This window comes from Heloderma suspectum, chromosome 2 (assembly GCF_057233095.1).
Source record: "Heloderma suspectum isolate Gila_16-S chromosome 2, 16-S_ref, whole genome shotgun sequence".
In the NCBI taxonomy this organism is placed as follows: Eukaryota; Metazoa; Chordata; class Lepidosauria; order Squamata; family Helodermatidae; genus Heloderma; species Heloderma suspectum.
In genome coordinates this window covers 40,264,112-40,386,007 of record NC_139459.1, presented here as the reverse complement: position 1 = coordinate 40,386,007, position 121,896 = coordinate 40,264,112, and the positions used below count along the sequence as shown (strand labels likewise).

The following is a 121,896-nucleotide window of genomic DNA, read 5'->3' as shown; positions in this document are numbered from 1 at the left end:
GCTGCTTTCCCACCCAAACATCTCCTCCTGTTGGCTCCTATTTCCCCCCAAACATATTGTTTACAGTAAACTGCACCTTTGGGGTAAATAGCAATGGGGAGCATTTTAAGGGGGAAATTAGCTCTGGGGCCTGATCCAGATCATAGGATTGTACTATTACTTAATTAGCTTTGGGGCACAATCCTAGGCACGTTTAGCCAGAAAAAATTCCAACAACACCCAGCATTCCCCAGCCAGCATATGCATAGCATCATGCCATTAAACAAAGCTGTAATCCTATATACTTACTTGGAAGTACATTCCACTGCTCTGATCTATGGAAAAGATTAAAGTCTGCCAGACTAATTGGTCAGCATTTTTTTTTAATATTCATATTTCAAAAACAGAGGTGAGAAGCACATTTCACAGGAAGAAATGTAAAATCTTAGCCTATGTGTCCTATGACACAAGAGCACATCAGCAAAGGAACACTAGTACATCCTGTGCTTCAGGATTGATTTTTATTACTCATAGGCAATTTGGAGTCGATTAACTGAAGCACTAAAACGTACGTGTTCTATTGACTTCTTTCTATTACAACCCTAGTATTTTTTTCTCTCTTTCTTTTTTTTGCTCATAGACTATACTACTGTATTATTAGAGGTCATGATAGATGGGATATTTCCACTTGGACCATGGAGTTGTCCTGAAATGTCAGTGAAACAATCTGAGTAATGACAGTGCTTCAGCTAGGGCTATTATTATTATTTACATTTCTATACCACTCCATAGCCAAAGCTCTCTGGGTGGTTTACAAAGATTAAAAACCATTAAAAATACAGTATACAAAGTTTTAAAAACCATTTACATAAAAACACACACAGACAGTACACACAGAGAGACAACATATATCTTTAAAAAAAGTCAAGCAATCAACCATAAAACAAATCCAGGACCTGATTAAAACTCATCATATGCTGCCAAATGACTGAGAAAAGAAAAAGATCTTTTTTACCTGGCAGCAAAAAGATAACAATGTTGGTGCCAGGCAGGCCTCATCGGGGAGATTATTCCATAATTGGGGGGCCACCGCCGAGAAGGTCCTTTCCCTTGTTGCTGCCTTCTGAGCCTCCCGTGAAGGAGGCACCCAGAGGATGGTCTTAGATGCTGAACGCAGTGTACGGGTCGGTTCATGTCAGGAGAGGCGCAGTCCTGAGCCATGTAAGACTTTATAGGGGCAGACGTCCAGGGTGCCACAACTCAGCCCAGCCCCCACCCACATACAAAAGACCAGGCAGAGAGCAGCAGGTGATGAAGGTGTGGCAAATCAGCCTGACATTAGCACCTAAGCCAACACTGGACCTGACACTCCTTGCCACAGTATCCTAATTTTTAATGACATTTTATAGTCAGGGACAGCTAAACAGGCATGTATTTATTTACTGCATTTATCAATATCTGCATTTATAAATTTATATTTATGTGGGAGATTCAGGACAGATAAAAGGAAACACTTCTTCACACAGAGCATAGTTAAACTATGGAATTCACTACCACAAGATGTAGTGATGGTCACCACTTTACTGGACAAATTCATGGAGGAGAAAGCTATCAGTGGCTACGAGTCTTGATGGCTATGTACTACCTCCAGTACCAGAGGCAGTGAGCCTATGTATACCAGTTGCTGGGGAACATGGGTGGGACGGTGTTGTTGCACTCATGTCCTGCTTGTGGTTTCCTGGTCAACAGCTGTTTGGCCACTGTGTGAACAGAATGCTGGACTAGATGGACCCTTGGTCTGATCCAGCATGGTTCTTCATATGTTCTTATGGCAGTGGGGTAGAGGGGGGAAAGAGAAATGTGTGCTTCCCAACCGAAGTAATACACATGGCCATATAAAAGGAGGATGGGGGTAAGATCATTATGTCCAGAGTCTGAATCACCCCACTCCCTTGCCTAGCGTAACATCTTGCCCGAAGAAGAGAACTGGGGATCTTGAAAGCTTGCACAATTTTTTTGGGGTGTGTGTGTGATATTTTTGTTGTACCTAATAATGGTACTACAGTAAGGCCCCATCTATGTGGCACCGCTTTGACCCCCCATCCTGTCACAGCTGCTCAGCAATGCAGCTTCGAATCACCACGCCCTGCGATTCACTCGTGATGTACTGCGCGCTTCCCTAAGAGACTCACCATGCCCTTTTTTTGGCCATTATACTGAAACGCGCAGCTGTGCAGTCCCAATGAGCGTGGGGGTGCAACACTTCAGTGGATATTTTCTATTTCAGGGACTCTGCTGTGTCTTTCTGACCCTGTTTTAGGAAAAAAATGGATGTTTTGTGCTCCATTTCCGCAGCATCAGTTTGTCAGTTCCCCAGCCTGAGACTCTTGTGATGGTTCGCACTCGGAAGCGTGAGCACTACATGCCTAGCCATTGCTCCAAAATGGTGGCTGGACCAATGTCGTTCCTCCCCCAATACCCCCCCCCCCAGCCCTTGGGTACTGAGTCCAAAAGCAACCATTGCGAAGATACGAAGTTGCAAAAATGTGCGAAAGTGTGATGGAATAAATGAAAACCTGTGCCTCTGTAACTGCACAGCTGTGAAGGGATGGGGGAGTAAAGGGGCATCACAGAGTGATGCAGGCACTACGCAGGCCTACAACACGCCCACTGTAAGATGCGAAGTCACAGGAACAGGCAGCCCGCAACCATAGGGGAACCCGCAGCACCCCCCCCCCCCACAAATCATAGTAAAACGACTCCTTGGAACTCCGCTTTTTCTGGGCAAAACCCGCGGATGGCTGCAAAGTCGCAACTGCACCATCTGTCACGACGGACCTTGACTCGCACCCGCCCCGGAGTAAAAGGCCGGTGTAGATGGGGCTTTAGATGGGTTTGGGAAATCACCTAACTGCACCACAGACTGAAGGCATTGAACAAATCCGCTGCAACCAAGGGCGCCTCGCCCGGGCTGGAGCGCGCTGCCTTTGCTTCTCCCGCACAGCCCCCGGAGCGGCGTCCGAACGCGGAGCAGCGCGCCTCGGCCGCACGTGGCCGGGGCTCTCGCAAGCGCGGATCCTGCGCGCAAACGCCAAGTCCGCCACCTGTCGTGCCCGCTGCGGCCGGGGCGGGGGCGCCACGAGCGCGCACGGGTGGGGCGTGCGGGAGAGAGTGACTCACGGCTCGCTGCGGCCAATCTCAGGGCCGGATCGCGCGAGCGGGGGCGGGAGCGGGCGGGGGGCGAGGGCGGGGCTGGGCCGGGCCGCGCCGCGCCGCGCCGCGAGGTAGCCGGAGCCGCGTCCTTCCCTCCGCGCACTCGCTCGCCGGCTGCTCGGCTGCTGCGGCTCTCCGCGCCGTAAGAAGAAGCGCGCCTTCCCCGGCTGAGGGTAGGTGCGCGCCCGGCTGCCTCTTGCTGGAGGCCTGGCGCGGCCCGGGCTGCGCGCGCTTCTCTTCCCGCTTGCCTGCTGCGCGGGCGCCCCGTTGAGCGCAGTTCGGCTTCTGAGGAGAATAATGCCTCGGGGGAGAGCTGCGCCGCCAAGACCGGCCGGGCCACGACTGGGCGAGGCCGGCTGGGGCAACCGGGCGCTCGGTGGCCGCCCGGCTTCGTGGGGAAGGTTCAGCGTCGGGCAGCGCTGCAGGGATGGAGCAGCGGACCGCTGAGGGGAGGATGCGCCGGAGGCGCCTCAGCGGGCCCTGGAGAGAGACCAACAAGGCAGCGCTGGCAGCGGGGCGCCAAGCAGCGGCAGCAGCGAATGAGCGAGCTGCCAACCTGGCGTCCTCCGGATGTTTTGGACTTCAACTCCCATCGTCCCCAGCGAGCATGGCCGGTGGTGGGGATGATGGGGGCTGCGGTCCAAGGCTGGGGCCAGGGCAGAGGTGCGAGCGCTCTCTCCTCTCACTCAGAGCCCAGTGGAGGGCTCTGAGTGAGAGGAGGGACAACAGGCTTAAACAACTTTTTAAAAGAACTTTTTTTTTTTTTTAACGCGTGTGCGTTCAGCTTGGGTTTCCCGTGGACTTTTTGGTCTGGCAAAAAAACCCTCCGAAAACAACCCGCCCGTTTGGTTCTGTCTCTCTCTCTCTCTGTCTTTTTTTTTTTTTAAGGCGATGGTTGGCGTGCTTTGATGTTAAAGTGACGGGGCGCGGCTCGATTTGCTGTGGCAGATCGATTTCTCCGGCAGGAGGGCGAGGTGTGCGTTTCTCGGGGAAGGGGCGTCACGTTTGAATCCTCCTCCCTCTCCTAGACCAGTTGCCCGGTCTCTCGCCTGCGAAGCGCCCCCTCCCCCGGCCGGCGCCGCTTCTAAGTTACGGGGCATAACAGAGGAACGGAGGAGGCTGCGGCGGCTCCTCGTGGCATCGCTGCTTGAGCCCGCCGCACTTGGAGTGCGTGTGAGTGTGTCCCTGCCAGGGACCGGCTCGAACACGTGGAAGCCGCAGCGATCGGATTAAGACGCAGCGGCTCCAGGCCCAGTGGAAGGGACACAAAGGTGTTCCCGGCCTGACCTACAAAACGGAAGCCGCCTCGGCCCTTGACCTGCCTGCCTCCCTCGTGGTTGTTCGCCCATCCGGGGAGGCGGGAGGGCAGAATCGACATGGTTTGCTTGCTGGTGGAGCCCTTCTACGTTGCAGAGCCCTTGCTCAGTTTGCAAAGTGTTAGCCCCCCCCCCCCGCTTTCTCCCTGCTCTCTTTTTCTCCTGCCCTCTTTTATTCTGACAAGTGCTGTCCGCCCGTGTTCTTGGTCCTCCAGAAGCTGTTCGGTGACACAAGAGTTCTGAAGGTGGTGTGTGTGGTGATTAAAAGAAAACTTATACCTAGCTGGCAGCTTGGAGACAGCTTGTCATGTCCCTCCGGGCTGTTTCAACGTACTGAGAGGGGTTGGGACTTGTAAAAACAAGTTAGCATCAAGGATGGAAGCACAAGTGATGGGACGTAGTTTTCTGCATTGTGCAAGGTGCGCTATCTGTGATGCTATCTACTGGGAATCGAGTGGTTCTTCTTGAGTGACTCCACACCCCCAAAGGGTGTACTGAGAGTTTTTTGTGTGCTTGACTAATCAAACAGCAGTAGGATGACTGGTTCAGGGTGAATTTATTTATTATTATTATTTTGGTAAAGCTCTCAATTTGTGATCTCCTCTCCCTCCCTCTTTGAGGTCGACTTAAGAAATCCACCTACCACCAAAGGTTAATCTTTTGCTCCTTCATACAACTCCAGCCACTGTGTGATTAAAGGGGAGAGAGAACTTGTGGTATAAGAGTAGCTATAACTCTTTAATATTAATTGATACTAAATTAAATATATAACTATTAACTGATACGGCCTGACAAGTTGAATTACTAGAGAGGAACACTCATTAATGGTAACAGGGTCGAAAAAATTCCATTGGCCCTTGTTAAGCATTGTTTGCTGATGAACATTTGACCCACTCTGAATTGAGCCGAATGCTTAGAAGTATGAATCAAATTACTTAACTGTAACAATAGGAATAATAAAATGGTTGGCTGAGCCCTGTTTGTCCAGCTGGTGGTGGTAGTTTTTTTCCATCCTTCTCTCTCCTACATTAGAGAATGATGCCTGACATTTTCAGAGCCCAACCTGGGTGTTCATTGATCTATTTCCTTTCTTCGTGTCTAATCTTACTTGGAGAGTATCTGATCTCACCCCACCCCCTGCCAAAGGATGGAGATCCAGTGTGGTCTGTCGATCCATAAAAGCTAGGTTCAAATTCAGCCATGAAATTATTAGCTAGCCGGGGGCAGGCCTTGTCATCATGCCCTGTGAACTAGGAACAGCAACAACAATAATTCCATCTTGTGGAGGGGCTGTCCAGATATATGATGACTTGATCATGCTGAATAGTTACAAGACTAAGGGATGACAAATTACACACCAATAAGACGAGGTTTGCCTTGGGGAACTGCAGCCAGTTCAAGCTCTTTGTGTATGCCAGTATCGCACATATATTTCTAACACCAGTTTGTTGCATTCACGTGTTCCATTCATGTACACATCGAAACATGAAATGTGTGAAGAGGCCCTAAGTGGCATGGGGGAAAGACAGTCTGATAGCTTCTGCTAGCACACAGGCTCTGGCAAATAGCTATATTTGAGATTGGGAAATGATTCTCCCTATCCCAAGGCAAGCTAACAAGGAGGATAGGGGATCACTGTTGCTTCTAGGATGTGCAAAAGCACACTGATTGATTTGTGCATGCACTGGATTGATCAATCTGTGGCACCCTGGGAGATCTATCACTTAGTGGGTTGGGCAAAATGGATGCTTTATATCTTCTGATCCTTATTAAATTAAAACTTCATGATTAAGGAAGTGAGTAGCATGAGTGACACAGCCTTGAATTATCATCACAGAGCTGGAAGTTACATGCTTAGCATGCTCATCTATCACATCTTTGGCAACTTTATCTAGGTTAGCAATTCTTCCTCCCATTGACAAAATGTCTTTGATATGGCAGGCAGATATCCAACAGGTTTAGCTTATGTTACCATATGTGCTCCTCTAGAGAGATGTACAAACTTGCACACTTTCTAAAGTATTCTAAAGTTAACTTTCTAAAGTTAACCTATTTAACTTTGGAAATAGGTTGTCTGGCAAGGGTGGTATGATCAGGCCAATCCTGATACATAGTCACAGTTACCAAAGAGGCTGAGGGAAGGTTACTTAGGCTGAAATACACTCCAATTTCCAGTGCCTTGTGTGTGCAACCCCTTCTGTTTCTTCTTCTATATCTTTATTATTAATGGTTGGAAGTTCAGCTTACATGGTGTATCGGGCCAACTAATTAAATCAGTCCCACCTTGGTCTCCTTGATCTCAGTTGGCATGAAGAAGAGATATGGGAGTTGCTCAGATAAGGGACATGGCTGCAATTCTTCCAACTAGATTAACAGGGGAAGGTTTACGCTCCAACCAAATATTGTCCAAAACTACACCGAATTACACACGCGTGTGCACGCACACACACACACCATAGAAAGAAGGGTGCAGGAGGAGGCTATCATTTCTGCAAGGACTTCCTGAAAATAAGACAGAATTACAAAGATATCTCTCCTTGGATGTGAGTAACCTGTTCCTAAAGCCAAAGTCTGGCGCTGTGAAACTCCTGAGTCTCAGCAAGTGAAGGAAAAACAAGTCTGTTTATGAAGAGGATGCAGTGGGTCTCCACCTGTACTGAGGTGAGAACTTAAGTGGGCATGCTTTACTGAGTGTAGGCAAAAAAGTGGTAGAGGAGTGACAGAACAATGGTGTCCCTTAGTCTTTCAGCGGTTCTTTCTGGGCTTGTGCACAGGACTTCACAGTTTGTCATACTTGGAAAATCGGATAGAACTACCTGTGGATAGTAGGTAGGCCAGGAGACCAAGGTGGGACCAATCTAGTTAATCGGCGCCAGTGATTTCAGCCAAAGGGAGCCTGCCCTTTGAGTGGTTAAGCTCTGAGTGATTTCAGCAGCATGGAACTGGTCTGGTGAATCAGCACTGAAAGCTCTGAACTTGGGATTTGTCTACTTTATACTTTAACAAAAGTTCCAAGCTCGCAAAATTATATCTTCTGACATAGCAAAAACACAAAAAAGCTGCAGAAGGATTCCCAGGGGGCAACAATAGCCATTTTGGGCTAGAATAGTAGCTTTAGGACAACTCTTGACTAGAGCCATTGCATAGAACTGTCTGTTCAAGACTTACCTCTTCATGCAGGTTTTCCCTGAGGAGTGACCCAGCCAGTATAGTTATAATCGATCACTGATTATTTTATCGTGCTTTTATTGTTATGATTTTACATCATTTTTTTTAATTGCTTTAAGAGTTTCACTAGTATATAAAGCTATGAAATAAATATGAAATAAATACACAAAACTCATTTGGAGATGAGCAGCAGCACTGAACAATTTCCAGTCTTACACCTGGGCATTGATTTAATCAAGCTTTGGGAGATCTCTTGGGAGGACTGGCAGATGGATACATGATCACATTAGCATTTTCTCATCCTAAGGTTACTCAGTATTTGCAGTTTTGATTAGATTGGTTTTGCTAGGTCTGGCCTTGTCTAGGTAGCCTTCAGGACTATTAGGTAAGATCACTTTGCTGTCACTTTTCCCACCCTTGTCTTGCTGTGCTTAGACAAGGTTTTCTTAAAGTGACCACCTCCATGTTTGTGAACTATCTCAGGAACTTACAATGCCTGCCTTACCACTGACCAGCCTGCTAACACTTGCCTAGCCATGGACAGGCAGTTATGGAGAACATGGACCTGTTGACCTTCTGCCCATAGTGTCTGCTATTTTCTCCTGACCATCTAAGTTGGGGTAGGCACCCTTTTTGTCCCATGGCCATATTTGGCAACTTAAGAAACTGTCTTGGACACCGTCATGAAATGGCTTCCATGGGAGGTGTGGCAAATGGCAAGTAACCTGCCCAAAAGACTGAACATGAGGCAGGGGTGGGGTCTGAGCCCCAACACACTAAACTATTCCTTTGAACCCACAGTTTTCAGCACCAATAGAAACATATTTCACAGCAATCCCAGCTGGGAAGTCCCAGCTGGGAAATCCCCAGCAATCCTCACAAAGAAAATGTGTTAATTAAAAAAAGTGGTAGGGGTAGGGAATCTTGGTGGGTGCCAAGAAAGGTGTTTGGGGGTGCATTGGTGCCTGCAGGCTCCATGTTGCCTACTCCTGATCCAAGTCCTAGGCAATGCTTCATCAGGGAAGAAGGGCTATCCTCCCCCCCACACCCAGCTTGTTTCCTTGCCCAAGGCATTTTTTAAAAAACCCTCATAGTGGTAATTGCCTTTAAGAGGAGGGATGTGCAACATGGACAAGGTACTAAGCCTTATGTAAGTATGACTGTTTGTCTGGGATATTTACTCTGAATAATTTCAGCTGAGCTATGAAAGAGCTTGGGATGTATGCAGCTCTTGAGATGGAATGCTTCCTGAAACATCCATGCAAACAAAATAGCCCTGGGCAAGGAAACTGCCAGTGTAATTGAGCACCTTCTATTCCTCTTCTCTCTCTCTCTTTCTGCCCCCCTTGCTCCACTGATCCCCAAATATTTTCCCTGGTAAACGGCTGGTTGTGTTTTTGCAGTGCATTGCATGTGGGGCTGCTATGGAAGACTGTTCGGAAACTTCCATTAATACTGAAAATGGTTGTCAGAATTTTGACTGGCATGGCCTGATTTATCTGTATCATACAAACTACAACTGCTTCATTAGCTTCCTGTTCACTCCCAGGCCCAGTTCAAGGTTGTGGTACTTGTGTGCCATGCCCTAAAACAGCCATTTAAATGCACTTTGGGTCAGGCTGATCTTCTCTTGCTAGTGTTGCTTGAATAGCAATTGGTGCCTCTTGTTCCTTTCACCAGTAGAGGGAGCCACAGCATTCTTTCCCTTTCCTGCAGTCCCTAAGGATGTACGAAACCCCCCTTACCTGGCTCCGCTGGGTTCCGCTGGTGGGGGGGGGGAGGTGCTCCATCCCTCCCCCCGGAATCCTGGCCGGCCAGCTCCGCTCCGCGGGAACTCTGCGGAGCCGCCGGCCGGCTCCGCCAGCAGCCAGACATCCGGCCGCTGGCTAGCAGGGACGCAAATGGTGGCGGCCGTAGCCGCCGCCGTTTGTGGCCCTGTATTCAGCCGTGATAGGCTACGTAAAGACTTACGTAGCCTATCATGTCTGGGTTAAAAAAAAACGTGTACGCAAATAGCGCCATTTGCGTTCCCTATTTTTGGTTGTCTTAGTCTACGTCAAGATTTACGTAGACTAAGACAGCGAAACTAAGGGGGAACGCAAATAGTGTAGCGGATGCTATTTGCGTTCCCCTTTATTTTCACCGCCTGCATAGACTAAGACGGCGAAAATAAGGGGGAACGCAAATAGCGTCCGCTACGCCATTTGCGTTCCCCCTTAGTTTCGCCGTCTTAGTCTACGTAAATATTTACATAGACTAAGACAACCAAAAATAGGGAACGCAAATGGCGGCGGCTGTAGCCGCAGCCATTTGCGTACGCGTTTTTTTTTAACCCAGATGTGATAGGCTATGTAAGTCTTTACGTAGCCTATCACGAATGGGGGGGGAGACTGCAAATGGCGGCGGCGGCCGGTCGGAAGACCAGCTGCCTCCACCGAAGCTGCCGCTGGAGCCGCCACCGTCTGGAACATCCGCCCCAGGTAATTCTCGTCCCGGGGGGGATCTGCGGGGGCCGGGGTGGTGGTGGCAGGCTGTTCCGCCACAGAGTTTGGGGGGCCGAATGCACTGGCTTTCGGCCTCACCGAGGTCCATGACGGAATTCTCTGACATCCCTAGCAGTCCCAGGGCAACTGTTAGTTGGAGGAAGTGTTCTTTCTGGCAGGGAAAGGGGGAAGCAAGCTCCTTCTGCTCCTTTTCTGGCCAATAGATGGGCCAGGTTTGCGGGAATGCTTTCCCTAAAGAAATTTGCTTGACACCAACAATGCTATATTTTACATGCCACCCAGAAACATTTTTATTTAACCAAGCATTTTAACTGATCTAATTTGAGCATGTTTTAGCTTATTTTAAGGTTTTTGTTTGCTGCTTTTATCTTTGTTGTTGTGTTTTATTCTATCGGTTTCATGGTGTACACCGCCCTGGAATCTAATGAGATAAAGGCTTGTATATAAATACGTTTATATAAAGTATCAAAAATTTGTCATCTTCAAAAACATAGCAAAATGGGGTTAACTTGCCAGGGTACCGTCTGAAGACAACCTGATACAGTAGCTATGGTGAATGAAAGGAGGACTGAGTCTGGTCAAGGGCGGGATGGGAGACAGCCTGGGCATCAGTGAACTACCCGTTTGGGTGGCTTTAAATGGGGGTTAGACAAATTCCTGAAGGAGAAGGCTATCAATGGCTACTAGTCTTGATGGCTGTATGCTACCTCCAGTACCAGAGGCAGTGAGCCTATGCACACCAGTTGCTGGGGAACATGGGTGGGAGGGTGCCGTTGCACTCATGCCCTGCTTGTGGATTCCTAGTCGACAGCTGGTTGGCCACTGTGTGAACAGAATGCTGGACTAGATGGACCCTTGGTCTGATCCAGCAGGGCTCTTCTTACATTCTTATGTTCTCATGTACCCCTTACTTTAAATGTGCTGGGGATGCACTAGGTTTAGAGCAGATGCAAGTGGGGTGGGGTGGTGATCTGGACTGGGACCACATGGGAGGGCTGAAACTTTCACCCACATACTTTTTTTTTCTGCTGGAAATCCCAAGCTGTTGATAAGAGCTTTCGTGGCACTTTGGGAAAATGGCAGGTGCAAAGGGTAATGTTCTTTTCTCTCCACATCACCTCCCCACTACCGTCTTTATCCAGATCTTGCTTCCACAGGCAGCTTTTGTTATGTAAAAATAAAATAAAATGTTGAGCATCACATGCTTGATGCAACAACACACTTAAATTTAATGTAAAGTTTGCCTCCTCAGAGACACCTATATATACACCGCCTTCTGTTCCATGATGGAATAAAGGCAGAATAGAAATGCAATAAATATATACGCTAATATTATTTTCATGTGCTAGCTCATCTAAGTAATTCACCTTGACTAGGGAATGTGTCTTGCTGCCTAGTCTAGTCCTATGGGATGGGATTGCAGCTGCAGAGCCTAAGGGGAGATGTAAAGTATATGTACATTTCACTTTACTCTTGCACTGAGAACATCCACGTGTGGCATCAATAGTGCAAAGAGGGCTAAAGTGCAAAGAGCACTGCTGGCTGGGGAATGCTGGGAGTTGTAGACTTTTTTCCGTCTAAACATGCATAGGATCACACCCTTAGAGGCTCCTTTTAGTCAGTTACCCACTTGGGAGTAAGCCCTGTTGAAATAAGTGGGTCTTGCTTCTGAGTAAATAGAATCAGGCTATTAATGCATGTGCAAACAACATGGGGTTGCAGTTAATTACCTGTTCTCTAGCTCATTTTCTGATGTAAACTTTTGGTCTGGTGGCATTCCATTTTTAAGTCTACAATCTTACACACACATTTGGGAGTCAGCCCTAACGAATTCAGCAGCAGGGCTTAATTCTGAGTAAATATGCATATGCTTTGGGTATCAAAGCTAAGCAGGTATGTGCCTTGCCAGTACCTAGATGAGAGACTACTTGGGAATCTATTGCTTTAAGGAAGGGTGAGATAGATACAAATGTTAATATAAATGTCCATTGGGAATGTATTAAGGGAAAACTTGTAGACACTGGCACACAGAATCCATATGTGTATTGGCTTTACATTTCCAAGGTTCTCAGAATCTCTAATTAAAAGGACATTGGATGGTAAGACCTCTGTCTGGATCACTGGAAAGCCACTGCTAGTCAGTCGACAGTACTGGGCTAGTCGGACCACTGGTGACAATGCTGGGCTAAAAGGACCATCTGACTATGTAAGACAGCTCCATATGCAATGAATGGAGAACATCTTGTCTTGGGACTGGGTGTAGGTGTGGTAGTATTTATTTTATTTATTACATATATATACCACCTTTCTTCCACTGTGGAACTCAAGGTGGCTACATGTGGCTCCCGGGTGGTCTCTCCTCCAAACACTGACCAGACCCAGACCGGCTTAGCTTCAGCACAGTGACTGCCTCATGTGCTTTCAGACCATGTCTTTGGGCCACATGGTAGGGGAGTTAGATGTCTTTATAGTCCTTTCCAGCCCTACAATTTGTAGCACGCAGCAAGCTTAGGTTCTCTGAGAAACAATCAGTTAAGTTATGTGCCTTCACCAGTGTTTTTTGGGATAGTGGAGGGAAGGGGCAAATGCTTGGATAGTTTTAATCACAAAAGGGGATGTACACTGCCCCCATTCATGAATGTTCAGGATAAGGGGTAGGACTTCTTTCCTAGTTGCAGTTGCAAATGTAGGCTCCGTACTCAGCTGAGCCTAGTGATGAAGGTGCTGCAGAGGCGCTCCCCACCATGTATGTTTATCCATTTTGATTCAACTGCAGGTGGGAGCTGTGGTGCGGCCTTCTCACATTATCCCAGCAGTGCACAAAGTTATGTCAATAGAACAGGGGTCCCCAACACAGTACTCAAGTGGGTCTCCATGGCACCTGTGGAGACCCCCAAGGGCACCCACAAAGCGCTGCACTCTGTCCCCTTCAAAAAAATTATTTAAAATAAAAACCTTGGAAAATGCTAGGGCAGTCTTCTTTCTCTCCCTTTCTAGCCTCACTGTTTATATCCCCTGCCCCACTTCTTTATCTCACTGTTTCTCCCCCTCTTAGCCTATAGCCTCACTCTCTATCCCCTTTCCTCCCTGTTTTCCCCTCCCTCCCAGGCTCTAGCTTTGCTATTTCTCTCCCCACCTCTCTACCTTGCTGTTTCTTACTCTTCCCAGACTTGCTGTTTCTCTCCTCTCTCCCCTTTGCCTTGCTTTCTTTCTCCCTCCCATTCTCTAGCCTCACTATTTCTCTCCCCATTACACCCACCTCTTTATCTCACTTTTGACTAGCCAGGCCTCCACGGCAGCCATTATGTGACTAGCCACATCCTCTGTGGGAGCCATTTTGTGGTGGTGCCCACAGCAGTTTCTCAAATTCCCAAATGTGCCCACAGGTGTAAAAAGGTTGGGGACTGCTGCACTAGAGGAATGTGATTTCCAAGCCTTGTTTGATTTTATAATGTGGTCACTGGTGAATATGTACCTAACACCTTCTCGGTTAACTTGATTTCTTTTTATGGAAAAGGTCACTGTCTTCAAAAGATGTCCTAAATGCATGTTTTTGTTACACAGATATAGCAGAAAGTATACATGTGTGTAAGACAGCCTTACACATTTCTGCTTTGCCACATGTGTAACTGTTAAGAAGCTGAAATTGGCAATGTACTGTATGTACATATAGTAAGATACATAATATGCAGTTTCCACATAATGGTCTATAGGTCTTTGATGTATATCTGTGTAGTAAAAAAAAGATGACGTGGCTGATAGAACACTCTCTCTTGGGTGTTGCAAATCTCTTTGTAGAAGATGTGATTTGCAAACTTGTGGGGAGGGTGCCAGGGAATATTTTAATGTAGAAGCTCTTTGCAATGGTACAAAGCAGGAAAGTTGCTTTCTCTCTCGCCCCCTTAAAACCAATGCCTAGTATTCCTAGTGGCTTAAGTGTAAGAAGAGTTCAACACTATAACCACGTTATTGAATGGCATGTGTAGGGGGCAGGTTTTTCCCCACTGGAGGCTGGACAGCCATCTGTTGGGAATACTCTAGCTCTAGATCTTCTGCATTGGATGTGGAGTTGGGCTAGATGGCCTACCAGCCCCGCTCTGATTCTGTTATGATAATAGGGACAAATGGAGGTAATGCAGATGAGCAGTGCTTCTTTTTATTTGCACAAATCATTAGCATCAAAAGCAATGCCTTACAGATAGGGATGGCAGAGAATTCCGCCACGGATCACGGTGAGGCCGAATGCTTCGGCTATTGGGCGGTATAGAAATGAAATAAATAAAATAAATAAATATGCCAGTGCATTCGGCCCCCCGAACTCCATGGCGGAACAGCCTGCCGCCACCCCGCGGATCCCCCCTGGGATGAGACTCATCTGGGGCAGATCTTCAGGGCGGTGGTGGCTCCGGCAGTGGCTGCGATGGTGGCGGCAGCCGGTCTTCCGACCAGCTGCCACTGCCGCCATTTCCACTCTTGTAGAAAAAAAGAAAAAGAAAGACGTGATAGGCTACGTAAAGATTTACATAGCCTATCATGACTAGGTTAAAAAAAAAAAAAAACACGACGTGATAGGCTACGTAAATCTTTACGTAGCCTATCATGGCTGGGTGGGTTAAAAAAAAAAAACTGCGTACGCAAATGGCGGCGGCTACGGCCACCGCCATTTGCGTTCCTTACTTTTGCCCTCTTAATCCACGTAAATATTTACGTAGACTATGACAGCGAAAAGATGGTGAAGCTCTATACAGTCAGTAAAAACAAGACCTGGAGCTGACTGTGGCTCAGATCATGAGCTGCTTCTTGCAAAATTTCGGCTGAAATTGAAAAACGTAGGGAAAACCACTGAACCATTCAGGTATGACCTAAATCATATCCCTTATGAATATACAGTGGAGGTGAGGAATAGATTTCAGGGATTAGACCTGATAGACAGAGTGCCTGAGGAACTATGGACAGAGGTCCGTAACATTGTTCAGAAGGCAGCAACTAAATTCATCCCAAAGAAAAAGAAATGCAAGCAAGCAAAGTGGCTGTCTGATGAGGCTTTACAAGTAGCTGAGGAAAGAAGGGAAGAGAAAAACAAGGGAGAAAGGGGAAGATATACCCAACTGAATGCAGAGTTCCAGAGAATAGCCAGGAGAGACAAGAAGGCCTTCTTAAATGAACAATGCAAAGAAATCGAGGAAAACAACAGAATGGGAAAGACTAGAGATCTCTTCAAGAAAATCGGAGATCTCAAGGGAGCGTTTTGTGCAAAGACGGGCATGAGAAAGGTAGGGATGTACGAAAATCACTTACCTTTCGGGGATTATGCTGATGGTGGGGGGGGAGGCATTCCGTCCCTCCCCCCAGAATCCTCGCCGGGGGGGGAGGCGCTCCGTTCCTCCCCCCCCCCCGGAATCCTGGCCGGCCGGCTGTGCTCTGCAGCAATTCTGCAGAGCCGCCGGCCGGCTCCGCCAGCAGCCAGACATCCAGCCGCTGGCTAGCAGGGACACAAATGGTGGCGGCCGTAGCTGCCGCCGTTTGCGTCCCTGCAGCCAGCTGTGATAGGCTACGTAAATGTTTACGTAGCCTATCATGGCTGATTCAAAAACAAAAACGTGCATATGCAAATGGCGGCGGCCATGGCCACCGCCATTTGCGTTCCTTATTTTGGCACGTCTTAGTCTACGTAAACATTTACGTAGACTAAGATGGCGAAAATAAGGGGAACGCAAAAAGCGTAGCGTCTACGCTATTTACGTTCCCCTTATTTTCACCGTCTTAGTCTACGTAAATGTTTACGTAGACTAAGACGTGCCAAAAGAAGGCACGCAAATGGCGGTGGCCATGGCCGCCGCCATTTGCGTACGCGCGTTTTTTGTTTTTTTTTTAAAGTCAGCCGTGATAGGCTATGTAAACATTTACGTAGCCTATCACGGTGTTTTTTAAAAATCTAGCCGTGATAGGCTACATAAATCTTTACGTAGCCTATCACGTTTTTTTGTTTTTTTTAACCTGGAAATGGCGGCGGCGGCAGCCGGTCGGAAGACCAGCCGCCACCGAACCGCCGCTGGAGCCGCCACTGCCGCCAGGAAGATCCGCCCAAGGTAAGTCCCGTCCCGGGGGGGTGGGGGGGCGGGACATTCTGCCACTGATTTTGGGGGGCCGAATGCGCTGGCATTCGGCCTCCCCAAGATCCGTGGCGGAACTTTTGTACATCCCTAGATAAAGGACAAAGAAGGCAGGGACCTAAGAGAAGCAGATGAGATTAAGAAGAGGTGGAAAGAATACACAGAAGAACTATACAGGAAAGTTCTTAATGTCCCTGATAGCCATGATAGTGCGGTCACTGAACTTGAGCCGGACATCCTCTTGTTGAGGGTGAAAGAGGAGAGTGCAAAAGCTGGTTGGAAACTCAACCTTAAAAAAACGAAGATCATGGCATCTTGCCCCATCACTTCCTGGCCTATGGAAGGGGAAGAAATGGAAGCAGTGACAGATTTTATTTTCTTGGGCTCCAAGATCACCGCAGACGGTGACTGTAGCCATGAAATTAAAAGACGCTTGCTCCTTGGGAGGAAAGCTATGGCACACCTAGACAGCATAGTAAGAAGCAGAGACATCACCTTGCCGACAAAGGTCCGTCTAATCAAAGCTATGGTTTTCCCAGTAGTAACATATGGCTGTGAGAGCTGGACTATAAGGAAGGCTGAGTGCAGACGAATTGATGCTTTCGAACTGTGGTGCTGGAGAAGACTCTTACGAGTCCCCTGAACTGCAAGGAGGTCAAATCAGTCCATCCTAAAGGAAATCAACCCTGAGTGCTCATTGGAAGGACAGATACTGAAGCTGAAGCTCAAATATTTTGGCCACCTTATGCGAAGAGAAAACTCTCTGGAAAAGACCCTGATGCTGGGAAAGACTGAAGGCAAACGGAGAAGGGGACAGCAGAGGATGAGATGGCTAGATAGCATCACTGATGCAATGAATATGGACTTGAGCACGCTCCGGGAGAGAGCGCAGGACAGGAAGGCCTGGCATGCTATGGTCCATGGGGTCACGAAGAGTCGGACATGACTGAACGACTGAACAACAATGACGGCGAAAATCAAGGGGAACGCAAATAGCGTAGCGGGCGCTATTTGCGTCCCATTTTGATTCCCCATTTTAAACGGGGAATCAAAAAGGGACGCAAATAGCGCCCGCTACGCTATTTGCATTCCCCTTGATTTTCGCCATCATAGTCTACGTAAATATTTATGTAGACTAAGAGGGCAAAAATAAGGAATGCAAATGGCGGCGGCCGTAGCCGCCGCCATTTGCATAAGCGGGGTTTTTTTTTTGTTTTGTTTTACCCAGAGCCCTCCGTGGCCGGAAATCCAGCTGCGAATGGCTCTGGCTGCGGAGCACAGCTGGCCACGGAGGATTCCGGGGGGAGGGACGGAACGCCCCCCCCACACCATCAACATAATCCACAAACAGGTAAGTAACTTTCATACATCCCTACTTACAGGTCCCCCACATGGGAGATGAGCAGGTACTAATTTCAGATGCCCACTGTATCCACACACACAGGAAGGAGAACTAATTGTGCTTCTTCCCTGGAATGTTTTCCGCAGGGAAGGTTGCCTAGCACCAGCTTGGTCATCTTTTAGGGAGCAGTCAAAGATGTTCCTCTTTTCCGGGGAATTGGGGTAGTGCAGTGCATTGGTGGTGATTTTTGTTGTTCACTCCTGCGCTGGGTGGGGGATGTTTTTTGTCCTTTTGGTGATATTTGGTGAGATGGACACTTCTGTAAAATTGTAAGGTTTTAAATAAGTGTTATTGTATATTGTATTTGAGGTGCATGTGGGGTGTTTTTGCTCTTTATTTCTTTGTCAATTGCTTCAGAACTCCTTTCAGTACTTGAAGTGATGCATAAATGTAAAACGGAGGGCGCAATTCAATGGGGATAGTTGGCCGCCTCTTAACTCGGAGGTGACTGCCTATCCAATGCAGGGTGGGCAGAGCGTGGAGGGGATCTTCTCTTCCACGCTTCGGCCGCCTTGCATTAGCGGCTGGATGCCCAATTTCGACCATCTAGCTACAGCACTTCAGACTGTGTGTGTGTGTGCGGGGGGGCTGGCCAGCTGGCTGGCACATAGGTAACATTGTAACAACACTTCCACCATCCTCTCCCCTCCCCTAGGAACGCCCCCTTTCCCCCCACTCCATGCTGCTCTTACGATCACAGAGCCCAGGACGATCTGCGCCTCTTACAAGGCTGTGGGGGCGGGGAGGCGGTTTTTTGGGAACCGACCTTGGAGAGCAGGCTCTGAGGTCAGTTCCCGAAAACTGAAAAATCCTAGAGCCATCTAGCTGCTGTCTAGCGGCCATAGGATAGTACTCTAAATTAACTTGTTTCAGTGTCTATCCTTAATATTTCTAAGGCAAGTGTATAAAACCTCAGGCCAGGGGGCCAAATCTGGAACTCCTGGGGCCCCACTCCACCCCCCCAGGGTTCCCCAGATGGCCACATCCCCTTCTCCTGGCCCCACTCCCTTTCCCCCTGACTACCACTCATTTCCTGGCTTTTGTGCAGTTTTTCCCCCATTCTAAAAGGCTGAAATGCCTCTCCTAAGGCTCAGTTCCTGGCAGGAAGAGCTTTAAGCTAAACTATGCTGGCATTTTGGTCCTGCTCCTTTTGCCATTGGCGCCCTAACCCACCACTGGAATGTGGCCCCCGAGAGCTGCTCCAGAATGGAATTCGACCCTCAGGATGAAAGTGGTTCAACACCCTGCTATAAAGCTTTCTTGGGAAGATTTCAGATTATATGAATAAAAAGGATTTTCAGATGTGGGAGTGGCTCTGCCTGAGGTGTAGTGTAGCCTTTTAAATATTTTCTTTTGCAGGTGTTCCTGATAGTGGGTGTGTGAAATGTGGGGGCAAGGCTGGTCTTTAGAAGCAAAGGAGATACTTTAAAAATGTTAAATGTGGAAAACAAAAAGCTCACATTTAGTTTTCTGTCCTGTCTCTTGTTTTCTTCTCTCCCCCTACCCCCAAGAATGCATGTTCAAACAGGGAGGAAAAATTGGTTTATGCTCACCTCTCCCTTCCATACTCAGTGTGTAGGTATAGAAGGATACCTTGCCCTGCTTCTTCTTTGACAAAGTCTTGTGTGGCTGCAGCTTTTAAAACACTTCAGGAAAGTAGAGATCAAATCGTAGCTGGTGATAAAGGTGGATTACCAGGGCTGTGGATACTCTGAGCTTTTAAAAAAAAATTCTTCTAAGAACAGCTAAATGCTGCAACTTGTATGTATGGAATAATTCCATTTCCTTTGCTGGTATCATTCTACATCTGGTAAGAGTAAGAGGAAAGAGTAGTGAACTAAGCAGGATGTCAGTGCCCTGGAAATACTATTTTTCTGGCTTCAGAGTTTTAACAAGAAATTACTCATGCACTACTTGGTGCAGTCCTATGCATGTTTAGACAGAAAAATGTCCTACAATTCCCAGCCTTCCCCAGCTAGCACAGCTGGCTGGGGAATGCTGGGAATTGTAGGACTTTTATCTGTCTAAACATGCATAGGATTGCACCTTTAAAGACTGTCTCTTTCCTCTGTAACATCTGGTAACTTTGCATTCTGGAGAAGGCTGTTCTTGGGATGTTGTATTCTGAAGCCAATTCCCTGTTTTCCCTGAGTTTGCTCAGAATCGAAGAATGCACACAGTCTTAATAACATATTTTTGCTGACACTGGGGGGCTCAGTGATCAACATGCATGGGATGTCATTTAGAAACTCAACTTTTTTTCTTCTTCCTGGCATGTTGTACCCTTTTTGTTTCACTTGCTTGTGTGTACAGTCAGTGGTCAAACTGAGATTGCTATAGAACTACCCCCAAAATGTACGTTGAGTATTTGAACTTCTTCCTTGGACTTGTAGCATGATCTGTATTCTCTTCTGGAAAAAACATACACAGATAACCATTTTGTACATGATGTTTTCATGTGTACCTACTTATGAGCACTTTAAAAAATGAACTTTGAGTGCAAATTGCAATTTCCAACGAGACATTGTATGTGAACTGTTCTCAAAGGTGGATTGTTCTTCAAGCTGTAACTGCAATACTTTGATGTGGAATTGTTGGATCCTGTATTTGAGATAACTGTCCTGAAACATTTCTTAAATCAATAAATTGAACGATCTCTCTTTGAAGTTCAGGATGGAAATGCATGCAGTTTGTCAACTGAAATGTGATATTTGTATTTGGCATGATATTTTTCAGGCAGTCCCTTGAATTATGTTAGCATTCCCTGATCTGGTGTTCTCCAGTTGGGAGTCGTAGTCCAGCACATATGGAGGACACCACATTGGGGAAAGCTGTAATACATCAGTCTCAATTGATCTAATTCGGTGATGGAGCCAGGGCTGTCTAGTCAATGGCAATATGAAGGCGCTGAGCAAAGAATTAAGGCCTATGCATCGCAGCTACATCTTCAGTGGCTTACTATGAGAAATCAAAACTGTTCAGCACTTTTGTCTGAATGTCTCGGACTGTGCCAGAAGAGCACTTGTAAAATTGTATGCTGAACAGAACAAAGCAGTTGCATTATAAATGGCTATGCCACAGAAGTGCCTTTGCCAAGTCTGTAGAATGTCTTGTGCTCGATGATGTCAGGGTGGAAACTAAGCCCATAGAGCCCCAGAGGAGTTCTGATTCTGAGGAGGAACAGCAATCCGTGGGAGAGGAGCTCGCTCATCTCTCACGAGCACAGCAGCTGGCAGAGATTCCTCCTGCCCGCATTCCTGGGACAGATAGTGACCCTGGCAGTGAGAGAGCACTGGAGGGGGGCTTGCTGGGTGCTCGGCACAGATGCAGGGAGCGACGAACGATGGAGGGTGCAGAAAGGAGGCGTACCACTCATTTGGCGCACAAACGACGGTCGCGTCCCGAGGACCCAAGGGAAAGAGGGAGGATCTCTCCCTAGCCCATAAGTTCAGGGTCTTCCCATGGGTCTCCTTCAAACGGGGACCAACTGCGTTACCTGGAGCTTTGGCTACTCTGCTATCTTTCCCCAGTGCTGTTGCTTGCTTTGTCACTAGTGATTAGTATCTGAAAGAATCATAAAGTAATAATGGAATAAAGTCTCGGAAAGGATCCTCGTCATCTGTGTCCTGAGTTGGCTATTGGTGGAGACTGCAAGAGGCAGCTAGGGTGCTCCTGACAGATGCTTAAAAATACTGAGTTTCAAAGCCAACCTTATTGGGGGCAGGGGGAGGAGAAAGGGACACAGAATTATACACAATTTAGTTCTTAATGTCTCTGGACTAATCCGATAAGGTTTTATTGACTCTTCTTAAACCCCAATAGATGTCTATACACACAACCCTACATTTGTGGAGTGAGGAGAGGGAAGGGAATTCCAGGTTGAAAACATGTTGCAGGGTAGGAAGAATTCTGCAAAGGCAGTGAAAAGCTCTGGCTTGTGCACATGTAACTGACCATGTGTTCAGATCAGGGACACATCTGGGATATAGTACTTTTCACAAATGCACTCGAGTTGGAAAAGCACTTAAAGAACAACTAGTACTTGATCTTCAAGTTGTTTTCCAACTCAAGCACCCACAGGCAGCGTGCCCCCTGCTTTGTGAACAATTCTCTCCACAGGAATGCAAAACTGTACTATATTGTGACAAGCAGGGAAGAAGAAACCTTCCTGCCATAACTTGTGTCATTAGTACGTGTGTTTGGCTTCTGCTGGTACATATTTGGCTTTCATAATAGCCTCACAATTCACTCTTTGATCTTCCATCAGAAAATTGTGGTGGTGGGGGGGATCTTTCTCAACTTATTTGTGGATGAAGAAGCAATGTGGCAATCAGTGGTTCAGCTCCTGTTGGGGAATCAGTTTATCTTTTCTAGAATTGCCATAACTTTATACTAACAGTTGGCTATTTCTGAAGTTTCTCCCCTTTGCATCAACCAATCAGCCAGGTGTGTCTGCTGTAGAACCCCTCTGGCCATTTCAGAAGGTTCTGGGATACATTCTAGGGCATGCACAAGTCAGAGGGATATTAGCCTGAGCCTTTTGTGTCAGATAACAATGTTGGCACCAGGTGGGCCACACTGGGGAGATCGTTCCATAATTGGGGGGGGGCATCACTGAGAAGGCCCTCTCCCTTGCTGCCGCCTTCCGAGTCTCTCACAGAGGAGGCTCCTGGTGGAGGGCCTTAAATGATGAACATAGTGTACAGGTAGGTTCTTGCTCGGACAGGCTCTCTGTAAGGTATTGTACTGTACTGTACTGTATTTATTTATTTATTTATTTATGTAGTATTATTCATTTATTATATTTGTATCCCGCTTTTTTCCTGCAAGGAACCCAAGGCAGCTTTCATAATCCTATTCCTCCTCTCTATTTATCTTCACAACAACTCTCTGAGGTAGGTTAGGGTGAGAGTCAGTGACTGGCCCAAAGTCACCCACCAGTGAGCTTCATGGCCGAGTGGGGATTAGAACCCAGATTTCCTGAGTCCCAGTCCAACACTCTAACCACTATGCCACACTGGCTCTCAGGTATTGCAGCCCGAGCTGTGTAAGGCCTTGTAGGTCAAAACAGCACCTTGAGGCAGGCTCGGAAACATACACACAGCTAGTGCAAGCAGGCCAGAATCGGTTTTATATGTTTGGACCTTCTTGTTTCTGTTATCAATCTGGCCACCGCATTTTGTATCAGCTGCAAATTCTGAACCCTCTTCAAATGCAGCCCCATGCAGAGCTTATTGCAGTTATCTAATTTGGAGGTTACCAGAGCATAGACAACTGAACCCAGGTTATCTCTGTCCAGATACTGGTGTAGCTGGGTTACCAACTGAAGCTGGTAGAAGGCATTCAGTGCCGCTAAGGCCACCAGAGCCTCAAGTGACAAGATGGCTGCAGGAGAACCCCCAAGCTATACGTTCCAAGGAACCTCAGGGTTCCATGGGACATGGGTTGAAAACCACAGTTGTATCAGTAGTAATAGGTATAAGTAAACTGGTGCCCTCCGGATGGGACTACAATTCTCATAAGCCACAGCCAGAATAACCAGTGGTTGGAGAGTTGTAGTCAAAAACACCTGAGGGCACCAGGTTGCCTACCCCTGGTTTAGTGCGTAAATATGTTTGGAATGTGCTTGACAGTACTCAGCCTTTGCGACTTCCTTTAATTACTGGTGCAGTTGGCCTTGGTATCTTCTCACCCCATCTAGGGGAATTGGCAATGGGTTTTTCCATGGGATTTTTTATGGTAGGTCCTAACTTGGGGTTGGATCCAGATCCTTCATTCTGCCAGTGGAAGGATATTGCTTGCGGAATGAGACTTTCACATCCTCTCCCCTCCCCTGCAGCCCCTCGAACACCTTCCATTTTTTCCAGAAACCCTCCCAATCTTTTTTTTCTCCATGGTTCAAAATTTCTGGAAATTTTACATATCTACTCTGGACCCTATTCTCCAATATCTCAACATCTTGAAGCATTACAACCACTTTATCCAAAATCTCTTACAGTTGCGGTGTTATCATTCAATTTTTTTCAACTGCAGACAGTAATTCAGACATCTAATTTCTGCAGTCGGAGAACCTTGAATGAGTCTCTTAAAATGTTTACTTACCAACAAGAATCATGAGTTCAGATGAATATAGTGGACTTCCCACTTGTTGGCTTCCCACTTCTTGGCTTACATTCAGTACTCCAGTTGCCAATAGTTGGCTGTGGGATTATGGAAGTTGTAGTTCAACACATCTGGAGGGCAACAGATTGGGGAAGGCTCCACTAAGTCTTATTTTGATGTGAGCCACCTTGACAGAGTTGGCTCTGAAAGGCGGCATACAACTTTTAAAAATAAATAAAGCCAGTAATGTTAATCAAATGCCCAAATGTATACCCATCATCCTGTGAGATGAGAAGCAATTAGTACATGCTGGAAAGCTGGTGTTTTCTTAGGGCATGGATGGGCAGACGATAGATGAGGATCTATTGGTAAATCACTGGAAGATGGGCAGGGATTTCTGACTCCTAATTATTAAAACAGTAGCAACCCGAAACCATGTCCCCTCGCTGAAATTAGTTTCAAAAAATCCCTGATGTGTAGTAACCCAGGTGCAGATTTATACTTGCATATGTACTCACATGTATATTTGTACTTGCATATGGAGGTCATCCCTTGTGTGGGTCATGGAGTGCAGTATGTAATCGGCTCTGCCACCAGTGACATGGAGCAGAAAATTTATTATTTTTATTCTGCTTTATTTTTCGGCAGAAACAATTCCATTTTGTATGTTCATTAGTAACAATGTATGGATGCCAACTGGAAATACAATATTAGACAAGCTTGGCAGTTTCAAGAGCCTTGTGTGGCGCAGAGTGGTAGGCGGCAGTATTGCAACCGAAACTCTCCCCACGACCTCAGTTGAATCCCAATGGAAGCTGGGTCCCACGTAGCTGGCTCAGGTCGACTCAGCCTTCCATCCTTCCGAGGTTGGTAAAATGAGTACCCAGCTTGCTGGGGGAAAGGTAGTCACAACTGGGGAAGGCAATGGCAAACCACCCCGCTATAGTCTGCCATGAAAACGCCAGCGAAAGCGGCTTCCCTCTAGGAGTCAACAATGACTTGGTGCTTGCACAGGAAGAACCTTTCCTTTCCTGGCAGTTTCAAAGTTGTAGGTGAGTGGTTGTCAGCATATCATGGGTTGCTAAAACTAATTAGTGTGTAATGTTTCAGGTTGGCCCATTCCAACCCTACTATTCTATGATACTTTTGCTTTTTTCTTAAATTTAAACAATGTAAGGGAAATACATGTTGTTGTCTTCAAATTTTTACAAGTATTCCAGTTAAAAAATCTACATACTGTAACATTTAAATCACATTAAGGGTGTAATCTTATGCATGTTTAGGCAGAAAAAAGTCCTACAACTCCCAGCGTTCCCCAGCCTGTCATTTTGTAGGTCTTTTTTCTGTCTAAACATGCGTAGGATTGTACCGTAAGTATGCTTTCATTCCCAACTAATCTACAATTAAAAAGTTGGGAGAAGCATATTCCCTAATAGTCCTAATTAATCTTATAAGTGCCAACTTCTTTATTGATTGGTTTTCCAGGAAATGTCTTCATTCCTCAGCCATTTATTTTGCGACCTCATTTTACTACCTATGGCTGGAAAAATAGTGTTCCTGGATGCTGTAAGATAATCTTCTTACTAAATGTGTCTCCAACTTAAAATGTTGATTATAACAGAGGTTGTGGATTGACACAAACTTCAGTTTCAGCATCCTGTCTGCATTTTCTGTTAATTTTGTAGGTGAGGTTAAGGACAGTCTAGTCACAACATCCCAGGCTATTTGAATCAAATAGAGGATAAATATATGGCAAAGGGATATAAGTCGAGATCCACACTCCTACAGTACACTCTTAGCTTCCACATTGCCTACATCAAAACAAGGTTGAATCTGGCCTGAATTTGAGAAGTGATAACACAATCATGGTAACTACACATCCTATTGATAAATCTCTTGAAACTTGATAAGAAATTTTTTCCCCTGCAAGTAAAACCACATTACTCTAAGTATTAGGTTCACAACACAAGATGACATCTTGGAGACAATAGCTTCACTCTTCATTCCTTTGCTTGATGGTTGGTAAATAGAAACTGGGAGTCCTACCCATTCTTGGCAGTGGCTAGCGGCTGTGTTTATCAGTAAATGTGTACATTTCAGTAAATGGGGAAGCAGATAAGGAGGTTCTGTTGAGCGATCATTTGTTAGTGGAAGAAAACCACTTCTGTTTAAATAGTTGTTTGAAGCCTATCTATATATGCACTTAGTTTGACTTGAATTCATAAATAAGTTTTTTTTCATTTGAATTGAACAAATGTGCATCTCGGGTCAGTGAAGGAGAAAAGAGTTGGTTTCAAGGTTACTGGAAAGACTTATCTACTGGGCAGGCTATTGTTCAAAGTAGGAAGGCTTCGCAAGGTAAAGCTTTGCCAGAGGTAAGGATGTTAGAGAATTCCGCCACGGATCCCGGGGGGCCGAATTCCAGTGAATTCGGCCCCACGGAATCTGTGGTGGAACGGAGCAACCCGCCCCCCCACCCCGCGAAAGCCCCACGAAATGGAGCCTACCTGGCTTCAGCTCCGGTGGTGGCAGCGGCTCTGGCTGCTGCTGGGCTGCTGCGGACGCAAATGGCATCCTGAGTAGAGGACACCATTTGCGTCCCTATGGTAGCCCATGATAGGCTACGTAAATATTACGTAGCCTATCACGGCTAAAGCAAGGACGCAAATGGTGTAGGGGACGCCAGAATTGCAAACTAGGGTTTGTTCTCAGTCAACAGTTTGTTCACAATTTCCTTTTGGAGCGCCAGGCCAGGAGCCCTGAGTCAGACAATAGTTTGGTGGTGCCAGCAAGGAGCAATGTGGAAACAAACAGCATACAGTTTGTTTACAATAAATTGGGATTCTCTGGAATTCTGGCTTATTCCATTTGAATGCAGCTTGTTTGTATGATAGTGGTTTAGTCTGGTCGCAGCAATGACCAGAACTGGTAATTGGTTTAGTCTGATCACAGCAATACTGTGGAGATGGCAGATTTGTTTCCACGCTGCCCAAATATGAAGCCAGTTAGAGGACAAGCAGATGAAACCTGTACATCTTATGTACATTTTGTCCAGGGTGCCAAGAAAGTGGCGAACTGGGCCAGTGTGTCCAGTTGGTATAATAGCACTTTTGAAATGGGGAATCGGTAAAGCATAGGTGTACAATATGGGATAGGAGATATTCTAGTCAATGATTATCTTTGATAGGAGCTCAAAAACCTCCTCGCTGTATCCATGAGGACTATGCAATCCCATGCCCAGCACTTAAAACTGGCAAGTCTCACATGCTTCAGTCTTGCAGTCTCTTTAGCTTCTGTACAGATCAGGATGGGAGAGAAGGCAAGGACTATTATTTGAGAAATAACTTGGCATATAGCATGTTCCATTTATTATTAAAACTGTTTTAATGTCTTTTCATTTTGATGTTGATGCTGCAGGCTGATTGGGAGATGCCTTCCAGCATGGAAAAATGTGGTGGTGGTGGTGAAACGACACACCTGTTAAAACAGCCTCTAAAGAAGGTGATTAATCCACTGTCATGAATGTAATTAATGTGTAGGATTCCCTGTTATAAAACTGTATAGCTAGATCCTAGCACCTAGCTGAAGTATGTGCTGACTTTTTAGCAGTTAAGACAAAAGGAAATAATTGTCTTGCTCATGCTGTTTTATGGCTTCTTCCATGTTGCTAGGTGATGGAATTGATTTTAAATGCAACATGTTAAGTACCTTTATACCAGTCCTCCATTCCCAAATCCTCTCATCAACTAAACTCGCTGAGTAACTCTCTACTGAAAACCTGAACAAATTTCCAAAGCTATAGCACTGCACAAAGTAAGTAAATTTAAAGGTCCTCTTGTTTGCAATAACTCATTTATTTATTTACTTTGCTCCCTTGATTACAAAGACACTTGTTAGTTTTTTTCCAGCACTTCACTTTACGCAGTAACTGCAGCTCTTTAGGTGCTGTGAGAGTGAAGATTTTTTAAAGGCAGAAACTCAGGTTTTTTACTCCTTTTTGAGTATGCATCCCTTTCAGATATACAGTAATTGTACTCTTGAGTACAGAGTAAGTAGAAAAACAAACGTGTTGGTGACGTAACCCCCCCACCCACATGGCTCATTCCACATATGTAGGAGATCTTTCATCCTTTTTGAGATGCCAGTTAATTGTGCTGCTTGACGAGTTACTTTCTGAAACTTGGGCATTTAGTAGGAGGCAATTGTCTGCAGGGTATGAGGTGTGAAGGTATAGCTTCCAGCAGTGGCTGTTAGCCTTTACAACTATAATGACTAAAAGAGCATTTTGGATGCAAACACTACTTGCCTTATGGCTCCCTGCTGTAGAAGTTGTGGCCCAAGCCATCTCCTAAGTGGTCTTCCTTTTGGTTCACCCTAAATTTTCTAGAAAATGCTTCCCAGCATGTGCCAGACATCATCTAGTGGCATCTCTTACTTCAATGTGCACAGCAGGCCAAACAGCCATCTTTAGGACCCCCCTGCCCGCAGGCAAAAAAAAAATCAGTAAAAATCAGCTGCGCTTTTTGCCCTTAAGATGGTGCATACCAGGAATTCTGGTTTGTCTCTCCACTGACAAGCCAGAGAAATAACCCATGGTTTGTTCTTGGATGATTTCCCTGGCTTTTGGGAGGAGAGACAAGCCAGAGGTTCTGGTTCGCTTGTAATGGTAGCCAAACCACAGACAGAAGGTTTGTTTAGCTGTGTTTGCTTGCAGCAGAAGCAATTTGGCAATGTGCTGTGACGTATGAACTGTGCCACTGTTAAGACTGGCTTGGCAATTTGTCAAATCGCATTTTTCCCCAGAAGCAGTTAATTTAAATTCTTTCTTAACTTGTGTGCATATATAAAACCTTTATATATTGTCCATTATGTAAATAAAAGTAGGATAAAGAACGGCACATCTCTTTTGCGTGGACTGCTTAAAAATATTGCACTTTTTTTTCCACTCCTGAACAATTGCTGTCCATTATACTTTGCACCTCCCGTCTGAATCATCATGCTTTTTTTTTTATGGATAACTTCTCCAGATGTCATTTGCTGATTTGAGTGCTGTTCTGTTTCTTCAGATGTGCTATTTTTCTTAACTGCATGCTATTAAAGCAACTGAGTACAGTAGTTTCTGTTTTCAAGTCAATTATTACACTTCTCACTCATCTGCTTCATAGAAACACCTGAAGCTGTATTGGTTTTCATCAGGAATTGGATTGTTTGAGAACCCTCTACCATCTGAAGGCCAGCTCCTTCTTTCTTCACCCTTTCTCCCTAGCTGTTCTACATGCCTCCAAGATTGCTCCCTCTCTTGCCTCCTCAAATCCCATCTTTCTCACCTTTTCCATGAAGCCTTTAACTCAACCCCTTAATTCCTGTGCAATACTGTGACTTAGTGTGTGTTGAAGCCTAAGCATCTGCAACTGAAACAATTACATGTGTAACTCTGGCTTCTGCTTTCCTCCCCTTCCTCTGTTTTCCTTCTCTTGAATGTAAGATTGTATGCCTCTCGGTGCATGGACCATCCTTCTTGTACACTATAAAGAGCCATGCACACTGGTGCTAGAAAAACAACAGTAGTAATTTAGGGCTGCAGATAGCCTGAATTTTCTTTGAAGTAGGGATGGGGGAGAATTTCTCCCCGAAACTTCGGGGGGCCGAGTGCCAACGCATTCGGTCCTCCGAAGGTTGTTCGGGGAGAAATTCGCCCCCCCCGCGATGGGACTTACCTTTCACGAATGTCCCTCCCGGCAGCGGGTCCCGGCGGCGGTTTGGCAGGTCTTCGTCAGGGGCGGGGGCGGCAGCCGGTCTTTCGACCGGCTGCCGCCGCCACCGCCATTACAAGAAAAGTAAAAACAAAAACAAAACAACCCTGTGATAGGCTACGTAACGATTAACATAGCCTATCACGGCTAGATTTGCAAAGTCAGCCGTGATAGGCTACATTAATCGTCATGTAGCCTATCACGGGTGACTTAAAAAAAAAAAAAAGCGCGTACAGCTAATGGCGGCCCCCATAGGGAGCCGCCATTCGCGTTCCTTATTTGGTCCCTGTAGTCTACGTAAAGATTTACGTAGACTACGGCGAAAATAAGGGCAATGCAAATAGCGTTGCCCTTATTTTCGCCGTAGTCTACGTAAATCTTTACGTAGACTACAGGGACCAAATAAGGAATGCGAATGGCAGCTCCCTATGGGGGCCGCAATTTGCGTATGCGCTTTTTTTTTTCCCCAAAGTCACCCGTGATAGGCTACGTGACGATTAACGTAGCCTATCACAGCTGACTTTGCAGATCTAGCCGTGATAGGCTACGTTAATTGTTACGTAGCCTATCACAGGGGCGTTTTTTTTTTCTTTTGAAGTTCGCGGCCGGGGAGATGGGGCACTTCTCCCCGGCCTGAATTTCGGCCGGGCGAGGCAGGAAGCCTCCCCCCAGGCCTGAATTTCGGCCGGGCGAGGAGGGAAGCCTCCCCCCGCCGGCCTGAACTTCGGGGGGAGCAGCGAAGCGCCTCCCCCCCACCGCGAAGCAAGCTGCGAGACCAGGTAAGTGACTTTCGTGCATCCCTACTTTGAAGGCTAGTCATAGACAACTGGGTTGTATCAGATCTCTCTATAAATTTAATCTTGCCTAGTGTCCTTTCTCCAGTGGTGTTCAGATCTAGATGTTTCAAGAAGTTGTAATGGTGCATGTTATATGCCAGCATTCCCCAACCCTCCAGATGTGTTGGCCTGCAACTTTCATAATTCTCAGCCAGAATGAGCAATGACAGTGCTGGCTGGGAATTACAGGAGTTGCAGTCCCACCCATCTGGAGGGCACCAGGTTGGGGAAGGCTATTATATGCGGTTCCCTCTAGGGGTGGACGAAAGTCCCTTACCTGTCCTCGAAGGACGTTCGCGGTGGGGGGGAGGTGCTTCGCTGGTCCCCCCGCGAAGTTCAGGCCGGGGGGGGAGGCTTCCCGCCTCGGCCCGGCCGAAATTCAGGCCGGGGGGGAGGCTTCCCGCCTCGCCCCGGCGTTGCCCTTATTTTAGCGTTGCAATAAAATAGCGTTGCCCTTATTTTCGCCGTAGTCTACGTAAATCTTTACGTAGACTACAGCGACCAAATAAGGAACGGGAATGGCGGCTCCCTATGGGGGCCGCCATTATCCGTACACACTTTTTTTTTTTTTAAAGTCACCCGTGATAGGCTACGTGACGATTGATGTAGCCTATCACGGCTGACTTTGCAAATCTAGCCGTGATAGGCTACGTGAATCGTCACGTAGCCTATCAGGGGGCATTTTTTTTTCTTTGATTGCAGTGGCGGCGGCGGCAGCCGGTCGAAAGACCGGCTGCCGCTCCCACCCCGCTCGAACACCCGCCGAACCGCCGGCCGGACCCGCTGCCAGGAGGGACATTCGGCGAAGGTAAGTCCCGTCCCGGGGGGGGGGTGCGGGGGGGGGTTCGGAGGATTTCTCCCCGAAACTTGTTCGGGGGGCCGAACACGTTGGCGCTCGGCCCCCCGAAGTTTCGGGGAGAAAATCTCCGCCAACCCTAGTTCCCTCTGGTTTTAATCCCAGTCTCTGAATGTTTTGTGACAGAGAGCCCTTAGAATATATGTCCCAACTGTCCTGTATTACCCGTATATCCCCTTGTTACTTATCCACACACTCAAACCTCAGTTGCTATTGACATTATTTCCAATAAGAAAAAGTTCCACAGACAGTTGTCCACTACTGTAATGTTTTGCTGCATCTTCTTTGGCTGTCTGTTAATCCTTTCACATATTACTCTGATCCATTTGCACCAACTGAATTTCTTCACATGACTTGTACCTTGTACTTGTACCTGAAAATTCTTCAGATAGTTTCGGCAGCCACACCTCATCCCATGGGTGGTTTTGGATTTGTCGGGATGAAAACAAATATCTCAGGAATCACAGACTAACTGCCTCTCTGGAGCAAATGACTTGCAGTTGCTTATATCCCTAGTCTTGTGTCCTTTTTAGGATTGGATCACCCCTTACAGGTTCTTAAAGTCTGACTTTCCTTCATGAATCCCTATTGAGAGATCCCAACACACCTTTATCTTTCACAGAACTATTTCTATCCAAATGTCATATAGAAAGCTTCCCTTGGCATGCAGAGACTTTCTTCTCTTCAGCTTCATGCCTCTTGCCCACCCTTTCAAGAAGTCTTGGTGCTTAAACCATTTGTTTACTGTTACTTTTCCATTAGCTGTCCTGTTTCTTAGTTATTCCTGCCCCTCTTGCAACTCTTGCATCTGTTTTAAGAACATAAGAAGAACCATGCTGGATCAGACCAAGGGTCCATCTAGTCCAGCATTCTGTTCACGCAGTGGCCAACCAGCTGTCAACCAGGAAGCCACAAGCAGGACACGAACACAACAGCACCCTCCCACCCATGTTTCTATTTTGCTTCCTTGTTGCCTGCCATTTTTCATCTATCTCCCTTCACAGCTTGATCTATTTATTCCCTCCCCTTTGCCAATATTCCGTTGTTGATGCTTTTTCACTCTGAGCAGCTAGGATGTTTTGAACATCCTATGTCATCCCTGTTGACTGCTCGGGACAGGCAGGGTAAGGAAGAGTCCCTAGAATACTTGCAGGGATCAAGCAATAACCACATTTAGTTCTGTTAGAACTAAATGCTGCCTGACCTAGTCTTAAGATTTCATATGCCGCAGTAAATGTAATGTACTTATTACCAACCAAATGTTAGTGAAAATCAGTGATCAAGTTTTTGAGTTCTCCAGAACTCTTCTTTAGGGTGAATGTTAAGAGAAACAGCAAGTGGTGGTGGCAGTACTAAAATATGTGTTTCGGAAAACTTGCTAATATGTGGCATTTTTGTAGGTCTTAATAAGGGTATTACCCTGCTGTGGGTTTAGGATCTTTTCTAATGGACCAATACAGCTACCTACAAATTTCATAAGGTTCCAAATGTTGTCTTCTAATCACTGTATTGCTCGACAGTGCCTTTGCAGAAGATGTTTCAGGTTTCGAAAACCTCTCATTTCTGGTTGGTGGTAGTGAAGAGTGACTCTGTGTTCAGGATTTTCTTCTTGCTGCCCCTTGTGCCAGACTGCCTGATATTGCATGGAGAGAACTGAGAGACTGTTGCCTTCTCTTCATTGCTATAGCCTGTTCTGCTGTGTTTTTCGATATTTAAGCATGTGAAGCTGTAGGTTTGGTGAGTAAGGGGAGACATGATAGAGGTGTACAAAGTTATGCATAGAGTAGAGAAAGCGGATAGGGAGATATTTTTCTCCCTCTCTCATAATACTAGAACCTGTGTCATCCCATGAAGCTAATTGATGGGAGATTCAGGGCAGATAAAAGGAAGTACTTCTTCACACAGCGTATAGTTAAACTATGGAATTCACTGCCACGAGATGTAGTGATGGCCACCAATGTGAATGGCTTTAAAAGAGGGTTAGACAGATTCCTGGAGAAGAAGGCTATCAGTGGCTACTAGTCCTGATGCCTCTATGCTCCGTCCAGTAACAGAGGCAGTATGCCTACATACACCAGTTGCTGGGGAACATGGGTGGGAGGGTGCTGTTGCACTCATGTCCTACTTGTGGATTTCCTGTGGGCAGCTGATTGGCCACTGTGTGAACAGAATGCTGGATGGGCCCTTGGTCTGATCCAGAATGACTCTTCTTATGTTCTTATCAGGAAGGGAGGAGACTGGTAGATATGAGGCAGGGACCAGTCCCTAGGCCTTTAAACATACATCTGTTCTACATGAATAGGTTTGAGTGCCAGGCTGTGTGTGTGTGTGACTAGTTTGAGGCGTGGCCACCCTTGGCATGAATTCTCGTGCAATTCTTATTTTGTTTCCAGGACATTTGATATTATCTGGTTTATAGTGCATATTTTTGATTTCTTTTTAAAAAGAAACATAACAGAAAGAAAACCTGATATAAATTGAGGGATGCTGTGAAGTTTAGGCAAAGGGCATTGATTATTGGTTATCTGCATCTTTAAAAGTTCTCTTAAAACAATGGCTGGCTGGTTTTATTCTTCTTTTGACACAGGTTCAAAGTTTACTTGCTTTCCCCCTGGGAAAGTTTTCAATTCCTTACATGCTTGGATGTTGTTAGGCAATTGCCTCTTTCATTTTAATTTGGATACCCTTTGCCTTTTAAAAATTGGCATGCACATTTTTGCCATTAATGATGTGACTAAAACCAGGGGGGAGAGGGTAGATACAAATGGAGAAGCTGCCTGTTCTTCTGGCACTTAACTGGGAATTAGAAAAGACGAATTGGTTATAGTATGTCTGCTTCTTCTCGCCTTGGGCAAGTTAGCTGAGCTTGCTTTCTAAAACTCATGGAAAATAACAAGCCTTAAAGCCTAATAATTCCTAATGCCAGCATGGTAAGAAATCCCTGTCTTGTTTACAGATCCGATATTCTTATTCCTCTCACCAGCTCCTCTTGTTCACCTTAGTGAAATTTGTACCCAACTTAATTGTACAGCCAATTTATTGTTGTTGAACTGCCAAGGAAAGACAGCTTCCTTTCAAAACTGCAGTGAGGCTAAACTTCAGGCCCAATATTGTAGAATTTAGTTAGCTAAAAATTAGGGATGCAATGCGCTGTAATCCTGTACCCACTTACTTGGGAGTAAGCTCCATTGAACTCAGGGGGACTTACTCCAAAATAACTCTGTATAGGGTTTCAGCCTAACAGTGCAATCATACACATGTCAACACAGAAGTCCCATTGAATTCACTGGAGCTTCCTTTAGAAGAGACATGTATAGGATTAATAAACAATTACGCAGATTAATTTTAAAAACTTTTAGTTGTCTAAAAGGTGCTCTTGACAATCAGACAGCAAGATGTTCTTTTTTTTAACATTGTTTTAAATTCATATATGCTTTCTGAGTATGCAAGCACAATGTCACGAGTAAGGAAAAAGAGCAGCAGCTTTCACTTGTTTTGTCCTCTCCTTCTGGGCAGTGATGCAGCTTGGGCCTAGAAAGAGTGGGCAAGCAAATGGGTAGCAGGGTCCCTCCAAAATCTGGAACTGTAATTGTCTAAAAGCAAGGAATGCATCTTGCTATAGAAGCCATGCATAGATTTAATCACCTAAGGGCGCAATCCTATTCATGTTTAGATATAAAAAAAATCCTACAACTCCCAGCATTCCCCAGCCAGCATAGCTGACCTGAGGCCTGCTGGGAGTTGTTCGACTTCTTTCTGCCTAAACTTGCATATGATTGTGCCCTAAAACAATATAATTTGAGTTTAAAATTCCTTTGGGTGCTAGTCATACTAAAATATATATAATAGACCTCCCTATTACGAAGACTCAGGGCAAATACTTAGTAAAATAGAATGAAACCACTTAAAGGGCAGTATCCAATGGTACTCCTACACAGAGTAGATCCATTGAAGTGAACAGGCTGACTCTGGATAGGACTACCATTGGATACTGCCACAGTTCCCCGCAAATGTTTCCCCAGCTTAATTCTGGGATTCACAAACCAGCCTGAACAAGTAGGCCTTGCAACACTTCCTAAAATGGCTTGGGTTTGGGTTTTCAGTCTGTAGTAGGAGGGAGTTGCATAATTGGGAGCAGCTACCCTTTCTTGTGTAAACCTGACACACAGATGGTATCACTGAAGAGTGGGAAACAGTACAAAGGAGTCCTTGCCTTGGATGTATACATTAATTGCTTTTGTCTGACTGTCTGTCTCTGGTCGAGCAGGTTTAATAAACAAACAAATCAAAAGTCTGCACCTATTTAACAAAGATGACAGTGGGATGATTCTACACGCTTGCTAGGGGAAAGAACGTGCATCATAATGATACACTTCTAGTTGGTTCTGACTGTTGCATGTTGCAGGGTTTTTTTAGAATGTACCACTTACACAGTAATTTTATTTAAGTTTTTTAAATAAAAAATCCTTTTTTTTTTTTGTATTATTAAAAGGTTTTTAAAAAAGAAGATCTGTGACTGGATGTCCTGTCCTGTGTCATGTCACTATTGGCCCTTACAATAGGGTAGACTTCCCCATAGTGCATGTAAATGGTTGTGTCTTAGGGCACAATCCTACACATGTTTACGCTGAATAAAAGTCCTACAATTCCCAGCGTTGTCCAGCCAGCCATGCTGGCTGGGAATACTGGGAGTTGTAGGACTTTTTTTTTCTGTCTAGACATGCATAGGATTGCACCCTTAATTGTTTAAATACATGTCCTCAAGTTATTATAGGTATTACTGTTTTCATACAATGTATATTGGTAAATTGTGGTTCTTGGACGGTTCCTTGCACCTTGTGTGTTTTTGTTGAATTCTAATGGGGATCTTGTCTTTCTTGTTTTGTTGGGTACAAAATAATTTTATACATACACATAAAATTCCTGCATAAATTCCTGGATTCCTTCATAAAGACCTTTGTAGGCAATTGTATACAGCTGCAAAGTTATGTATAGCTTGTAACTGGAAGTCTCCAAAGCAACCAACTAAAGATCAGTGGTTTAATAAAATTTGGTAGACTATGAGTATGTATAAACTTACTCGGCGAGTGCAACAAACAAGGAATTCTAATGTGAAGAATGATATTATGACACCATGGTTTCCTTTCATTTCCTATGCTGAGGCACTTCAAAGTTTTGATAAAGTTCCAACAAAATACAGTTGCCTATATTTTTTCTGATTACTACGCACCAACATACAAAATGGCATACACCTGCACACACTCCTTACATATGTTGTAGAACTTGCATTTTTTGCTTTTATTTTGTTAACCTTGTTTCAAAATAAAATTTCATGGTAAAAAAAGAATCTTCCATACTGGGTGGGGTGGAGTTTTTGTTATAAGGTGTGGTTATGCACAGGAAATAATTTGAGTGGTGGACTTTTCCACAATGGTGGTAGGTGCTGTAGCATGAGAATGTATGAATGTATTTCATGTCTCTCTATTCCCCCCCCCTTCCCCATTCTTTCTATGTTGAAGTCACATGTGAAATTGGAGGTGAAGAATATACATGTTCCCTGCAAAGAGATGAATGGTCTGTCCTTCCATCAGGAGATACCACATCTCTTTATTAGAATGTGTGCTTAAGGGACCTGCCAGCAGGGCTGGGAAGCACCAATAATTTGTGCTCCTCTCTCAGCACCTCTGTGGAACCTGTCAAGTACAAAGCAGTATTATGTTTTAATAATTGAATAAAATGAGTTGCCTCTTGTCAAGTGCAGAGCTATTCTGGCGTGTTTGTAGTCAAACTAAGAAGTCGATCTCCTATAAGTAGCCTTTATTAGGCTAATCAATCAGTCCAACAGCAGTTCAGGTTACAGACTTTGTTTTCCTACAGCAACATCCCTGATTAAGCTGACAGAGTACTAAATAGACTACCTGAAGATCCCTTTAACAGATGCACTACTGTTAGGAGAGAGGTTGATGCACATCTGGCACCTGCAGTACAGAACCTGAGAGGCTTTTCAAGTCCTGCCCTCAGGGAGGGTCTTCCCCTAGAGACCTCTTGTGGTGGGCCAACCTTGTAGAACATCTTACATCCCAAAGCTGCTCCTCCCACTTGACCCAACGTCTGATCCTTGCATCTGTCACACCCACCTCCTCCCGCCCTGCCATGAGTTGCTGTGTTCCCACAGATGGAGAGGTTGTGGTCGGGCTTTGATCCAACTGATTAGCCTGCACCTGGACAGATTCTTTTCTGTCTCCCTGAAGCTGTGGTCCCTGCCCTACCACTTCACACTTTTTCTCATCTGACTCTGATTCTGTTGCCATGGCCTCTTGAGAGGCCTCTCAAGATGCTGGGCTCAATCCTGACACTGCTGAAAAAGAGTTTTATCTAAAAATATGATGTGCTTACAATATTCCTTCATAATAAACAGTTTCTTACTTACTGCTGAGGTCTTCTAATTTCTTGTTCCATTAACCCAGCCTTCCACAACCTGGTGTCCTCCAGATTTATGGCCATGCTGGCTGGAGGATGATGGGAACTGTAGTCCAATAATCCAGAGGGCACCAAGTTGGAGAAAGCTGCATTAACCTATCAAAGCATTATTGGGAGGTTATCCATGTCAATCTTAATTTCCACGGAGGAAGGGTGGGATATAACTTTAATTAATGGTCTTCCAAAATAAAGTTTTCTAAGACTGTTATGAGTTTCTTTAGATATGATCTAAATAACTTTTATTCTGTGCACTTATGGATGTATAGAGCATTTTTTAGTGCACCTAATTATGTACTTCAGTCTTTGGATGTGGTGGGAATGAAATATTCATAACTAGATGCAAAGGTCAAGAAGTGTTACAACTGATAAAATATCTTGACAAGTATAGCAAAGATGAACCAGCAGAGTAATTCCGTCCCAAAGAGAAGTATCTTTTCATTACAATTGGAGTAGTTCTTTTTCTTTCAAAACAAACCATTGAAATCCTGGTCCCTTTGCTTAAAAGATCGTCCCTTGGGTATAGTAGGGTAGCAAAACATCTTGTGCCACGTTCACAATTGTTCCTTAGAACAAGAGTTGGCTTTACTATAATAATAATTTTAAAGAATATCTTGTACCTTTCTGACTAAAGTTAACTTGATGAGATGGGATAAGTGTAGTTGCGCATAAGTACTTGCTCCATCCCCTTCATGGATCACTGCCTTGTTGTGGCGAAGGGGCTTGCGTAACTCAGTGAAGCCATAAGCTATGCCGTGCAGGGCCACCCAAGATGGACAGGTCATGGCAGAGAGTTCTGACAAAATGTGGTCCACTGGAGAAGGAAATGGCAACCCACTCCAGTATTCTTGCCAAGAAAACCCCATGGAACGTGTCACAAGGCTAAAAGATATGACGCCGGAAGATGAGCCCCTCAGGTCGGAAGGTGTCCAATATGCTACTGGGGAAGAGCAGAGGGTATTTCCAAGTAGCGCCAGAAAGAGTGAAGCGGCTGGGCCAAAGCCGAAAGGACACTCAGCTGTGGATGTGTCTGGTGGTGAAAAGAAAATCCGATGCTGTAAAGAACAATATTGTTTAGGAACCTGGAATGTCAGATCAATGAATCAAGGTAAGCTGGAGGTGGTCAAACATGAGATGGCAAGATTGAACATCGACATCTTGGGAATCAGCGAACTAAAATGGACAGGCATGCGCGAATTTAATTCAGGTGACCATCATATCTACTATTGTGGGCAAGAATCCCTTAGAAGAAATGGAGTAGCACTCATAGTCAACAAAAGGGTGGGAAAAGCAGTACTGGGGTACAATCTTAAAAATGATAGAATGATCTCAGTACAAATCCAAGGCAAACCATTCAACATCACAGTAATTCAAGTCTATGCCCCAACCACTGAGGCCGAAGAAGCTGAGGTTGATCGGTTCTATGAAGACCTACAACACCTTCTAGAACTAACACCAAAAAAAGATGTCCTCTTCATCATAGGGGATTGGAATGCTAAAGTAGGAAGTCAAGAAATCACCGGGATAACAGGCAGGCATGGCCTTGGTGTACAAAATGAAGCAGGACAAAAGCTAATAGAGTTTTGCCAAGAGAACATGCTGATCATAGCAAACACTCTTTTCCAACAGCACAAGAGGTAACTCTACACATGGACGTCACCAGATGGTCAATATCGAAATCAGATTGATTATGTCCTTTGCAGTCAAAGATGGAGAAGCTCCATACAGTCAGTAAAAACAAGACCTGGAGCTGACTGTGGCTCAGATCATGAGCTGCTTCTTGCAAAATTTCGGCTGAAATTGAAGAACGTCGGGAAAACCACTAAACCGTTCAGGTATGACCTAAATCATATCCCTGATGAATATACAGTGGAGGTGAGGAATAGATTTCAGGGATTAGACCTGATAGACAGAGTGCCTGAGGAACTATGGACGGAGGTCCGTAACATTGTTCAGGAGGCAGCAACGAAATCCGTCCCAAAGAAAAAGAAATGCAAGAAAGCCAAGTGGCTGTCTGATGAGGCTTTACAAGTAGCTGAGGAAAGAAGGGAAGCGAAAAGCAAGGGAGAAAGGGGAAGATATACCCAACTGAATGCAGAGTTCCAGAGAATAGCAAGGAGAGACAAGAAGGCCTTCTTAAATGAACAATGCAAAGAAATCGAGGAAAACAACAGAATGGGAAAGACTAGAGATCTCTTCAAGAAAATTGGAGATCTCAAGGGTACGTTTTGTGCAAAGACGGGCATGATAAAGGACAAAGAAAGCAGGGACCTAACAGAAGCAGATGAGATTAAGAAGAGGTGGCAAGAATACACAGAAGAACTATACAGGAAAGATCTGAATGTCCCTGATAGCCATGATAGTTCGGTCACTGAACTTGAGCCGGACATCCTCGAGAGTGAAGTCAAGTGGGCCTTAGGAAGCATTAGTAACAACAAAGCTAGCGGAGATGACAGTATTCCAGCTGAGCTATTTAAAATCCTAAAAGATGATGCTGTTAAAGTGCTGCATTCAATATGCCAACAAATCTGGAACACTCAACAGTGGCCACAAGACTGGAAAAGGTCAGTTTACATTCCAATTCCAAAGAAGGGCAACGCCAAAGAGTGTTCAAACTACCGCACAATTGCGCTCATTTCACATGCCAGCAAGGTGATGCTCAAAATCCTACAAGCTAGGCTTCAGCAGTATGCGAACCGAGAACTACCGGAAGTACAAGCTGGGTTTCGAAGAGGCAGAGGAACTAGAGATCAAATCGCCAACATTCGCTGCATCGTGGAGAAAGCAAGAGAATTCCAGAAAAACGTCTATTTCTGCTTCATTGACTACGCTAAAGCCTTTGATTGTGTGGATCACAACAAACTGTGGCAAATTCTTAAAGTGATGGGAATACCAGACCACCTTACCTGTCTCCTGAGAAACCTGTACGAGGGTCAAGAAGCAACAGTAAGAACCAGACATGGAACAACCGATTGGTTCAAAATTGGGAAAGGAGTACGACAAGGCTGCATATTGTCACCCTGCTTATTTAACTTATATGCAGAGTACATCATGAGAAATGCCGGATTGGATGAATCAGAGGTCGGAATTAAGATTGCCGGGAGAATTATCAACAACCTCCGATATGCAGACGATACCACCCTAATGGCAGAAAGCGAAGAGGATCTCAAGAGCCTCTTGTTGAGGGTGAAAGAGGAGAGTGCAAAAGCTGGTTTGAAACTCAACATTAAAAAAACTAAGATCATGTCATCTGGCCCTATCACTTCCTGGCATATAGAAGGGGAAGAAATGGAAGCAGTGACAGATTTTACTTTCTTGGGCTCCAAGATCACCGCAGATGGTGACTGTAGCCATGAAATTAAAAGTCGCTTGCTCCTTGGGAGGAAAGCTATGGCCAACCTAGACAGCATAGTAAGAAGCAGAGACATCACCTTGCCGACAAAGGTCCGTCTAATCAAAGCTATGGTTTTCCCAGTAGTAATGTATGGCTGTGAGAGCTGGATTATAAGGAAGGCTGAGCGCCGAAGAATTGATGCTTTCGAACTGTGGTGCTGGAGAAGACTCTTACGAGTCCCCTGGACTGCAAGGAGGTCAAATCAGTCCATCCTAAAGGAAATCAACCCTGAGTGCTCATTGGAAGGACAGATACTGAAGCTGAAGCTCCAATATTTTGGCCACCTAATGCGAAGAGAAAACTCCCTGGAAAAGACCCTGATGCTGGGAAAGACTGAAGGCAAAAGGAGAAGGGGACGGCAGAGGATGAGATGGCTAGATAGCATCACGGATGCAATGAATATGAACTTGAGCACGCTCCGGGAGAGAGCGCAGGACAGGAAGGCCTGGCGTGCTATGGTCCATGGGGTCACGAAGAGTCGGACACGACTGAACGACTGAACAACAACAAACTTGCTCCATGTTCTGCTAATGCGCTCGAGGCAGTTCACGGTTTAGAATAATGGCTTACAATCTAATAAGACTAGTAGGGGTGGAGGGGGAAAATAAGTATAATTCAGGTACCATGGCTATTGCAAGACTGTTCTGGGAAGGGAGAACTGAAATAACAATTTATGCCAGCTGAGCCAATGGAGAAAGCCTCTCAATCTAAGTTCGCTCTCTGAGGCAGCCGGGTAGAATGTTGTAAGAGGTACCTATCTTTTCTTGATGTATATACTTCTATTTTAATACTATTTTAATACTGTATACATTTTGCAAGTTGTGATGAATAGGGATGGGTTTTGTTTTTTAAGGGAGCCAGTTTAGGTGTTGTCATCCAAACTGATGTTTCGTAATTCCAGTTGATCAGCATTTCTCTTTGGGTCTTGACTGTGATCAGGCCCCTTGAAAGAACTGTTTCTCCCTGGGTAAGCCAGTATTCATGAGACACAACACTGGTTTGGGGCCTATAAGAGAGTGAGTAAACTTACTGGGTCCCCCCACCCCATGGAGGTACATTGCTACTCAAACAAAGAAGTAGACTTGCTTAATTCCCCTTTGCCCAAATTACTGGGAAGGGAAGCAAAATATGTTGACTTGCATAGCAAGTGTGGGTGTTCCCAAGATACCATGTGCTTTTGAAAACTCTGAAGTGCTATATGAATGCTATTACTAGTACCAGCTTACTTACCAAAAGAGGAATTGTGGTGTGGTGCTATTCAACAAAGGGCATATATTTCTCATTTAGAATGGGTTGAGTAGCCCTTGCTACATCATGGATTTAAGAGCCCTCATTAAAATTCATAATGCTGATGTACTTGCACTTGAATGAGCTTGGTCCCATTGAAGTCTCTGGAATTAAGCTGGTTGAAGTGTCAGGATGCTGATTTTGCAACTCCAGGATTTTGCCCTGAATTTGTGTTTGAACTCCATCCAATCTTGTGATTGAGAAGCTGTTTATGTAGAATGGGTAGCAAGATTAACTGGACAAGGAAATGCTCATGCTGTCAATGTTAGCAGCCTGGGGATACAATCTTACTGAGATTGGACTCTGAGTTACAAAGGAACACTAGAAAGGGCCAGAAGGAGAAGCTAGGCAGAATCTGGGAAGCAGGCCCACTCAGGTGTCATTTAGGAAGGTCATGCGAGACATAAGTTTGGCCACAATCCAGGGTCACGGAAGAAGGCGTCAGTATCAAGTGTGTACGGGAATGAGCATGTGGAGGTATGTGAATGAAGTGATCAGGTATAGTTCAAAATTTTGTTTGATGTTTTGCAAGATAGCTTTCTGCCATGGAGTACATTCATTTTCTTTAGGTTGGCTTGTTCCCACACTCTAAATCTATAGATCATAGGTTTCATGCTTAAAACTGTCTTGCCTCTTCATAGCTTCAGCAGATAGGAAGGCTGAGCTTAAAAACAAGCCCACATCACAGCATTACTGTTGTAGAATTTTAAGTTGCAATGGTGAGAATAAGGTCATTTGGACTTTAGCTGTTGTCTTGAGCACATTGGCTGAGAATGATGCCACTTCAGCTAAATTCAGCAGGGCTTGCTTTTGGGCAATTCGGTACTAAGGACTGAGGCTTGTGTTTTTTAGGTATGCAAAGGTGAAAACCTCATGTGACCACATTACACCACGGGCATATGAATTGCATAAAGCAGAAAGTCGAGTTAATGTTCAGTCTATGGCTATTGTCTAAGTTTCTACAGCGAACTTGCGTCCCTCTAACAATTGCAGTGGCAATGCTGAAAAGGCTACTAACCCCTCTTTTCTTTTCAGATTTTAATTATATATCCTGTTCATTTTACCTTAGGAGGAAGCCTAACTCCTACTTGAAAATGGCTTTTAGAAATCTGACACTGAAGGCAGCATCGCTTTATGATGAATGGATTAAAGATGCTGGTGAGTTTTGATCCCCAATAATGTCCATTAATTGTATGTACTTTCACCACATCTGGAACTGTTTTAAGAATGAATGAAATGAAGGAATGAATGAATATAATCACTGCCACCAGTGATTTTTTTTCCTAAAAAAAAAATTGAAATGTATATTAAGAACATAAGAAGGGCAATGCTGGATCAGACCAAAGTCCATCTAGGCCAGCATTCTGTTCACACACTGGCCAACCAGCTGCCCACAGGAAACCCACAAGCAGGACAGGAGTGCAACAGCACCCGCCCGCCCATTTTTGTGTCCTAAATGCATATCTGTGTGTGGTGGCTAAGCCAAGTTTGTTCAGAAATATGTGGGGATATAGGAGGGCAACATTTAATAGGAAGGAACAAGTCAGGTGGTAATGGGGAAGAACTGAAGATGGAACACAAGATGTGTAGCAGACTGCACCAGATATTCATGTTGCCTCCACACAAGCAATAAACTGCATGCGAATAAGCTGGTATTGACACACCCATAAGTACTTTCTGAGGAGCAAAATATGACTTGTTGGATTACTTGTACAACTTGCAGCGTACATTTGCAAGTTAAAAAATGGGCATAGTTAAAATGCTAGATGTATACATGCACAAGACAGTAATGAATGCTAAATTATGCTTCAAGATAATTTTATGCACATTTGCCAAACTAGTGAAACTTATGCAGGTCACAGAACTATAGACTATTTCCAGAGCTGCCAATTGACATATAGCTGCAGCTACTCTTCAAGAAGAAAGAAAAAAAAATATTTTTCATTATTACTAGACCCTCTCTATACACCTGTATTTGGATCCTAGATCTCTGTAACTTAAATTTAGATATGATCCTTTTAGATCTTAGAATTGTTGAGTTATTGCCTGTTACGACTTCTACTGAAGGATGTACGAAAGTCACTTACCTGTTCGCGGATTATGTTGATGGTGGGGGGGAGGCGTTCCGTCCCTCCCCCTGGAATCCTCCCCCCTGGAATCCTGACCGGATGGCTCCGCTCCGCAGGGATTCCGCGGAGCCGCCGGCCGGCTCCACCAGCAGCCGGACATCCAGCCGCTGGCTAGCAGGGACGCAAATGGCGGCAGCCGTAGCCGCTGCCGTTTGCATCCCTGCAGTCAGCCGTGATAGGTTACGTAAATGTTTACGTAGCCTATCACGTCTGACTTAAAAACAACAACAACAACGTGCGTATGCAAATGGCGGCGGCTACGGCCGCCGCCATTTGCGTTCCTTATTTTGGCACGTCTTCGTCTACATCAAGATTTACGTACATTAAGACGGCGAAAATACGGGGAACGCAAATAGCGTAGCGGCTACGCTATTTGCGTTCCCCTTATTTTCGCCGTCTTAGTCTACGTAAATCTTGACGTAGACGAAGATGTGCCAAAATAAGGAACGCAAATGGCGGCGGCCGTAGCCGCCGCCATTTGCGTACGCGCGGTTGTTTTTTTTAAAAAGTCAGACGTGATAGGCTACGTAAACATTTACGTAGCCTATCACGGTTTTTTTTAAAAAACCTAGCTGTGATAGGCTACGTAAATCTTTACATAGCCTATCACATCTTTTTTTTTTTTTAACTGGAAATGGCGGTGGCGGCGGCAGCTGGTCGGAAGACCGGCCGCCGCCGAACTGCTGCTGAACCGGAGCCGGAGCCGCCGCTGCCCAGAAGATCCGCCGCAGGTAAGTCTCGTCCCGGGGGGGGGGGGCGGGGGGGGCAGGCCGTTCCACCACTGATTTTGGGGGGCCGAATGCACTGGCATTCGGCCTCCCCGAGATCCGTGGCGGAATTCTCTGAAATCCCTAGGTAGACTTCAATCAGTCATGTTTTATATCACTACAAAATGACACAGAACCTTTTAAAAGTGCTGCTTCAGCCTGAATCCATTCAGAACAGTGTTCCCCAACCAGGCGCCCTCCAGATGTTTTGGATGGCAACTCCCATCCACCCCAGCCAAGAGATGATGGGTGTTGTAATCCAAAACATCTGGATGGCAGCTGGTAGGGGAAGGCTGATTTAGAGCATTAGTTGTCTTGGGAAATGAAATCGATACCATACATTGTGAAAACCTCAAGAGCAAGGTGATGCCTATGAGTAGTTGAGAATGTAAGTCCTGGATCAGATCAAAGGCTCATCTAGTCCAGCATCCTGTCACCTACTGTGGCCAAGTTCCATTTAGCCATTGTGGCTAATAACCATGGACTGTTCACGGTCTAGCCTCCATTAATTTGTCCAGTCCTATCAAAACCTGTCTAAGCCAATGGCCATCGCCACAACTGGTGGCAGTGATTATATTCATTCATTCCTTCATTTCATTCATTCATTCTGTTTCCGTACTGCCCAATAGCCAGTGTTCTCTGGGTGGTTTACAAAGATTAAAATCCTTAAAAATACAATCTTGCCCATAATATAAAAATGCTTCATTGGCATCAATTGAGGTTTCCCCCCACTTCTTTAACCCCATAGAAGGGGCTGAATTTAGGTGGGGGGAAGTGGCTGGCTGGGAAGTTTTAAACATCCCCATCTCACAGACAGTGGTCCCAATCTGGATCAGGGTCCACATGTTCATTTCAAGGGCGGGGGAGGTGCGGATCAGCTGTATGCTATGTATTTAACATAGCTTGTAGTTTAGCCCCGAGACAGACAGAATTGCAAAGGCTGCCCCAGCAATATGTCAGCAGGAGACATGAGTGGAATACCTCTCTGCTCTAATGAGCATTTTTGGAAGACATTTAATTGGAACAGACAAAATTGTGTCTTGTTTTGTTTTATAAATGTCCAGTCAAGCATGAGTGCTGCACCTGAGCAGTTTTGGAAATTGCTATGTATAAAGTTTCCTCTTAAAATGTAAGGAGAACAGAAGTTAATGTATGTGTGCACCTTTGCAAGTTGAACATGATAGAGAGAAGGCTCAAAATGAGAGCTTGTGTAGTGTAGTGTTGGACTGGGAGTCGGGAGATCTGGGTTCTACTCCCCACTCAGCCATGGAAGTCCACTGGGTGACTTTGGGCCAGTCACAGACTCTCAGCCCAACCTACCTCACAGGGTTGTTGTTGTGAGGATAAAATAGAGAGGAGGAGGATTATGTACACCACCTTAGGTTCCTTAAGGATAAAAAGGGAGGATGTAAATGTAATAAATAAATAAAATAAAAGTCTTCCTCTAAAATCTTTCTCCTCTCTGCTGTGCGGTCAGCATCCATCTATTCCTTCGCTTGCTGCATTCAAAATGTCTGCAAACCTTGCCCCCCTTTCAACATATTCAATAATCATCCTATTCTTACTGCAAAATCTTTTTCTGTCAGGCTTGGTCATCTTTTGTACAGGAGGAAGTAGTTAGAAAGAAGATTATCTGCTGCCATTGTCAAAAGTTCGTGTTCTACCACTTCCCGTGATTGTAAAGGACGGTGGAATTTATATGGGGGAGGGGAAGCCTTGTTCCAGTTGAAAACTAGCCCAGAACCCATCAAACTAAGGTGGAATTGGCCGTGTTTTAACTATTGGTGAGAGCTGGCTCTGAATACAAGGGTTCTCAACCCAAACGGTTTAATATGGGGCACTTCTGGTCTGTGGTTTGCCTTGCTCAATTGGCACCATAAAATGGCATTGGGCCTGTGTTTCGTACACTGGTACTATAGGTGAATCAGTTTTATGTGCTGAAAACTCTGCCTCCTCCCAAGCCCATAAACATCCAGATGAACTTTACAATGCTTCATGAGGGTGGAAATAAGCAGGAAGGGTGGTGTAGTTTGACATCCTATTATGGTTGGAAAGCCCTATTTATGAGCTGTTTGTCAGAACTTGTTGCCACCTGCTACTGGTAACTAATTGTTTTTGCCTTTCATGCTTGCAATTCCTCCAACCACAAGTACCCCAAAAGGATCATGGGATCCACCAATGCAATAGGAACTGAAATCCAGTGACTACCATTCGGACTTTTCTGAATCAGAATCAGCATTGGTCATGCTATGTTGGCCCTGAGTAGATGCCTTTCATGTTTGGTGATGTCCCAAATCACCTGGGGAGGTGGGAATATATACCTGATCCAAGTGACTTCCTTTAAAGCTCATGAACATTTTGCTAGGTATCTCAAGCAGGTTAATGAAGGCTAGCACTTTGTTCAGAGGGCCTAAGTACATTTCACATTAAATGCTTCCCCAGAAGTGTCATTTTGTTTTTAAAAATATAATAGTAATAGTAATAATAATGGTAATAATATAATATTTGTTATTATTAATAATATTAATTAATTAATAAAAATAATATAATAGTGATTTTAAGTAAAGAATATCCTTTATAGTTAGTTCAGAACCTGTAAGAATTAAGAAACTACTTTTTAAATCTCTTTTCCAGATCCACGAGCCGCTGGCTACCCGCTCATGTCTTCGCCTTTGCCACAGACGGTTATTATTGCAGCTTATATCTATTTTGTCACTAATCTGGGACCAAAGTTCATGGAGAACAGAAAACCTTTTTCTCTGAGGGAAATAATGGTTGTTTACAACTTTGGTATCGTGGCACTTTCAATTTATATGACGTATGAAGTAAGTACTGCCTAAGAGTAGACAAGTACACTAGTTCTGCCAATTAGGTCTGTGGAAATGTGGTTGTTGTTGTCCCCCCCGCCCCGCCTTTTCTCAAAAATGTTAATGGGATTCTGGTGTGGACAGGATTATAATACGTTGGTGTGGAAACACCTTCTCAAAATCACACTGCATTTTAGCTTTAAATTACTGTGTAAACCAAGAGGAGGCAACCTGGTACCCTCCAGATGTTTTGGACTACAAGTCCCATAATCCCTTACCAGCTTCTTGGGGATAATTGTACTGTCACTTTGAGTATTGTCTGCTGAATTGAAGTTCCCTGTGTTGTAGCCCAGCAATTGGGAACTGGAAGCAGTGGAGGCTGGTGGAGCTGATTTCAGTGGGGCTGTGAATCCATTCTGGGTTTCAGCACCTTGGATAGCTCCTTTAGAGTTCCGACTGAAACCCAGAGCTGATGCATTGCCCCACCAAAATTGGAGCCACCAGCCTCTACTGACTGGAAGGAAGTACATACTAGGGACGTATGGACTGAGTAAAATCTGCTCTGTCTGTGTTTCGTGGATTGTCAGGTGCCTTTTGCTCTATCGTCTGCCCACAGACGGATGCAATTTTTTTTTCATCGTGCAGAAAAATACACAAATAATTATGTAAGTATTTACATAAGTGTTTACATAATTTCCCTTTGTACATAACATGTAGCGTATTATCCCCCATTCCATTCAACTTTTCCTCAGCAGAAACGTATGCATTTTCCTACAAATTTATATGCGTAAATTTCGGGAAAGTAAAAAAATAATCCGAAAGTCCACGGACTCTGCATGGCCTGAGGGCGTCACTCTGCAGCGGATTCCGCAGGTCGGGTTCTTAGAAATCCGAGCTCATTTTAGTCCATCTCGAATTTCTCCAGCATCCCTAGTACATACTTCCTCACCATGCCAAGTCAGTGGGGAGGGAGGAGTCTCCTCTAGGTCTCTATCTCAATTCCTGGAGAAAGTCTGTAAAGGGGGAGCATTTAGAATCTGGAGGGCAGATCCTTGCCACCACTACTCACATATGTGGTCTGGCAATGTTAATCCTACCTGGACGAACTTTCAACAACAAAATGATAACCAGCAAAGTTATGGTAAAACTGTCTTGCATGGCTCTGTGTGTATGTGCTCTAAGTAGGTGCATTCAATGCCTGCTTGGGTGATAACTACACGCTTCACAATATTACTAGGCATGGGGAGAGATCGAGGCAAGCCTTGGGCATGTATGCTTCACCCTTGCAGGCCCCCCACCCCACACACACATCGTGGGACAAATGAGAAATTAACCAGGAGGGAGAAACGAGCAATTAACCTGGCACCAGCCCAGAATATTGTGTGTACTTCTCCACATTTATGAGAAATGGAGTGAGAGTGCAATGCTAAGGCCCACTTGTGATCTCCCCCTCATAAAATCCCTGTATGGTGATCCTTCACCCACATGCCTGCCTATATTGGAAGTAACACAAGGTATACCTGTGAAGCTTGCCCTATAGAATCATCTAACCTGATGCACCTTTGATAGATGCATCTTATCAAAATAAGAAGCATGGCTGCCTAGCCTCACTGAACATAGGAAGCTGTCTTATATCGAATCAGGCCATTCTTCTGTCTAGCTCACACTGTTGTCTACACCTACATTCCCCAACCTGGTGTCCTCCAGATGGTTTGGAACACACCTCCCATCATTCCCAGCCAGGATGGCAGTGATGGAAGTTGTAGTCCCAAACATCTGGAAGGCACCCTGTTGAGGAAAGCTGGGCTACACTGACTGGCAATAGTTCTACAGAGTTTCACAGTCTTTCCCAGCCATACCTGGAGATACCAGGAACTGAACTTAGGCCCCTTTGCATACAAAGCATGTGCTCTTACCATTGAGCTATGGCCCTGGAAGCTGCCTTCCACAGTTTTGCTTTGGGTTTTTGGGGACAACAACAACGACAATTATATCTGATTACTGGATTGTCTTGTCCTGTTTTTCTTTAACTAGGGTACTTTATCTGTCCATTTCTTTCTTTTGTGATGCCCTTTTTTGCAGCCTTCTATTTTGGGTGTGGGATGTCTTACTGAAATAAATCTCCTGATAATGTAGCCTTGCAAATGCATCTACAAATGCTACAAGCCCACAAAAACATTTAGTAGCCTGTCCATGCACCTCTGTTTACTATTGCATGGCAGAGATGGCTGTAAGAAAAATAACTCCACTCGTAGTTTATATTCCCCACCATGCCAAGCCTTGAGTGCCATTGTCTTGGTAGAAAGGTGGGGCACAAATTGAATAAATACATAATATTAACTTTCTTGCTTGATTGCCTGGAGGTAACCTATTCATTGCTATGGCAACCAGACAAGTATCTATATTTACAAGCTTGTGGTGATGGAAGTTAAAACCCATCTAGAAAGAACACTGACCTTCCATTTAGGTATACGGAGTTCAGTTTTTATCACGTTTCATTCTGACCTATTGAACAGATGATAATGTTAATCCCATTTGCCAATACCTGTTAGAAGTGCAGGCAAAGCTTGCCAACTTTTTCACTTATACAAATTGGATAAAGAGAAGGGAGCTACTTAATTTGGATTCAGAACTGTTTGTGAAGACTACATTACTAAGAGTTTGGATTCCCAAATTCTATAGGAAGTCCCAAGTCAGGAAAGAAGATGTTTGAACATCCAAGTCTAGCTAACACAAGTAGGTGGAGAAGATGACTTCTTAAAGAGTGTTAAAAGTTATTTTAAACTTTTATAAGCAGTTATAATATAAGCAGTTATTTTGTTTTAGAACTTGGACTTGAGTGTAGCGCCTTGATCTAGCAAAGACCAAGACATGGTCTGAAGGCACATGAGGCAGCCACCTTGCAGAGGCTAAGCAGGTCTGGGTCTGGTCAATGCGTGGAGGGGAGACCACCTGGGAACCACATGTAGCCACCTTGAGTTCCACAATGGAAGAAAGTCAGGATATAAATGTAATACATACATAATACAATCTATGACAAGAAATAGGATTCTACACACACATTGTTCTTCTGGAATTTACCCCCTATGCTAAGAAAGAGGGATCTCTGGACTAGGCTAGCACAATATCCTTATGTCCTGTTTGGGGCTGTAGCTATGGCTGAAGGGAACCTAATGATTTTTTTGTTTCCAGAAAAGTACTCCTCCTCCAGCTTGGTTCCTGTCATGGATTCCAAGCCCTCCCGCTGAGTAGTGAGGCAACAGAAACTGGCTGTGCAATCCACAAACTTTAATTCAGTTAATAGCACCTCTTTATACCTGAGGTGACTGCAAAGGCAGGGAGCTGCCCTCTAGGCCTAATTCGCTAAATAGCACTTTTGTAAGAGAACTACTGAAAGCAGGGCAGTTGCATTTCAACTAATGGACAGGTTTCCCACCATTCTGGACAGGCATTTTCTGGGCTCCTCCCTTCAGGAAGGATCCTCCTGACCCAACGTCTGATGGGCAGCCAATCTGGTGGAAAGCCTCCCACCTCCTCTCAGCTCCATCTGCTTAGCTCGGTGACGGGTTCTGGCATCTGTCAATTTTGCTGCTCCCTTCTCCAACAAAAGCTGGGCTTCCACAGGGAGGAGGAAAGACAGTCTCTGAGCCTGGCCCTCCTGGTCGATAAGCCCCTGGGAAGGTTCTTCGCTGACTGCTTGGAGAGTCTTGGGAAATGTCTCCCCCTGCTCCCTGTCTCATCTGGGCTTCTTCCGGCTCTGTCTCTGAATCCAAGTCAGAAACCAAACTAGGGGACTTGGGACCAATCCTGACACCTCCTGCCAGTCTGTCCATCCTGTCTTTCCAACACCTGCTGTAATACCATTTCATTCCTTTTCTCAGTCGTCCCCATCTCTCCTTTCTTTTGGACTTCCTCCTCTGCTGCTGTCTTCATCTCCTTAGGGGGATCTGTACTGTACTTCACTTATTGGCTATTAAGGGGACCACTTGTTAATGGTAGCTGCGGCATTCAGCTTCGTGTGTGCGCGTGTGAGTGAGTGCAAGAGAGCCATCCACACAGTGTATGATCCACTTACTAATTATCTGTAGGTGTTTCTCACTCTGATGTAGATAATTGTGCAAACTTTTTTTTTAATAGTTCAACTAAATCCTTCTCGTCTTCCACCTGCAGTTCCTCATGTCGGGCTGGGCTACAGGCTATTCATTTCGCTGTGACATAGTTGATTACTCCAGGTCACCTATGGCTCTAAGGGTAAGTAATGTAATTGTTGTGGTACATTAAATTCCAGGAATGTGCGTGGTCATTTGACTATATTGCTACACAGAAGAGGTGTGTGTGTGTGTGTGTAATTGAAAGGCTGGCCATTGTTGCTTAGGCAACAATCCGGTGAGCATTTAAGTGAGCATGTAAGTGAGCACTTACATTCAGAGAGGATTTAGTTTTCTGTTGCCAGTGATGTGAGGAGGAAATTTTTCTACTTCTTAATTTTCCTGCTAAAATTTTTTATAAGTTCAGTAATAACAATTTATTTGTTTGTTTGTTTGTTTGTTTATTTATTAATTTATTAAATTTCTTAATCGCCCATCTGGCTGGTCACCCGGCCACTCTGAGCGATGTACAACAGTACAATTTAAAACAGTAAAATTATGCATTAAAACTTCATTTAAAAATACCCTAATCTACCCCAAATGCCTGCATGAACAACCAAGTTTTCAATGCGTGGTAGAAGCTCATTGAAGAGGGGGCATGGCGGAGTTCCCTAGGGAGGGAGTTCCACAGATTGGGGGCCACCACAGAGAAGGCCCTCTCCCTTGTCCTCACTAGCCTAGCTGTCCTGGATGATGGGACAGAGCGAAGGCCATCCGAGGTTGATCTTGTTGAGCGGCCTGTCTGGTGTTGCTGGAGGCACTCCTTGAGATAGGCTGAGCTGGAACCATATAGGGTTTTAAAGGTCAAAACCACCACCTTGAATTTGGCCTGGAAAACAACTGGTAACCAGTGCAACTCCTTCAGCACCGGAGTGATGTGATCACGCCAGTGGCTGCCTTTAATAAGGTCACCTGCAGCGTTCTGCACCAGCTGCAGCTTCCGAACTGTCTTCAAGAGTAACCCTGCCTAGAGTGCATTACAGTAGTCTAGACAAGAGGAGACCAGCGCATGTACTACCAATGGGAGCAGATGGTCAGGAAGGTAGGGGCGCAGCTGCCACATCAGATGGAGTTGGTACAACACTGTCTGGCTCACAGCTGACACCTGAGCCTCCATGGACAGCTGAGAGTCTAAAATGACCCCCAGGCTGTGGACCTGGTCTTTCAGGGGTAGCCATACCCCATTCAACACCAGGTCAACAACCCCCAACCTCCTCTTATACAATGAATGGATGCCAGTTGCAAATACAATATTTGGCAAGCTTGGCAGTTTCAAAGTTGTAATTCATATTTTTCAGGTGATATCCCTATCTAGCAAGTATATGACAGAATGCATATAAGTCACTGAAATACATATGTATCTCAGTGAGAAATAGAACTAACAACCTCAGAGGAAGAGAGTTGAATTCTGTTGAAATAGATGAGTGGTTGTCAGCATATCATGCACACTTCTTTTATTTGCTAAAATGTATTAGTGTATCAATAGTTTTCAGTACATTTGTGTTTTTCTTAAATTTAAGCAATGTAAGGGAAGTGCATGCTATTGCCTTTACATTTTTACAAGTATTCCAATAAAATGTCTACATTTTCCTCCTCAGACACAACAACAACAACAACAACTTGAGGTGTATTGGGACAAAAAATAATAATAACATACCTACTTTTTTAGTTTTGTTTACTACATACAAGTAAAAAAAGATGCTAAATTAGATCCCTCTCTAGGTCAGCCTTCCCCAACCTGGCATTCTCCAGATGTATTGGACTGGCTGGGAATTATAGGAGCTGCAGTTCAACACATCTGGAAAGTGTTAAGCTGGGGAAGGCTGCTTTAGGGCAACAGAATTTTTTCTGATGTAAATTATCCTAAAATTAGCCTGGAAAATTTTCCAGTTCAAACATTTTTGTCATACCCACATCACTGCCTATCATGTTGCAAGTTGCCTCTTCAGCTCCTGGAATTTTTTTTAAGCTGCTTGTGGCACAGTGTAGTGTTACTTAGAAAGTAAACAGAAGCCCCACTATACCTATGGATTTCCCCCTTGGAGGTATATTTAAGCTCTTCTGAAAAAGTGATGTACATACATTTGCTACTATAGCTTGAAAACCTTCATAGAGATTGAATTAAATGAGTGTTTTGTATAAGGCTTCTATCTTTAAAAATGGCCTAAAAATAGTTTTACATAAAATAAAACAATAACGTTTTGTGTTTAATTAATTTTTTGTTCTATGCAGATGGTTCGTGTCTGCTGGCTGTATTATTTTTCCAAATTTATTGAATTACTAGACACTGTAAGTATGATTATAGAATTTAATATACTTCAGATTTCACTGTGTGTATTGTATATTTTTTCTTCACTAGAAGAAATATGTTAACTTCCCTGGGTGAATGTAAACTTTCCACATGGAAATGAGATGGAGGCAGACCGAGTGTGGGGAGGATTTTGTTTTCCTATTTTCCCTCCCTCATTTTCCTTTTCTTCCTATGTTCCAGTTTAATGAATCTGACTTCTGAAGATCTGCTTGTGGAAGTTCACATGGCTTTTATACATTCTCAGCAGCTCTTTAAATTGTCCAGTCTCTCTTTCTATCTTCATCTGTAAAACAAAAACCAAGAGATAATGAGCTCCTAACTGTGCTTTTCCAGTGCATATAGCTAACTTGAAAATGTATCTTGATTGATATATTGAGAGAGAGAGAGAGAGAGTATAAGTATATAAAATGTAACTTTCAGTAAGATCTACTTAAATTATTTCAGGTCTTCTTCATCCTCCGAAAGAAGAATGAACAAGTTACATTCCTACATGTCTTTCATCACACAATTATGCCTTGGACCTGGTGGTTTGGAGTAAAATTTGCTCCAGGTAGTAAAGCATTCAAATCTTCAATGTTTAAGGGGGCATGCCCCTTCCTTCCTTCCTCTTTAACAAATGGGCAATTTCCCTAAAAATCTATGGACAACTATTTTAGGAAGTCATATAGCTCTCAAACCTATATTGACTGCAACAACGAACACCAGGAATAAAACATCTAGCCAAGATAGTAATAAAAATTATTCACTGGGCCCAATCCTATGGATGTTTAGACAGAAAAAAGTTCTACAACTCTCAGCATCCCTTAAGTCAGCCATGCTGGCTGGAGCATGCTGGGAATTGTAGGACTTTTTTTCTGTCTAAACATAGGCTTGAACCCTAAACCTATCAAGATTTCTTACTAGACTCCATATTGACTGTGTCACTTTGAAACATTTGAAATACCTTAACCTTCATTTTTCTCCCTTTTTAATTTTGCTGCTTTAGCAATTATCTACTGTTATGATGGTTTAGTGGCTTCTGATTGCTAATTTTGATCAGACTATTATGTAACACTTGGAATTTCTGAAGCCCAAATGTGTAGTGAGCTGAAACCTTTAGGAAACATTAGCGTAGCTACTCAGTATCAACAAATCCTTTACTTTGCCTCATGCAAATCTTTTATTTTGCCTCAGTCTCTTAGGAAGCAATGCTAAGGATAGTTTGTATTCCTGGATCCGAGGTTGGAGTCAGTGCTCCGACCTCAGAGCCAGGAATCCGAGCTCCCCACCCCTCTGTACCCCTGTTCTCTGTAGTTCATTATAAGTAACTTGTAATCCTGGTGGTCAAAGCATAACATTGTTCACTGAGAAAAGTTCAGTGCCCAGGCCATGTATACTGTAGATGTAGTTCTTGTTTCCAGGCACAACACTGCATTAGTTGCAAATTTAGGCCCACTGCAGTTGCCCTAAAAAAAGTGACTGCATTCTTTCAACCTCTGTGTTAACACTTTGAATCCATATAGCTACCCCATATAAGTGCTGAGTTTTTGCAAAATGCACTGAGCCACTACCCTTTGTGAAAAAGAATCCAACGTGGGCAAATTACTGCATGCTATTTGTAGTGTGCAAGATCTTTGGAGATCCCAGTTTAACATATGAAAATAAATACCAAGGTACTTATAGTGATATACCTGTTCGATATGGTGCACATTAAGAGCCCATCTATATACTTTCCTAGATTTGGAAACACACTAACATCTTCATTTTAGTAACATGAATAACTAAATGATTTGTGTTAACAAAAATGAGCAAAATCCCATTGAATTACATTTGTGACTTTAAGTACTGTTTATATTGCTCCTCTGTTGCAACCAGCTTGGGTGATGCATTTCATTAATGCCTGTTTCATTTGACATAGTTGTCAGCTTCAGGTCTCATCATATATAACATATTAATCTGGCATTCTGTGTATTTAAGAGCAATCCCTCTTTGTTATAGGCTTTGTCTATGACCCAGCCTTTCAGTCCTATTTATGTAGCATGGCAGGGCAGCCACAATTGGCATGTGATGCTATACTGTGTCCTCACCAGGGGCTTCAAAAGCAGCATGTTGTGTGCCTTGACACTCCAAACAGAACAATGTCAGGATGTCCTTGCCCTTTCTGTCATACATGCACCCCTCTGGATCACAGCCACTGCCCAAATAATTTTCTTGATTTTGGATGAATATATGATTGGTATACTTCCATTGGCACCTGACTTCTAAGACACAGACATTTCCTACTTGCCAATGTGGAAAAGCTTTTCTACACAGCAAGGCAGGTAGTTGCATAAGGAATTGTGTGTGTGTATATGACATAACTAACTTGGGGAGGCTGAGGTTGCACTGTCCTGAGAGAAGCCCGTGATTATGATAGGGGATGCTTTCCCCAACCTGGTGCCCTTGAACTGTTTTGAACCTCAGTTCCCTTCAGCCCCAGCTAGCATGGTCAATGGTCAGGAATGTTGGGAATTGTAATCCAATACACATGGAGAGCATCAGGTTGTGTTTGGGTGTGTGCTTCTTGCATGTGTTTCCTTGCTCAGAACTAGGGATACTCCCAGTGGGACCAGTCTCTGAATACTGCCCAGGCCATTTGAGTAAGGCAGCTGTCTTGCCCCAGAATATGCATGTGAACTGGGGGGGGGGGGTTTGTCACCCTTTTAGCATGTTTTACATGTTTGGCATACTATAGATTGCTTTACTGGTTTCTGATCTTATCTTATTAATCTCTTATTAAGAGATGATGGTCAGAACTGTGCTTAATGCTTTTTGGTATTTGTGTCTGTACCAACTTACTTTTTCCTTTCACTGATAGGCCAATCTGAGCATATGCATGCATTTCCCCAAAATGAGAAGCAATGAATACTTCTAAGTTAGAGACTGTGCAAACTAGCCTAAATAGAGATGGACAACAGTTAGAATCTGAGCTTTGACTGAGTGCTGAAAAATATGGTGCCAAAAATGCAAATAGTCTGGAAACACATGCAGATAAGCCTGGATTTATTCCAAGTCCATATGTCAAGATTTTTTAAAAACTAAAATGTTTCAAATGTTCAGAGCTGAAGACAGTAACTTCAGAATGGTAATACTCTAAAATAAGCAGAGACCTGTAAAATCTAGCTCAGCATTTATCATGTCTGAAGATAAGTTGATTAGTTGAAATTAAATAAGCATGGCTATGGTCTGTTGACTGGGATAGAATTCCCAAGTTAGCCTTTAGTACTGTGTGTCTCTTTATCTCCACCCCAGATTTATTAATTTTTAAAAAAATTGTAATGCATATGAAGATAGTGATTAGAATGTTATACTAGGGCTGGAGAAACCCAGGTTCAAATTCCCATTCAGCCATGAAACTGGTGGGGCAATCTTGGGCAAGTAAGTCACTATCTCTCAGCCTAAACCTAACTCACAGGGTTATTGTGAGGATAAAATTGGTGTGTGGGGTGGAAAACATGTATGCAACCTTAGGCTCCTTGGATGAGAAGTGGGATATTAATGTAGGGGTGTGTGCGTGTTTCAACTTGGTAAAGCTTGAAAGTCTGCAGACTTCCCACTCATAATGGTTGGATAAAAGGATTGCATTAGGGCTGCATTGTATGTGACTGTTTTTTCTGATAAATCTTTCTGCATGGTGGAGTCTCCACATGGCTGTTTTAATTGATGTAGAGCAGACATGGGCAGACTTCGGCCTAGAGCCCTGAGATCCACTAAACAGAGTCTTGTGCAAAATATATACAATTAGAATCAAAGAATTCTGAGCCCAGAAATTTGTTTTGAGTGCCAGAACTGAACAGAGCTCATAGTCTTACCACACAAAAACCCACTCCTGGTTTCCCCAAGCTTTCTTCATTTCAGCAGTATAATTTAAGGTGTGCATTTTGGGTTGGTGGCTGTGTCAGCATGGGGAGTCACTTTGTTGTTGCTATTGTTAAAGAGTTGGGAGTCCAAAATCTTTTTCCACTGCAAATCACCAGGTTATCTACCAGTAGATGCAGATCTAACTTCTGCCCATCCCTGGTGTAGAGGTTACCAAAATTGTTGCTACTCGGTGGAATGTCTACTTACACCAACAGACACCCCCCCACACACACACCTTCCCAGGGTGCAGAGCAGGCATGTCGACTTTGCAAGCAGTAGTACTGATACAGATTACAAAATCCATACTTATGTTATAGCAGTCACATAGAGGCTTCTGGCACAGAGAAGTATTTTTGTTAATGGCTGCCGCACCACTGTGGTAACATGCAAAGAGATCCCTAGATTACCTGTGGAATTTTCAGGCTTGGTTTTTTGTTCTCGTTTCTCTGTTTTGTCTTGATGGTGATACAGTTTGGATTGGTAGCATATTGGATAAGTGCAAGGCTGATGTAGACTTGATCTTCTCTTCCTGCCCCCCAACAGGTGGTTTAGGAACATTCCATGGTATGTTGAACTGCATTGTGCACGTGTTCATGTATACGTATTATGGACTATGTTCACTGGGACCAACCTATCATAAGTACTTGTGGTGGAAAAAACATATGACAACTATACAACTGGTGAGTAACATGAAGAAAAATAGAGCTGGATTAAAATTGCTGAGTCTATATAGGGTAAACATGTCTGCTATAAATGGCTGTAAACTAGGTGAATACATCATATGCCTTCATATTCCCTCCACCCCTCCACTACCATTTAGCCTGGCTTTGTAATCTCTTCAGATCTAAAACTGTAGATCAGGGATACAAGGCTGGTCCAAGGCAGCGTAGCAAATGCTCCTCCCTCCATCTCAAATCAAGGTGCCAAGCCAGCCACATTATTTTGGTACATGATGAGGCAGAAAATCCTACAAACACCTCTCCTCTCCTCATCCCTGGCAGTAGAAATACAACAAAGTAAGTAACCAACAATTTGTTGCCCTTTTATGGGCAACAAATTTTATGGCCTATGTCCAGGCTGAATCTGGACCCCAGAGGTTCCTTCCCATGCCCTGCCCCCTTTCTCAGTGCTAGAGAAAGGCAGCCTTTTCTCTAGTGCTGGGAGAGGAAACCTGCGCTTATCTCCAATCACTGATGCACAGTGTGGATAGTGAATGTAAGATTAAATACTTAGCATTTATATAGGGCTATTTCAAAGTGCTCAAAGAAATTCTTACAGTCTTTATAAGGGTAAATTGGTAATATCCCAATATTACAGTTGGTGTTGAAGCTTAGAGACAGTGGCTTCCAGTGAATTCATGACACAGCCAACAATTGTGACATTAAAATATAAGGGACAACAATAAATATAGTACTTACAAAAAGTGTACAAAATGTGTAATTAAAGAACTTACACATAATTCAAAACTACCAGAACCAATAATCTGAGTCAGTTGTTGCTCTATGAAGTGGATTGAACCCCCACATGTCCAATAATACAAAAACACTACTTTTTATTAGATATGTGAGTCTTAGGGCACAATCCTATTGGGATAGGCGGCCGCCTCCCTACTCAGAGTTGACCGCCTATCCAATACAGGGCAGGAAAAGCGTGGAGGGGATCTTCCCCTCTGTGTTTCAGCCATCTTTGAAAGAAAGCAATGATAGGAACAAATTCAACATAAGGGAGAAGGGGGTAAAGTCTATCATTTCTGAATGTAAACTAAGCAAAGCAAAATGATTGGTAGTTCCAGTAGCCTCCTCTGAGAGCCAAACAATATATACTAATAACCTCTTTTCTTACTGTCAGGAACAAATTGCTCTAGTTTTGCAGCTGTCTTTACATTTGGTGAATCTGCCTTAAGAATTTTCTTAATAAAGATTAATATTAACCTTTAATTAATAAGGATTAATAAAAATAATCTGCCTTAAGAATCTTCTTAACTCTCCCTTTTTCTTTCTATATTTGGTTTAAAATAAATGTATAATTATTTCTTGTATTTTTCTGTTCTAGATCCAGTTCCTTATAACTACCACCCATATAGGACAAATTTACTTCATGGATAATTGCCCGTATCAGTATCCAATCTTCATGTTTATCATCTGGCTATATGGCTTTTTGTTTTTAGTCCTGTTTCTACATTTTTGGTATCTTGCTTACACTAAAGGCCAAAGACTCCCGAAGCATATGAAAAATGGCATTAGCACAAAAAAAGCTGAATGAAGTACTCTTCACAAACACAAATGAGGCTTTTCAACTTGCACTATTTGACAATCAACATGCTTAGGGTATACAGCACTCTAGATATTTTGTATATGGTTTTCCTTAAAAAACACAAAACCAACCTTGTATTTTTATTAAAAATTATTTGGTATTTAATCTTGATACGGGAGTGGAAGGTAAAACTACTGATTAAAATCCATTGACCTGCAGTTCTCAGCAAGTGTACATGCTAGATTCTTTTTTATGTATCGAAGAAATGAATAATACTTAGTGGCACTCTTAGAGATGTACACAAATATTCATATGGGAATGAAGTGTGTCTGATAAGTATACAAAAGTACTTTGAGCACTGACTGACAAGATACATTTGTTTTAACTGGTGTCACAAGTTACTAAGTCTGTAGGCTGCTTTTAACTAGTGATGGGTGAACTTAACTCTGGGTGAATTCATTATTTCCTTGGAATGTAACGAACTCACAAACTGTAAGCTCTCCTCTGAGAGTTCTCCCTTAAAACAAACTCTCATTTTGTGTAAATGAGCTTTTGTGTATGCACAATGTTGAAGTGCATCTTGGGAGATGTAGTTTGGAAATGCATAATGATGTCACGTGTCACCATATTATGTACCCCCTTTCTGATTGGTTGTTTTCACATGGCCTCTCACAGAACCACTCCACCTACCAGCAGCACATTTATTCACTGAACAAAATAAAAGTACTGCGCAAACGACAATGACCCAAATCCAAGCAGACAAGAATAACAGAGATCATAGTTCACTGTAAGCAAGAAAAGGGCTAATCCAACCAACTCAGCATGTGCGTGGAAATAGCATTATTTAAATACAGACTGCACACACTCAGAAGCTCAAGTTCTGAACTTAATAATGAATTTGTAAAGTGCTGGTCCAGGCTTGTTCGAAAAAGGAGCATTATGAACAGGTGGAGTTTGACCAGCGAGCTGACTAATTACAAAAATCTATCACATCGCTACTTTTAACTGAGATGGGGTACAATCTCATGAGTGATTTATGGTCTATAAACCTCATTGTTAATACATCTACTGTAAACCTTAATGTATTTATACAAACTGTACCATATTAAAGACTATGATTCTTAAGTCTGTAAACTCCTTTTGTGGAACTTTAAAGTGTCCCAGGGTATGAAGGATGGGTTATTTAAAGGTGTGGTTACAACATTACACTCGTACCTCTTGTTTAGACTATAAAAGCTGCCATCATACGCACACATATTTAGCTATAAGCCCCATCGCACTGAGTGGTGCGTTCATCTAGGGTGCTTCCAGATAATGCTTTTATTGTGCAATTGCACTGCCTCATTTGTGCAATGTTATAGGAGGTCCAGATGACATCATCTTCACTTTGTAGCCCTCCTGTGTGTTACCTGCTGCTATGTTTTTTCTTACCATGAAAAACAGAAGAAAAGGCTGAATAGCTACATAATACCTTTTGACTAGGGCTAGGACCCCTCCATCTGGAAGCACTTCTAATATCCCCAAAGTATATTCAGTTTTAGGGCAGGCATGGGCAGACTTCAAGCCTGTAGGATTGACTTTGCTTTTATACTTGAACCCGAAAACCCACCAAGTGAAGTCAGGTGCAAAATAGGGAGGGATGACCATATGCTTAGAATTAAGGAACATGGTGCTTTTTTGTTTTGAGTACCGGAGCAGAGCTCATAGTTCTCTCAGAAAAATCCACTCTTGGTTTGCTTCATTTTAGCAGCCTAATGGAAAGTGGAGTGGGAAGCCTTGTTGCTATTGCTAAACCAGGAGTCAAAACCTTGCTGACCTGCCAGTGGATTCCAGTTTTTTTTCTGCCCACCCCTGCTTTAGGGGGCCACAAGCTATTCTACTTCCTTAAGCGTAAACACACACCTACCACGAGGCTGTGTACATTTTGGTGAAAACTAGAGAAAAGCCTCTTTTGTTTCCTAATCGCTACTTAAAGTTTAAAAATATTTTAAAAATTACTGATTGCCCTGTAAAAAATGGGTGTTACAATCAGCCTATGTTACAGAAATGGCACACTTTTCTGAATGAAGGATTGTGGTGTATTAAAGTCGAGCTAATTTTACATTTCAGGAACTGGAACATGTACAGCAAGCTCCCCTATGGTTTGGTTTATAGACATGTATTTCCACTTGCTGAAGTTTTGTTAAAATGCTTCTCAAAAACGGATTTAAAGTAAATATGACCCCCCTTTAATTAGGTCAGGCATGCTTTTCACTACTTTCTTCTCTGAATAAGCTCCTACCTCAGCCTTCTCCAAGCTGGTGAGTTGGGGCTACAATTTTCATCCCCCGCCCTGGCTTTGCTGGATGGGGGGGGTGGTTGTAAAAGCCTGGAGTGCCGCTAGCAGAAGGTAATGTAATGGCTTGACTGACTATAAAAGCTGCAGCCTTCTGAAACTTGGTGCCCTCCAGCCGTGATGGGCTTGTTGTTTATTTGGTCAGTCGCTTCCAACTGTTCGAGACTTCATGGACCAGCCCACGTCAGAGCTTCCTATCGGCCATCGCCACCCCCAGCTCCCCCAAGGCCAAGTCCGTCACCTCCAGAATATCATCCATCTATCTAGTCCTTGGTTGGCCCCTCTTCCTTTTGCCTTCCACTTTCCCTAGCATCAGCATCTTCCCCAGGGCATCCTGTCATCTCATTATGTGGCCAACGTACTTCAGTTTTGCCATTACTGTCATTCCCTCAAGTGACCAGTCTGGCTTTATTTCCTGGAGTATGGACTGGTTTGATCTTCTTGCAGTCCAAGGCACTCTCAGAATTTTCCTCCAGCACCACAGTTCAAAAGCATCTATCTTCCTTCGCTCAGCCTTCCTTATGGTCCAGCTCTCGCAGCCATAGGTTACTATGGGGAATATCATTGCTTTAACTATGCGGACCTTTGTTGTCAGTGTGATGTCTCTGCTCTTAGCTATTTTATCAAGATTTGTCACTACTCTCCCCCCTAGAAGTGAACGTCTTCTGATTTCCTAAAAGCAGTCAGCATCTGCAGTAATCCCACCTAGAAATACGAAGTCTGTCACTGCCTCCACGTGATGGGCTACAACTAGGGTTGGCAGAGAATTCCTCCACGGATCTCGGTGAGGCTGAATGCCAGTGCATTCGGCCCCCCGAAATCTGCGGCGGAACAGCCTGCCCCCCGCCCCCCCGCAGATCCCCCCCCGGGACAAGACTTACCTGGGGCGGATCTTCCAGGCGGCGGTGGCGGCTCCGGCAGCTGGTCTTCCGACTGGCTGCCGCCGCCGCCATTTGCAGACTTGTGGGGTTTTTTTTCCCAGACGTGATAGGCTACGTAAATCTTTACGTAGCCTATCATGGCTGGGTAAAAAACCCCCCCGCGTATTTCCTTATTTTTGGCCGTCTTAGTCTACATAAATATTTACATAGACTAAGTGAAAATAAGGCGAACGCAAATAGCGTAGCGGGCACTATTTGCATCCCTTTTTGATTCGCTGTTTTAGCCTACGTAAATATTTACGTAGGCTAAAACGGCGAATCAAAAAGGGACGCAAATAGTGCCCGCTACGCTATTTGCGTTCCCCTTTATTTTCGCCATCATAGTCTACGTAAATATTTACGTAGACTAAGACAGCCAAAAATAAGGAACGCAAATGGCGGCGGCTGTAGCCACCGCCATTTGTGTACGCATTTTTTTTTATTATTATTTTTTTTACCCAGAGCCCTCCGCAGCTGGAAATCCGGCTGCGGACGGCTTTGGCCTGGGCCTGGCTGGCTGTTCCGCGGAGCTGCCTCGGAGCACAGCCGGCCATCGAGGATTCCAGGGGGAGGGCGGAACGCCTCCCCCCCCCATAAACATAATCCGCGGAAAGGTAAGTACATTTCGTACATCCCTAGCTACAACCCCATAATCCCCAACAAGAAACGGTGTGATGGGAATCGTAGTCCAACGCAGCCAGTTTGGTGACAGCTGAATTGGGTCTGTATCAATGCAGAACCGTGTCTGTAATCGCACCCCGGTGACCTTGCCCCATGGCGTGGCGAAGTCCGCACAAGAACGTCGCTTGCCTACAGGGCAGTGGAAAAAGTAGCCTAGCCGCCTTTCCAACCTGGTGCCCTCCAGATGTGTTCGACTACCACTCCCATTAACCCCCGGTAGCGGAAGACTGGCGTGGAATAGAGTAGCCTCCAGCCCGCACTTGCAGACCTTCGCTCTTTCTTCTCTCTCCTCCCCGGTCTCCTGCCTCCAAGCAACGGGGCAGAGGGGAGAAAGCTCATTGGCTGCTCTCGGAGGCTATGTAAAACGCGCCTCTGGCCGTCCCCAGCAGTTTCTCTCGAGGGCGGGGCCCAATCACCTTACATTTTTTGTAATGAGAATGCGAGGAGGAGTAAAGGCGCGTCCCTTAAAGAGCCGCCTCCCAGCGGGCAGCTCCCGACGCTTCACGTGATCACGACTCGGCCCAATCAGGAGCCGCCAATCGTCGATTCAAAACCTTTTCCCTCGAAGGCGTTGCGTATGGTGTCTGCCGGTCTCCGTGGAAACGGGCCCGAGGAGCGTCGTGCTGGCCGATGGAACCTCGACTCGTGGGCCCCGGGCCCTACCGAGCGACTCGACTGGTAAATGGGCGGAGGGTCTTCGGAGGGACCGCGCCTGCTTTCTGGGGGCTCAAGCCTCCCTAGCAGCCGCATCTTTCGGCCTAGAAGCCGTGTCCTTTTGTCGCCGGAGCGAGAAACGCACTCTGCACATGCTTGGAGGGCGTTTCCTTATCGAGAAGCTCTTGATATTGGGGCTCCAGGGTGGAGCCAGGTTCAGGTGAAGGGGTTAATGTGTCCCCAAGGGGAAAGACACTTTGGCCTCTGCCAGCAGCCCAAGAGGGTCAAAAGTTGCTGTGTATCTTCTTGTAGTGTTTCTTAATCTGTTGTTAGCAACCTTGGGGATAATTAGAGGGGTATGCATTTTAGAGTAGATAAAGTAATAATTAGGGAGCATACACAAAATGTGCTTATGTGCTCTCAGTTACATGCACGCTCCAACCCTTATATTGTGGATTATTGTTATGCTTCGGCAGCTTTAAAAGTACAGTCAAGATGTTAGAAAACGTTAAAATGTCATTACATAAGAACGTATGAAGATCCTTGCTGGATCAGACCACAAGTCTATCTAAACCAGCGCTCTGTTCCCAGAGTGGCCAACCAGTTACCCATGGGAAGCCCATAAGCAGGACATGAGCACAATAGCACCCTCCTGTTTGTGTTCCCCAGCAACTGGTATTCAGACATGTATTGCCCCTGATTCTTGTGGGAATATATAACTGTCATGATTAATAGCTTTAGCCTCCATGAATTTGCCTAATCTTTTAAAGCTGCCCACACTGGCAGCCGTCACTACATCCTGTGGTAGTGAATTCCATCATTTACTAATGTGACGTGTGAAGAACTGCTTCCTTTCATCTGTCCAGAATCTCCTGCCATTGGATGAACCTCCCTATCCACTTTCTCCACACCATGCATACTTTTATACAACTCTGTTGACCCTCCCCCAACTTCTTTCACCCTTTTTTGACTTAATCATTACTTAAAAAGAAAAAAAAAAACATGAGAACAGTAGTAAAAACACACCAACTACTAAAAGTTCACTAACAACCAAAGGCCTTCCTAAAAAGGAATGTATTCACATTGTCATGGAAGATCATCAGGGGAAAGGGGGAAGTGGATCTCTCTGTGCAGGGAATTCCAAAGTCTGGGTGCAGCCACTGAAAAGGCTCCCTTTCTGCTACCAGTGATTTTGGAACTGTGATTCTGGAACATACAAGAGGACCTCTATTGAAGGATCTTTTCTAATAAGATTATCAAGACCTACTTAAGAAATAATCAGTTGTTGGAGTAGCCTGACTACTCCTATATTGCCAACTAGCAATTTTAGCTCAGAGCAACTCAATTGCTAGTTACTACCTTTTGGAGTGGTTTCTTGTGATTACCCCTAACTTAGCTTTTGTGTAAAAGGAAAAGAACCTTTGTGTGTGTGGGACAAAGCCTGAAAGTGTGAGAACTCTTAATTTTCCTGATTTAGATTTAGGTTTCTTCACTTGCTCCTCTGCCCCTTCTCTTCTATTGCCCAATGCCTGAAGCTGGCAAACAGCACGGGTGTGTTGGTTTCGTAAGGCTTTTATAATGTTTCTCATTTCTTCTCAGTGGAATGAGACCATTGAGCTCTTTCGAGATGGAATGCCCTTAAGGAAACATCGTTGTCACTTCAAAAGCTACGAGCGTTGCTTCACAGCTTCAGAGGCAGTAGACTGGTTGCACAGACTGCTAAGGCACAACCAAAATTTTAGCCCAGAAGTAACCCGCACTCAAACGGTTCAGCTCCTTAAAAAGTTCCTAAAGAATCATGTCATTGAAGATATCAAAGGAAGATGGGGCAAAGAGGATTTTGAGGACAATGGTCACTTATATAGGTAAATAACTATGTTTAATGACTAAGGTTAACAACTGAGTAAGGTTAATAAATGGGATTATTTGGGCTGAAATCTGAATCAAAATCTGATACCCAATAGTTAAAAAAATTAACGTATCTCCAGCTACTCATGAATTAGTGCTACTTGTAGAATTGAAGTAGTGTTCTGATAAATGGAAGGATGCTTTCCTGTTGGTAGAGGTTTTTCTTTTCTTGAAATGGCCTTGGCTGAAATCCTTTTAACTGGGCCCTTCTGCATGCAACCCTTGTGTTTTACCAGTGGGCTGTGGCCCTTCCATAAGTGCCTGTTCTGTTTCAGATCAGCTTAAATCAAAATCTTGTGCATGTCTAATGCTGTTAATTCATTTTATGAAATAATGCATTTCTGAAAGTGGAAGCATTTCTGCAGGAAAAATATAATTGTGTACATCACTACCAGGAGGCCATTTTGCCCATTCTTACCTATTGAAAAGACCGTGATCCTCTGTTTCATATTCTGAGCTGATGACCATCTTTTGTGGCCTCAGCTCTAGATTACTGCAGTGCTGTCTGAATGGAGTCAAGGGGATGCTTGCCAAAACCTGAGCATGTTTTTGGATAGGTTACATTCCCCAACCTCTCTGTTGTGCTATTTCCACTGATCAGGGGCTGGGGAATTATGATGGAGTGGGGGGTTGTTGAGATTATTGCATTCAGTTTTTATTTTATTTTAAATGGAGCAGTTCTATTTTTAAAATATACCTTCTATATTATCTACATCCCTCCCCACTGTACTTCTGTTGTTTTGGGAAGATATTTGTAAGGGGAGGGGCTGTGAAGTCTAGGCCATGCCAACCCAGCACAGCAGTTCCAACCTAGATTGCAGAAGTCTGAAAGTAATCATGGAAGCTAGAAATATGGAGGCTTTGGGGTTGTTTCAGAAGAGCTGAGATTCACTGGAAGCTGCCAGTTGCCAGGTACTTAGGGATGGCAGAGAATTCCTCCACGGATCTCGGTGAGGCCGAATGCCAGTGCTTTCGGCCCCCCGAAATCTGTGGCGGAATGGCCTGCCCCCCGCCCCCCCTGCAGATTCCCCCCCCCCCCCCCAGGACAAGACTTACCTGGGGCGGATCTTCCGGGCGGCGGCGGCTGGTCTTCTGACCGGCTGCCGCCGCCGCCATTTGCAGACTTGTGTTTTTTTTTTTCCCCAGACGTGATAGGCTTCGTAAATCTTTATGTAGCCTATCATGGCTGGGTAAAAAAAAAACCCCCCGCGTATTTCCTTATTTTTGGCCGTCTTAGTCTACGTAAATATTTACGTAGACTAAGACAGTGAAAATAAGGGGAATGCAAATAGCGTAGCGGGCGCTATTTGCGTCCCTTTTTGATTTGCCGTTTTAGCCTACGTAAATATTTACGTAGGCTAAAACGGCAAATCAAAAAGGGACGCAAATATTTACGTAGACTAAGACAGCCAAAAATAAGGAACGCAAATGGCGGCGGCTGTAGCCACCGCCATTTGTGTACGCATTTTTTTTTTTTTTTTTACCCAGAGCCCTCCGCAGCTGGAAATCCGGCTGCGGACGGCTTTGGCCTGGGCCTGGCTGGCTGTTCCGCAGAGCTGCCTCGGAGCACAGCCGGCCATCGAGGATTCTGGGGGGGAAGGATGGAGTGCTTCCCCCCCCGTCGAGGATTCCGGGGGGAGGGACGGAACACCCCCCCCCCCATAAACATAATCCGCGGAAAGGTAAGTACATTTCGTACATCCCTACAGGTACTAAGCACCAAAATGCATAACAATTCCATATGCACCCTGCGTTATACCACAGCTTAATTCATAGAAATAGTTCCTTGGAGGTTTTGATTATCCCCTGACAATTTGCTGCTGCTCTCTTTTGTTCATAGGATGTTTTTGTTCTTAGCTGCCTTCCTGTCATTAGGTTTTTTTTCTTTCCTTGAATTGATTTTTCCGAAAATGACTGTTATTAGGAGTTTGGGATTTAACACAGCATGAATGATCTTTAATGGCTGTGGATGTTTCTTCGGTGGGCCATTAATCTGCAGGAATGAGGTCTGAGAGAGAGAGGTGGCAGTTTTGAAGACACACACACACACACACACACACACACACACAAATAGATCTTTGAGTTGGCTGGATTTCTATCTGGGGATCTGGGATGAGATCGCAGATCTGCTGCCTTCTAGGAGTAGAACCTCTGCTTATACCTTGCTTTTATAATTGTAAATAGCAAATATTGCAAAGATGCCATATTTGGCCAGTTCTTTCTCACCCAATGGTAATTAAACCTGGAACTGCTGTTTACTTGTAAAGAAAGTGAGAGGTAATGAGTGGGCCAAAATTGGAGGAATATCTGCATATGTTGAATTTCTGTTCAGTGTAAATACCTTCATTCCACAACCTAACAATTCATGTTGGTATGAGTTTGATCTTGGTATGTGCTCCCTAGCCCAGCCTTCTCCAATTTGGTGCCCTCCAAATGTTTTGGATTTCAACTGCCATCAGCCCCAGCCAGCATGTTCAATGGCCAGGAAAGCTGGGAGTTGTAATTCAAAATATCTGGAGGGCACCAGGTTGGGGAAGGCTCCCCTAGGCTTTACTCTAGAGATGAAAGGATTACAATGCTACTGTGAAGATTGGTTCAGTATTCTTGTTTCTTTGCATAAATGTATAATTTGAAGCCATCTGTCTATAATAGGGGTAGACAACCTGGTGCCTGCCAGATGTTTTGGACTACAACTCATCAGCCGCAGCCAGCATGGCCAATGGTTAGGGATTATGGGAGTTGTAGTCCAAAACATTTGGAGGGCACTGGGTTGCCTATCTCTAGTCAAGAAAATGTTGAATAAGAAGAGACTGTTTTTGAGTCTGATAACTGACTAGGGAAAACCAAGGCCTAGGTCAAACGATACCCTTACCAGACTGTTCCCTTATGCATGATGGGGACTGAGCTTCTGACATCACTAAATGTCCATGCTTGAACATAAAATAAAAGAGGCATACATGTGTGAAAGCCAGTTAAGTCCCATTGACTAGAATGGGTCCACTCTCACTATGACTAAGTCTGAATCGAGCCCATAGTGTTCAAGCCCAGATAAAATTGGAGAAGGACTTTTGATCTGGGTCTGCATGTGTTGGGTTTTACATGTGTATGCCTTTCAAACTTTATACCTATGCATGAATGCCCAGGGTGGCGAGTGGGTGTGGAGAAAAAGCATGCTCTCACTCCTATCATGTATAGGGAAGTGATCCAGGTAAGAATATTGTCTGATCTGGCCCAAAGATGTAGGAGTTATTAGTTATACCTCGGCTGCTGTTCTCTTATTCTGCAATTTTTCTCTGCTGTTGTCTTTTGCAATTGTTTCATCATATTGAGGGTGTGCCACTTAAATATCTTATATTCTGACCTGGGAGGCAGGTTGACTAGTTTCTCTGCCATTCTGCTACTGGTAGGCTAAACTCCTCAGATTCCCTCTCCCAAAATATTTACCAAAAAAAGTGTGATTTCTGAAAGACATAGCACTAGAAATGATATCAATATAGTCCTTGGCCACCACGTGCTTGCATCATTCTACATATTCCTCAACAAGACAGAAAAAGTTAATATACAGTTTTCAGAAATTCTGAGACCTGGCTAATCAACATGAAACCAATGTTCTAATTTTGGTACACTGATGTATGAGGAAAAGTTGTTTTTGAAAAGATTGTGTTCTTGTTGTGTTAGGTTATTATATGCGTAGGCTATAAGCTATATCCTAACAAATGATCTGGTGTCCTGACATGTGCTTCTTCAGCATTCCCCAACCTGGTGCCTGCAAGATGTTTTGGATTTCAACTCTCATCAGTCCCAATCAGCATGGCCAGTGATCAGGAATGCTGGGAACTGGAGTCCAAAATATCTGGAGGACACCAGGTTGACAAAGACTGTGCTACTTTTTTGTTATCAAAACTTGAAAAGTTTAAATGCATAGTTTCTGAATATGTACACCATAGATGTACAATATGAGGTGGGAGCTGGTACCAGTTATAGCTTTCTATTATATATGTACTCAGTGGCATTCCAGGATAAATTCTACCCTGAGCACTCCTAATCCAGCACCAGCCCTGGGCGGTAACCTATAATATTTGTCTACCTATAATATTTGAAAGTTCAAAGGTTAGCTATTTATACACTCCAAATACTAAGGCATATAACACTCCCTCATAAATGGGAAACAGAACCTCTTGCAAAGGTCTCTAAACCTTAATCAAAGGTTTGATGGCACGCAAAGGTATTGTTTACATCAAAATATGGCAACTTGCAGTATAAACACCAGAGATAATTGCCAAGAGGAAATATTCAAGTGTCTTTAGTTAAATTGACAAGACGTTAGTGTTTTCAGACAAGGTTCAGCAATCAATAGATTTATTGGACCTACTGGGGACAATAAATCATATGTTTATCATAATGTGATAAGATCCTTGATACTTTAGGCTGGAAAGGTCTCGTGTTTAACCTGCCAGTTAGTGGTTTCTGGCATAAAAGCAACAATGTACCCAAACTTAATATGGCTTGAATATTCCTTTTCTGGACTGCTTTCCATTGGGGTGTGTCTTGCTGCTGTCAGACTCTTCTTGAGATGGGAAGTAAAAGAAGACACATCGAGACTGCTGTCCCTACCTTGTCATCTTTGTATGCCTGGAGCTTTAAACACTTAAAAATGGTCATAAGTGTTTACTGCGGTGTGGTGTAATCTTGGCTTCATTGGTTGAAATTCTTTTGTGCACTTGTGGCTAAAGATGTCATAATTAGTTAGGAAATAATGGATACCTCCCTATTGGTTAGTGGCCAAAAATTAAACCCAACAAATTAGTAGATAGTAACACCTATTGAGTTCAGAGCACTACTTCTGAACTATTTGGGGGATGGGGGAAGATATTTGACTGGGGTACCGAGTCAGCATTCCTCTAGCTCCCAGTTTTTGCCCAACCAACTTCCCAAAGGAACATTTACCTGTTCAGGCAGCTTGGCTGAGAAGCCCAAGTCAACAGTGTAGGGCGAGAATGTTATAGAAACCCTTCCCTAACCTGGTGCCCTCCAGATGTTTCGGACTTTCAATTCCCAGCAGCCCCACCTAGCAATAGCCAGTGCTCAAGAATTCTAGGAGTTGTAGACCAAAACATCTGGAGGACACCAGCTGGGGAAGGCTGAAGCAGCATATATCCAGATTGGAACACATTAAATTGCCTTAACTAAAAAAGTAGATTATCGAGAACAGATAAAATATAACATTGTAGTCAATCAAATAATGCATAAACCAGTATAGAAATAAGTCATTATTTCTAAGGCTTACAATTTTATTTATTTATTTATTTATTGCATTTATATCCCATTTTTTCCTCCAAGGAACTCAAGGCAGCATACATGATCCTCCTCCTTCCTCCATTTTATCCTCACAACAACAACCCTGTGAGGTGGGTTGGGCTGAGAGTCTGTGACTGGCCCAAAGTCACCCAGTGAGCTTCCATGGCCGAGTGGGGATTAGAACCCGGATCTCCTGATTCCCAGTCCAGCACTCTAGCCACTACACCACACTGGCTCTCGATTTATTTTTTATCCATTTTTTATCCATGCCCTACCTACTAGAATAACCAGGTACATTCTATAGAACAGGGGTGCAGAACCTCTTTGTACTCGAGGGCCAAATTCAGTTTTGGAGAAGCTTTCGGGCTGGATTCCAGTGGTGGGCGGAATTGAAGGCAAAAGGGGGCAGGACCAAAATGCCAGCATATTGTAGCTTAAAGCCCTTCCTGCCAGTAACTATGCCTTGGGAGAAGCATTTCAACCTTTTAGAATGAGGGGGAAATGGCACAAAAGGCAGGAAACCACAAAATAGGGAAAGGAGGTGGGGTCAGGGGAAGGGGACATTGCCATTTGGGGAACTCCAGGGGGCTGGATTTGGCCCCTAGGCCTGAGGTTATGCACACCTGTTGTGCAAGATCCATTTTAGTCAAATCAAACATTATCTTTTCTTCCTGGCAGAGAAGCAGCCTGGATATCAGAGAGCATGCTCCAGCTAGCTCCAGCTGAAGGCAGGAAACTGGATACTGGATAACTACTGACTGGAAAAGACTACTTACAGCATGGGTGAAGAACATATGTGTGGCCATCCAGATGTTGTTGAACTACAGCTTCCATCATCCCTCGCCATAGGCTGTGCTGGCTAGGGCTGATGGGCATTGCAGTTCCATAAGATTTGGAGGGCCACACGTTCCCTGGCCCTGACTTATAGGAACTTGCCTATGAAACCGACACATTGGCAGGTCTTCCTTCAGGATATTGGGTCAACATGTACTACTGCCTGCTCAGGAAGGCTGGAACATTGGGTTCTGGGCCTAACCAAAGGTAAACCATACAAATTTTTGTGCTTCCACAATGTGACCTCTCAGCTTTCCAGCTCTCCATGGCAGGGGCATATACATTAAGGGCACAATCCTCTGGAGATAGTTGTCAGCCTCCAAACTCGGAGTCTGACAACTATCTGATGCACGGCGATCCTTGCCTCTGTGCTCCTGCTGCCCTGCATTTTTAGCTAGACAGGCGATTTCAGCTGTCTAGATGGGGAGCCTTGGAGTGGGAGTGGGGAGACCTCACGGCGCAAAGGAAACTAACGTGGCTTCCACGGTCCCCTCCCGACCCCCGGGACCACCCTCTTTTCCCCATCTCCACGCTCTCATTTCTGAACCACTCTGGCTACAAGGGGGTGGGGAGAACCGCACCAGCTACAAGGGGGAGGGGGGAGGGAGCACAGTTTTTGGGAACTGCAGTCAGATCCCTGGCTCCGACCTCAGTTCCCAGAAACCAAAAACTCCTATGGACCTCTGGACAATGTGTAGTGGCCATAGAATTGCTCCCTAAGCTGCATTTTAAATAGCAAAAATGATTTGGGCTTAAAATTATTGTGAACTATAAGAAAGTCAAGCTCCTGGCTTCCGACCGTTTTCCTTAAAAAAAAAAAAAAAAAAAAAAAGGAATGTTCAGAATTCACCACTTCCTGGTGTTAACTATTCAATAGTTTGATATCAATTACTCAGTTTTTATGGACGATCCAGGATTTTGAAAAATGCTTGCTGATGATAAATGTATTGAATTCAGATTGTGGTTTCGAAGGTCTATCTCTTATCCACCAAAGCTTGTTATTGCTACTAATTTTTCAAGACAAGAAATACATTTGGAGCACCCCTTGGTGGACCATTGCGTTACAGCAGACAAAGTTTGTCCTGCCACCCTACAGTAATAATTGCAGTTGGGATCTTTTTGATGCTTGCTCAAATGGTGTAGACGTCTGACACATATATTGGGAGTTCGTTTATATAGCACTTAGCGATGCATGAAATCTATATCTAATCTTATTTATTTTAAAAATAATTATGTTTATTGTTCCTCCATTTTCACAAACAGAGAAGTGAAAATAAAAGGCATCCATTGGGGCTGTGTTTGCACTTGATCTGGGGTCAAATCATAACTAGTGCAGCCCATTAGACAATATGTTAACAGTGTTGGTAAAGCAATGGCAGGGGATCACACCGAATAAAGGTGCAAGCTAAGAATTCATTTGTATTCATAGTTTTTAAAGCCCTTAGTGGGGACAATAAGAAGGGTCACTTGGGGGGTGCAGAGTTAATTAACAGCTCTGAATGCATCATAGAGCCTCCAGTGCAAACAGGAGTCACAAAGAGGAGGGGGAAATGTTGTCTAGCAGCCAGATGGAGCCAAATAAAATCCTTTAATCCTGTCTTTTTGTGTATTCCACCCCCCCCCCCAATGGATGCTCAGTAGTAGTAGTTTCATTGCGCTAGAAGCCTGACCTGAGTTGCTTTGTTTTATATTTCAAGCTGCTTAGTCAGTGGACTATCTCTTTATGACTCACTTAAGCAGGGTGTCAGGCTTCCCGATCCCCCCAGCACACATGCTTAGGCCATCTGGCAGCGGACACCCAAACCAGTGAGATTTCTTTATTGCAGGAAATCCCATGGCAAAAAGCTTAATGGTTACACTCTTCAGCAAGCCTACAGCTGATGGTCAGTAGCTATAGGCTTTAAATAATTCCAGAACACTGGAGCTAAACATTATTACCATGACTGAGATCCTCACAATGTGGTTTCCCTGTTGCCATCTCCACGGTTCTGAACACAAGGGAAAGGACCCTGGATTTCTGGCGTAATCCAACCCAGGCAATCAAAGGGTAACTTCTTGAAAAGACCAAAACAAAACCACACCCATAAAGAGTTAGACCAACCTGAAATCTTTTGTTGATCATTCCAGGCTGCATGGTCGAGGTCCATCAAGATCAAGGGAAGGACATACTCACACACGCAAGGAGTTCTGAGCTACTGCTTTCACATTGGCAACTCCACGCTGCATGAGTTCTAGCAGAGGGAAGTCCAAAAAGTCATAGGTCAAACCCAGCCTGCCATACACTGAGCTGACTACAAACACAGACACACAATTCACAACAAATGAGAGTTCAAGTCTATGAAAAGCCTCCCAGTACTTTCCATGGCAAGTCCTTAGTAATCCAAAGTTCCAGATAAAGGGAGAGTCCATGTGTAGAGTATCTCCACAAAAGCCCAGACAATGATGGATCCAAACAGAGAAGGCTTCAGGCAATGAAGACGAGATGTTCCTAGCAAAGGCTCTTCTCCTTTGCATCAGCTTAAAAGGGCAGGTGTGACTGAACACACCCCCTCCCGATCCCTTGACAGGCAAGGGCCTTTAGCCTTTCAGCAAGGCCTCAGTCTAAACAAGGTGTCACTGCTCAGCCCTCCAGCAGTGATACCTCAATCTGGGCGACCCTTCTGCAAACCCCACCCCACCTCTGTCAGGTTCTCATGGACAGCTTCCAGCCTCCCTGCCTGCCAAGGCCAGACCAGCAGGTGGACATGGAGTTGGGTGACTCCCCCTGGCTCTGACCTGAGAACACTGACAGAGATAAGCTCACGCGGACTCCGACATTCCAGAGGCTGAATAGGCCCAAGCCCTTCCAGGCTACTTCTAGTCAAATCCTGGCTATAACCTACAAGGCCCACTGCAGTGCTGAAGCTGGGCCCTGACACAGGTGTGAGAAACCTTAGGCCTGGGGGCCAAATCCTGCCCTCCTGGGGTTCCAGTCTGGTTCTGTGAGGTTCCCCAGATGCTCACTCCCCCCCCCCCCGATCATTGGGTGGTTTCCCAGCTTTTGGGCAGTTTTCCCCCATTCTAAAAGGTTGAAATGCCTCTCCTAAGGCTTAGTTACTGGCAGTGAGAGCTGGTATTTTTTTGTTTTTGTTTTGGCCTCCCACAACCCTTTTCCCTTTGGCGGCACTGTCTTTGCCTTTGGCCCTGCTCACCATTGGAATGTGGTCCTGGGGAGCATCTCCAAAATCGAATTCAGCTCTTGGGCTGAAAGTGGTTTAACACCCTTTTAGTAAAGTTTGCCAAGCTCTTCACTTTCTCAGTTCGGTCTGCTTTATTTGACCACTTCAGAGAGCAGATCTGTAAGTCTATAAGTACCAGTCAATAAGACAAACATAGACTGCTCCCTAGAAGAAGATATTATCTTCTGTCTTTCAACCCTCTGTTCCCTACAAGGGTAGTGCTCCTGCATGCCTCTACGTTATTTGACTCCATAAACCTCAGCATCCTGATGGAGCAGAGGAATCATCTTCTGCTGGGCCAGTCAGAAACAGGTTAAGAAAGCCAGTATGTAAACATCTTCTATGTGCATGCATATGCAACAAACAGCTGGATTACAGCAAGAAAATATGAATGTGTAGATAAGAGGTTTTCTCATAATGTGTAGAAGCTGGACCCCATGATGGTTTTAAAGTGTTCCTTTTTTAATTTTAGATTTCCTCCTTTCTCACCACTAAAACCATATCCTAAACGATCTCCTTACCGAAAGGAAATTATTAAATTCCCCAACTGGAATGATCTTGAAAGCGTTACCTTCCAAGAACACATCCTAGTGAAGCCCATTGTGTTGGTAAGATTTCTACCCATACAAATATTGAATTGATGTTGAAGACGTATGTTACAATATGCTAAGAAGATAAACTTCTCCGCATCCTTGTTTGGAAATGTACTGAGAAACAGTAGAATTGGTGACTTTATGAAACTTGTCTCATTAGTTTTAATGGGACTTAATTGCAACTGACTTTCTCTTGGTCGGAGTCAGTATGTTGCTGCAGAAGTAGTATCCATTAACAGAAAATGACAGACTAAGAATTACTAGTTTTTTTCCTTCTGCTTTAGAATTCTGAAATGTGGTTCAAACGGCACAGTATTGCAATTGGAGAAGTACCAACATGCAAACTTGTACATCGCCGACAATTAACAGAGACAAATTTAGAAGAGATATGGAGATCCATGACACTGTCACGGTAAGAGTATTGTACGATCCCTTCTCTTTTGAAATAAGTTACTAAGGGCACAATCCTATGCAAGTGTAGACAGAAAAAAATCCTACAATTCCCAGCATTCCCCAGCCAGCCATGGTGGCTGGGAAATGCTGGGAGTCTAAACTTGCATAGGATTGCACTTTAAGGTAAGCAATAGAAAGTGCTTTGCCAATTTTTTTTTTTTTTGAATCCCAACTTGGTAGTAAGAAAATACAAAATTGACAATTAGCAAATCTATAAATTCTGTGTGTCTTCGCAACCTGCTTGTTGACTCCAGCCCATGACCTGCAATGCCAACCCTTCTAAATCCTGTGCTGTATCAATCCTATATCAGTGGACAGTCCTGTCCATTGTTTGTGATCCATCCACAAAACGTTTATTATCCTACTGTTTGAGAATGACTTCCTTTTATTGTTAGCCACCTTGGACATTTTTAATGGTATGATGGGACAGAATTGTAACGAATAATTTTTGCCAATGTACATTTTATGAGAAGATAACTGGAATGTGGTGTGAAGCCTTTAGATATTCTTTGGTTATTTTATTCCATAGAGTATGTGGGCTAGCCTGCATATGAATATGCTCATCTCCCAAAACAGTTGGAGGGGCATGTCATTTTTAACAAAAACACTGGAGGGGAAAGAGTTACAATATCCTCCCTCTGCACAGTTTTCCATTTTAGATTGCAGCCTCTGCAGTACTATCGTGTAGTTTGGCCTCCTCTCTGAAACACTCTCTGTGTTTGCGACGGGGTTGTTTGCTTTAAAACTGAGCTACTGCTTTTTCTCATTGGCTTATAATGCCCGTAAAGAAACATGTTCAGTTGGTCTAAAGTCTTGGTATTCCAGTAAAAGTATGAACTGGTACCTGTAGTATGTGATTCTTCTCCAACTACTGTGCTGTTAGTCTGATAAACCTGTTTCTTTGTGTCTTATACAGCTTGCAAAAAACTTTAGGCTTGGATTCTTTGAATGACATGCTGGACACTAAACTTGTGAATCCAAAGCATATAATTCAGAATGTGTATAATGTCAGCAAGCAGGGGGTTGTCATTTTAGAAGATAAATCAAGTAAGTGAAGTCATTTGTTTAGTTTGTTGTCCCCTTTTCAGAATTTGTGCTTGCTAACCTGGTCATTTAGTGGGGTAAGATTCTGTGGCAGAACCAGCTTAAGCAGGTATGGGCAAACTGAGGCCCTAGGGTTGCACCCAGCTGTCTGTTTCAGGATCGCTGGTGTGTGTGTGTGTATTTGTATATGTATATGTGTGTGTACATGCGAATGCAGCAGGTGACCCCTGAACCAGTATCACATGTGGCCCTCTGGACCAAAAAAAGTTGTGTACTCCACTTTAGACATCTGGTTTAAGACACGTGCGATATGCCACTCCCCTGGCAGCCTGTTGGGTGAGATGGAAGATAGAGCAAGAGAAGGCATTGGCAGAACGAGAGAGAGAAGGGGTACCCATACCTATTTTGGGTTTTGGCCCTGCTCACTGGCTGCATGCAATCCCTGACAGATTATCCCTGAAGGAATGTGGCCCTTGGCACCAAAAAGGTTATCTCCTCCTGAACTAAATTTATAAATCTACCTGGTTTGGATGTAGCAACAACCCATGGGTTGTCAGGGCTGTACAGGAGTGAGTAAATGTGCTTGCCGCTTCCATTCCATATCTGGTTCCTCAGACAACCCAAGAATGCCCCATTCCTGGATTGTTTGATGGGATGGCTAAACCCAGAACTCTTGGGTTGTTGAGGAACATAAGCCACAATAAACTCTGGTCAGCAGCAGGAAGGTCTCCCTCTTTTCTCTCCCTTTCTTTTCCTGTCTTCATCAGAATGCCTAAACACTATAAGAGCTGTGTCCAGGGATGAAGGATCCCTGGGAAATATATTCTCCAGAGGGGTAGCCATGTTAGTCTATTGTAGCAAAAACAACGAAGAGTCTCATGGCATCAGATGCATAAAGTGTTAACCTCAAATTGCAGATCTACATACACATGCTGGCAGGGAGGGAGTGGGGAGATGTAAACTGTGTTGTCAGTTGGGGAACTGGAATGCAAAACAGACAGTGGTGATTATTTTAAGGGTAGCCATTCAGGCTTGTGCATCCTATGGGCAGGGGGAGATCGGCAGTGATGGTGATGATGGTAATGATGGGCAAAGCTCGCCTCCTATTGGGGTGTTTCATCCCAATTCCCCGTTTCAAAGTTTTGCTCCCATCACTAGCTCAAAGGGGAAAGTTGAAAATTGGTGACATGGAGCAACTGTACACAGGGTATCTTTCAACGGTGGGGGCATACTTCTTTCCTTGCAGATTGCATTCATTAGGCACTAGCTTTCTGTGAGTTTATAGTTCAGTACATAGTGAACTACTGGAAATGACCCGAAGCGTTCCTATCACAGCAGAGTTTATGCAGTTCCATGTTAATTATTTCTTATTATGGGCCACTTCGTGCATGACATGTCCCTTACATGGAGATAATCTCTGTGCAGAAAGAAATTGCATGCCCATGTACCCTGCCCTATTTGAAGACAACATTCATGTTTGTTTTTCTGCAGTTACATCCATTTGGAAGGCTCTGTGCCGCACAAAATTAAACATGCACCAGCTTAAAACTTGCCAGTGTATACATAGTTTTTTTCTGCAGAGAGCTTTTTTCAATCTGTCATGTGTGAAGTGGTCCTCAGTACAGAAGTGAGCAAACTATCCAAAGATACAGAGTGAATATTTTTGTCTACTGAGAACCATGTAATGTTCTCAGTAGACGAGAGAACATGTCGTAAGATTGAGGGGGAAACTTTACTGTGTACTTCTCTGACAGAGTCATTAAGTTGATGGGGCGTTCTGATGTAGTGGCTCCCATATAGCTTGGTTTCTAGCTTGAAAACCCATTTCTCTGCTTTATGTAGTCAATGTTGATATACTTAACCATTCTTAAAATTCTCATCTATATTAAATGCAGAGGAGCTTCCTCACTGGGTGCTGTCAGCAATGAAGTGCCTGGCAAATTGTAAGTATCAGTCTGATTTCACTGAGGTAGAGAATATTTTTTCTTCTGTTCTGTTCTGAGAGGGATTTTGACTAGGACCAATCTGTCAGCGAACAGAGGGCCTCTTCCAGCATTATGTTCCGTAGCATGAGGACCTCCACAGTGGTTCCTCCCCTCTCTGCTCAATAACATTGTCCCACTCCTACTGTCTTTGCTGTGCAGAAAAAAATTACCAGGGGCCAAGGAGCTGTCCAGTACAAAGGATCCAAGTGTGTAAGGGAGCTGTCCAGCAAGGAATGTCAGCAGGACATGGTGCTGTTTCAGCACTGCCTAGGCCCCAACTGAGCAGCTTGAAAGCTGGCCTGATGCTTCACCCCTTTCTGACCTTTCATCAGGACCCTGCTCCAGAGCATTTGAGGAGTATGGCTTCCTCCTCCCAAGTAGGGCTCGTGCTGCCAGATGGGCACTGTGCGTCCAGTTCTGGGCTTCTGCTCGGACACGCTGCCACCTCTGGTCCTGGGAGTGATCTTAGTGCAGGTGAATAGACTCTTAGGCCTGGGGGCCAAATCCAGCCCTCCTGGGGTCCCAGCCCAGCCCAGTGGGGTTCTCTAGATGGCCCTGCCCCTTTTCCCCAAACCACCAATTGTTTGGTGGTTTCCTGGCGTTCGTGCAATTTTTTCCTCATTCTAAAATGTTGCAACGCCTCTCATGAGGTTTGGTCATTGGCAGTATCAGCTCTGAGCTACAGTACGTTGGTATCTTTGGCCCTTCCCCCTTTGCCTGTGGAATACAGCCTCTGAGAGCTTCTTTGAAATTGAATTTGGTCCTTATGCTGGAATTTCAACCCCCCTTCTTAGTGCATCTAGAGGGGTGCGGGGTGGGAAGAATGAGACCAGTTGGGGTCTTGTCCAGTTCTGGGCTGGGCCTGCCAGGACGCTGGAGGGGCACAGTGCACTCTCTTCCCATGCCAGTGTTGTCTACAGTTCCTGGGAACTGGGGCAGCGTTGACATGGGAAGGAACCTCCTCTGGAGTGACCTTGGTCTTCTGGAATTACTCAACAGTACAGGAGGGAGCCAAGCCGGACATATTTGAGGCTGTTGGCAGAGTTGGAGAAGAATTTTTCTTTTAAATCATCCACAGCTCTTCTCTAAAATGGCACCAAAAAACCCATTTAAGTTCTTGCTGGTCTCTTGTGTAGTAAGGTAGCCTGCTAGGATGTCTCAGTTTGCTCTGTCAGCATTACTGCTTTGTTTCATCATGAGCCAAAGGCAGAGTGATCACAACCCAAGCAAAGGGGAGCTGGTCCTCCCATTTCGTGGCTCCACCTGCTGATGTGCGGTAGCACAGGCTATGCCAGGGAGGCACTTACTGCTGTTGCATCTGGAGACAATTTGATCAATATTGGATTTGACGATGGAAGGGCATGGAATGTTCCTAGGGTCTTTGGGGGACATGTCATGCTGGGGGATTGGGGACTAGGGAGCTGAAAGAACAGAAAAAAGTGTGTGTGTGTGAGAGAGATCCCCCTCCCCCCCCCCTCCGGCCCAGTGCCTGTTAGCTGTTTTGTGGTACAGTTGCTGCTTAGTTGTTTATGTAGTTGGGTGGGGAAAGATGGTATATCCCCACCAGCACCAGAAGTCATCTCAGACCCCTGTGTTGGCTATTATATCACACTGGGCAGTATTCAGTAGTGTTGCATGCACTCCCAGCGTTTCTGTTAGGCTAGCGGGACCCACCGCTTGTGCAATAGGAACTAGCGTTTCAAACAGTAATGCCAGAAATGAGTGGAAATACTCAGTTCTGGAATGGGAGGGGTCAGCAGACCTCCCTTCTGCAGGCTTCACTGCCCTGCCCTGATCTGGAAATAAGCATTTCGCTTGTTTCTGATCACTGAAGGATCTGCCAGCTTCCTCTTGTGCTGGGGGTTGGGTTCTGCCAGTGCACGGGCAGTGTTGCGTTCTGCACATTCCTCAGTGATCATCCAGAGCTGATTGGTATGTTCAGGCACTGTATGATGGCATCAACTCAGAATACAACAAAACTGAACAGGGTTAAGGGACAGTATGTGTGTAAAAATATGACAAAATTTTAATATCAGTACTGAAATTTCACAGAAAATTTTAAACAATTGATGAGCAGCCCATCAATATATCACATATACGTAGTTACAACACTGATTTCCAAATCAAAAGGTGGTGCAAATATGCAATGCCTGTGTCCCAATCGTGTTTCGACCAAACTGGTCCTCTTCAGTGGGAAAAATATTAACAGTAATTACAGTCCTTACTAAAACAATGTTTTCATGATATTAAACTTCCTACGTGGAACCAGTACATACTGTCTATAGAAACTCTGTGGTCCTCATCATGCGGCTGGTAGCTGCATGCAAGGGCGGGGGGGAGAACATTCCTTCCTACATTCAAAGGTGATTAGTTCCTTCCTTCTATAGCAGCCGTTTGCCACAATCACAAAGAAATAAACAAGACTGTTCAGCTGCATGCTGAGGATCACAGAGTTTCTACAGATACGTACTGGTTTCTGTAGATATGTACGTTTGAGGCACAGGCATTGTACCTTTGCCTTTTGATTTGGAAATCAGCGTTGCAACTACGTATGTGTGATATATTGATGGGCTGCTCATCAATTGTTTAAAATTTTCTGTGAAACATTGGTAATGATATTAAATTTTTGTCATATTTTTACACACACAATCCTCCTTAAATCTATTGTATTTTGTTGTTTGTTAGTGGTTAAGGACAGAACCGTTCTACAGGTGTTTTTGTTACCAACTCAGAATGTACATTTGAAAGCATCTGGGTTACAATCTTCATTGGGTGTTAGCAACGGGAACCCCCTAGGCCTAGTCCACTACCACTATCCTGCCCCCTCCTCCAAGGTATGCCAACTGGCCCTCGCATTGCCATCGTTCAGGAAAAGAGATGTGGAGAAAATGTCACCCGTGCCAGCCAAACATGCTGCCAGTGCATTTTAAAGGATGGGCATGGCATGATGACCAACTACCCTTCACTCACACTCGATTGTGGCCCTCTCGGAATACTTGTGGACCATGGATTTACAGATGGTGGGAGGGCTGGAGGAGGCAAGGATTATGCTTCATGGATATTTTCAAAGTAGTGATCCTCTGTATATATTCTGAAGTGGTTCTGCTCCGTGAGAGATCTGTGCTATAAGAGCACCTGCATATTTGAACTGCCTGTTTGTCTAGGAAGTTCAAAACTGTCTTGAAATATAATATAGTAGTATATAAAGTAGGGATTGGGAGCGGGGTAGAAGTAAGGAAATCTGGACTTTCAGAGGGTACAAGTTGAAGTCAGCTATTCGCCCCACTTGCCAAATATTTTTCTTGATTTTTATATGCTGTGGGTTAATTCCTTTTCTTGAAAGACGCTCTGGTCTTGGCTAGAAATGTACTTGGTGATACTTCTGCAGCCAGTACAAGCCAAACAGGAATTCATTCTTGCTGTTTCCCCCACTCCCATCGCATTAGGGCCCAGGTGTCCGGATTTGAGGCAGCCGACTTACTCAGGGTTTGAAAGAGACGTCTTCCGAACCATAGCAGATTACTATGGCCACGTGAAAGAGCCTCTTCTCACTTTCCAGTTCTTCGATGTCTTTGTCAGTGTGCTAGGTAAGTTATCCTGCAATGTGACACCTAGCACAGACAACCATTTTGTGTTTGTTGCTAAACTTGAATGGGTTTAACTTTAGCTAGATGCTTATCAAGGTCCTTAAACCTCTTTCAGAATTAAAAGTTGTCCCTTCTAGATCTTAATATCTGGGGTATTCTAGGGGTGGCTGAACTAGGAGTAGGTTGATGGGAGTTAGCTGATGTATCCCCATCAGAAGAAGTACATGGGTACATGTCTTCACTGTCTATGGTCCTTCAGGCTGCCCAGCTCAGGCACAGGGCTCCCTTCTTAGGACGGAAGGCATACAGTCATTAACAGAAGCGTAGTGTCTAGATCACGGGAAGTAATAGTTCTGCTCTATTCTGCGTTAGTCAGGCCGCATTTGGAGTTCTGGGCACCCCATTTTAAGAAGGACATTGGCAAGCTGAAGTGCATCCAGAGAACAGCAGCCGGGATGGTGAGGGGTGTGAAAACCAAGTCCTATGAGGAATGGTTAAAAGAGGTGGGTAGGTTTAGCAGGGAGAAGAAAAGATTAAGGGGAGGCATGATAGCAGTCTTCAAATATCTAAAAGGCTGTCATGGAGAAGATGGAGCAGATTTTATTGTCTGTCGCTTCAGAGGGCAGGATTAGAACCAATGGGTGGAAATTACAGGGAAGCAGATCTCTGCTTAACATTAGGAAAAACTTCTTAATAGTGAGCTGTTCAGATGGACAGATTGCCTTGGGAGGTGGTGGTTTCTCCTTTGCTGGAGGTATTTAAGCAGAGGTTGGATGGCCATGTGTCAGGAAACCTGTTGCTGCACCTTGCAGTGCAGAGCCTGCATCGAGCAGGGGGTTGGGCTAGATGATCTCTGAGATCCCTTCCAACTCTATGTTCTGTGATACAGGTAAATGTGGCTGGTTTATTCAGAAGGTTACATTGCAGAGAGAGCTAATACATCATTTTAAAAAAATGCATGACTTAAGTTACAACTGGTTTTGTATGGTTAATCCAGTGGTTTGTTGACATCTCATTAAGGCTGAAATTAATGTCTCTTTACATAGCTAGTGTAGGTTTATTGAGTCCTTTGCTGAATGCTTGTTAGAAAGGAGTTTGACTATAAAGGTAAATGATATTTGTAGAATGGAATGTTAAATACACTTACATTAGCATCTTGAAAAAATTGTTATAAAAAGACCTCCATAATAATAATAATAATAATAATAATAATTTATTCAATTAATAACCCGCCTATATACAAATAGCATAGGCAGTGTACAAAGTTAAAAACAATTTAACAAAAAACCCAACAATAAAAGCAATACAGCATAAAAACAGTATATAACCATCAACAAAGAGGAATGGGAGTTCTAAAAAGGGAAGGCCTGCCGGAATAATAGTCTTTAATTCCTGCTTAAACCTTCAAAGAAGTCAGCAGGCGCATTTCAACCAGCAGGTCATTCCACAACTGAGGAGCGGCAAGGGAAAATGTCCTCTTGCATGTGGCTGCTAATCTCACATTAGGCAGCCACAGTAGATAACTCTCAAGAGGACCTTAGGTGACAAAATCTGTGGACACCACAAAAGTTAGTTTCTTTGGCATGTCAGACTGTTACTATGACCTGTGCAATTATATGTGCGCATTGTTTTATTTCTTCACAGTTATTTTGAAATGAATATCCATCCTTCATCTTCCTCTGACTTGGCTTGTTGGCGATGCAGTGCAGTACCTATTTCTTAGCTAGGGTGATGAGATTAGGAGCAGGCCTCCCTCCTCCTCCTCCTCCTTGTCCCCTCACTGGCACAAATATCCCTCCCCTACCTTTCTGGCCTTAACAATTAGGTTACTTTTATATGTAACTAGCAGTAATTGTTGTTAATGCTAACTAGATTTCCCATCATAATAAGTAGCGTTTGAGCTGATTTGCAAACCATGGTTAAGGAGGAGATCCCCGTTTCCATTGTCCATAGAGAGTGCAGGTACATATGTAAAGTGGTAAACTATGGTTAAGGCTGACAAGGGAATCGTAAGCAGGAAATCTGTGTGCCTTTAGCCTCTTCCTAGTCTCTTAACCACGGGAGAGAGATTGGCAGCTTTATGTCTACACTCAGCTACTCTCTACTCTCCAGGCAGTTTGCTACAACTCTGTTAGAGAGCAACTGGGCTTGAATTTGGCTAAAGTTCAGCATAATGTTTTTTCTTGGTGGACACTTTTATGACCATCCTTCAGTTGGTCTGCTGCGTATGCTGGGTTCTTCATGCACAACGGATCCCCCAATCAGCTTAGTGGCTGTATTTACAACCAGTCCAAATATGAGATCTCGTTACTGTTTTGCAAGAGTTTGGTGACAATAAAATTGAACATCTCACGGGCCACTGTTTTGAACTTTTTTGCAGGGGGAAGGACAGGATGGATTATTTATTTATTTAAAATATTGCAATGCCACTACTTGAGGCAAAGGTTCCCCCAAAATGGTTCACAAAGTAAAATACTAAAACAATAAAATATAGAATGGAATTAATTAATGCAACAGCACATTTAAAACAGCCACAACAACAGGTACTCACATGATAAAAAGTCAGCGTTCGTTCAATTAAAAGCAGCCTGGAATGATCATGTCTTTAAGACCCATTTAAAAACAGTCAGGGAAGGAGCCACAAGGAAGCTCACATCCCAGATAGAGCATTTTATATCCTTTATTTCCAACCTGAAATATAAAGTAGCATTTTCTCCTTTTTAAAATATTACTAGGGGAAGAGAAGCGTGATCATCTCAAGATCCTGTTGAACGCCCTTAATGAATGCAAAATAGGATGGAGTGGCATACCTTTCTGCTTTTCCTCAAGTATCCAAAGTTATAATTTTATGTCTTGACATTTATTTCTTTGTGAGGACAACAAAATATACTGTTTCCAAGAGAGATTAGCAGACATGCCTAGAGTCCCTCAGGTGACCGTGGCAGCTGAACCCAAGTCTCCAAAGTTGTTGTTCTTGCAGATCTTTTTCTTTCTGTCAGAGGTTTGTGTTTGGAATATCAGTAGGGGAAGTATTGGCAACAAGGAGGGTAAATCCAATGCCTTTTCTTTCAAAGGGAGCTATGAGAAGTGCCAGACATTGACAATCGGTCTTCTTTAATTACGTCTTGACCCAGGTCTCCTACAGAAAGAGATGCTGGCCATTGAAGCGCTGCAGATTTGCTGTCTTTTGCTACCACCCTCAAATCGTCGGAAGCTCCAGCTGCTGATGACTATGATGGCTAGGATCAGCTCAAATAAGGACCTGCCGCCTCTCTCCGACACAGTTGGGGCAAGGACGCTGGTGTGTGTCTGCCAGGAATAGGAAGAACCTTGTCAAATCATTTTGGAATTGCTTTGGGGAAGGCTCTTCTTAGTTACAAAAGGGGACTCATTTTAAAAATTGAATTTAAAAAAGGTTGTGGTTTGGAAGACGCCCCCCCTTCCCCGGTCTGCATAAATTCAATTTAAGTCCCTGGGCTGCCACCTGGAAATTGACACTGTATCGCTTAAATTATTTGATAAGCAGCTATGGTTCCTCCCACTCCAGTCCTTTTGTCTCTCTTTCCACTACCTGCAGTGCAGCATGGCTGGAGTTCTGTTTCCTACAGTGGGCGAGGTGGGGTGGGGACAAAAGGACTTTGAGGCAGAATGGTGAGGGTGGAGAATCCTTTGTATCTCTCCTGCTTCAACAGGGAATTCCACTGTTAATTATGCTCAGGGTGCAACCTGGCGATCCTACCTGAATTGGTATCTGTCTTGTTCAGTTGCATAGAAGACCTGCTGTTAACAATTCTGGAAGCAGGTCTTCAGTAGCACCAGAATCATCCAAATGACCTGCCAGCTTTATGGGACAAAAATCTTGTAGGCCACACTGGAAGCTTTTTCTGAAGAGGAGGCCTATGAATACTCCAAATAAATCCTAATAGAATTGGAAGGGACCTTGGAGATCATCTACTCCAACTCCTTGCTTAGTGCAAGATCTACAATGCAGGATGCATCTACAACATCTGTGGCAGATGAGATGATAACAATAATTATAATATGTTGTGATAACTGAAATCTGATTTATTTTCTGTTTCAGATGGTTCAAGCCTTTTCTCGCTGTATTCTTTGTTCCAAGGATGAAGTGGACCTGAATGAATTACTAGCTGCTAAACTGGTGTCATTCTTTATGGACAATTATAATAAGATCTTAAGCATTCCATCTGCCCTGAAAGCTGCAATAGAGGAACACATAGCACATCTCCAAAGGGTCCAGGTGGGAGCTGTATGATAAAAGTTTCTTCCTTTCCCAACCCGATTCTTGTACTACCTCCTTAAAAGTACAGGAATTCTTCTTGCACAAGAAATAAAGAGACAAATAAGTTACTGTTACCCTTGTAGAAACACTGTACTACTTGTTACAGTTGACAAAACACTTTCCATTGCCAGGCTTTAACCATTAATAGCTAATTTATGAGTTTGTTGATAGTCAAGTTGAAATTTATTTTATCTATTTGTTATTGCGTTTCTTTACTGCCCCATAGCCAAAGCTCTCTATTGGCCTCTGTTTGTCAAGATTTCTTTCCTTCTGTGGGACTGTCAGGCTTTTAAAGACACCTCTTGGAAACTGGAGCGGGCGGGGTGGGGGTGGGGGAAGTAAGAATTGTCTTAAGGCTAGATCTGAATTTCCCCTAAAACCGGGGTCCCCAACCTTTTGGGCCCATGCACACATTTGGAATTTTGAGGGGACTATGGGTGCCATCTCAGTGGTTGAATCTGGCACAGCTCAGCTACCAGGGGTCCTTCTCTCACCTGTCCAACCAATCCAAAGGCCTGCTGCCGCTAGTCAGAATGGAAATCAACATGTGCAGCTAAGCCTGAGCAAGCAGGAACAGGAGCAGCACAGAGTGACCATTTGAATCTGGGGTGGGAGGGTGGGTGTATGGGTAGGGTCATCTGGTGGAGAAGAGAGCTGACAGCCTCGTGGTCACCATTGCAGGCTTCTGGGGTTACATTGGTAACTGTGGCACCAAATTGGGGACACCAGCCCTAAAACTATATGATGTGGGAAGAAATGTTACATATGTACCTGCAAGTCAGATGAGGGCAAATTCTGGCATGATGGCTGTCTCATGCAATTTTGGGGGGTTTATAATTTCTACTTTCATATTCCACTTCTCAGTGATGTCCCTAAAGTGGCTTCCAACAATAATTCCAAAAGTAAAAGATAAAAAGTACTTTAAAATTAAAACCGATGAAATAAATCACAAAAAGAGGAGGCGATATCTAAAATGAGTTTAGTTCCCTGTAACCCAGAGGCCCAGCAAAATAAAAATATTTCACAGCCCTCCTTATAAATAATTGGTGTAGAACTAATCTTTGGGGTTGTGGGGGCAGAATGGTGTCAGTAGATGTGGCCCTACTGACTAATGTCAATCTGCCCTCTGCCCATTTTCACTTCCTCTGTGTTAAAGAGAGGCACAGAATTCTGTGCTCTCTCAGCATGGAGAAAGGGACATGTCTGAGCTGGGAGGAGCAATTGCTCCTCCCAGCACTAGCCAAGTCCCCGGCTTCTCTTGCCACTCGTCTTCCTGATGGGGACAGCAAGTGGTGCACAAACAGACTCAGTTGAGAGGCACGGAGCTCCTCTCTCAGCACATCCCATCCGAGGTGGCGAGAAGTGCACAAAGGAAGACTCCGCTGGTGCTGGAAAGCTTTTCTTTGTGCTACTGGCCAAGTTGGCTTTGCTGGCTAGATTAGGCCTGTTGGGCTTGGGAGTTCTCTACCCCTGTTACAAGTGCTCAAAACAGCACATCTGGCATATCCCTTGCAGGAGGGAATTGCACAAGGAAAGGCTACCACCAAGAAGTCCTGTAACTGTCAGCTTTGCTTTAGATGATGGTGGCATGGATCTCCTGTTCTCAGTTCATATATCCATGGAGAAATGCATGCATAACACATTTTGTGGAATACAAATATCTGAGCTTCTTCTCAGCATACCTCCCATGTGTTTAATGCAGATAAAATATCCAGGAGCTGATACTGATGCAAGTTTGCCTGCTCCATCATTTTGTTATAAAATCAGCACTGATGAGTTCGAACACCAAAGAACAAATGGCTGTCAAGAGCCACTGGCAGGTCTGCTAGAAGAAATTGCAATGAATATGGAAATGTCTACCAAAGAGAAGAAAAAAAAGTTGAAACGGGTAAAGGAAATTTTCTTTTGAGCCTAATGAAGGCTTTGTCATTTTTTTTGATGTCTAAATACATACCTATTGTAGGATAAGGTGGATGATGGTCTTCTGATCTTATATTCTTTTGTGTTCCCCCTCTGTCTCCTTTAAATGTACTTTTTGTTGATTCTGATCTTGCAAACTCATCAGACATGTTCATGGGACTATACATCTACAGATATTTGTAGCACTGGGATTTTGCTACACTGTGACTGAGAGAATAAACATACTGCATATGTAAATATTTCCATAGGAATGAATGCTACAGAGTGTTTACAAATGTATTTACATGCATGTACAAAGCAGTGGGGGTGACCAGCTTCACCCCCAATCTCATTAGAGTTATTCTGGAGCCCTGTTTTTACAGCGTTCCCGATTGTGTTTAGACACACACACACCCCACACACACACAGCTGTAAGTCCAGGGGCCCTCTACAGATGTTCTAATAAATGTATGTAGATTGGGGCTAAAGCTTCCTTCTCCCATGTTCATTGTCCATGGATACTGAAGTGGGCTACATGCTAACACCAATCAAGCTCACGAAAGCTGTGGGTGAATTATAAACAAGTCTTTATTTTACGTAACATAGATCCCAGATGTATATTTAGCTGAGCTCCCTAGAAATCATGGCAATTAGCTCAACTTTGCCCTTTCTTAGGAACCATCTTTCTCAGTGGTAGCTTCTCTTCCAGCTGCTTGGGGCAGAACCGGAGCATAGTCAGGATGTTCTTTCCTGGCAGTAGCAGAGTACACCAGTAGTAGGCAGTCTTTTTGGGCCCCTAGGAACATCTGGCAATTTGAACTACTGTCTTGGGCCCACCACAAAATGATTGCCATGGGAAGTATGGCAAGGGACAAGTAACGTGCCCAAAAGACTGAATAGAAGGCGGAGGTGGGGTATGAGCCCCAACATGTGAAACAACTCCTTTGACCCCCCGGTTTTCTTCATCAGTAGAATTCACAGCAATTCCAGCTGCTGGTAAGAAAATGAGTTAATTTACAAAATAAAAAATACCGAGAGGGGCAGGGTCCCTTGGCAGTCACCAAGAAAAGTGTCCAGGGGCACATTGGTGCCCACAGGCACGACGTTGCCTATTCCTGTTGTAGATGCTTCTGATACAACAAAAATATTCCACATAAAGGTGGTGGTTCATAGTTAATGGTGTTTTTTTTAACATTTCAAAGTGGAATATTTCCTTCCTAGAAATTTACTGGGTTTCTAGATATAATAGCTAACTTAAAGGGCCCTCATAGTTTACAAAAGCTACGGAAGTCCCAAATCACAGGTGTTGAGAAGCACTGACATAGACTATTTTTATTATTAGGTAGAGGCTCTACACCTGTAACGATAGATTTAGCTAGCCGAAGTGTTATGCCAGTTTATTGTATTAAAATTTGTTATTTTAAATAATATCGTTTGTGGCATAAATTCAACCAATTTTTGATTTATTGAACTTGGGGATAGTGAAAATGTGGGATTCCTTTGGTATGGTGCAGTAGTGTTACCAACATTTCATGTTTGCTTGGCAAATTTTATATACCTGTATTGGTAGAAATAACAGAAATAAAGAATAACGTAAGTACTTCAAAACTACTTTTGTTTAAATAATAATTTTGTTCTGATTTCAGCTACTGTGCCATAACTTCTGGCAAAATATAAGATAAATGATATATTTTTTAGAGACTGGAAATGTTCTGCTTTAATTAACAAGCGACTTTTAAATTGTCAAAATATATCCTATAACTAACCTTGGTGTGTTTCCTTTCTAGTTTCAGAAATCCTATCCTGATGTATATAAGGAGCGATTTCCTACTCCTGAAAGTGAAGCAGTTCTGTTTCCAGAAAAAAGTAAACAGAAACCAATGCTGTTGATGTGGGCATTTAAAAAGCCTTTCCAGCCATTTCAAAGAACAAGAAGCCTTCGGATGTAGGACTATGAATGAGCTGCATCTCAGTAACGATTTGATTTGTGCATTTGAAACAGCTGGAATTTTAACTACTGAAAACATGTTTAACGGGGGAAAAACTGGGGCAGCAAATTGCTATGTTGAGCCATTATCGGTATTTTAGATACTCAGAGAGCTTCGGCTATTGGGCGGTATAGAAATTAAATAAATAAATAAATAAAATTTTTGTAAATCTTTTGGATTGTATCCAGACTTAGTCATGCTTAGAGTTGAGCCATTGAAATCAATGGGGCAAATTAGTCATGACTAACATAAGTCCGATTGCAGTAGGTATACCCTTTGTGTTTTTCTTTTTTTTAAAAAAGTCAAGGTTGGCTAACAGTGAGCTGGTTCAGATGATCTTATCTCAGCTTAATAAACTGAAATATGAGCGCCTTTTGCCCATGTATGCAGATCTTTCATGTGAGCCACAATTAAAGCAGGAAATCTAGCCACAGCTTTCAGTTTCATCCAGAATAGGAAACTATTGTTTCCAGTTTCAGAATAAGCCAGAATCTTAAACCAACTTCAAACCATGGTTTCAGATCCTGGCTTGTCATGAAGCTGGTAACCATCGTTTTCCGGTTTGGATGAAATGTAAAACCGTGGCTAATTAGAAACTTCCTGGTTTAATTGCAGCTCATGTGAAGAGAGAAGGAGTTGCATGGATGGGCAAAATGCTCATTCATATGTCAGCTTGTTAAGCTGAGATATGATTGTGTTAACTGGCTCAGTGTGTCCTTATTACTGCTTTCAGTTGTCATTTCAAGATTTGGAAAAGCGTTAGTCTTAAAAGAAGGGTTAACTGCATATATAGGCACTGTTGAACTTCTCAAGGGTGTAAAATGTTGTATAAACTTGAATGAACTTGAAACACTGGATTTTGTTCTCCTGGCTAGCTGTAGATCAGATAGTCAAAGTCTGTACTACTGATTTCAACACTGGGCAAAAAGCTTGTGTTCTCAGCCACATTCCTGAGTGAGAACCCTGATTTCAGAAAGGGACTCAATGTGCGCTTTTGCTTGTGCAGTGCCAGATCGACTGTGGTCTGTCTTTCGGTCTGTGGTCCACATAGTAAAACAAAAAAACAGAACAAAAAACCCATTATGCCTCATGCTTGCATTGGTGAGTATCTGTACTGTTTATCATATTCAGGAATATTTACCTTCATAATTTTGTACAGTTTTTGTTTCATGAATAAGTGTGCATTATCTGTCATGCATAGAAGGCTTGTACAGGTATTATTCTTGGGAGAGAAGATGGCCACACACTGGAAATTATTCTGTTGCAGGTGCTACAGATCCCTCCCTTCTATTTCCTGCCTTTGCTGCAGAGGACCCAACAATGCAACCAAATGTGCCTCTTTTCCATGCCTCCCTCTCCCACACTGAACCCCAATTGCCTTTGAGACTGCTGTGCTTAACATGATTGATTGATGGATACAGGTCTGGCAAGGCATGTAATAATAATAATTTACTGTCGTCACATTTTTATTCTGCTCCTCCTTCAAAGAGTTCGAGCCTGTGAACACGTTTTTTTCTCACCACAACCCTGTTAAGTAGGTTAGGCTGAGAGAGTGTGGCAGGTTCTAAGTCACCAAGAGAGCTCCATGGTTGAGCAGGGATTTGAACCTGGATTTCTCAGCTCCATGTCAGATACTGTAACCACTAGTGCATGTGGATGGTTGTGCTTGTTAGACAAGGAACGTGATTCGCGTGCAATGCCGCTGCTGTCATAATGTCGTAATAGATTGTGTACTGTAAATGTACATTTTAAATGTACTCTGATCTGCTGCACCTCTAAAACATTTCAGGCAATAAAACCTACACAATTCTAAAGTCTTTGCTTCAAATCTGTTTTTATCTTAGCTGGCATTTATATTTTATTTTTAACCCACCCAATAACAGACATTGTCTAAGCAGATACAAGCAATAAATAATTCCGCAGTGAGGGAGAATATCCTGCTAAACCTCATTTGTTGTAGCTGTCTAGACAAGGCAAAGCATGAATATGGTGCTAAAAGCAGCAGCTCTATAATGCATTTAAGTCTGCATCCTAAGCGCTCTTTGTGGGAAATGTGTCTGCCCATTGAACTTGTTGGGTAAATATCCTGACGACTGAGTTGTAAAGGAGGTGGAAGGCCCAACTAGGCATATTTCAGTTGCAATTTTATAAATAAATTTAATGAGAAACCAGTTGCACGTTGGATAATTTCCTCAAAGCAATTTCTTCAGTTTCTTCCCAGAGTGTTCCACCTATAGCTCATGGCATGATACCAAATGTTGCAGTTTTCTTACTGCAAATCCCAACTTGATTTACTGGAAGGGAGCACACAGGCAATTCTGCTGAATACGTTTGCCTTCTAGGAAGCTGCCATAGGGTGAAGGTATTTCTTCACTTATTATTTGGGCTAAATGGTGTGTGCATTTGCTACAGGAAAGGAAAGGTTCTTCCTGTGCAAGCACCGAGTCATTGCTGACTCCTAGAGGGATGCCGCTTTCGCAGGCATTTTCATGGCAGACTGTAGCGGGGTGGTTTGCCATTGCCTTCCCCAGTCGTATTTGCTACAGACAAATCCCAAATTGAAGCAGGCTGCTTTGGAGAGATTCAGACCTTGTCTGAAGCAAAGCATCACTCTGCTTTTTTCTTTTCCTAGAGGATGGCTATATGACAGTCAAGTGTAACACCTTGGTGGAGACCAATCAATGATTCCACCTGTCAGTTTCTGCCTGCTGTAACAGAAGACCCATCCTGATAGGGTGGTCAGATGCAAAAGAGGACAGAGATCTCACACCTTTAATAGCTATGCAGAAGAGGGAATTTCAGGAGGTATAGCTTGCATGACAAATTCTACACCTCCTTGGAAATACGGTGAGTATTCAGCTCGCACAAGCTACGCTGCCCTCTTGTGTCCAGCCATCCTACATCCTAGTTACCTGAAGCTTCCTACTCCACCTATCCTACCTTTAAACTCTTGGGCATTACTTCCAAAGTTCTTTAGGAGCAGGGTTACTGTGTGTACCCTCCATGCTTAACCATGTTTATTTAGCTGTATACGTGCCTTATTTCTGAGACTTAAAGCGAGGTCTGTTGGTTATTTTTGTCTAATTTAAACAAATGAAAATAAACCAAAAAACAGATTCCTGTCCTGGAAGGTCATCACCAGCAGACATTCCAGCAGGCTGTACAGAGGGAGATAACGGGGAAACAGCCCTGCCGACATTTTTCTCTTCCCTTCCCATAACTTTTTCCTTCTGTGTCATGTCGTTTTAGACTGTACATCTGTGGGCAGGGATGGTCTTATTTTAGTGATTGCATTTAAGTCACTCCAGGAGACTTGTTGGCTGAGGAGCAGATAACAACATTTTGGATGGATGGATGTTATACTCTATATAGAAGGAAAAACTAAAATGAATAGATAACCCTACTTCTTATATACAAACACTCCTTTGTTTTTCAAGGGAGATATTCCACTGTTCCCATGGCTAGTGTGCCCTCCCCCAACTATTTGTTTTTTCAACCCACCACAAAAGTGAAAATTCCCCCTGGTGACAACTTTGTATCTCAACTTATTGACCCAGTTTGAATGTAATGATAACTAGGGCTGTGCATGGACCCCCTGCTTTGCTTCAGATGCCGCTTCGGACATTCCGACACAACCCCGCTTCACTTCGGGCTGATTCGGACCCCATTTGGACATCTGAATCACTCGTTTTTGGCATTTTCCCATTGATTTGCATAGGAAAACACAAATGGCCATAACATTTTCAGTTTTCAAGATACATGAAATTTGGGGAACTCTCAGCCCCCCAGGTGGGGTGTCCACCTGCTAAATTTCAGGCAATTTGGACCAGTAGTTTTTGTGCTAGTCGCAGGTGAAATTTGATTTTTTCAAGGAAATCTCTCGAAACAAAGAGCTACAACTTTTTACTGCTTGCACAGAAGTGCATGAACATTGGGGAATGTACATGCCCCCTGGAGGGCATTCCCCCTGCCAAATCTCAGACAGTTTGGCCCACTAGTTTTTGTGCAAGGCGCAGGTGAAATTTGCTTTTCTCAGAAACTCAAACCAAACTTCATAAAGGAAGAGATAATAAAGTTAGGTGTTGAAGTGGTGAGGTGGTCACTATCCCTAAACTCTGCTGTTGGTTTCTTTGAAGTGCAAATAATCCCTTTCCCCTGGTACTTCCTATTCAGAATCAGTCGATTCCTATTCACAGTCAATAACCTCAGGGTCTCTTTGGCTGAATTGCCTGGGAAAACACTGGCTGGTAGGCAGGAAGCAATCAAAGACAGCAGCCCTGCCAGGTGGGCACATTGACTTGAACAAAGAGCAACGATCGTCGTCTGCTGGACTGGCAGAGGCAGGAAGCAACACGGCAACCCTGCCAGGAGGGCACAGCAGCACCTCACCCACCTTTGCCCCTACCAAGACCCCGAAGATGCCTCATATTGGGCTTGCTTGCTTTGCAAAACAGTGTAGTATGATATTATTTAAATAATAGCTGTTAAAGTCCTTTGCCCACTGTTTTTGGAAATGTGGACTGTGTGTACTCGACACACACTGTTTGCTTGTCCACACAGCACAAGCACGCACACACATGAGCAAAAGAAAAGCAAACACTAAACTACAAGCGGGGGGGGGGGGGCTAACTATGATCTTAACAAGAGAAAGGGGTTTGGGGGGTTGGTTTTTTCTTTTAGGGAAAAGAGATCAAAAAATGGGAAGGGAAGGAGTACAGGAATTTAGAAGGGGAGGTGGAGGGGAGCCAAGAACAAGGAAGGGAAACACAATATTTTTTTATATATATATATATATATATATATATATATATATATATATATATATATATATATTCTAGACAGAATCAAAGTAAGGGCAAAGTAATGGTTGAGAGAGAATTGAAAAAGTGTGTGTGTGAGAGAGAGAGGGGGGAAGATAAACAACTGCAGTGAAATTTTCTGGATTTTTAAATGAATAAACAACAAGAATGATAGGTAAACCTATTACAGAAGGTTGGGGTGGGGAGACACTAACATAGCAGTCATAGCACGTGCTTTCTTCTTGGCTTCGTTCTGCCAAAGCAGAAGGGTTAAGGCTTCCTCTGCCATGCCAGGCAGAGACTGGTGCGTTTGCTTTTGGTGGACACAGCAGAGGCAGGGTAGGACTGGAGTGGAGTGGAGAGAGAAATGCCATGGAGCTTCCCTCTCAGCTCCCATCCCATCCTGCTGCTGGCACTGCCACCACCACCACTATCATTGCACCCAGTGGCAGCTTGTCAGGGCAGCAGGAGGCTGCTTAATTATCAGGCAGGTCGCACACTTCAATGGATCGCCTTGCAACCCCCCTGGGGAGCATGCTCCCCATTTTGGAGACCACTGCTCTAGCTTCTAGTCTTCTCTCCAGCAACACCACCTCTCTCACCATGAGCAAATGAGACAGATTCACAGCAAAGCTCACTCCCCCCTCCTCCGCCTCCTCTCCCCTTCCCCCCTCCTTCCTCATCTTCTGCCCCTCCTGGTGGCCGGATCTCTCTCAAACTGATACATTTGGTGTCCCCACCTCCTCTCCCCTTCCCCTCTCCTCCTTTTTCCCCTCCGTATGATCTTTCAGAAGTTGATACATTTTGGAGATAACCTGTTTGGACTGCTCAGAAGGCATAAGAAGAGCTCCAAGTATACAAGACAGAACGAGGCGCCTCATAGATGATCCGCTTTGGTTCGGGGTGCCTCAGTGCTGCTTTGATCTGCTTTGTAGCAAGGCGAAGCACCTCTGAATCAGCCCGCTACGCCTTGTTATTCAGACTGAAGTGGCGCACATCCCTATGACAACCCATGGGTTGTTCGAAACATAGGTTGTCAGGGCCAAGCAGCAGTGAGCAAGTGGAACGACCAATAGTTTGTAGTTAATCATAGAATAGTTGGGTTGGAAGGGGCCTACAAGACCATTGAGTCCAACCCCTTGCTCAATGCAGGAATCCAAGTCAGAGCATCCCTGACAGATGGCTGTCCAGCCTCATCTTGAATGCCTCCAGTGTGGGAGAGCCCACTACCTCCCTAGGTAATGGGTTCCATTGTCATATTGCTCTAACAGTCAGGAAGCTTTTCCTGATGTTCAGCCGGAATCTGGCTTCCTGTAACTTGAACCCATTATTCCGTGTCCTGCATTCTGGGATGATCGAGAAGAGATCCTGGCCTTCCTCTCTGTGACAACCTCTCAAGTACTTGAACAGCACTATCATATCTCCCCTCAGTCTTCTCTTCTCAAGGCTCAACATGCCCAGTTCTTTCAGTCTCTCTTCATAGGGCTTTGTTTCCAGTCCCCTGATCATCTTTGTTGCCCTCCTCTGAACCCTCTCTAGCTTGTCCGCATCCTTCTTAAAGTACAGTGCCCAGAACTGGACACAGTACTCCAGATGAGGCCTAAGCAGAGCTGAGTAGAGGGGAACTAGTACTTCCCAGGATTTAGAAGCTTCTATTAATGCAGCCCAAAAGAGCATTTGCCTTTTTTGCAGCCACATCACATTGTTGGCTCATATTCAGCTTGTGATCAACAACAATTCCAAGATCCTTCTCGCTTGTAGTGTTGTTGAGCCACGTATCCCCCATCTTGTAACTGTGCATTTGGTTTCTTTTTCCTAGGTGCAGAACTTGGCATTTATCCCTATTAAATGTCATTCTGTTGTTTTCTGCCCAGCACTCCAGTCTATCCAGATCACTTTGAATTTTGTTTCTGTCTTCCAAGGTATTAGCTATCCCGCCCAATGTTGTGTCATCTGCAAATCTGATCAGCATTCCCTGCACCTCCTCCTCAAGTCATTAATAAAAATGTTGAAGAGCACCGGGCCCAGGACTGAGCCCTGTAGTACCCCACTCGTTACCTCTCCCCAGTTTGAGAAGATCCCATTGAGAAGCACTCTTTGAGACTGATTCTGTAGCCAACTGTGGATCCACAGGATCGTTGTTTCATCTAGCCCACTTTGAGCTTATTTGCTCATCAGGATAGCATGGGGCACTTTGTCGAAAGCTTTGCTGAAGTTGAGGTTGGCTTAACTTTGGGTTGTTTAACCACTAAACAAGCCAAAGTTTCCAGGTTTGGACATAACAACCCAGGTAGGAGGTGTTCCTGGACTGTCAATTGCAAGCAGAACAACCCACAAATTGCTGTTATGTGTAAGCAGGGTCACTATAGGAGATGGGGACACATTCCTACCTCTGTTGGGCATTGGGTCATGGTTTAGCCATGATTATACAGATCATGCAATGAGTCTCAAATCTGCAGTCACATTAAAAAGCCCACAGCATTGCACGAACAGGGCTAATAGATTTACAGTGATCCTGTACCCATCTACTCAGGCGGAAGTCCGATTGAGCTCAATGGGATTGCATCCTTAAGAGAGCAATCCTATGCTCCTCAGAAGATCACCTGAGAAGACACTGGACGTGGTAGAAGTGCTGCTCTGCTGGTGGAGAGGGAGGTCTGCTGGTAGGAAGACATGTCTGCCACCAGAGGCCACCTTAGTATGGCGGTGGAAGGATCTGCCACTGTTGCGGTCCAGCTAGTGGCATTCCAGCAGTGGTGGAGGATGAAGTGGGGTGTTCTAGGGGTGTCTGGGGAGGTTGTGGGTTGGCTTCTCATTCCCTTGACATGCCCTAAAATGAAGCCAGCCTGGAGCTGCTGTAGATAATTCTTTCCCACTGTGATCAATGGGAGGTGGGGGGAAGAAAATAAACTAAAGGTTAAAAATATATATAGAAATAGCCACCCCCACCTACCACTGCCCCACCTGCCACTTTGGATGTGGCAATTGTTCCACCACATAATCCCCCGATTGGTACCATGGGAAGCTGGTTTCGCTTCTAAAAACACCCAATATGGCGAAAAGCAACATTCGGGCAGCCACTTCTCTGCCTGCTGTGTGTGTGTGTGTGTGTGTGAAATGTATTGTTTGTTTTGTTTCCAGGTGTGCTTAGTGCTGTCCTGGCAGCTTTGGAGATCCTGGTGGCAAATGTCATCATGATCTATTACGAAGCTAATCAGCTGGTTAGTCACAATGCTGATGCATAAAGAAAATGGCATAAGCAGGAGCCATCACCTGGCAAAACTAATCAATTAACACGAGGAACAGTTGCTGGCCTGTGACTGTCTTTATTCGGTAACTTCTCATATAACACCAGTTTGCCGACACCAGAATATGCAAAGAGCTTTGGCTGTGAACGTGCACAGTGGGGCTAAAAGTGGTGCCTTTTCACCTCCGTCTTGGTGAGTTCAGATCATTATGGTTTATTTTATGGGGTTCTGATTCATGATCATCCTTATAGCAACAAGAGTTCTTTCCAGCAGAGGTCAGTCTTGTGGAGGTTCTGATGAAGAAACCTTCACAATCCTCTGGGAAGTGACAGGAACTACACAGCAGTATCACAGAGCTTCATATGCCCTGAGCGACTAATATCATATATTTAATGATGAAAAATTGGGGGGTGGGATGGGGAGGGGACCCTTAGATATCCCTTGCCATTTTAGGCTGGTTGCGCCTCACTACGACACTACAGTTTGTTTTTAAGTTTGTGTCTTGATGTATCACAGAAATAATACTACTCGACCAAAAGCATACATTAAAAAACACTTACTTTGTTGAAGCAGATGAAACAATTATTCAACTGGTGTAGCAGTGCAGCTGCCTTTGGCCTTGTAAAATTAGTTCTGTAGCAACATTTGTAAAGCACAGGCTATCAGGCACTGAGGAGTGTTTTCTTTTTTGCCCTTTAATGCATGATCCTGTGTGTAAGCCTCACCTTACACCATGTAAGCCTCACTGAACTGAATGGGCAGGATCCAGACAGGCTGCAATACTATACTCCCTTACCTGAGAGTGCACCCTATTGAACTCAATGGGACTTGCATCTGAGTAGACATGTATAGGATTGTACTGTCAGTCATATGTCATGTGTAGACTCATTGACACCAATGGGATTAAGTTAGCCAGGAGTAACATACAGTCATTCCCACTGATTTTAATGGGTCTACTGTAAGTATGACTAAATCTGGATCCAACTCAATAGGACTTAATATTTTGGGAGAGTGAAACATGCACACGAAGTGTGATGGAAATCTGTAATGTAATGTATAAATGTGTAGGACTGCTGTCTTAATTTCCCTTCTCTCCTCCCAGAAAGGTGCAGCCTCATCTGCTTTGCATTAGTAGGAAAATGATGTTTATATTCTATAACAATTCCTTTGTTTCTGGTTGTTGCACTGGTGTAATCACTTTTGGGCAAGCCTGGTTGAGCATGCTGTCATTTGGCAAATGTTCTTTATGGCTGTCAGAGAACAGGTGTGCAGTGTTGCGTTTTGTATTGATGCTGAGTACACAAATATCTCTGCTGTTTGTCTTATTAGGGGATACAGTCTCGACCTTACTGCCCTCGTGCTACACAGCTCATTAGGATAAGAAGATTTTGACCAAGTACCTACCATTATTATAAAAACAAGGTCATTGCTGAGATGACAGCAGTACATAACATCTAGTGGTTTACATTCACGTGGACATAATTGTCTCTCTGGGTATTCTTAAGAGGAAAGTGGTGCAGACTGATCTGGCAGCAGGGAAACTGGCATGGAGGAGCTCCTTATTTGAGGTTTACCTACCATGAGGTAAACCTCAAATAAACCTCAACCTCATAGCTGATGATTAATGTATAGCAGCAGCGCTGAACCTCTCTCAGCCTGAGGGCCAAAAGCAATTTCAGAGAAGCTCTGGGGGGAGGGCCACATTCCAGTGGTAGGTGAGGCCAAAAGCAAAAAGGACCGGGGTAAAAAATACCAGAAATACCAAAAACACAAGCTTAAACCTCTTACTGCCAGTTAACACAGCCTTGGAAGAGGCATTTCAACCTTTTAGAACGGGGAAAGAAACAGCCCCAAAGCTGGGAGACAACCATATGATCAGCAGTCGGGGAAAAGGGGATGTGGCCAGGATAAAGGGTGTGACCCTCTGCGGAATCCTGAAGGACCAGATTGGGACCACAGGCAGGCCACATTTGGCCCATGGGCCTGAGGTTCTACACCCCATATGTATAGAGTTGCCAGATCACAACCCAACGAACCCCCAAGTCTTTTTAACAGCCCCATAGCTACGAAAAAGCAGATTTTCCCCATTTGGTTCCGTTATTGTTCCACTTCCCTCAATTCCAGTTTAGTTAAATTTTCTAAAATGAATCCCACAACTGGAGCACGCAGTTTGCTACAGATTGATTTAGACAGCTGATCAATTAAATCCTGCCTTTCTTTGATAAAGTCAAATTCAAGGCTGTTTACAAATAAAAAAATATAAATCAGAAAAGCTAAAAGTTATTAAAAATAAACCTAACCAAATAAAATTAGATTAACAGCAGCAAAACCAGAATCATAAAATACCATCATAAAAACCATATAAACTTCCAGTTCATTTGTATCTTTTTCTCTCCTATGTGTTACTGATATGCATGTGTACATTGCCCATATACTGCCAAAAAAAAGAGGAAATCTTGATGTGTTTCAGTATATGGTGTGTGGTGTTTTACTGATGCACACATGTACTCCTGTGCATGGATAAAACATCAGACAGAAAAGAATTTTCATACAGTGGAACTTCACACACATTTTCCCCCTTTTGCAATCACAAATACAAGCATGTATTTGTAATAATGGGGGGAGGGGCTGGAGCTAGAAATGTACTGACAGAACGCGGCAGCAAAATTTTCATGTAGTTCTGTACAAAATTTGGAAATAATAAAAAAAATTGAATGATTCCACTTTGGAAACAACACTGGCCTATTTCAAACTCCAACACCCAGAGAGAAATTTGGATAACAAGAATTTTGGAAGCCTTCTTCCCTAAAGCCAGGAAGGAGCATGTAGTTTCTCCTACTCTGCTCTGTCCCACTTTCCATTGTCCCATCTTCTTCCATTTGCTGGATTCCGACTCCTCCTCCACCCCGCCCCCCCCGCCACCACAGCAGGATGGCCAGCTTCACACTGGCAAAAAAAGAAGAGAAAATGCATCATCAAAAAGGGGAATAGAGGACACAAATTTGCATTAAAATTTGCATATGTTAATTTAGGTGCAAATTTAGAAATAGTTGCTGTCATTTAAGTGGAAATACAATGCATTTCACCACAGTGTCATGGGCCAGATCCTTCAGGCACATACTCTGGCATTTTGATAGAGGAGACCCCAAACCAGTGAGACTCTATTATTGTAGCAAATCCCATGGTAAAAGCTTAATGGTTACATTTTTCAGAAATCATATAGCTGGTGGCAATTAGCTATAGGCTCCTTAAGTAATTCCAAAACAATCCAAAGCTAATATTTATAGCCATGTCAGAGATGCAGACAACTTGGTTTCCCCATTGCAATAAAGAGCAAGGGGCTCAGAAGATTCCTGGTATAATCCAGCCCAGGCAATCCAAGACCAGGGTTCTAGAAAAAGACCTAAACAAATCCACACATGCAGAGGTTTAGTCCAACCTTGAAATCTTCATTGGAAACTCAGCCTTGCATGGGTCAAGGCCTATTACATCCAAGAGTCAAGACAGGTTCAGAGTAAACCCACACACAGAGAGGTTTCAACGACCATAACTTCCACTTCCGTATCTCCACGCTACATGGGTCCAAATCCATAGCAAACAAGAATTCAATGTCTGTGAGAAGTAAAGCAGTGTCAGGAGAACCCTTGCTGCCTTCTGAAATCCTCAGGTAGCCAGAATCAACACGCAGACGATAGGGCTCTTTTCCAAGGCTTTATTTCCATTCAACCTAATGATGCTTACAGATGCTAATTGCCTGAGACTAATGAGGGAAACTTACGAGAGCTGCCTACCAGGGGTTTCTAGCCTTAGGGAATCAATTGATCTCCATTTGGAGGGAAAAGGCGGGAAGGCTCTGAACTTAAGGTCTAGGAGGTGAAAGTCCACCCCTTTCCCATGGGGCATCGGGGCGCAGCTGTTGACATCGCGCCAAGCGGGCTGAGCGTCTCCTCTCGGCGCCCTCCATCTCCTGCTTGTCCCTGCGCCAGCACCTAGTGTCCTGAAGCTCCAGTTGTCCGTCCCCCTGCCTGCCAGGGTCTCTATCACTCTCAGGAATGTGAGCAGGGAGGGGATCTCCGTCCGGCAGTGCCTCTGAACAGCGCGCAGGTTTCTCTCCCAGGGTTTCTATCTCTTCCTCAGAATCAGAACTGCTTTGGGGCTCTGTGGGCTCCGGTCCAACCCTGACATCCATTACTTTCCATGGCAGGTCCTTAACAATACAAAGTTCAAAGAGACAAGAGTCCAAATTGGATGGAGAGTCCATGTGAAGAGTGCCTCAAGAGGCTCAGACAGCCGTAAGTCCAAACAGGAGTTTCAGTGGTAAAGATGAGCATGTTCCTAGCAAAAGCTAGGAAGTTGTAAAGTTCCTTGCCTGGACACCTGCTTAAAAGCGAAGGTGTGGCTGCAATAGCCCTTCTCCTGATCAACTAACCGACAAGGGATTTTAGCCCATTGACGAGGCCCCCTGCCCAAACAGGGTGTCTCCATTCTGCCCTTCAGGGGTGGCGCTTCAACCCGTATGACACCTCTCAGCCCCCCGCCCCATCCTGCTAGGTTCTCACAGAGAAACTGCCAGCCTCCTCCTCCTCCAAGGTCAAAGCTAGCAGCTGGATGGAAGCAACTTAACTCCTGCCTGCTTTCCTCTGAGCACACTGACAGAGATAAGCTCACACTGATTCCAACATTTCACAGGCTGAATAGGCCCAACCCTTCCTTACCACTTCTGTTCAGATTCTGGCTATGAACTATAAAGCCCACTGCAGCGCTGGAGCTGGGCCAGAGCAAACAGTGGGGAAGACAGGGGCCACCAGGTGACCTGCATACCCGCTCAGCCTGCTGCTCAGGTACTAACTGTGGATGGGCAACTTCTGTCAGGGTGGAAACTGAGCCGATAGAACCCCAGAGCAGTTCTGATTCTGAGGAGGAACAGCAATCCATGGGAGAGGAGCACGCTCATCTCTCACAGGCACAGCAGCTGGCAGAGATTCCTCCTGCCAGCATTCCTGAGAGAGATAGTGACCCTGGCAGCGAGAGAGCACTGGAGGGGGGCTTGCTGGATGCTCGACGCCGACGCCAGGAGCGACGACAGCTGGAAGGCGTGGAAAGGAGGCGTAGCGCTCGTTTGGCGCGCAAGCAACGGTCGCATCCCGAGGACCCAAGGGAAAGAGGGAGGAACTCTCCCTAGCCCATAAGTACAGGGTCTTCCCATGATTCTCCTTCAAACGGGGACCAACTGCCTAACCCAGAGCATAGGCTACTTTGCTGTTCCTTGCTGGTGATTAGCATCTGAAAGAGTCATTAAGTTGTAAAAGGATTAAAGCCTTGAAAAGAATCCTTTTGTCTGTGTCTTGAGTTAGCTATTGGAGCAGACTGAAAGAGGCCGCCAGGGCGCTCCTGACAGCTTGGTCCCCGTTACTCTTTTTTTTCTCTCTCTCTTCTCCTACTGCCGATGGAGGTTGCCAGAGACCCAGTGATGCAAGCTCTGGCTCAAGAGAACCAGGCTCTTCGTGATCAAGTGGTTCAACTGACGACTGCCGTACAGAATCTGCAAGCTGTGGTTCAACCCCCACCACCTCCGATTCGCCCCCGCCGCAAGTGCCTGGTGGCTCTGCCAGAGAAGTTTTCTGGTGAGAAAGGACTTTTTCAGATTTTCCAGGCCCAATCGGAGCTGTACATGCGCCTCCGACCTGAGGATTTCCTGACAGAACAGGTTCGTGTGGGCTTCATCATTAACCTACTTTCAGGCGTGGCGGCTAAATGGGCTTCAGGACTTCTTGCTAATGACCCCCTGCTCGGGCCCATCAAGGTTTCATGACAGCGATGGCCAGATTTTTCGGTGACCCACTGTGCACGCAGACCACTTCTCAGGAGATTTGCCGCCTCAGGCAGGGCAAGGACTCAGTTTCCAGCTATGCGACGACTTTTCACTTGCTGATGCAGGATTTACAGTGGAATGATGCCATGCTGGTGGCTCAGTTTTTGGATGGTTTGAACGACGAGATCTCGGATGAGTTGGCACGTACACCTAGCCCGCCTACTTTGGAGGACCTCATCCAGACCTGCCTCCAGATAGGTAGTCGGCTGGAGGGGCGCCGGCAGACCTGCCGGGGCGCCGGGGGCTGAGATTTTCCTCCTCCCATTCCCCCCTGTTTCCTGCTCCCTCCCCCACCCCCCGCCCCTGCAGTGGGGGCGGAGGAGACCCTGATGCAGCTGGGAGCTACCTGAAACCCGCTGCCGCAGGAGGAACTAGAGCGGTGGCGCGCTGAGCGCCAATGTTTTTGGTGTGGAAAACTGGGACATTTCACCAAAACCTGCCATACTAGACTTGCAGCCCCACTGCCTCCCCCTCCTCGCCTTCCTTCTCTTCCTCCCCCTTGTCCCCAGGCCTGACTAGGCTGCCCCCAAAGCCTGTTGGGGGTCTCCAGTGTGGGGGTCGGTTCCACACCAGGTGGGTGCCTTCCGCAACCCCCCCTCCCATCTCCTATTGTGTGTTCACCTCCGCTCCTCCCAGTGGGGTGGGGTGGGGTGGGGTGGGGTGGGGTGGGGTGGAGGCCCTGGCTTTAGTGGACTCTGGGGCTATGACCAGTTTTATGGACGAAACGTTCGCCCTCTTCCACAAGTTTCCTACCCTGCCTCTTTCTGCCCCCTTGGCAGTGGAGACCATTGATGGGCATCCTCTTTCTTTGGGCACGGTGACCCGGATTACAGCTCCGCTCACTCTGCACGCCCAGTCCCACGTTGATCAGATTCAGTTTCACTTGGCCAAGGTTCTGCAATACCCAATCGTGCTGGATGTTTCCTGGCTCTCCAAGCATAATCCTCAGATTTCTTGGGGGCTTCAGCAAGTGGAGTTTGTGCCTCCCTACTGCCGGGAGCATTGCCTCCCAACCGAGGCACCAGTCCCAACCCAGGCCTTAACCCTTTCCTCCCCCTCCTCATCTGCTTCTGGCAGTTCTTCAGCTACCGTGATCCTCTCAGAGAAGTATGCGGCTTTTCGGGATGTTTTCGACAAGAAGGAGGCCGACCAGCTCCCCCCTCACTGCCCTTTTGACTGTGCCATTAACCTCATTCCTGGGGCAACCATCCCCACTGGTCGGCTGTACTCGATGTCGGAGCTGGAACTTCGAGCTCTATGGGAGTTTTTGGACACAAACCTCAGACGTAGCTTCATTCGCCCCTCCTCCTCCCCCGCCTGCGCCCCTACCATCTTTGTGTCCAAAAAATCAGGAGAACTCCGCCCAGTGCATGATTACAGAATGTTGAATTCGGTCTCCATTCCTGACAAGTACCCCCTCCCCCTCATACCTGAGATGCTGGAGCGCCTGGGGCGAGCCAAGATTTTAACGAAGTTGGACCTGCGTGGCGCCTACAATCTGATTCGCATCCGGGAGGGGGATGAGTGGAAGACCTGTTTTGGCACCTGGTACGGAGCGTATGAATACCTAGTGATGCTGTTTAGGCTCACCTGCACCCCCCCCCCCAAGTTTTCGCATTTTATGAATGCCATCTTCCAGGACTATTTGGACACTTTCCTCATTGTGTATCTCAATGATTTACTTATATTTTCTGAGGACTCCCACGCCCATCAGCACCATGTCTCCGCCGTCCTCCAGCACCTCCGTGAGAACCACGGAGAAATGCCAAGCTGGAGAAATGTGCATTTGACCTAACCTCTTTGGACTTTCTTGGACTTTCTTGGCTACATTATTTCGCCTGACGGTATCAGGATGGATCCTGCAAAGGTCCAGGCTGTCCTCTCCTGGCAGGCTCCATCCACCAAGAAGGACTTGCAACATTTTCTGGGGTTTGCTAATTTTTACCAAAAGTTCCTGTCCAGCTTTGCTCAGCTGACATCTCCTCTCACAGACCTCCTTAAGGGCAGGAAATGTCCTTTTCATTGGACGGCATCTGCTCAACAGGCTTTCGAGGAACTTAAGAAGCTTTATAGTTCTGAGCCGATCCTGTTACATATCGACCCGAGGAAGCCTTTTGTAGTGCAAACTGATGCCTCTGACTTTGCGGTGGGGGCGGCACTTTTTCAGCCAATCTTTTTCAGATTGGGCGGGCGGCGGGTTGCAACCCTGCGCCTACCACTCCAGGAAGCTGAACATGTCTAAGAGGAATTATACCACCTGGGAGAAGGAACTGTTGGCCATCAAGTCCACTTTGGAAACCTGGCGTCATCTGCTGGAAGGGGCACAGCACCCAGTCAAAGTTAGAACCGAACATCGCAACCTGGAACATCTTCAGACAGCCTGTGCCTTAAACCAGTGGCAGATTAGGTGGTTGCTTCCCCCCCCCCCCGTTTCACCTTAAGATTTGCCATGTGAAGGCCTCCAACAACCTACAAGCAGATGCTCTTTCTTGTAGCTGGACCTCCAGCCACAGGGTGAGGGAACCCCCCCCCAATTCTTCCCTCCCAAAGTCTGGCGGCAGCTGCGGTACCTCGCTCTTGGGAGGAGCTCCTTCACTCTGCCCAGGCTCAGGATGCTTTTGTTCGCACAAAAGTGGAGGAATTGGGGCTAGCTTCTGCCCCCCCACTCTACCCCCTTCTCTTTGTGAGGTGGCCTACTTTACCATTCCAGTCGGGTCTATGTGCCTTCTAGACCCCTCCACGATGGTCAGACTGAGCGCACCAATATGACTCTGGAGCAATATTTATGCTGTTATGTCAGTTACCAGCAAGATGACTGGTGTTCCTTGCTGCATCTCGCAGAATTTCCTTATAACAATGCCTGCCATGCTTCCATCCGCCAAACCCCAATTTTTTGCCAGTTTTGGTTACCACCCCAAGGCTTTCCCGTCCACCCTAGCTTCCTCTTCGGTGCCAGCGGCCCATGACTTTTTAGAGGAGTTGCGAGCAGTACACCACCTCTTACAGGACTCCCTCGAGCAAGCCAAGTCAGCCTACAAGGCCTCTGCAGACTGACAGCACCAGCCGGGTCCGTCTCTGCAACCGGGGGACTGGGTTTGGTTGTCCACCCAATACCTCCCCTCTCACTCGCCCACAAGGTAGCTCACGCCTCGCCACACAGCGCCTTTCCAGATTACAGCCCAGATTAACCCTGTTGCTTTTCGCCTGGCTCTCACCCCCTCCATGAAGATCCATCCTGTTTTTTATCGGTCCTTCTTGTCCCCCCTGGTTTCTGGCAACCCTCATTGCTCAGCCGGCTCCCCCCCACCACCAGTGCTGGTGGAGAGGAAAGAGGAGTTTGAGGTCGTGGAGATTCTGGACTCCCACCTTTCTCGTGGCCGCCTGCAATATCTAGTGGACTGGATGGGGTACAGGCCAGATGAAGCGGTCCTGGGAACCCGCGGAAAATGTGCATGTTCCATTGCTGCTGAGGCGCTTCCACCAGCTGTCCCCCCACAAACCTGGGGCCCCAGGGGAGGAGCACAAGGGGGGCCTCATGGGAGTGGGGATGATGTCAGGGTGGAAACTGAGCCAGTAGAGCCCCAGAGCAGTTCTGATTCTGAGATAGGGGTGCACGAAAGCCACTTACCTGGTCTCGCAGCTTTTCACGGTGGGGGGGAGGCGCTTCACTGCTCTCCCCCCGAAGTTCAGGCCGGAGGGGGGAGGCTTCCCGCCTCGCCCGGCCGAAATTCAGGCCAGGGGGGAGGCTTCCCGCCTCGCCCGGCCGAAATTCAGGCCAGGGAGGAGGCGCCTCGCCCGGCCGGGAAATTAAAAGTAAAACAAAAAACGACCCCGTGATAGGCTACGTGACGATTAACGTAGCCTATCATGGCTAGATCTGCAAAGTCAGCTGTGATAGGCTATGTAAATCATCACATAGCCTATCACGGGTGACTTAAAAAAAAAAAAAAAAGCGCATACGCAAATGGCGGCCCCCATAGGGAGCCGCCATTCGCGTTCCTTATTTGGTCGCTGTAGTCTACGTAAATCTTTACGTAGACTACGGCGAAAATAAGGGCAACGCAAATAGCCGTAGTCTACATAATCTCAGCATTCCTGAGATAGATAGTGACCCTGGCAGTGAGAGAGCGCTGGAGGGGGGCTTGCTAGACACTTGACGAAGAGCGACGACAGATAGAGGTCGCCGAAAGGAGGCGTAGCGTTCATTTGGTGCGCAAGCAACGGTCGCGTCCCGAGGACCCAAGGGAAAGAGGGAGGAACTCTCCCTAGCCCATAAGTTCAGGGTCTGCAAGTGATTCTCCTTCAAACGGGGACCAACTGCCTAACCCGGAGCATAGGCTACTCTGCTGTTCCTTGCTGGTGATTAGCATCTGAAAGAGTCATTAAGTTGTAAAAGGATTAAAGCCTTGAAAAGAATCCTTTTGTCTGTGTCTTGAGTTAGCTATTGGAGTAGACTGAAAGAGGCCGCCAGGGCGCTCCTGACAACTTCAGGGCTCCTCTTCTCCCTTCTTGGGCAGAGGTGGCCCATCCATATAGGCGAACTAGGCAGTCACCCAGGGTGCCAAGTTAAGTAGGGTGCCAAATCCGAGGAAAAAATACTTTACAAAATACAAATAAAATAACAAAGATGTCGTGATTTCGGCTCCCCTGCATGTACAGAGGGAATATGACTGAGGCTGTGGAGGTGAGCAAGGGACCGACTGGGGATGGTGGGGCTAAGTCTGGCTGCCTGCCCGCCTTTGGGACCTGGTTCTCCTGAGGTGACGCGGATATCCTCCTGCTCCGCTGCCTCTCCCAGTTGGAGGCAGGGAGTAAGAGGCTCCCCTGTGAGCAGCGGCTTTCTTTGTCCTCGGAGGGCTGAGCCCAGGGGCTGGTGCACCCTGTTGGCCATGTTGCCCTGAGGATGCAAGCAGGACTCTTCTTCCAAGGACCACCCTTGGGCGCTGCGGATGGGACTTCTGTTCCTTCACAGAGTGGACAGCTGTGCTCGTCTCCTTTGTTGTTTTTATCAGACCCTCTGTGCTGACACAAGGCGTATTTAAAAACAACAACATTTGAGGTGTGTTTTTTATTTATTTCTGCTTCCAAATATGCAGGATTGGGGGGTGGGATTGCCTCTCCAATAACTGGAAAATAGGGGCAAAATGTTTTCCAATTTACTGAAAACCTCCACCTAGACCTGCCTTTGGAGTTTTGGGGTGGGGGCGCCAATTGCATGATTTACCTCAGGTGCCAGTTGCTGGCACCTAGTCTGAGGCTGCCCCTGTTCTTATGGTTCTTTAGCTTTGGACTTGGACTACTGGACAGCCTTTCAGACAGAGGAGACCTTCAAACAGAGGACTCCCATCTGCACAGCAGGACGCATGGCCGCCCTAGCAGGAAGAGGCAGAAAGTAGGGCGCCTGGATGGGAGAAGCAGTAGATCAACCTTCCTCAGTTTGGTGCCCTCCAGATGTGTTGGATTGCAATTCCCATGATCCTAGCCAGCAAGGCCATTGGCCATCTGTCAGGAATGCTCTGACTTGGATTCCTGCATTGAGCAGGGGGATGGATTCAATGGTCTTATAGGCCCCTTCCAACCCTACTATTCTATGATTCTATGAGTTGCAGTCCAGCACATCTGGAGGGCAGGAGGTTGGGGAAGGCTGCAGGAGAGGCGCCTTCCTGCAGCTATAAGGCAATCTTATTAATGTTTGGGACTCGGTTTCCTAGCCTGCCTCCTACAAGGACTCTAAAGCCACTGTGGTATCTTGTGGCACCATTGCTACCGGCTCCTTTTTATTCCAGGGCTGGGTTCAAGAGTAGACAGATATTGCTAACTGGGCCATCTCTCTGTTGTTACTGCACTTCAGGAAATGGGGAGATTTTGTTGTCTTTTCTAAATGAGTTGCACTGTCCGAAAGCACTGGTGGATCCCTAGCCTCTCTTTATCCCAAATTCAAAACCCATCTCACAGGGAAGGGAAGAAAGGGTGACAATATTCATCCAGTATTGCCTATTGCTTCTGCTAAGATGATTGAGTCAGAAATTAAGCTACGCAGAAAGTTTTTTATGTTCTTCAAAAGCAACAAAGTGACTTCCCTACTCAGCCAGAAAATGGCTGAAGTTGCCATTTTTGTAATGAACAGGTTGCTGCGTCAACTTGCCCTCTATTCATACAGATGTAGCCATGCCACACTGGCCATTTTCTGGCCACTTCCTTACATGTGTTTTTAGAATGCGTTGTAGGGAAAAACAGTAACGTGGACAGAGGTCTCAGATGTAAGGGATTCATTAAAGAATGTATCAGTCATGCATTCAGTCAACGCTTCTCAACTCCTTGCTTATGAATAGGGAAGGACATCCTGCATAAAAAAAACAGCAACCTGTGTCCCCTGCACTGTTTTATTAATCACATTACATTTTTATACTGCCCCATAGCTGAAGCTCTCCGGGGTGGTTTACAAAGATCTTACTGAAAATATGCTCCAAATAATCACAATTTGCCACCCGTATGTGAGAAATCGTTTAGGTTTCAGCTCTGAATTAGTTACTATACTACAGCATGTGGGTGGTGGGACTATTGCACAGAAAATGGTGTGAGGATCAGAACCCTACAGCCCAATCCTTTGCACAGTTACTCAGGAGCATGTTGCATTGATTTCAGTGGGAATGTGCACACGATTACAGCCCCAGAGTAATCCGTGAGTCCCATCAAAACAAAGGGACATTGTATTCCAGTGATACTTGGCTGATTCTGATTCTTGAAGCGATTAAAGCTCTCCTGAAATGCAGTGCATATTTGCATTTAGTAGAGCACAACATGTTGAAAATTATTCTTCCTTGTCTTTTATCTAGCTTGTGGGGGTGGGTGGGCTTGAAGTGGAGGCGAATGAATGCGGATGTGGGGTGTGTGTGTGTGTTATCAGATATAACATTTGAAGACCGACTTTTCAAGTGATCCGATACACATGGCAAAGTTACATCATTCTGGCACTGAGGGATTTGGAAGGATTCAGCAAGAACTCAAAGTCTGCATACTTGCTCACCCTTATATGGTTACATAGAAAACCAGACCACTGTTTGTAAGGCTGACAGAGGACTGTCCTCTATTTGAAGGGCTGTCCAGTCCAAGTCAGGTATAAAGATAAAGAAGAGTCAGAAGGAAGAACTGGGCCTTGAAGTTGCCCTTCAACAGCACCTGGAACAGCAGACTGAGCAAGGTACGCAGGTCACCTCGTCAGTCTTCCACACTAGGGTGAGATGAGCCCTATTCTATTTCTGTTTAATACCAGCCCTATTCAGGAGTTCAAGATCTGTATAGAACCTAAATGCAAGGAGCTGGAGAGCTCTAGCCCCCCTCCCCCTCATGCGTTTCTGTTGCCCTGTGCTTGTGGAGGGCAGCAGTCTGAAGAAGAGAGCCTCCTGTACCTATGGAGGCTCTCCATGCAATCCAGGATGCTGATTTTGCTGGGTCTTGGATCACATAGACAGCTTCCATGGATACAGGAGTTATGCCTCTTCAGAATGTTGTCCTACACAAGCACAGGGTGATGGAAACACACGAGGATGGGTGGGAGGGACTAAAGCGCTCCTTCTCCTTGCATGTTAATTCCACACAGTTCCAGAACACCTGAATAAGGCTACTGTTAAAGTATGATAAAGCAGTACTCTAGAGTGTCAGACTGGAATCTTTCTATGGTACTTTCCCAAAGAGAGAGGTTTTTTTTGTGGAGTGGTGTAGCTAAGTCCCAGGACATAGTCTGAAGGCACATGAGGCAGCCACCTTGCTGAAGCTAAGCAGGTTTCGGTCTGGTCAGTGCTTGGAGGGGGAACCACGTGTAGCCACTTTGAGTTCCATGATGGAAGAAAGATGGGATAGAAATGTAAATAAATAAAATTTACCCCTGACTTAACAGTCTTATTGGGTGGAGTAGAGGGAAGATGCTTTAGGTAGCTATGGTTATTACTTCAGCTGAGAAGCACACAACTAAGACCTGTTTTCCAACCCTGATTTTTTTTTTTTTAAAAAAAACCCAATACTCCGACAATGTGCAGTTTTGCATCTTAAACTCATTTAAATCATAGCACCACCATGGCTACAGGAATGCAATGAAGTTTGCTTGTGCTGCCCCGGCACTAAACACTGGGCTCCTTCACACGGAGGTTTTATCCTGCTATTGAGATTGCCCACTCATGGAAGTTTGCGGGTCCTTTTCATGATGTAGTTAACTTCCAGGGCACATCCAGAGGTATTTCCTGGTTATTTAGCTCCAAAAAGATCCGGAACGAATGAACACTTTTAAAAAGTCGGAATGTAACGTGATTGAAACAGCCATTAGATGTCGATGTTTCATTGTGTTCTATGGAACCTTGAAAATTAAAAGCTTCTCCTCTCAGCAATTGCTGTCGCTGTCTGGGGCCCCATCTACACAGCCTTTTAGTCTGGGGTGGGTGCGAGTCGAGGTCCCTCCAGACAGATGACGCAGTCGCGACTTCACAGCCATCTGTAGTTGAGCAGAGTTCTAAGGAGTCATTTTACTGTGATTTTTTGGGTTTGCTGCACATTCCCCCGTGGTTGCGGGCCGTCTGTTCCTTCCCCGACTGGACTTTGCATCTTATAGTGGGCTTGCTGTAGGCGTGCGTAGTGCCTGTGCCACCCTTTGCTCCCCCATCCCTTCGCAGGTGCACAGTTACAGAGGCACAGAGAAGTGTTTTATTTTATTTAATCACACTTTTGCACATTTTTGCAGCTTTGTATCTTCGCTTTTGGACTCAGTACCCAAGGGCTGGGGTGGGGGTGGGGAATCTTGGGGGAGGAACGTCATTGCTCCGGCCACCATTTTGGAGTGATGGCTAGGCATGTAGCACTCACGCTTCTGAGTGCGAACCATCGCGAGAGTCTCAGGCTGGGGAACTGACAAACTGATGCTGTGGAAATAAAGGAGCACAAAACACCCACTTTTTACCTAAAACAGGGTCAGAAAGACACAGCACAGCCCCTCAAATAGAAAACAGCCAATGAAATTTTGCACCTCCACACTCATGGGACTGCACAGCTGCGCATTTCAGTATAATGGCAAAAAAAGGGCACGGCGAGTCTCTTAGGGAAGTGCATGGTACATCACGAGTGTATCGCAGGGCATGGAGATTTGAAGCCGCATTGCTGTGCCATATAGATGGGGCCTGGGAGTCTGCCATAAATGCGGAAAGGCTCCAGAACAGCAGGACCGCGGGGGTTTTCTTTAGTGTAAAGGCAGCCATTACTGTAGAAAAGAATAACATAAAGTAGTAATAATAATAAAATGAGCATCTGTAATGATGTACATGGCCCCCTGGTCATCCCCTGGCTATATTTTTTTTTTTAAATTAAAAAGAAAGGCAGCTGTGGCAAGGCGAGGCAGCCTCAGTGGGCCCTGGCATGGGTCCTGGGCCCCAGCCCAGGTGCTGACAGTGGGCCTGTTTGCTGCTGCCCTGCTGCTCTTTGGGTGGTTCTGGGGGGCTGGGCTGGGGCCCTAGCTGCACCACTGCTTCTTTGGAGTCTGTATCTGCAGAGATTGGCAAGAAAGAAGGGAACATCCAGAATTGGAAAGTGGTGGTTTACATATCAGAACAGTTCCTTCAACAATGTGCCCATTGACTCTTGTGTGTGTGGTTTTTTTAATTTAAACAAACCAGCTACTGAGCTCAATCACGTATGTTATGGAAACAAAACAAAACAAAATTATGCAAGAGTCCATCTTGTTCCAGGGCTAGGATGATTATAATGAAACACAAACATTTAAAGGTCAGCTGGATAGAACCTTTTCCTTTGTGTCAAATAACTTGATTGAACATTTTTTTCTTAAAAGGAAAAAGGGGCAGTCATTCAGTTGCATGCTTGCAACGGATTCAATGGCATGGTTTGCACATCACAATAACTGAGGATTTAAAAAAAAAATACAGGTTTTTGTGAACACAGTAATGTGCTCTTAAACTGGGTTCCAGCTCCGGATTGTCAGGGAGAATTCCTGCCGGAATTCCTGGTTCGCACGTCATGGTAAACAACCCAGGGATGGAGTGCTCCTGCGTTGCTTAGATGCTTCCACTTGCAGTGGGAGCAATTGGGCAGCATGTATGAGCATGCTGCCATGTTCACAATATCCAGTTTTTTTAAAACTGGTTTTTTTGTGATGTGTGAACTGGGCCAGTATGTGACTGGGATCCAAAGAGACGCATTATGTGCCCATGCACACCACAGGCATACAAGGCCTCTCGAGAGCTCTCCTGTGAGATTCAGTAATGGAGGTGGTTCTGGTGGGTCACCCTCTGGATTGGCTTTTGGAGAAGAGGGGTTATGGGGAAAAGGGGGGTGGGAGGCTTCTTAGTGCTCACAGCTGTTGTTTTCCCATTTTATGTTGCATCCACAATTGCATGTACACCAGAAGTGACCAGAATGCGTCCCCTACTGCAGCAAGAAAACAACAATTAACAGCCACATTAGCAGTACAAAGCACTAAATGAGCAAATTTCGCTTGTTCTGAAGCTAAATTTGACCTGTATAGGACACTGTAGCCACTTTTTCCCTAGGTGTCCTAGAGAGTCCAGCCCACAGGAAGCAAAAATAGCCACTTGACCCCCCAAAGTTGCCCAGCCCTGATCTATACATATTAGGCACAGGGCGGGATTTTTCATGCACATCTGTTGTTTCCTTTCCACACAATGGACATGAGTCTCCTCCCCTTTCTCCCAGCCCCCTCCTCCCGATGTGAATCCGTAAAGGAGCTTATGCTATGTGGCTTTCCCTCTGGCTGCACATTCTGTGCAATTAAACAAACAAGTTCTAGTTCTCCACTGGCAGGCTGATCATGAGATGGTTACACAGAAATAAATCAATGTTCAGTGTCTCTGAAGTACAGGAGCATAGGATTTCAGCCCCAGTGTCATTTAATACATTTACAGCACAATCCAATGAAAGTCTAGTCAGAAGCAAGTCCCATCCAGTTCCATGGGGCTTACTCCTATGTAAATGTGTGTTCATTAGCAGCCTGGAATGGCAGCCCAGGTGGCCATAGGATAGTTCAGTTGCCCCCAGCCCCTGCAAAACCCTCTGTAGAACTTGTGTCTCTATTAGAGCTCTCATGTCACTAGAGGCAAAATGGAGGTGGATTGGAGGGCGTATTATGGGTGGATCGGGGAGGCTTTGGATCCGCCCTATCTAAAGCCCTCCTGGTCCCTTGATATGCCCCATAACGCATAGGAATTATATCCTAGCCCTGGAGCCAATGGGAGGGAGATCATAATTAAAAACAACTAGCCCAGAACAGGGAGGAAAATCCTGCTCCTTCTACTTTGCTGGCAGGGCTTTGGATAAGGCTATTCCTCCACCTTCTCCTTGCCCCCAACAGTTGGACTGATCTGCCAAGCTGCGAAAGGGACCCCCACACACTCACACTACCACTACCTTCAAACCTCAGCCCTAACAAGTGGCAATTCTTTCCCTTTTTGCAGCCAGAATAATCACTCACACACACACACACTCACACTCAGAAATTAGGGGTGGGTGGGGAGGCAATTGGTTTAGCAGTGGTGGAAAGCAGAAGTAATTAATCAGACAGAAACCAGTGGGAGGAGCCTTAATAACAGAAAGCAGCAATAAGCAAGTGCCACACCTGTGAAGTTCCTGCTACTCTTTCTTTCTACAGTAGGGGAAAAGATGGGACAATTGCTGGGAACGCACTGGCTGATTACACAAGGATGGAGATATCCCCTGCATCTCCCCCCCTCCAATAAAATGGGGGTGACCGAGGCATGGCCATTCCACAATTAATGCCTTTTCTGGAAGAAACCTCAGATTAAGGCAGTATTTTAAAATATCGGCATCTGAAAGATCTGCACAAATAAAAAGGTCTTTACTTTGTCCTGTAAATATACCAGAGTTGGTACCAGATGAGCCCCCTTGGAGAGGGCTTTCTACCTGTACAGTGCTGCAACTCAGAAGACCCTATCTGAGGGTTGCCATCTTCAGTAGGAGGACACCCAAAGAAAGGACCATGAGGTGCATCTTAGAAACTTGGCGGGTCCATTTGGGAGGAGGCAAGCCTTAAAACACTTTAATTTATTTAGAGCTCAATCCTATGGCTGCTAGTTAGCAGGCAGACAGCCATAGGATAGGTCAGTTCCCTGAGAACCAACTTCCACCCCTCCCATGCTGCCTCATAAGGGGAGCGGCAAAACTGGGGCGTTCCTGGGGTGGGGGGGTGGGGTGGGCAGAAGTGCCATTCCAACACTTCCTATACATCATCTGGCATCCGCGCCCCCCCTTACACTGACTCCTGTGGCTAGACTAGCCACAAATGCAGGGTGGCTGAAACATGGAGGGGACAATCCCCTCCACACTGCTCCTGCCCTGCATTGGATAGGCGGTCGTCTATCCTCACAGGATTGCGGCCTTAGTGCATTTATATCCCACCTTTCTTCCCCTGTGGAACTCAAGATGCCATAGATGGATTTTCCCACTTGTCTCCCATGTTTTTCCAATTCCCAGGCTACTCTCATTAATTTTGTTTTAAAATGATCAACAAATAAACCAATATTATTAAAATACTACTAAGAACAGCAGGATAGGGTTATATAGATAGCAGCAACATGTTAAGGTAGCCTGGTCCCAGACCATTAAGGGCTTTAGGGAGCAATCCTATGGCTGCTAGTCAGCGCTTAGACGGCCATAAGATATATCAGTTTCCGGGAACCGATCTTGGAGCCCGTTCCCTGAGAACTGACCTCCCCCTGACCCCCAGCTGCCTTGCACACAGCTCAGAATGGCCCCGCACTTGGAATGGCCCCGGGGCATTCTGGGGGGTGTTCCGGGGTGGGGAAGGCAGAAATGCTGGTACGACACATCCAACATTTCATTCAGCAGCTGCTTCCCCCTCTTCGCCTTCCCGTGGCTAGACAGCCAAAATCAGCTGTCTAGCCGCAAATGCAGGGCACCTGAAGCGCGGAGGGGACGATCCCCTCTGTGCTTCTCCTGCCCTGCATTGGATAGGCAGTCACCTCCGAGTTCGGAAGCAGCCACCTATCCTGGTAGGATTGTTCCCTCCAAGGTTAAAACCAGCACCTTGAACTGAGCATGGAAATGGACCAGGAGCCAGTGCAGATGTTTTAAGACTGTCAAGGTATCAGTTAGTCACCTAGCTGCTATATTTTAGACTAGGGGTGGGTCACTTGTGGATCTCCAGATGTTTTAACCTACATCTCCCATGATTCCTCACCATTGGCTATGCTGACTAGGGCTGATGGGAAAGATGGGACCTTCCAGATGTTTTGGCTTACAAGTTGTGCATCCCTGCTTTAGACTAAAAGATGTTTCTGCACCATTTTCAGGGGCAACCCCCCGAAATCAACATAACCAGATACATTCAGCTATCACCCACTACCGAAAGCCTCACCAGTCACGTTTTATTATTTATTTATTTGATTTGTACCTTATCTTTCTACCAAAAAATGGCACTCAAGGTGGCTTACAGGCACAATTAACATTGATTAAACAATACATTAAAATACAATATAAACAGAGCAATTACAGGGGCGGAACAGCACCCAACCCAAAAGCCTCACTTATAGACCAAAAGCCTTCTTGAATAAAACAATCTTTGCCTGACAGCAGAAAGGAATTGAACCTAGCCCCCCCCCCCCCCGGGAGGAAGTTCCACAGCCTGGGAGTGGCCACTGAAAAGGCCCTCTCTCCTGTCACTACAAAACTCGCCTCTAAAGGCAGTGGTCTCAAAAGAAGGGCCTCTCCCGAAGATCTTAAGAACCATGCAGGCTTGTATTGGAGAAGGTGGTCTTTCAGGTAGCCTGGTTCCAAGCCTTATAGGGCTTTGTATGTCATAACCAGCACTTTGAATCTTCCCAGAAACAGACCAGTAGCCAATGAAGCTGTTGCAAAGAGGGAGTCATGTGCTCCTTGTAACCAGCCCCAGTCGAGTCTGGCTGCAGCATTCTCTGGACCAGCTGAAGTTTCCAAACAGTTTTCAAAGGCAGCCACACACACAGAATATGTTACAGTGGTCTAAACATGATGTAATGAAGGCATACATGACCATGTCCAAATCAGACATCTTTAGGAACTGCTGCAGTTGGCACACTAGCCTCATCTGTGCAAATGCACTCCTGGCCATTGAGACACAGGCATCCACGTTCAGGGCCGAGCCCAAGGGTACACCCAAACTGCAAGCCTGGGTCTTCAGGGGGAGTGTAACCCCATCCAGCACAGGTTGAATCCCTATTCCCTGATCTGCCCTTTGACTGACCAAAACCACCTCTGTTTTGTCTGGATTAAGCTTCAAATTGTTTGTCCTCTTCCAGTCCGTTACCAACATCAAGCACTGATTTAGAAAGAGAACAGCTTCCTTGGATTTAAATGGAAAGGAGAAACAGAGTTGGATGTCATCACCATACTGGTAGCATCAAATGATGAAATGTTAACGATAATGGGGCCAGATGGGCCTCTTTAAAGGTATTCCACAATGGTGGCACCGTGGCAGAAAAGGTCCCATCTCTTAGGGACCTTCTGCAAGCAGAGGAATGTTAGAGTAGAGATATATAAACCCCACACAATATCCAGAATCCTTTACAAATTAAAAGCAATATAAGAATTCTGCTCAAAACTACCAAGAGATTGCAGCAAAATCCACAGGCACAAACCTGCAGTACAATCCAGTAAAAGTTAAGCATTTTGAACTACCTCATGATTTTAATGGGAGAGTTACTGTTAAGCACATACTTGTGGTTTTAGCTCAGCCTTCTGGGGATGCTGGGATTTGTAGTTCAACACATCTGGAGAACATCAGGTTGGGGAAAGCTGCTATAACCCTATGCTCCTTGGGAGTAAGTCACACTGATTATAGCAAGATGTTCTTCTAAGTAAACACAGAGAAAATTGGGCTGTATATCTCTTCCATCAAAATTAACAGGACTTAATAGTGTTTAACCTTGGCTGGATTGCACCATTAGTCTTTCGAACAATACTGCCTGGATACTTCCACTTCCTTAGCAGATCAAATTTGTCACAGCTCTGCCAATTATCAACAAACACAACGTACCTTCAGTCTGGCTTGTTCCTGTTCCTTTTCTTCTAAGCTGTAGCCTATAATTGGTTCTCAGGATCTCAAGGCACCTGTGTTCATTTTCCTTAATTATTGTAACCATCCCAGCGATTCTAACAAAGAGAAGTACTTCAGTATGAACATGTAGACAGACTGCAAACAACTTTCATACTTCAGCTACACACTTGCACAGAAGCCACCTTTCAGAAGAAAGTCTTTTATAGAGACAAATAGGTAAGCAATTATCCTGTTAGGCTTCTGTTTTTGTATATGTGGTTTTCTTTAACATCCTTATGGATACGTAAAGATGACTGGGAAAATGTCCATGAAATGTGGAGTGTTGATGAATGCTTCTATGGGCTGTGCTAAACTTCAGCAAAGTCTTAGGTATACTTTTCAAAACTGATTATTATTTTGTTGCACTTGGGGTTTTCCCCAGGATTCCAGACAATTTGTTATGGTTCTGTGTAACATTGTTCTTTCTGTATGGATTTTTTTTTACTAAACAGCAACTCTAAA

General features: G+C 44.9%; 2 protein-coding genes across 5 annotated transcripts; both read left to right on the top strand.

Moving 5' to 3' along the window:
* Nucleotides 1–3,221: 3,221 nt before the first annotated feature.
* ELOVL7 (ELOVL fatty acid elongase 7) lies at nt 3,222–61,826 on the top strand. 4 transcript variants are annotated; one of them, XM_084833286.1, is made up of 9 exons: nt 3,222–3,365; nt 27,215–27,298; nt 43,470–43,558; nt 47,931–48,121; nt 52,274–52,354; nt 54,484–54,540; nt 55,007–55,112; nt 58,985–59,121; nt 60,494–61,825. In XM_084833286.1, the coding sequence occupies exons 3-9, from the start codon at nt 43,495–43,497 to the stop codon at nt 60,701–60,703; spliced, it is 846 nt and encodes a 281-aa protein (XP_084689412.1). In that variant the 5' UTR covers nt 3,222–3,365; nt 27,215–27,298; nt 43,470–43,494; the 3' UTR covers nt 60,704–61,825. The 4 variants fall into 4 exon arrangements, with proteins under 4 accessions (XP_084689412.1, XP_084689411.1, XP_084689414.1 ...); XM_084833288.1 differs by lacking the exon at nt 3,222–3,365 and adding an exon at nt 25,756–25,815; XM_084833287.1 differs by lacking the exon at nt 3,222–3,365 and adding an exon at nt 26,068–26,172.
* A 3,331-nt stretch (nt 61,827–65,157) lies between these two features.
* DEPDC1B (DEP domain containing 1B) lies at nt 65,158–94,561 on the top strand. Its single transcript, XM_084832064.1, has 11 exons — nt 65,158–65,308; nt 66,884–67,149; nt 77,015–77,150; nt 77,420–77,547; nt 78,505–78,635; nt 80,528–80,575; nt 84,064–84,204; nt 87,339–87,505; nt 88,286–88,462; nt 90,207–90,392; nt 92,191–94,561. The coding sequence occupies exons 1-11, from the start codon at nt 65,261–65,263 to the stop codon at nt 92,350–92,352; spliced, it is 1,590 nt and encodes a 529-aa protein (XP_084688190.1). The 5' UTR covers nt 65,158–65,260; the 3' UTR covers nt 92,353–94,561.
* Nucleotides 94,562–121,896: the final 27,335 nt, after the last annotated feature.

What these genes read in the sequence shown, in the direction of transcription:
- ELOVL7 (XM_084833285.1), top strand. Translation starts at nt 43,495, where the DNA reads ATGGCTTTTAGAAATCTGACACTGAAGGCAGCATCGCTTTATGATGAA. An exon ending in TGAATGGATTAAAGATGCTG is followed by an intron (nt 43,559 to 47,930) that starts GTGAGTTTTGAT and finishes TCTCTTTTCCAG; the next exon opens with ATCCACGAGCCGCTGGCTAC. An exon ending in GGTCACCTATGGCTCTAAGG is followed by an intron (nt 52,355 to 54,483) that starts GTAAGTAATGTA and finishes TGTTCTATGCAG; the next exon opens with ATGGTTCGTGTCTGCTGGCT.
- DEPDC1B (XM_084832064.1), top strand. Translation starts at nt 65,261, where the DNA reads ATGGAACCTCGACTCGTGGGCCCCGGGCCCTACCGAGCGACTCGACTG. An exon ending in CATTTTAGAAGATAAATCAA is followed by an intron (nt 78,636 to 80,527) that starts GTAAGTGAAGTC and finishes TATTAAATGCAG; the next exon opens with AGGAGCTTCCTCACTGGGTG. An exon ending in CAGTTGGGGCAAGGACGCTG is followed by an intron (nt 87,506 to 88,285) that starts GTGTGTGTCTGC and finishes TTTCTGTTTCAG; the next exon opens with ATGGTTCAAGCCTTTTCTCG.